Genomic DNA, 123,624 nt, shown 5'->3' with positions numbered 1-123,624 from the left:
TTGAGTTGTTTGACAACCGCAAAATTACTGCACCAAAAATTGATTTTTAGCTCATGTTTTGTCATCCCGATTTATGACATTAAATGAAACATAACAGAAAATGTCATGACTCACAAATATTGGTAAGCATTTGTATAATATACATGGTATAGCAATATAAGATTAATACGAGCGAGCGAAACAAAAGACAAATAAGCTTTCCGCATAATTTGCCATATACACGGCACCTACCGAGATAGATATTGTTCTCCTTCATGCGCTCCTTTTTTACTCTTAGATAACACTTCCCAACTTCATTTTATAATCAGGTCACAATATTGTCACGTATTTGTTGAACAACTGCTGAAGCATCATTAGCCATGTGGATAGCGTGGTCGTGTAAAATAGCTTAGCATTCCAGTCAGCCTTGGTTCGATCCCCATTGACGTCGTATGGACTTTTTTTTGGCACAATCTCAAATGAAATGAGAAAAGAAAACAGAAAGAGATGTCTGCACGCATACATACAAACCATTTTTAAGCTTTTAAAACAGCTCATTATTTGCGCATTTGACTCTCCAGCACACTAAATGGCATCATTTCTGCCAAAGATGACATGTTTTCTGCCAACGCTAGTTTGAGTGTGGAAATAGGGGTTTTCAAAAAAAAATGATGTCTTAAAATTGTATCACACGTCGAGATTTACAGTTATCACAATTTTTTGTTGTTGTCAAAAATCGACTTTTCAGACGGAAAAACGACCAAGTGCCAAAAAAAAATAATTTTTTGACAAATTTTTTTTTCGAGATAACAGTAAATCTCGACGAGTAATGCAATTTTCAAAAATTTTTTTGAATACCCCGATTTTCGGTGATATTTCGTTTAAAAAAACTCGAATTTGAACGTCTGGGACACTAATAAATGAAGTTCGATTGATCTAATATTTTGCATAGGGTATCTTATCGTGCAAATCAACATTCCGAATAATAAATCGAGATAACTATTTTTATTGGTACTTAAAACCATACGTTTCGTCTCGCATTCCGAGAAAAAACGTCCCAGAGTGTCAATTTTTTGACAATAATTTTTTTTTTCGTGATGACACTAGATCTCGACATTTCATGCAATTTTAAGACATTTGGCATAAAAAAAATTCGAAAACCCCGATTTCCTTTACTCCACCATTTGGTGATTCTTCGGTTTTCAAAAAAAACTCAAACTTTAACCGCTTTGCGCCATTCTCCCTTAAGTCCGATTGAGCTGATATTTGGCATAGGGTGTGTTTTCGAGGTGGTGAACATTTTTTATGAGGTAACTTTTTGAAATTAGAGATGACCATTTTCGTTGGCACCCTAATAAACATGTTACGAAAAAATTAGTGATATCAAACGACTACAGAAAACTAGGGTAAAACCGACACTGTATGGATTTCCACATATTTTCAAGACCTCTTTCTATGACTTAAAATTAACATCTCGATAAATATGGTTTACTCTATTAAAAGCGGACAGAACATCTCTCATACTCCATAAACCGTTCTACAGGATGATTTATTGAGTAGAGCCCGAATTTTGATAGATAACTAAAATTGGTATTTTTAGGTGAAATAAATGGGAGTGCGGTTAAAATCGACACCCTGAGAAAAACGAAACAAACAAATTCATGTATTTTAAATGCAAAAATAAGCTGTTCACTGATGACTTATTGAACCCCATAGCACGCGCTGCTGATGTAGCCTCGGGTTTGCGAAACGAATGGTTTGGGTTCTAGTCTTTATATCAGCCATCCTGATTCTGATCCAGAGTAAACACGGAAGTTTTGATCCCAGCTAGGGTGAGCAGGAGATGTGGCCGATGAGCGTTGATCGAGGCCATGAGCTCTGGCAATCTTTTTTGGTGACGTCCTGACTGTTTACAGATGAATATCAATCCAGCTCTGCCGTTTTGTCTTTCAAACATAAACACGAGGCATATACAAAAAATAAGGACGCATAAATTTCTCCATGGATCGTAGTAATGTTTACGTCAATCGGTAGGAAAATATGTCTATGCCCTACAATTACAATAAAATACTTTTTAAAAACAAACTATTAAGTAATTAAAAAAGTCAAGTATTATAAATATAAATTGAAATCCCACGTTCTGATTAGCACGAGAAATAGGTGCCCTTCTACCAGGCCCATCAAAAAGAAGCACGTAATCTAGCGACAATGTACTATTTTTATGTACCAATACTGCCGTTCTACGCATAGTTGTCCCATGTGATTTTTTGACAATTTTCACTTCTCTTCCTAGAACGATGTTTTTATCCATAATCTTCCAGTATTGTTTGTTTCCAGTGTTTAAAAAAACAACATCAAGCTCGATTGTTCCATGTTGATATTCTAGGCATAACTGTCCCATCATGTATTTTTTGTAGATGCATAATAAATGAAACGGTTCAAGTGCAAGAATTTTATGAACTTTCAGCCGGACTAATGTACTCATTTCTGGTTTGGAAGAATGAACTAATTCTCAAACAAATTTTAAAAATAGTTTGTTGGCGAATGTCTAATAACAATGAGATTTATATTCGGCAAACTGTCGTTCTACGCATAGTTGTCCCATGTTACTTGTTGACAATTTTCACTTTTCTTCATAAAACGATGTTTTTATGCATAATCTTTAGGAAAAAAAACAAAAAAAAATTATTGTTTGCTCCCAGTATTTAAAAAAACAACTTCAAGTTCAATTGTCTCATGTTGATGTTCTAGGCATAACTGTCCCACCATGAATTTTTAAAACTTTTGCTGCTGTTGTACGCATAGTTGTCTCATGTTCCAAAATCAGTAATTGAGAAAAACGCAATCAAAGTTTTCTCGCATATATTTGTGAACTGAAATTCTTAGAGCTTCATGTAGACAAATATGCTAGGAAACTTTGATGGCATTTTTCTCAATTGCTGATTTTGGAACATGGGGCAACTATGCGTAGAACGGCAGGGGTTGCAGATCACTCACTTCTTCATGCATTATTATGCATAATCTTTCGGAAAACACAAAAATAACTTATTGTTTGTTCCCAGTATTTCAGAAAACAACATCGAGTTCAATTGTCCCACATTGATATTCTAGGCATAACTGTCCCACTATGAAATTTAAGCCCGTAATCGAGATTGATTGATTCAAATGAGGAGATATTGTCACATTTCATGAAACAATAGTTTAATAGTTTATAAGAAAGCCGATGTATTCCTAAACTGTAATACTTAAAGCTTCTGGTAGACAAATATGGCAGAAAACTTTGATTGCGTTTTTCTCAGTTGCTGATTTTGGAATATAGGACAACTATGCATAGAACGGCAGTATATACCATTGAATGAAGAATTAAACATTTGTTTTATAGCCGTGGTTTCATTTTGTAATTGATGAGAAACACGCATTTGAAAACAGGTATTTTGAAGCGTTACAGCATAACATAAAGCATTTTCTTAAGTTTATCAGATGACCCTAGGTTTAAACATTTGTATTCTTTGGTTTCTCTGAGCAAACAATGAAGTCCAACAACTCACAAAACTTGGTTTAGATCGTTTCACAAATAAAGGAGTATCAACTGTCTCAAGAAGTTGTTGTCACGTCCCGAAAAGTATACGATCCATTCCAGCGTGACGTGACAACATTTTCACTCACTACAAACACTTTTTTTACGATTTCATATATAAATCACACAAAATTAAACAATGTTATAGTAAAATTGAGAAAATTTCCTACAAGAATCATCAGTAGGTGAATATTTTATAGTTAGATTGGCTTGTTGTTAGTGAATACTTTTGTGACTTGACAACAACTGACTTTTTTCTGTTTCGGGCTGGTTAATTTAATTAATTTCATTAATTTAATAATTTTTTCTGTTTCAAAACATACAAATGAACTTTATTCTATGTTTTGTCAACAATAAATGAACGTAGATTCCATAATATAGAATGTAGTCTTGTTTCGACTTTCGGGTAATTCCGGGGTATGATAATAGTATTCAATGACAAAAAAATGGAAAACACATGCGATACGAGTATTGGGTACAGGTGTCTTACCAGCGGAAACCGAATATCTTATTCCGATGCCATTTTGAAATCGAGGATGGCGACATCCCGGAAATGGCATGTAATCTCCCAATACGATCGGGAATGGTAGTGTTAGCATATATCCCAGGTGCGCGAAGAAAAGTGAAAAAAGAAAATAATGTTTGACTGTGAGCAGATAGGATTTAATCGAGAGGGAGATAATGTTAGAGTGAGAATAACTTAGCATTAAAGCGAGTTAGACAAAAAAGTGCACATACAAATGCACACGCTAACGTCAACGGTTAAAGTCAACCTCAACGTAAAAGTAATCTTCAACACGCAAACATAAACGCTCTTGTACAGGTACGCGCACATACTCACCGATGCATACATAGAGTTAATAATAAGTTTCAGATAGCAAAATAAAATGCGTTCTCCCAGTAGTGAGAGCCGCACGATGAGCCAGGCTTGTGCGAGTCATTGATGGCAAGCAAGTGAACGTGTGAACGTGTTAAATAAACACGATGTAAAAACTGGGGGTCGGTCTTCTTCCAAATAACTGCATGCCGTATACTGCATGTAGCATGTAGATTCAATGTATACAGCTTATTTTGATTAACATACCATAAGCAATTAAAATTGCCTTGTTTTGTAATGTTTCGCAATCTAAAAGAACATTGAATTCATTTTCCATACAAGTTAAAATGTTTTTACTATGTTTTGAAGCTATCAAAACGCTAAATGGCACTAATACGCTAGAATGAAGAGAGCCAGAAAAAACTAACCATATCATGAAATTGTCAGTGTTGTGACACCTTTCATTTGACACTCATGAAAATCCGATAGGAAGTGCCGTTCCTGCGGGTTCAGGACCACCGGTTGCGTTAGGACCTCCTTCTCTTATTGGATGGACTTTTGGAAGGGGGAGAGGCATAAAAAATAGTATTTAGCTTGCTTCAATTCGGTAAAGTTCTTATTTAATACTACTTATTGATCCTGTGATGTGACTATACTTTGTGGAGACTGTTTTTTCACACAGAGCGCGATGCACGTCACAAAATGTATGCCGATTTTCTTCGCAGAAGTTCTTGCTAGTTTTTTAAAAAACTGAATATACAGGAATCCTCGTTGACAAATAATATAAGGTTAGGGAAACAAATAATATAAGGTTGGGGAAAAAGAAATGTCGTATTTCTGTTCGAAATTTGACGCTTTATTTAACATACTTAAATTATCCAATTTAAGTCAAATATGCGCCGTTTTGTTCGCAAACTTGTTGCCATTTAGAAGGCAACTTCATTATCCCCCCCTTATTTAACCAACCCCCCCCCTCCTCAAAATTTTTTTCCAAGAGCGTTTTGCATGGACCGGAAGAGATGATAATCACTTGAAGCCAGGTCCGGACGGTGGGTGCAATAGGACGTAGCTTCTGGCGGGTCATCAAAGATGTGTTAGGCCGAGCGTTGTCCTGGTAGAAAACAACACCATTCCTATTGATCATTTCTGGCCGCTTCTGGTCAAACGGTCAATCTGCTCACATTAGAGAACCGAGTTGAGGGTTTGGCCATAGTTGAGCAGCTCGTAGTGGATGATTGCCTTCCAATCCCACCAAACACACAGCAAAACCTTCCTGGCCGTCAATCCAGGCTTGGCGATGGTTTGGGCCGGCTCACCGCGCTTCGACCACGACTTTTTTCGCTTTAGGTTGTCGTACGTGATCCACTTTTCATCACCAGTCACCATCTTCTTCAAAAATGGGTCGAGTTCGTTCCGTTTCAGCAGTGCATCGCAGGCGTTGATTCGGTCTAAAAGTTTTTTTTGCGTCAACTCGTGTAGCACCCATACATCCAGCTTTTTTTGGAATCCAATCTTCTGCAAATGGTTCCAAACGGTTTTATGGTCTATACTCAGTTCCTGGCCAATCGAGCGAGTGCTCACATGCCTGTCTACTTGAATGATTTCAACGATTTTATCGGTTTCCACGACGATTGGCCTACCAGTGCGGAGTGTATCTTCGACAGCCACTACACCAGAATGAAATCGATCAAACAGTATCGGGTCCATAAACTACACGAATTTTTTCGGCCGCCTTCGTTGCAGTTTTACCTCGCACGTAGTAAAAACGTAAAAGATGGCGAATTTTTTGCTTGGTGGACTCCATCTTTGACGCGCTATGACTTGAGATTGAAAAGGACAATCACAACACTGTCAAAACGACACTAGTAGCACAGATTGTCGTCTTTAAATCAGATGTATGACTAAAACGTCATACCCTCATATTGCCAGTGTACCCAATATTGCTGCGGTTCACTGACATTTTGGTTCTGTCAATTACTGTTGTTTACAACTCGATCCGGTTATATAGTCGAATAATGACTAACTTTAAACTCCATGTTAAATGTGAACACCTCCATGTGAAACCGAAATATTAAAATCGCTCATGCAGTTAGAAATAAAGCAGCGCATTTTTCTTTATTTTTACTATCTCCGTGATTTCAACGATTTCAATCCTCGCAAATGATATGTTGGTAAACAAATGACGCCATATTGATTTTGATTTTGGGTAGCCTGTATTCAATTGATATCTAACCCCTGCTTTCAATAGCCGTATAGTATGACCCGATGCGATAAGTACAACACAAGATATGTTTAAGTGTTGCCATATATTGACAATACACGACATTTCTTTTTCCCCAACCGAATAGAATATAGTTTATTTGTATGTTTTGAAACAGAACTGAAAATACAACATCAATGTTCAAAAGTCGGAAACCGCCAAAAGACAGGTGTTTTCACGTCACAAAAGTATTGGGCTGTCAACAAGCGAATTCAACTGTGAAATATTCTCCAACTGAAGATTCTTGTAGGAAACTATCTCAATTTTACTTTGATATCGTTCACTATTTGGAAATCGTGTAATTTATACATGAAACCGAGAAAAAACCTGTTTTTAAGTCCATATTACCCCCACTACATGTCCATTATACCCGCATCGAAAAAAAAATTGTACTTTTCGGTCTGTTTTAATTTTAGTAAAAAACATTTTTGTAAAATATGTGGCCAATTAGGTAGATTGAATTGTAGTATATTGAATTGCAAGAAACTGTATCAAAGTTTTTGGAAACACGAGTTTCCAAAGACATAATTGAAGTTCTTCTTAACATGTCCGTTTTACCCCCACCTCCCCTACTAATTTCACTCAACTGTATTGCAGAATGGGAATGAGATTATAAGTTACGATGTATCGATGTAAACAAATTAATTATTAACCACTTTGGATTTGTTTTGGGTCTTGGCAAAAAATTTTACGAAAATCAACGGAATTGTTTCGTCAAAATCTGGTCACCCTGTTTACAGCATGCACAAGATCATCGATCTACTGCACAACTCGATCATTTGCGTCCTATTTGCGGTATTCCGAAAAACTCCACCAACCCCGCCCCCGATTGCTGTACCCACTTGCACGTAGCTCCCGGCGGTTCGGTTCACCAAACAGGAAGAGAAAATCGGACGATGTCTCTGCGCATGACCTCGCTCCGTATTTTTCAGTGTGGCACGTTTAGACGCACTCTGTCCGAGGCGCGGACACTTAGCGGCCGACTAGTACCAACACACAAATGCGACGAATTTCGCTTTCGCTTTCTCTTCCACTCTTCTCCACACGAGACTGGGCATTGAAAGAAGGATTTGATTTTCCCCAAAAATAATTTCCTTCGGCGTTCGCTGCCTCTCTGTGTTTAGGTTTTAAAATAGGATCAATGCCAACTGTTTCAAACAGTTGGCAGAAGCAAACCCACACTCAATATCACCGTGTGTTGAAATATCAGTGTGGATTCGCGCTAGCCGCGCTCCACCAGGTTTCAAGACTTAGAGCGATTCTAGGGTGTATTACAAGACTACACAGGTCAGTGTGTGACATCGGCGTATCTTCGCAGCGGGTCGTCACTGTGTGTAGACTCGTGGTCGTCGATGTGTGCACAGACAACCGTCAGCGGGTTGTGGGTGACAACGGCCAACAGGGCCTGACGTCCACGCAGAAACGGAGCAGAGCCGAGGAAATTCGTGGGAACGGATTTTCTCGTGAAAATTTTCTACCCGCCGATTCAGTGCGAGTTGGACGATGGAACGCGTAACTTTGAGCCTGTGACTAGAGAACAGTGTTGTCGGTTTCTGTTTCTGTAGTTCGATTTTTCGTTCATTATTTGTGTCCTGTTGATCGAAAAATAGAAGGAAACGAAGAGAAATAAAAAGTGAACACACGTGAAAATTCGATTTCGAGCAACCAGGGAACCCAATTGCACAGAAGTAAATGCGAATTACGCCTTTGAAAATTTAAGGTGCGGTAACAAGCAAAGTGATATATTTCCCCGAAGACGACTGCTACGTAAAAAGTGTGAATGTTTTCGAAGTGAATCTATGTAAAGTTTTAGAATCGCTAAGAGTTCAGTTACATTGGATGGTGCTTGGGAACACGTTGTTTGCCCGTTTGAAACACAGTAAGCAAACCGGAAAATCGTTCGTGGAGAGGAAGTGGTGAACAAACTTTGAATCCTAGAACATGGATCAATCATCAAGGTAAAATTTGTTCAGTATCATGTGCTTTGCAAGCTCCGTCGAAATAGCTGAGAGGAAAATCTTTCCCTTAACAAAAACAGCAACAAGTACATTTTATGTACCGATATGCATTAAAGCTTACATTCTCCAATCCCAGCTTTCAATCTTAATTCGCAACCCTCAATGACTTCCTCGTTGTCCAAAAATAGGAAAGAGTTTAATGCCAGTCAGATGCACAAAAACAAGTGCTTCAACAGCTACTCATTGCGGCTTTAAATAGTACAGCTTAATGCCAAGGTTGATTGTACCTTCACTTTCAGTCGTTCGATTGCTGCCAAACACTCACTGTCGTTGTAGTATGCAGGATTCAGTTATTGACACCGTGCACTCAAAAAAATTCTTTCTGTTGCAATTGAAAGTATAGAGGCAACAAGTATCGAAGAATCGGCGAGGTACCAAACCACGTGTTGCCACGAGAAATTCTGAAGGACATGTACCATGGTTGAATGTTATCGATAACACCATCATTATTTATGACATTGAACCATACATAGCATCTAGGCTTATACCGAAACTCAATCCCCATCGAACCTTATTTTCAACGGCGAGTCATCAACCTCAGCGCATATAAGTCCACTACGAGAGCTTTTCGTTCAGAATCAGTGGGGCATCCTCGTGGAAGATGATCGTAAAGGCATTTATAAAACGATTCAATCCCTTTTCCTAGTCTAATGCTGCAAAAATTTTAAGTTATAGGAATACAGCTCAACAATATGGTTGTTTTTCATTCATTATTGAAAAATTTGCTACCGAAGGCTAGATCATTTGATTTGATCCCATCAAAAGGTGTGGGTCCTTATCATTTTAAATAAAAACAGAAAACACTGTCATTTTGCGTCAGTGCAGAAATGTGTCATTTCTATGTCATAGGAATGCAAACCTTGTTGCGCAGCAAGTAATTTGTGCGACCGAAATGACACTGCTGTTTTCTACCGTAATTTGTTTTGATTTAAGCTCATGTGGTGTTAGTAATTCGGGTTGACAGTTAATGACCAAATACTAATACCAAGAGACGCAACCTATATAGAAGATGGTATGAATATCCCGACGTACCTTTCGTAGGCTTGTAGTCTTCAATCCTTAACTCATAAAAACAGAAAATCATGCCGGGAATCCAACACAAACCGCAAATCTTTCATACTTTAGACATCATTTCAGTATTTTGTAGACATTATGGTCCCTTTCTAAGAATGTTCAGAGAGGACGAACCAATGCCAATGGGAAATAATTTCGGTATCTCTTGACTTCTTTAACTTCAATATTGCTTCTGAACTTCTAAACTGTAAATATTCATTAATACTGAGATTTTGATGTTAATGTAGATGTCATGATTATGTTCTGAAGGGAAAGTCGGAGACTCGGTAGCCGCGATGTTTTACGTCGACCGATATACAATTGATTTGCTGACGGTACGCTGACATTGCAATTGAGAAAAATAGCACGATCGCACACTCCTACATAGAGCATTTTCATCATGAGGATTCGATGTGTTATCGACCGCGTTTCCACACTCCACTATCAAAGTTGGAATATTCACATGATGTTCGACGAAAAATAAGAGTCATCTGAATACCTGGACTCTTCCAGCGTTCGACACAAAATCAATTCAAAGAAATTTTATTCACTAGAACACATTGATACAAGGTACTGGTTCGGAAAAGAGAATAACAGGTTCGTGCAGTACAAACTTATCCGAGTACACTTTAAAACATGGTTCTCGAAATGTGTTATCCCTAAACGTGCCAAAATAATATTTTGGGAAACAATTGAACAGGAACAACCCTTCACTATTAACCCTACTGGTAAAAAATGGATTAGACGAAAACGATGATTTTTTTTGACTCAATGAAATTATTCAAATAAATAAAAATCAGAAAGAAATCAAAATAGATCATATTGTGTTGTCCGGAAAGTTGGTGCCGATTTTTGAAAAAAAAAGCATCATTTTTATAGGCAGACTTAAATATATTCAATTTTATGCTGCATTCTACATTCTTACTATTTTGTTTTACCGTATTTCGACAGCTTAAACGCACGCAGCTTAAAAGTTCTATCCTCCCACAATATGTTTGTTTTCTCGCATTTTTTTATGCTGGCCATAGAGTTGGAGTTTTTGCCATTGAGAGAATCTTGCAAGGATCGTTATTTTTTCCCAAAATTCTCTGCATCACTACACTGTCGTTCTACGCATAGTTGTCCCATGTTTCAAAACCAGCAACTGAGAAAAACGCAATCAAAGTTTTCTCGCATATTTGTCTACCAAATGCTTCAAGCATTTCAATTTAGCAATACACCGGGTTTTTTATGTGATGAAATCCCCTCACTGAATTAATCAAGCCTGATTACGGGTTCAAAAATGCATGGTGGGACTGTTATACCTAGAATATCAACATGGGACAATTGAACTGGGAACTGGGAACAATATTTTTTTGGGAACGACATCGCCCCACCACCCAATTTGGTCGGATGGTCGGATGTGCACAACATAAATTTATCCGCTCCATCCAGGTTTAACAACCAATGCTTCGCCACACGAAGTTCCCCATATGATGGCGAGTAATATGAATGGCGTTGATTCAATGGGCACGTATTGCGAAACACACTCACTCATGTAACAAATTGTGTCCAGTATCCAGTCACTGTTAATTTGGTTAGCTTAAAACTTGCGCAAATTGTACTCATGCAACTCTTTGATTCGAGTTGTTAGAATATTGTTGCAATGATGAATATATCATAAATGGTGTGTCACATAAAATTGCATCACGGAAAAAACGCTGTAGAAATTTAATTTTTAGGAATTATATCTTCAGCTTTCGCTTATAATCAGATAAGAGTGTATAGATCACGTTGGCCATGCTTCACTGTCAATTTTTCGTAAATTTGGAAAAATGTCGTCGAACGAAAAAGAGCGTCGTGAATTAATCATGCGCACTCATTTCGAGAATCCGGAGTTGTCACATCGGGACGTCGGTAAGATGCTGGGAATCGTCCAATCCACGGTCAGCAGAGTACTAAAATGATACTTCGAGAACCAAACCATCGACCGGAAGGTGAAGAACGGCAAAAATGGATGCTCCATCAGCTCCGTCAATATTTTTCTGGGAACAAACAATATTTTTTTGTGTTTTTCCGTAAGATTATGCATAAAAACATCTTTTTTTGAAGAAAAGTGAAAATCGTCAAAAAGTAACATGGGACAACTATGCGTAGAACGGCAGTACATACTTTTGAATGAATCTTTACTCACCGAATAAGGAAAGCATATCAGAAGTGGATGAATTATTGAATGTTTTTTTAATCTTGATGTTGTTTGTTTCGATTATAGATATACTTATTCTAGTTTCACCACTAAGCCTTTGCGTTCGTTTGTTTGCTCTCAGCCACCACATCAAGGAACATTCCTAATCCTATACTTTATTCAACAATGTACCATTTCACACTTTTAAACCAAATCTTAATGTCTAGTGAACCTTTCCACGAGTCGAAACGGTGCTTCTATAAACAATAGATAACGGTAATCAGAATAAACGAAAGTTATATAGTACCAAAACTCAATAGTAATATCCATGTGTTGCGGCACTGTGCATATGTAAAAAGCAAGGATTGTTCTGTATGTTCAAACAGAAAAATATAAGACGGAAAACGCTACATTAAATATGTTTGCGATACATATAGTCGAAAACCAGGGGTGGCATTGCGCATTTCGAGTAACTCGTTTCGAGAAAATTTGAACTCAAATCGAAATGGTTTTAGTATTATGTATATTTTTCAAGTTAATATTTTCGGTATACTAGATCTAGAGCAAAATTTGTCTCGTAGAGAAATGTAAATTTTTTGGGTTCGTAAACAAAGCTGGTCAAAGGCATGTCAAAATGGTCGAATCGAACAAAAATCACTCGTTTCGAAATGCGCAATGTCACCCCAGGACTGGGACTGTTTCGAGAAGGAGAATTATAAAATATTAATTTTATATGGAAACATCACATGTTCAGTATTCATATTCATGTATTCACTAAAGTTCACAAAAAAAATCTTGTTAATTTTTCATAATATTACACGTTATGCCTAAATTTAATCGACCGACTTGTTAATATTATTATTAATAATTATTATTTACATTTAATATTGATTCAAAAAGTTTCGCTTGGGTAATATTACACTTTTAAACGCATTCCTTCATCAATAACTTTGTTCGTACATACACATCATACAAGGTGATGTTGTTCCACAAACTTGATCTCGTTATTAATTCTCAAATTCGTCAGATATTCTGGTTTCATAAAATTATCTTTGAAAAGCCCCGAAACATTTGGGCGTGGCGAAAATAATTTGGGATTTGTACTCTGGAAAAGCTCATTCAGTTACAACAATAATACATTTTGATCAAAAGGTTAGGTATAGCTCTGTATCAGGAGAATTTTATTTAATGTAAGCATTTTACACCTGCAGACTGGAGAGCTATTATGACAGTTCTCATTTCGAACAAGGAAAACTTTGACAGTGACCCCAGTATATTTTAACAGATAATTTCCATTCTAATAAAGTAAAAATTACAAAGTCTGTAAAAAGTAAAAAAGTATGAGAAATCCTAAAAAATCAGGAAGGCTGGCAAGGCTCTGCAAGTAGCGGTTACCGTAAACTGTTACGGTCTGAACAGCATCATGTTGGAAGAAAAAATTACCAATGATTACACTGTCTCATAAAGCACACCAAATCAAGAAAAAACTGCTATAACGTTGATATAAGGATTTTCTCATGGATAATAAAAAAAATTGTTAAAATTGCGGATAATGATAGCTCATATTGACCATCTTGGTTTCCGTGAATCTGACATTGGCAGTTGAATTATTTGGACATTTTGACAAGTTTGACTGAATTTTCAAAGCTTCATTTATATGCCAAACCCGATCGCTTTTTGAGAGAAATCCTTTACAAATAACAATCAGAAATATTTACTGCCGTACAAAAAATATTCTTTCTTCTTTGTACACTTGTAAATACCCTCAATAAACATGTAATCTGTGAAAAAAACTAGAAACGTTTTAACATTAGACCATTGGCCATTTTCAATCCCTGTAATCCTTGTCGGGTTTTTATAACTTTTGTGTTTTTTTTCCACCAATGCGGGACAATTTAAGAAAACACCAACTTTTGCACAGAATTTCCGGAGTAAGACATTGTAAACAAACTGTTGTCAAAGATGTCAGAACCGACCACTGGGAGCGCTGTATTGGACGAAAATAAGCGCCAAAATACAGTTGTGCTTGAACCACAAAAACTCACGGACCGCTCTCACGAAGTCTCGTTTTCGTTTGGTTTGGTTACTCGGCTGCTCAGTTAAATTCCATAATCCTTAGCGTAATATCACGAATGTCTGCGGAAGTTATGATAATAGATTGTCTTCAACTGTTGTCTTTATTGGACGAACCTTACTCCTAATTTTTTGAAATAGTTCGATGCTTCCGATCATACTGAATCGCGTCATCGTGCAATCGTGCGTTCCTGGAGTGACAAATATTATTTGCTATCTCTTTCGGCGGTCGGTGTTCGAGATTCTTTACAAAATTACTGAACGCCGAGTTGACATTCAAAATAACTATCAAATTGTAGGAATAAATTACAATGGAATGTTTGCACTAATTAGCGAAAAGTTTGCGTGGTATTGTGAAAGCAGGTGAAGATGGTTGTTTCATGATTCATTGTGCTCGCGAGAACAGTGCATAAGCTTCCCATTTGTCGCAGTTTGTTTCTTTATTTCAATGTATGCATTACACCGAGTATCCATCGTGAACGCTAATGCGGTGATCATTTTCGCTATTTTATACGTGTGAGTAATTTTAGTGTACGATACAAAAAAAATCTAGCTCACCTGTAGCGTATGTCAAACCACGTTGAACTCAAACATCGATGCATGCTTGCGTGATACTTGAGAGAGAATGAGAGAGAGAGAGATGAATCTTCAAAATGCAATGAAGGCAATTTGACGGGGAAGAATGAAAAGAGATAGTCGAGTCGTAGAGGGGGAACGCTAGACTGTCTGTTTAGTCGTTTTGGCGGAGAAACTGCGTGAAGAAGCCAAAAGTCATTTCCAACTGAATATGGAGGGGAATTTCCTCATGGTCAGCTGACTATCCTCTGTTGAATATGACTATGCCAAGCCCTGGTACCAAGTATTCATCGTGACGCGGGGATCATTTTCATAGCTGGCACACTTGGTAACATACGATTATTTTTCGTTTCCCCAGCACCAGTGTTAGGATTTCAGATACTTCAGATACTACTTTCATTCAGATACTTGTATTAATCACTTGTGTTACACTAAATGATTAAACCAAGAGAGGAACGAAGACTGTGGTTTGCATATTCGAGCTGTATCAAACATCGCAAACCATTTTCGAAGCCTGCATACAAGTTTGAACCGCATATATCGTCTCGTTCTATTATAGCGGAACCCACTGCACAGACAAGTGAAAAGCAATAAATGATACAAGAAAAATAACGTCATCATTCGGTCACCACTTGCGGAGAGCAATGAATGGGAAAAGAGAGCGGTGTTGCAAGTAAAACTATGCGATCTATATAGCGGTGTTAAAAATGGAAAATATGATCTGTCTACCCTTCCCTTAGCCTCTATCGAGCTAAAGAATCATATAGTTTGCACTCTCTGAGACTTAAAAATCAGGATCTGCTATATTAGCTGAATATGAATCATTCGCTTTGCGTAGTCCGTACGATCCTGTTGTTTCATGATGTATGGAGAGGTCGATATGCATATGTTAGAGGCAAAGAAGAAAATAAACTTACTGCACCGAAAGCGTATATGATGGTTTTGCTTGCGTGTCGGTGTATCATGAAGTGCGAACCGATGCAAAGTTGTCTCGTTCTCTTTTGTGTCGTGATTTGCAGCACGTAGCAACAAAAGAATGCTGCTGGGGAAAATGATTTGTGTATGATCATATTTGAACGAACGAAAGCGATTTTTTCAGTGAATGGATCATTTGGCAAACACTGCCCAGCACCGTTATTCCACATTTCTTAACCACTTCAATCTACCTTTGAAAACGCATAAAACAGCAATAATATGTGCATGTGATGCAGAAGCGAGAAATGAGAAAATCTAACTAATTTTATTTGCTGTTTAGGACTTTTTAATGAATAGCGGACACCGGGGATGTTCCGGATTTTCGGGAGTGATTTCAAAAGCAACATTTTTCCATTGCTCCATTTTCCTAGCAAGAATTTTTAGTTACATTCATGTGATTTCCAGAAACTTTAATTAATTACGAATTAAATCCGACAAGGGGCGTCAAGATCCATTGAGAAACAACAAAAATATAGCCAACCTCCGAAGATTCGAATCTTCTCCGGTGTCTACTGACATCCCCAAAGACATAAACAGTCTATTAAAACTAGATGAATTTCTCCATCAAATATTTGTTGCATCTAAATTATTATAGTTAAATAGAACTATAGGCTCATATTTTTTGTCCATCATCCTGTATAATTTCCTGCGTCTCAATTGGAGGGCCGTGTTCAAATATATACTCCCAAACAGTCCATTGATTGGGTAAAGCCAATATCATGCCTGCCTCTACCTTTCAAAAGCAGACACAACATCAAACCTTTCCATTCTAATGACTTTTTGAAAATCGTATCAGGCACACTCTCAAAGTATTACTACACGGGTTAAACAATCAACCGCAAACTAAAGAACTACATGACCCATTTCATTGACCCAGAGCGGCACACGCAAGCAAAGTTTATGGCGGCCATAAAAGTTCTAAAAATGTTCTGATTTTTTTTTTGGATATTAAATTACGCAGGATAATCTATGTCACAAAAGAAAATTATCCTCAAACGCACATATGCCGCGTTCTCATTATTTTTAGCTTTCCGTTTGCGGGCAAGAAAAAATCGACATTCTCTGACATACCCTTAGAGCCATAGACTAGCGCTAGTGCTGAAAGATGACAGTTTCATAATAATCCATACGGATTTGGCCGATGATGGTGGTAAAACATATTAGCCACCGAATGTCACGTTTCGGTCATTTGGTTTTGATGTATTATTTCTTAGCAAAAAAAAAATTTCCACGTGTGAAATGCATTCATGTTTGTTTGTAGCTCAAGAGTGAAAATGTTCGATGTAGTTTCTTAATTTTCAAAACTAAAACTTCGATACAAAACAAGTTCAATAAACTATTGCAATTATAACCAAATGTCACTTACAATGTCAATTACACCTGAATCTGTCCCTTGAAATCTGTCAATTTACAACTTTCACTAATAACTTCGCAATGTACTTATGTATGCGTATAACTTAAAAGCATCATTGTCGGTTAAAACTGATGTATAACGCGTGCTGAAAGTCGAGGAAGTCATAAAAAACAAAATATGTATTTTCAAAATAACATCACAAGACTATTAAACACATCTTGTGTACATGTTCTTGGTCGCATAACGCTCGTGATAGGCAGACGATGTTTTATGGAGTTATGGACACATTTTTCCGAATATTAAAAATATCTAAATTTCCTCGTGATAAGAACCGCGTTCCAACACATTGCTGCTAATTCCAGATAATTGCTAGAAATAAATTTTCTCCACTAATGGATTAAACCTATCATCAGTTCTCTCTAACGGGCGTGAATGCTGCGTTTAAAAATACATCTTTTCATTTTCGCACGTAACGTACGGCACGCGAAGGTTTTTTCCTGTTTTTATTCGCAAATTTATTCGTTTTCATACTTTTTGCGGTGCGACTTCACGAATCCGAATCGCATTCAAATGAGCCAGTTTGACCACCATGATACAGCGAATGCACCCGGTCCCGCGCTCGGAATAAATCCCACAGTGTTCGCGATCGGAACACTATGAGATCGGTTAGTTGTCTGCTTGTAAGTTAGCCGGAGGCTCAACTGTTATGCACGTAAACCGTGCGCTTGTATGTACCTATGTACACAATGTGAATGCACGCATGCGCTTGTACGATACAGTGCCCTCTGGTCATCGATACACGAGATGCGTAGGACGGAAAAATATTATAGCGTCTGTTTCGAGGAATTTTGAACATTCTAATGAAAATGCGTGGTCGGTGTCTTGTTCGTTTTCCTATGTCTTTTCGAGCTGGCAGGAACTGTTTTGAACAACAATTTGCGATTATACCCGTCTCGCAAGTGTTGGTATATTGTTTGATATGCCGTAATCATACAGAATGCAATATCGTAATAAAACCAACAGACGGGAATTTTTGTCTACTACCTAACGAAAAATATGAGACCTATGAAAGTCGCACTCTTTGTTGTTTTGATTAATGGATCTACCATCGTAAATAAAGCTGAATTCTTAATTTAAAAGAAAGCACTTAAACATGTATGATAGCTGCTTTTATCGTTGAACGTTGATAGAGCTGGTTGGTATCAGAGGAATGTTATTATATCGGATCGAATCAATTCGTTTGTGTGATTTTAAGCTTATACAGCCTATGTTGAGTATTTTTTACTTGACAATTTCTCATTTTGTGTATTACCCTTTTTGGATTTATATCATGATTATGTAGATTTGCATGTAAACTGATACAAAGTACATTACAAAACAAACAGGAATTTTGCAACAGAAAGCCATACTGTTGAAACCATCCATCATTCTATTTACCATCCATCGATAGTTTCCCTGTTTGAAATGGACACTTTAATCCCCGGTCAAGCGGGGGACCGACAATGCATTTTCTGTTTGCCCCGCTATGGACCAACAGGGACCTCTTCTAGAAATCAATTCCTAGGTTTGTTACTGCCGTTTCCACTTCCGATTCTCTCTTATCGAAAAGTCCACTATCGGTTCACAGGGACCGGTGCAAGCTGGGGGTAAATTTCAATGTCAGTCTCCCGACATGGCGTTCAACGTGTTAATGGATGTATAGCAGAGGTTTTCAAATGATGCTCCACGGGTGATTAGTGTTCCGCAAAGTTATAGCAAATTCTGACACCTGACACCATCCTTGAGGAAAAAAAAATCTTCAATTTAATTCACTGGGCATATACAGCCATTTCATGCCAAACCGATGTAGTGATTCTCAGATTTTCATGAAAAATGAAGTTATCACAAAATATTAGACCCGTATACTATTATTTTTTAAATTTTTGCGTTAAAATTGTTTTTTTTTGTAAATATTAATTGTATTTGGTTTTTTATAGTTTACATGTTTTTCTTGAGTGTTTTTATGATTTTTTTTAAGGAGACTATCTCATTGGCTTCAATTTCATGCTGCCATACAAATGAAACACAAATTTCTGCATTACTCGAGAATTAATCAAGCCAATAAAACGAAATTTGGCATGTGGAAGTTTTAAGGTGCAATAAATGATTCTATTTGGGATTAGACACTCCTCCCCCTCTCTTAGGGGGAGCTGCCATACAAATGAAACACAAGTTTCTGCATAACTCGAAAACTAATCAAGCAAATGAAGCCAAATTTGGGATGTGAGGGTTTTTTGGGAAAATAATGCACATATTTCAACCAAACATGACAATTGAAAGTTTTCGGAAAACTCTGAGGGAAAATGGGAAAATTCGAAAAATTTTAATTATAGTAAAAAAAAATTTTCAAGGGTAGATAAGAAGATCAATCAATGAACAGTTCTGCGATTGGATTCATGGATGTGCGCTTAGTAAGAAAACGTGAATGTAATAATGAAAAATAAATTTTGGAAAAAGCACACTTTTTTCATTTGTTTGTCATTCTTTCTGGGGCGAACATAAAAAATGTTTATTGACGGAATTTGAAAAAACAAAAAAACAAAAAAACAAAAAAACAAAACCATGTACCATGAAAAAACAGTTTTTTTTTGCTTAACTATTATATTTCAAATTCTACATCAAAACTGTCTTCATACGACTTTTAGAGCTTATCAATTACAACATTTTGCGATGCAGAACTTGTCAATATCTTAATCCTACTTAAAGTTATTGATGGTTTTTTACCCAAAAACTCATGATTTCAATTTTAAATAACATAGTGTTGAAAATCACACATCATGTAGATTGAAATATGCTCTTCAAAATGCCGTCAATAAACTTTGTTTATGTTTGCCTCAGAAAGAATGACAAACAAACAAAATCTAAATCATATAGATTAAAATATGCTCTTTAAAATGCCGTCAATAAACTTTGTTTATGTTTTCCCCAGAAAGAATGACAAACTATTGAAGAGAGCGTATTTTTGGGAAGAAATATTAATAACAATAACATTAACATTAAAGTTTAGATGTTGACATGTTCTGCATCGTAAAATATTTGTATTAGTAAGCTCTAAAAGTCTTCCGAAGACAGTTTGTATGTAGAATTTTATTTTTTTATATTTATTTTACATATAAAAGTTAGAGCAAAAAACCCAGTTTTTTTTCATGGTGACCCTAACGTAACCTTAGAAAAAGGCGCTATATTAATTATTTCAAGAGATAGAAAAAAACTTTGTTCTACAAAGATATCTCAAATAACTAGGACTACAACATTGTCGAACTATGTTTACCTCTATCTATAAAGATAAGAAAGTTAGATTTTTTATTTCGTTTACATTTTGGTCACCCTATTTTTGATAACATAAAAATGAGCGTTATGCGTCGTATGTAACAACTTTGTCGAAGACAGTTTTTGTCTAGAGAATAACTGTCGAGCTCTAAATGCCAATTTCCACTTAAATACATCTCCTGGACCATTGTGCAATGGCGTCGAGTGAAACTTTTGCACCCGGGGCGCAAGAGTTGATTTGCACCCCTCTTCCACCAGAAAAGTAGAAACATTTGCACCCAGGGAAGAGTCTGCGTCGCACCCGGGACAGAAGAGGTGATTTGCACCCCGACCCCCGTCAGAAATATAAATCCGCTCCGCACCCCCCAGTCGACGCCAATGGTATACACAAAAGATAATTAGCGTGGAAAGATGAGAGGGCTCCTTTCAAGGGAAATTAATTTTGACCAGTACGACACCCATATCAACATTAAAGGGGGTATTCTAGCGTAGAGACACGAATTTCGGTCGTTTTTTCGAGCTTCGTAAAAATAAAACAAAGAATATTTTTGATTTCCACTGTATTTGTTCATCTATTTTTTAACAACAAAACAAAAATTGAACGAAGAAAAAATAATTAAAATATAGAACAGTTACAAGCTGATGAAGTGAAGGAGTTAAAAAAAAACTTGTGCCATGGCGTACACGATTCCAGCCCTTCTGGTTATCTGAAATAAACAAATCGAACAGATTCTGAATCAGTAAAGATGCCGCTATCCCATGAACCTCGGACAAGTCAAACACATCTTTTTTGACAAAATGGCGGCCGTTTGAAAAACAAAATGTGGTTCAAATAGATTTTTCTAACGTTTCCCTATTTTTTTAAAATAATAAAATTGAATAAATATCATTGTTTTAGGTTCGTGCGATAGAGCGATGGATGCAGATTGTATTCATATAAATTCGACATAAATCGGTTCAGTAGAACTTGAGATATCGTGTACGCCAGTTTGAAAAAACTATTTTCGAGAAAAACGCTTTTGAAGTTCATTGTTATGTCCGTACCAAGTTAGAAACCGCATCACTAAAAGGGCTCTAACTCGGTAAATAATAGGATTTTCGATAAATCCTTTTTAGGGTATATTCTTGAATACCTAAACTACAGAAATAAGTAAGATTTTTTTTTCATTTTTCCAAATTTCTAGAATACTGCTTCAACACGACCGCACAGGATTAAATAATCAATTCCCTGATCTTTGTTGATAGAATATTCAAAATTTACTTGACTTGTTTGTATCTTAACTATAAACAATGGAGTTCATTTGCCTCTATATATTATAAGTCGACAAACGCGCTGTATCTCTATGCGAAGTGTAGAATGTCTCTTCAAAAAAATCTTACGGCAAGAAAACCAATGTTAGCATTAAGCAAATGCTACCAATTTTCAAACGATGTCCTGAAAGAGTTAATTAATTTTGTGTCAGTTAAGAATGTTTCCAATATACTGGAAACACATTCGAACTGTTGACTCGTGTCATCAATTAATCGCTCACGACAGGTGTTAAACCTCGTATATAATCAATGAACATTTTCATCCCCGGTTGCTGGTGTAGATCACAATTTCGTCTTCCTCGAACCCACCAGACGGAACGAGGAATAATCGTCAGTGTACAGTTTTATTTTTATTAAAAACGAGAAATATCACCGCTGCGAAAGTTTTGATTACGTGTGGACATCAAGTATCGGACACAAACCGAGAAAATGTTTTATTTCAGTGACAACGCACGCGAATCACAAGTGGATCTTCGGTTGACGAAAGCGAACAGCCTGGTAGATCTTTGGTTATCTAACGCTTACATAACTCGCTCCACACACATATTATTTCGCAACGAGACGATTAAAAATACGACAGGATAGTAATCCTCATCAAAGAGCCATATAAAACTGTGGGAGTTTTTCACTGTTTGCGATTCGTTTGTATAAACAAAGCCGTCGTGGTGGTCTTTCAAATCTCAATTGAAAAACAAAATGTTTAGACAAATCAGTCGTTTCAAATATGTAGAAAAACTAGCCTCAGAAGAGGAAATGGTACATGTTTTCACTTTTATTTACCACAAAGAAACTGAGGCTGCAACTGCGGAGGCCAACTAGGTGCATCATGACACAGAAACGTCTCTAAAGCAGTTTTCTCAGACGATTTTCAGAAAACAAGTTCAACCGCACCGACAACAACGCCATATTTTATCGCTGATGCTTCACAAACTAGATAGTTGTTGCAAGCGTTTGATCCTTAGCTAAACACCTCGTTTGTTTGCGCTTGTTTGACGATACGATGCAACTCAGCCATCATAAACTGGAGAAATTTTTCATTCACGTGTCATAAGCACACCTCTTGAAGCAGGAAGAGTAGCGTCGAAGCGTTTAAAAGATTTACTATACTGTCCTCAACTTGCTCCTCGCCAAGCTCATCGTTACCCCGGGAGTTTTAGTTTCCTTCGGTGAAACGCAAGAGTGCATAAAAACGCATTGAAATCCTGTTTTTGATCGTTCAACCAACCGGACGAAGGTGTTCGACTCGTTTGAATCGATTATGTGCAAAAAAAGGGGAGAGGGGATACAATTGTTTATCGGATTGGAAAACATGTTTGGCATTTGTGATGCACGCCCATGGACCGAAAGATTTCCGGAAACACTTATATTGCCACTTTAAGATGATCATGATCATCGTAGTTGTAACTTAACTTGCTTTCATCCGGCAGCTAACGATTTATGCATTATATAGATGAGTCAATGAAAAGTTACTTGCTGGTACAAATAATACTGTTGACAAGTTGAGGAATTCGTGTAATATATCGCGTAGGATCATCTTTCGCGATGATAGATACTTTAAATATACAAATAATTGAATAAGTCCAGCATAAATATGTCCACTATGCTTTCCGTCGTATCTTTGAAATAATCCTAAAAATCCCCCGAGGTATGGATGTCGTTGAAAACTTCTGGGGTTGGATCGAGCATGCGAACATGAATATCTACTGTCCCGAATAACTGAGTTGTGTCAATTTCAACGTCAGAAGGAGGAAACTGCGTAATCACGACTTTCATCGCCTTCCATCTACGAGCACTAATTATGGTCATCATGTAGAACCGTTAAATAAAATGGAAGGACAGCGCATGTTAAAAATGGGGCTACACTTATTCCATTAGGAAGGAATCACAGTGGCCAGTGAAAAGAAATGAATGAATTAATACACTTTATTTTGTCTAGTTCACTCTTTCATGTTTTTGTATTTCTTTCCAAAAAAAATGTACTCAACTTGTGGGGATGTATATTATGCCATAAAACATGGATGTAAACAAACTTTCGGTAATGTCTTGCATCCTAACATAAAACGAGAAGAAAAACTGTGTGAAATTTATACCGGATTTACACTGTGCAAGTTACCTTTGAATCGGCCTAGACAGTAACGAAACGGTTGGAAAATTACATGCAAAAGAGAGCTTTATTCAATTCATCTTTTTGAAATTGGTTTTTTTGTATTTATGCCTTCCACTCACCCCCATCTCGAAGATACCTTTATAGTGCATGTTAAAAATGGGGCTAAACTTATTCCATTAGGAAGGAATCACAGTGCCCAGTCCTAGAGTTGAGTTCCAATTATTAAAGAGTTAGTTCAAATTATAAAAAAAGGACACAAACTAACATTTAGAAACGAAGTGAGTGAACGGAAAACATGAAGAACAAAAATGTACGGACCCCAGTGAAAAATAATATTTCTTTTGAGGACCCATAAAATAAGAGAGAAAAAAATTGAATAGAAAAATTATCAGAACGTGTGATAATCCGAATTTCAGATGGCAAGGCATTAAAACAAGATGGTCCATAAAACAGAATGCGCTGCTGACCAACATTAGTTGTTGCTCTACTTCGCATTAAATTTTGTGCTTGTCGTGTGTTGTGTTGATGATTCACTATAGGTATTGTCAAGTTATAGTTATAGTTATATTTATACTATTGTCATTTATAACGCTGTGGATGAGTTTAATATTATAAGAATCGTCGGAATATTAGTCTAAAGTTGAATGGAGGATTGGTTATCTGTATATTATTTTCAGGCTCCTATATTGCAACACTTGTAGTTTTTTAACTTTCGTTTTACATGCATGTCTCTGCGATACAAAGTAGGATACTCTCTTTAATATACCACAAAGTGAGGAAATTTTTCTTTCTAAAGAATTTATTTGTGTCCATGATAAACCTCTGTCTAAATGTATTCCAAGGAATTTGAAATGGTTCACCTTGTCAATCAAAACATCCTCAAACAAGCGAAAATTTTTTTTCCTTGGTAAGTTGAAGAACATGTATTTAGTTTTTGTCAAATTTAGTGACAACAGATTTTCTTGAAAATACCTACAAAGAACAGTCAGATCATTTTTTATATTTGATACGTCGGTTCAGAGCATGGATAAAACAATGCTGAGTCGTCAGCAAACAGTCTAGCAGTTCATATCAATGGCTGAAATGTACAACATAAACAACAGAAGTCCAATATTGCTGCCCTGTGGTACACCGTTGTTTATTGAACGCAGGACACTTTTGGCATTATTCAATGCATCACATTGCTGTCTACAGGTGAGATAGCTATGTACGAGGTCGCTGACTATTCCTCGGATTTCATAAATATTAAATTTTTTCAATAATATGGCATGATCAATTGTATCGAAAGCCTTTTTAAGGTCCAGAAAAAGAGCAACAACTATCATTTTGCGATCGATTCCATCTATCAACTCATCCACGAGCTCAGTGATATCAGTTATAGTGCTGCTGCTAAGTCGAAACCCATACTGGAGCTTGTAAAATATATTGTTTTCATTTAAAAAATCAAGTAGTCTTACAATGACAAGTTTCTCAAATATATTATTCTTTATTATTATTGATTCATCTGACAGAAATAGTCTTAATGAATAATCTATCACGTTTTAAAATACATGCAGTCTTCTAATACTATTAACAAATTGTGACGTGGACATTCCAAATTCAAACACTGATTCAACGGACGAAAACATGCGGATCATTGCACAAACAGGTTGGTTGTATCCATACAAAGTACGATGAAATCCCGGCTGCATTAGGGATCGGTATCTCAGCATCCTACCCGAGGCTCGAAAGTCCAAAAGCGATAGGAGATACGAGCAGTCGACATCGCCATTGAGTAGTTTAACTACAAACGTCGCTTGTTGAATCTTTCGTCTCCGATCAAGTGTTTCAAGTCCAAGCAAGCGACACCTGTCAGCATATGCTGGTAGGTTCAATGGGTCACGCCACGGTAAATTTCTGAGCGCAAGCCGTACAAACCTCTTTTGCACTCGTTCAATCCTTAGGTTCCACGTGACATCATTAGGAGCCCAAACAGCAGATTCATTCTCCAGGATCGGGCGAACAAGAGAGCAATACAATGCTTTTAGGCAATGCGGGTCCTTGAAATATTTGGCAATCTTGAATAGAAAACCAAGTTGTCGGTTTGCCCTAGATATGGTCCAGGTATAATGAGAATGGAAGGAAAGTTTAGGATCCAGCACTACGCCAAGATTTACCACTTCATCTACTCTCTCAAGAACATTTTCAACGATGTGATAGTCAAAAATGATTGGGTCCTTGGATCGATGAAAGGTCATTACATGGCATTTACCGATGCTAATAACAAGTTTGTTCTTGCGGCACCAGTGAACAAACTCATCGAGTAGCCTTTGAAGACGTAGACAATCCCCGATGCAACGTACCACGACATAGATCTTCAAATCATCAGCATACATAAGTGTGTTCTTGAAGCCTAACGAAGATGCAGCGTCATTGAAATATAACACGAACAATAAAGGTCCCAAATTGCTTCCTTGTTGGACACCAGATACGCTCACAAACGATGATGATACGCTAGAGCCATGCTTGACACGAAGCTTCCTATCAGTAAGGTACGACGACATCCACGACACCAATCTGTTCGATGCGCCCATCCGTGATAGTTTACACAGTAGCACTTTGTGGTCGATCTTATCAAAGGCTGCCTTTAGGTCTGTGTAGATCACGTCTACCTGTGCCTTTTGTTCTAAAGCTTCGACAAGTACTGGTGAAATCCAACAGATTGGTACTTACGGATCTACCGGGAATGAAACCGTGCTGATCGGACGAAATGTGGGACTTAGTAGCATGTAGAATTTGAACACTGACGATAATCTCAAAAATTTTCGATGCAGCGGGGAGGCTGGTTATTCCACGATAGTTCTTCACATTACGTCGATCCCCACTTTTGTGTACAGGTAACATATATGATTCTTTCCAGCACATGGGAAACACTCCTCTTTCAAACGAGTGTCTGAAAATGAAGGCAAGCGGCTCTGCAACTGCAATTATGCAGCGACAGAAGACAGATGCAGGGATACCATCCGGTCCAGGAGAAAATGAATTCTTCAATTTCTTGGAGGCGTGGATGATCATTGCAGGTAATATTTCAAACGTATCCAAATCTACTGCATCCGCAACGATGTTAGACGCAGCCAGTTCAGCATCGGAATCGCTAGATGGCTCGGAAGCAAAATGTCTCGCGAAGAAGTCGCACGCTACGGCTTCATCACTGGATTCCTTGTCTTCATACACTAAATTGGACGAAACTATTGGGTTTTTGCGTTTGCTATTGACAAAGCTCCAGAAGGATTTTGGATCACGACGTAGACCAAACTGCACCCTTAATACATGTGATTTGTAGAGTGCAGCATTTAGATGCCTGTAGTCATCGCTTGCATGTTTGAAATTGACTTTTGTAAAGTTGGATCGATGAGTTCGCATACGTCGCTGCCATTGATTGCGTACACGCTTCGCCCTCCGGAGGAGAGGCGTACTCCAAGGAGGTGAAATTGGGCACCGTTTCAAAGGAACGTTCGCAATCAGCCATTGGCGAATGATGTCGCAAAATTTGAATGCCATGTCATGGACGTTCGTACAATCGTAGATACAACTCCAATCAGAACCGGACAGATGGGCAGAAAGGCTGTCAAAATCAATTTTGCGGTAATTTATTTTCCTTTCTTCTACATTTCCCACTGGAAGCGAAGTCACTGATTTAGCTGGTGCGTTGAAGCGAATGGTCAAAGGAGGGTGATGAGGATCTACGGACACTAGTGAATCAACGGCGGTCAATACTTCATGGCTTGCATGGCTTCCTTCGGTTAAAAAAACCAAATCCAATGTACGGCGCAGGTGATTTAGTTGTGCATTAATTTGATTCATGTTCAAGAAATCCATTCCGTCAATCAGCGCTGCGCTCGCCGGAGTCAAAAGTATCGGGTTGTCGAGACGTAAGCTGTTGTCGTCGTTAGACCATGCTAAACGCGGCTGGTTATAGTCGCCACAAGCGAGAATGATAGCTTCGGAGTTGGCGGACACACTTAGTTCACGGACGGTGGCGATATGATCTTCCATAAAAACAACGTCCCGGCTTTTATCGGGTGGAATGTAAATCAGGAAATTATTGAACACTGATAGGGTTGAAATCGGTCGATAGTACCTAGGGTTCGTGCAATCACCGGATTTGAAAATTGGCGCAATTATAGCAATCTTCAAACGGTTTGGGTATCTTCCTGTAGACATCAATAGGTTGAATATTTCCGAACAAATTCTGGAAAAGGCAACTGCGTTCGTTTTTATAACATTCACTGGAATATTATCGGATCCGTAACACTTTTTGCTTTTCAGATCCTTGGAACATGATGGGAGTCCATCAATGGGTTACCATCATCGCTTAGCAATTTCGTTAGATAACTGCGTTCCGATAATTTTAAAGTATTCGTTAAAAATTTCATACACTTCTTCGTCATTTGTACATTCAATACCATTATGAGCCAGACCAATTTGCGTTTTTTTCCTTTGAGCGTCCTAAAATGAAGTTCAGTGTTTTCCACATTCGTGATTGATTCGTATTGATTAGTATTTGTTCAAAATATGCTCTTTTAGATTGTCTTTTCTCTACTTGAACTTTTTTAGAAATGTTGCATGTGAATCATTAGGCCGGCTTTTGACCTTTTTCAGATATTTGCTCTTTATTTTCAACGTTTCCTTTGGTGTTGACCTCAACAGAAATGGTTCTGGAACATTGCGCCAATATCGAATTGTATATCGACGAAATATCAGTCTTGGTCACAATTCACTGTTTCCAAGAAATTTGAGAAGCGGGTGTTCAGTATGTTGTAATTCCTAATCGCCTTTTTCAATCTGATTCTGTTTTTTCTGAAAAATTAGATATAAATAGCCCTCAAAATTTCCAACAAATTGGGGCACATTTACATGGAAAAAGTTTTTCGAACAACCTCTTTTTTTTTAAAAAAAATACTATTAATGTTTAATTCGTAACATTCTTATGTATAAATTATCGCAATTTTCATGCTCTGCTAACTTTTTCTACTTAGAAACATGTCAAGAATATGTCAAACGTGAGAATTTACACACAAAAATGTTACGAGCAAAACTTTTTTTTTCAGGTGCCTCCATACAAAAATGACTTATATTCCAAAAACTATAAAGTTGACGTCCTCGACAAAAGTTCATATTTTAATAAGATCTAAAACTTTGTCGAATACACTTTATCGCTATCTTGACTTTAAACAAAATTAGGATTAGTTGTATTTTTTTTAAGAAAAAATTAAAAAGATGTTGTTAGAAAAATGATCCGACACTCAAGGCTGCTGCAATGTTAATTCTCAGAAACTTCCAACAATTTAGCAAGCCTCAACGTTGTATGGGAAGCGTTTCCAGGGTTCTACGATGGGGTTTTACAATGTTCCGTGTCCCAAAAGTAAAATTGTTCCAGAAGGAAATCCCCGTCCCAGAAAACAAACAGCTCGCATTGACCGACGCTACGCTGTCTAGTTTCCAGCGATCTTACTATGCTTCAATCCTCGGCATTCGTTTATTTTCTGTATATAATCAGAAGAAGAACAAACTTCGAATTATGCTCAGCAACGACACGATGAACCCAATTTTTAGGATCAAAATATTTGATCGAACATCGTGGCGGCAGATCGAAAATTTAATTGAATGATAGTATGCAATCTAAATTTAGAACGACTATGTATGAGCATAATCAAACGCACGAGATTTTTTTTCAATGCTAAAAAAACTGATTTTTCTGCAACGAATATTTTAGATGGTACAAATTTTTCATCAAATTTTCCATCTATACCTTCCGGTATAGATGGAAAGGTGGCAACACTGGTCATAATAACCATCGACTCACCTTTTATCCGCGGATATCGAAAATCGCGGGTAACGCATGAAGGATGAAAAATGAGGAGCAAACAAAAAAAAGATATTTCAGCATGAAAACTATACTTAATCAATACAGAAATCATTAAACTATTCATCTGTAAGGTCGTGTATACCAGTGGTAAGATAATGTGAAAGTCATAACCAAAACAAGTGCTTACCATTCATTGACAAATTACGGGGAAGCCTGTAGAATTACTATGGAATTCGTTTTTGCGGTTAATCCGCCCCACAGATCATAAAAATATAGATTTCATGCTCAAATATCTTCATTCGTATTTCCACCTAATTTTTAGTCTTTTGTTATCCGCTGTAACTCTGTCACCCAATTCTATGAATTATCAGAGCATTACTGTACTTATTTGCGATTTCTATGCCAAATACACGGCTTGAATGTATGCTAAATGGCAAACTCTGAAATATGCGTGTACCACAGCGCAATTTGATTTCAAAATTTCCCCAAGCTTGAACGGAAATCGAACTCTAAACGTCTCTCATGATGCGTGTGACGCGAACCACTCGGCCACGGGAACCGATGCCAAATTACACGCCTAAAAGGTAGCTTCGAGCGGCAGACCTAAAACTATGCGTGTACCAGTGTTAGTCGGATGACTGGAAACTTTTATTGTGAACGGAAATTTTCTCGACTTGACTGTAACCCGCGTACGTTTGATCTTGTTACTCGAAATAAATCGAGTTGTGTCAATTCACATATAAATTTCAACCAATTACAAATATGTTGAGGAGACAAAGTTCCCACAAGAAGAGAATAAAGAAGAAGTGTGTGTATAACATTAAGAATGATAATTTCAACCGCCTTTACTTGATGAACACAGGTAATTACGAGAGCATTTCATCCATAGCGCAACAGTTCCTGAGTTCTACAATTGCTATCGAGTTCATTTTTTCGCACCGTTCTCCAAGTAGAACGAACAAGACAACACAGGAAATAGCGAATCGGAAGGAAATATGTTTTGATACATAAAATCTACCCGCGACTCTCGGACACTGAGAGTATCGGAGGGTCACTTTCCTCTTGAAGGCAATGAGTAGCAAGTCACAAAAAAAGCATCCCCATTTCCCGCGGTGCACCGATGGAGCCTCTCTGCGGTGGCTTTTTTACGGCCTAGAAATGAGACGTGAATCAAGTTTGCACTCTCGAGATCTCCCCCGTCGCTTCATTCGCGCGGATTTACCTCTCGGCGCAGAACCTTATTCGGTATCTTTCCCCTCAGCGCTTGGGTCGACGACGTGAGGACGTGAGACATTCAGTTCAAAAAGTAACGTCTGGTCGAACGGTTGTAATTGCATCGAAGGTTCACGTGTGTGCCTTTTTTGTCGGAAATCATTGAACTTTTCATTGCGTGTATCAGTTTGCATCGAAATTTGCATACGGTTTCATACCTGAATCAAAATCGCCTTATCACCAAAAATAAAAGCTGAAAGCGATTAATTTGTGCATGTGTTTTGTTGACATCTTAAAATATTCAAATATTTGCTGACAGCGCTGAGTTTTATTTTTCAGAAGAATTCACCTTGTTTTGTTGTTGAGTGAATTTTATATGTGTACCTATAAAGCCAAGATGGATTACGCCGGTGCAATTTAATAGCTTTGCGCAGTGCTACAGTTGGTGAATATTGTTTATTGAGTGTAAAACGTTGTCAGTGTAGCTAGACAAGACAACAAACAGCGACAGTTAATGATTACCGTCGCCCGAAAGTAGGAAATCAATAGGAAATTGCAAGCAATTATAGGAATGGCAACTCAAACCATATCGAACACGCAGCCCGGCAGGGGCGCAGCGGCGAATCCACAGCTTAAAAGCTTGGTCTACTCAAAGTACCGCGAACTGCTGGGATCCTACAATGGGAAAGCAAATGAAATATTGCAGTCATATCCGGCGTACATGGTGAAAGAAGACAAAGGATTCGATTTCGTAGACAAGTGAGTAATGTGCTGGCTCAGCTCGTGAGCACGGTTTCGTCAGTAACTGTGGGAAAACATGACCGGCGTGAGTCACAGGATATGTGTGCGGTGCAGGTCTAGTCATTCATGTAACCAAAAAAGGCGATGAGTTAGCATCGCTTCCACACCGCGGAAGTATTTCTTGGTTCCGGAACAAAATTGAGAACTTCACGATTTTAGATAAAACAAGACGATTCAAAGCACTCTTTTTGATGATAATCACAGGGCGTGAGCTTATATGTGCATTAGGGTGCCAATGAATGTATGGAAAAAATCGACCCTAAAATTTCAAAAAGTTACCCTTTACAAAATGTTCACAACCTCAAAAAAAATACCCTATGCAGAATTTCAGCTCAATCGGACTTAAGGGAGAGTGGTGCAAACAGTCAAATTTAGAGTTTTATGAAAATCGAAAAATCACCAAAGGGGTAAAGGAAATTGAGGTTTTCGAAAAAAAAAAGTTTGATGCCTAGTGTCTTAAAATTGCATGAAACGTGGAGATCTACTGTCAACTCGAAAAAAAAAGTTCTATCAAAAATCAACACTTTGGGATTTTTTAATTTTTTTTTTCGGAACACGAGACGGAACACGTTTTTGGGTGCCAGTAAAAATAGTTACCTCGATTTTTCATTCAGAACTTGCTACGAAATGTTGATTTGCACGATAAGATACCCTATGCAAAACATTATCTTATTTGGACTTCATTTACCAGAGTCGCAAACGTTAAAATTTGAGTTTTTTTTTTGAAAACCGAAAAATCCCCGATGATTGGGATTCTCAAAAAATATTTTCAGTGTCAAATGTCTTAAAATTGCATCACTCGTCAAGATTTACTGTTATCTCGAAAAAAAAGAGAGAAAAATTTTTCCCCCTTGGGTGATTTTTCAATTTTCAAAAAACCTAAACTTTGACCGCTTTGCGCCTTTCGGGAACATATTGGGGTACAAATTGAAAATCGAAAATCGAAAACATCGTGAAAATTGTCCAATTTCAAACGCTTATTGCTCAGTTATTTCATGATGAATTGATGAAATTTTTGCGTCAATCGATTTCAGCACTCCATAACAATTTTTTATATTGTAGAAAATAATATATGTCATGAAACTAACTATCGAACAATTGAAAAATCTCAACTCCTATCCTAACGGAAATACCCACTGCTGATTTGCGACACATACGGTGGGTCCCTAACAGAGACATCAAAACCAAGCTGCTTGGGGGAAATCGGCATTGCAAATACATGAAAGTAAGGGGAGCTTTTGCTCTCACCGAAATGTTTTCTCTAACAGAAACATAAATCCAAGGTGCCAAGGTCACTCTTCTATATATTATGCCGCTACGAAATGAGTTTTATTTTCGAGTTTTCATTCCGTCGAGTGGTCGACAGTTCCGTTCACATAATCATATCATTTACCGCAGTGATTTTTAACCTATCCCACTAGCAAATATCCCTTCCATGATATTCGCTAGGGAACCACACTATAGAGGCGACACTTCTGGCTTTCGGGCGGCGAATATCATACTAACATTCCTTCCCTTCCCCTGGTGACTATAAGGACGTGGCCGGCGTCGTTATTGATCATTTAAAGCTCGAATCACCGAAAATTTCACAACGAGAATGATTTGCTAGTCCCAAGTTTCATTCTGTGTGTTCTTTGTGCAATTTGGTTGATTCAGGTCAATCACGGAGAGCAAGTACGAATTGTACAGTCTACCCAAGCTCCAGCTCAAGCTCTCCGTTAAGTCCGATTGAGCTGATATTTTGCATAGGATTTTTTTCGAGGTGGTGATCATTTTTATGGGGTATTTTTGAAATTCGAGACGACCATTTTCATTGGCACCCTAATGTGCATTGGCATAATGTGCATATGTGCGTTCTCCTGTGATGATATTTTAGACGTACGTGGGAAAATCCCTCTTTTATGTATAAGGATTATAAGACACTCATAATTGATTGGACTTATGTAGAGACGAATGAATTTTATTTTTAAAACCTCTTTGATAAAAAATAAGGACAATAACTTCGACATTACTGCTTGAAAAATGTATTCTGCATCATGGCATTGAGTGTCTGGTTTTTCTCAGTACATGAAAACATCTTTCTTTTTTTTTCTCTCCGTCTAACAAATTGTTACAGATTACCCATAATATCAGTCATAAATTTATCGCATGATTCAGATCTTTGAACACGCAACGAGCAACGCACCACGCGTTGCATGCGTTTTTCTGCGTGCAGTATTGGCTATCCTTCCTCTGATAGGTTCACGGCGAAAGTTGGGCACGCGCAATCCTAATTGAAGAAAAAGTATTTCAAGATTCATTGCCACTTCGACGAGACGAAAAAAAAAAGTTTTATTGAACTAGAAACTCTAATGTGTTTATCTCGGAAAAATCTACAGCTGCAATAACATTGTAGCGGTTTATTGCCCGCTGCTGCTGCGGGAAGCAAATAAATACAGTGTGCAGCAGACGATTATGAGAAAAACCTTGCATCCATTTGAAGTTAGAGATCTTTTTTCGAGGGAAAAAACAAACCTGAGCATGATTTCACCCGCAAAACAACGACACTAGCAAGTTCCGCGAGCGAGCGACGTGTGATGATTAGCTGATGAGCGCCATTTATGGTGTGTTGTCAATAACGACAACTATTTAGTCCGGCAGAGATGATAATCAGCGGATGACGATTATAACGGCTGGCGCCTTATTAATAGCGCACCTTAATGATTTAATAGCGTCGGGCGCTGCTTCAGAATTAGTAATTTAAAGCTCGAGTTGAGTGTGGGTTGTTCTATTAACCCTCAACGGACCACTTCTACTTGCTGAGTTGAAGTCAGAGTATCTCTTGTCATTGGATCAAAATACCCTGTGTATAGTTATACAGTATATATCTTACCATCATGCGGTGTTAACTCGTAATGAAACATTCATTACTGAAAATTGAAGCAGACGTACCATCTGTCAATATTTCTTTTATTTTAATTGTCAGATAAAAAGGAAGGAAGCTTTCGTTCGATGTTAAAATCCTGATATGAAGCGAAGATCGGGTTTTACATTGAGCGCGAAACTTGATAAAACTATGTCAGTAATATTATAGTTGATGAAAGATGTGTATGGCGATTATGATTCTCTAACGACTCGAGGATTAAGTTCTTCTTCATGATAATGCGCCTAGCCCCTTCAGTGAATTCGATATTCGACTCCAAATCGTGTCTGTATCCTAAATCGTGTGCCGTATTCACATGATTTGGCACCCTTCAACTTTCATACTTTCATACACAACGTTTTAAAAGGACAGTTTGACGACATTAAAGCCATTCCTTATTGAACGCTTGAACGCTTCGACTTCAAAGCTAGAGCACGGATTTGGATCGTTAACACGTTAAGCCCCCATCGAAATAGCGGACCGACAATGATCTTTACGTTTGACCCACGTCGGTCCCAGCGAATCGATAGCGAACTTTCCTAAATATCATTTTGTAACATCGGTGTTATCGTTCCCAATGCCTACACTCTCCGAACGAAAAGTCAACTATCAGTTCGGTGAGATCGGCGCAAAAAAGACGAAAGATTCAGTGTCAACCCCTAGGTACCGACACGGGGCTTAACGTGTTAATAAATTATGTAAGAAATATATTGCAAGTAGAGGAAACTACTTCAACTTATAAAATCAACAAGTTCAGTTGTTCAAAAGTTCATTTTCACTATCAGTCCAGTAAGATGATTGACACATTTTGTATACTGATAATTTGTCACTAAAATATAACTTTTTTTACTACCTTTCCTGCCTTACAGAAATGTCGAGCACACAGTTTCTCTTCGTATGCAGACTAACTTATAAATTATAGGAAGTAAACAAGTAACAGACCGCTAAGGGTTAACTGTTGCCAGATAAATGATTTCATTAAACTTCGGACTCGTTACAATAAAACTCGTTGTCAGCTTTGTCCAAGAAGGATTAGGCATTTAATTCTACAGGACTGAAAACGACGTAAAACGAACGCCAACAGATTTCAGCACTTGTGCGATAATGCCACTCATTCATGTTGTCGAATGTGTCTGATGACAGTGTATTGAAGTGTATTCGAGAATCAGGCCCAACGTCTTTTTACGGATGCATGCAGACTGTCTGGGTTTCCAAAGAAAGCCACAGTAGGAAAACACTAAATTTATATTTTTCTATAGGGTTCATTAGACAATGCAAATTAAAATTAATTTTTCAAAAAAAAGCTTAACTTTATTATAAGAAGGCTTCGAAAAATCATTTTGAAAAATGTATATAAGCACGAAACGATATCATCTCAATATTGATACCGCTAACCATATATAGAGAAACCAAGTGATAATACCACGCAGTAGTTGAAGAATATTAATCGTTTGAATGCAACGCTGCAGTTTTTTTTTATCTGCTAATGAAAATTATTTCGCGTTTATTCAACCTATCATTTTCCATAACAAACCGTGTCCATCCTATCACAATTTATGTGGTATGTGCCAGCGCATTGTTCTGTATTATTAGTTGACCCGGCGAACTTCGTCCCGCCCAAAATTTGTTTAATGTTATCAAACATTCACGTTTTCTTACTAAGCGCAAGTTCATGAGTCCAATCGCAGAACTGTTCATTGATTGATCTTCTAATCGACCCCGTTGAATTTACCTTTTACTAAAAAATTCCTAGTACTTCTACCAAAACTAATCATTATAATATCAGATTATTTTCAGACACAATTCATGTTCAAGATTTTTCAATCACTTGCAAATAACATGTTTCTCCGTTACATGGCATAAATGTTTGATACAGAAGATATGAAGGACAGATCCCTCCCCTCTTCTTCCCTTAGAGAGGGATGTATTTAGCGAAAAATCGAAAATTCATCAGAAATGGAGAAAAATATTTTTTTTGTATGTTTTCTTGAAACTTAATAAATAACATATAACATATATATAAAATGGATTTCTGTCTGTCTGTCTGATTCTTATGGATTCAGAAACTACTGAACCGATCGACATAAAAATTGGTATGTAGGGGTTTTTGGGGCCGGGAAAGGTTTTCATGATAGTTTGAGACCCGAAACCAAATTTGGCATGTGAAGGCTTTAGGATGCAATAAATGTTTTACGGTGGTTAGACACTCCTCCCCTCTCTTAGGGGGGTTGCTATACAAATGAAACACAAATTTCTGCATTACTCGAGAATTAATCAAGTAAATGAAACGAAATTTGGCATGTGGAGGTTTTAGGGTGCAATAAATGTTTCTATGGTGGTTAGACACTCCACCCCCCTCTCTAAGGGGGGGCTGCCATACAAATGAAACACAAATTTCTGCAATACTCGAGAATTAATCAAGCAAATGGAACGAAATTTGGCATGTGAATATTTAAGGGGGCACGAAACGTTTCTATGATGAATAGACACTCCTCCCCCCTCTCTAAGGGTAGAAGAGGGAAGGGGTCTGTTTCTATTCTATCATATTTTCTGTATCAAACATTTATTCCATGTAACGGAGAAACATTTTATTTGCAAGTGATTGAAAAATCTTGAACGAGAATTGTGTCTGAAAATAATCTGATATTATAATGATGAGTTTTGGTAGATGTAGTTTAGTAAAATATAAATTCAACGGGGTCGATTAGAAGATCAATCAATGAACAGTTCTGCGATTGGACTCATGAACTTGCGCAAAAAAAAAACCTGAAAAAGTGAATGTTTGAAGGTATTGATAACAAAAAACTAATTTTGGGCGGGACGAAGTTTGCCGGGTCAGCTAGTACGTTATAAAACTGCATTCTTTCACTTTTCTTTAATTTGAAAAAGATTTTATTCAACGCCACTATTTCTCAAATTGCACTAGCCACGAAAAATACTTTTTGAATGAAAATGAACGTACGAGGCAGATTTGATCTTCATATAACACTGATCAATAATAAATATACAAATACTTCCTAATAATAATATTTGCGTATTATTCGAATATATCCTTCTTTCGGGTAAGTGTCGCATTCGAGTAGATGTTGCATTCGGGTAATTGCACCACTCCGGTAACTGTCGCATTCGGGTAAATGTTGAATTCGGATAACTGTTACATTCGAGTAATTGTTGCATTCGGGTAAATGTCGCATTCGAGTAAGTGTCAGTCCGGGTAGATGTTACATTCGGGTAGCTGCCGCTTTCGGGTATTTGCTACATTCGAGTGAGTGGAATTCGGGTGAATGTCTTTCGGGTAACTGTGGGTTTCGGGTAAATGCGACACAATCCCTGTTGGGATGTTTGCTGGCATGGTACGACCGAAACCCTTCCCGCATACATATTCGACGAACTGTACTGGGCGCCGCAGTGAACCCTTTCGACAAATCATGTCCGGAGATCCCAGGATTATTCCGGACTGCTACGAGCCACTGGTTAAAGTACATCCCTAAGTAGCTACCGCTAGTTCTGTCTCTGTCAGCATTTGTATGGAAGAATATCGTAGAAGAAGCGATCCAAATGTTGGCATTATCATTGAAAAATATGGAAACATGGTGAGATCCAAGAATAGAATAGAAGCAATCCAAGCGTTGGCATTATCATTCAACACGTTAAGCCCCGATTTTTTCTTGCTGCGCTTTCATTCAGCGTTTGCGTTTGCACAATATCAGTGTCGGTCCCAGTTCCCAAAGAAAAATAGAAAATAATCAGCAATTCGACTAGAAAGAAGACACATTCTATGAAACATCCGAAAACAAACCCTATATATTTTTATTTCATTATTTTTTTCATTATAACTGTCATTCCCAGTCAGGCAGCACTTTCCTACTAAAAAGCTCAACGTCGGCCCCTAAGGAATTTGGTGAGATTTAAAGCGAAATATACTGAAGAACAAATCTACAAAAAAATTGTGAGATCGATTTTCTCGATTTTCTCGAGTACAAAATATCGATCAAAAAAATCGAAAATCCATATGGAAAAGATCGATCTTCTAAAAATCGATCCGAGATCGCCCAATCCTAGTGTTGACAAAGCAATTTAGCATGAAAAGAGCCTCATCTGAAGATTATTTTGTGATGAAAATCATCATTTTCATCAAGATTCGCCAGAGCCCAATTGGAGAAGTTTCGGCGCTTCATATGGTCGAGTGGCTTTAGTTCTTGAGTCAATTCGATCTTTTCGCAAAATACGCCAAGGTCTTTTCGCAAAATACGCCACGATGTGGTTTGGGAGATGCCCAATTCTTGAGAACGCCGTGCAATTGACTGATTTGGGACATTTCGGATAGATTCACTTGCAGCAGCGATATTTTCGTTGCTTCGTGCGGGGAGACTTCTCGTTGGCTCGAAAAAAATCCATCAACGAAAATGTAGACTCAAATTTGGTCACTAAACTATGCACAGCCTACCGGCTGGGACGATTATTGCGGTCGAAAATTGGAGTAAGGGCTCTTAAAGTTGCAACCACCGACTCCGAATTTCGATCGTGATTTTTAATAATTTTTCAAGCGTTGCTTCTTCGTGTACTGCACCATGATGAAAATTGTTGATTATGACTAACATTTTGACATTGACAGATCATTGAAATGTTTTAAGGGTTTGTTCACACGAAGACACAAAACTGTCAAGTCGCTAATGGATGGATTATGTAAGTTTAATGTTCGATCTTGCTTCTCCAACTATTTACAACTGATTTATGAAACACTAAATAGAAAGAATTACATATCAATTACTGAAAAAGGGATTTCGGTACACGTGAGATGTGGGTCTGATACGAGTTTTTGAAAAGATGTTAGGTACTGACAAATGAATCCAATATTAAACAAAATTTCAATCATATGTTTCTGTCTTATCACTCCGAGTGGTGTTGATTTGATGATTTGAAAGCAAAATGACAACCCAATTGCTAATGTTGATTAATTTAAATATGGTTGGCGATATAGTTTTCATACTGCTTTGAGTGTGATGATGATTCATATAGTTTCATCACATTCAGGAACCTCCAAGGTAAAGTCTAAGGTAAAAAAAGAGAAAAAATGGAGAGAAACATAGATCATAACACATGCCGATTCCGATGCCGCCAGGAAGGCAGCATAACGTGTTTGGATATCAAACGGACGTTTGTTTGAGTAAAGGCTCCAGCTCAACGGAATCAACGGAAAATCAAAGCCAAATGTGAGTTATGAAAGTTTGTTATAAGTAGAGTTTTTATCGTTTTTTTTCTTTTTTTTTTTATTTCGCTATCTAGGTCCCAGTTTGTCGATGCACATGCATTGATTACAATATGCTGAATATAGAAAAATACAAAAAAAATACCTCACTGTCAACTGTGTTTCACTCTCATTTCAGAACGTGACCTGCACAGCTAGAACGGTTTTAACAACATACTTTGGTGCGCCGACATTTTAATTACTCGGTCGGCACATGTTTTCCTGCTCAGTGGTTTAGTTTTATGATATATTTTTTATTGTTCTGGGTCACGTGTTATGTTTTTTCCGGACCATTTCGAAAACAGTTGGATTTCTAGGTCAGTTTTGAACTATATTTATGCATCAACTGCTTCAGTTCCAAATCTGCTAAATGCTTGAAATAGAAATGATATTAAATATTTTAAATTCGCAGCAAGAAAATGCGTTGCGTAGTATCAATCTACAATAGAATCGTTTTAATTCGTACCCAAATTCACTTATTGATGAAACAAAATATTGGCCACGATACACGGTGTATTATAATTAAGTTTCATGGAGAGCGAAATTTCAACATTCAAATGTCAATTGGTAAATGCGGTTTTCCTCGCAAGATGCAAATCTAGCGTCAATAATGTCTCCTATTCACCAGTGGGTTTATACAGTTCGTTGGTCAACATAACGCGTCTTGACAGACAGGTGAGGTTAATACCATCGAGACCAGAACCAAATTGTAACATATAAACAAATCTGTAAACTCTACAGACAAGCGAGACAATATGTGTATTTTTAGACGACAGCTTCCTAGTTTTCGCGTGTATTTGGAATTCTATTTCAGAAACTGAAACCGTTGGGGCTGCTGTAGTCAACCCACGTTGCGGAAAAACGAAAGAAACCGAGTGTTGAAGGACTGTCGTGTTTTTTTCCTGATAAATAAGAACTTTGCGTGGGAGGACATTAATAAATATGACGCAATAGTTTGAATTTCTCCCCAGGTTTAGCGCAGGTTACCGGCTAATGACAACGCGACGTCAAATTCAATTAATGAAGCGAAGTAAATTGATGCCGACATTTCATTACTTCATAATAGCGCTTCATCCAACCCGAGAAAGATATGTGACGGCTATTCGAGGAACCTGTTGTAATAAACATCAACTTCCGTAAACCAGAGAAGATTAAATTTTATCGCATCGATTGTAATTTAAGTTTTTATTTCGAGAGCAATGACACTCACAGATCATGTTCTTCTAGAGTTCAACGGAAGTTATTCAGGCGAGGAAAACTACAATTGTAGTTGCCCTTCACGGACGATTTGCGAACACATCGTCCCTTTCTATGCGTTTTTCATCGGTTTCTTGTGACAAGACCCAAAGGTCAATAACCAAATTCACACACAAAACGTTCCTACCATATCCGGAAGGTTCAAGTTCAAATTTCAGCTATCCGCGCGCTTCACTCTCTTTTCGGTTGATTACGCCATCCATATGAAATGATTCCATTCACTGCATCTGGCCTCCGCACTATATTTCTCGATTGCCCCGCTGCCTGGGTGTACTAAAAATACTTTTCTCATGACTAAGCAGGGCTATATTTAACGATTGTGCATCTCCACTTTTTCATCGCATTTTACATCCACACCGCTGCCCTCCGCCCTCCGCAAGCTCAACTGGTTTCACTGTATCGGTGGTCTGGTTGTTTGGCCAATCCGGTAACAGCGATTGATTCACCACACCAGCAACGCCAGAATGCTCCATAAGGCAAGCCGAATGAGAATAGTTTCCGAAGACCGGTCGCGTTTTAATAGCGCTACCGATCAAAAGTGAAATGCGATACAATCACCACGTGTGGGAATATCCGTATGGGTGCAATTGGATGCGATATGCTTTTGAATTGTTAATGCATCGAAAGTTTACTAAATTAGCGTAACATGTAAATTACTCATTTACTTTCTGATGAAAATTTTGTACTTATTTGGAAACCGTTTACCACCCTGGGGTTACAAGAATTTGTTCATTGAATTGGATTCATTGTCATAATGATACGGGGTGGCCCAAAGCAACGCGCCCACGCGTCCCCTAACATAATTTGAAATTGTTTTGATGCGAAGCTTTAATACTAGAATAATCCTTAAAAAGGTTTGTGCATTTCATAGAATGCAGCGTCAACGTTAAATGAATTGCATTTCAGAAAAGTTATGTTAAAAAAGACAGAGGGCACAGCAATCTCGCTTACCACTACACCACCGGCGCCGGCCTACTGCATAACCTTTCACCTCAACGTTTTCATTAGTTTCAGTAAGTAAAACAATACAACAACGAAACTTTCATTTGAATACAAACAGTTCGAATAAATGAATGTTTCAATTCGCTCTGGAAATGACGATTGCAAATGTCACTCCAGTAAGAAGAACGAAACGAATGAAGCGAAAAGAATATGCATGAAGAAAAATGGTTATTTTCTTCATTGAGTTGAAAAGAGAGCAGTAATATATTGAACAAGTGTAAATAAGATACAATATGAAATGCAGAAGTGCTCCCGTGGCCGAGTGGTTAGCGTCAAACCTAGCATGCCGGGGGTTCGGGTTCGATTCCCGTTCTGGTCGGGGAAATTTTTCTTCAAAGAAATTTCCTCTGACTTGCACTGTGGTCACGCGTATTCTAGAGCTTGCCACTCAGAATGCATTCAAGGCGTGTTATTTGGCATAGAAATCTCAACTAAGTACTAATGAAAATGACGCAAGTAATATTACGTTGAGACGGCGGAGTTCCTCTAGGAACGTTAGTGCCATATAAGAAGAAGAAGAAGAAGATGAAATGCAGAAGGTTCAATATTGTGTGACGAATTGTCAACTTTGTGAGTGACTTTGTAATATCATGCATAAGACAATTTAAACACGACGCACCAGATGATCGACGTTCTTTCACGACAATGATTATCTTGCATCTGTTGAATGACATGAACCTTACTATGGGTAATTGACATAAAATTTGGAGGCTGAGTCATGAACCTTGTTTCGGGTAATTCAACATAAACATGTACTTACGACAATAAAAAAGACCTAGTAGAAGATGAAACAATAAAACAAAAATAAGGGGTTGTGTCAAGAACACGACCACATTGTTATTCAATGTTATTTATTCAATTCGCTCGTTCATCACTCCTAATATTATTATGGAATGTATTAAAATTTTAATTTCACTCTTCAATAAAATGTTATTATAGTCTTAAATAAGGCTGGTGGTTTACGGTTTTGTAGAAGCAGCTGAAGCAGCTCGCGAGAGCAATATACAAGTTGACCAATTTGTCTAAATATGTCTAAACTTGTGTTTAATATTGTACTGGATATGCATCGTGATCGTTGTTATTATTCTTTGTATTTTGGTGACTTTAAATTTGAAAGTTTATCGTATCCAGTCTTGAAAAAAGTTTGTTATTAAATCAAAACCAACTAGCTAATGGGCGGTCTTTTCCGCAGATGATTCACTATGGCCACAGGCAATTATATATTCTACACTGAGCCTGCAAAAATAAACGGAATAATAAAAAATAAACACCATTATCCCACATTTTTAGGGGGTCTCCGTAGCCACATTGGTTGCGCGTTCGCTTAGTAAGCGATCGATCGTGAGTTCAAAACTCAGGGCCCTCATTGACCATCTTTGTGTTGTTACAGAATAGCTACGTCCACGCAACAATCATCAGCGATGGAGATCGATCCACGGTCGAAATAAGATCGATTCATCCATTCAACTGCTCTGCTCTGCAAGACACATCGGGCTGCTGTTCTATAAATAACTCAACAATGATCATTCAACTGTCTCCGCTGTCCGGTGGTCCAACTGGATAATGGAAGAACAGAACGAAAACTCTTACGCCTATATGGCAACTGTGTAAATGTGTACCATATGCAATGGTATAGAAGGGAATACTCTAACGCCGAAAACATGGCAACTGTGTAATGTGCTAATTATAGATATGATAAACATGTGACATGTACACGATTGAAATTCGGCTCTGTTACAGCCAAGATGCTAATGAGCCTGAAATAAACAAAAGGGATAAAAAAAAAAAAAAATCCCACATTTTTAATAAATAAAATCCAATAATGTGTGCGTGTGATGCAGAAATATAACGGGTCTTTCATTAGGAACTTGTCAACTTTATTTTAATAAAATACAGGTTTTTTTCAGATAGTTCAAAATTATTTTGGCTCAACTCTTACATTTAAAGAATGAAATCTCGGTCATAAGACCACCACGAGCCCGTTCACAGCGATTGATCGGTTGGACCAAATTTTCCACTAATCGGGCACACATTTCAACCGTAATGATGTGAATTTCGCGTTGAATGTCGTCTTTGAGATCTTATAAAGTTGCTGGCTTGTTTGAATAGACCAGTGACTTGACATAGCTCCATAAAAAGAAATCCAATGGCGTCAAATCGCATGAACGAGGCCAATCGGCAGGTCCATTTCTCGAAACAACATGTTCACCAAACTTACTTTTCAATAAATCCATTGTAACGTGCGCTGTGTGGCAAGTGGCACACAGTGGCCAAATATAATCTTCCAGCATGTCGCGATAGCGCGATCCTTGAACACGCATGCGGGTTTTGATCATCGTGTTACCAGAATAATGTTCAGCGAATTGAATCGATACAACGGGAATTCGTTCGATTCACCTTCCGCGATTTACCGTGGAATGATCCAATAAACCTCCCTAGATACAAGGATCGCTGCAGTTTGATTGGACTGGACTTATTAGCTTCATGCAGAAACATTGCCAAGACCCTATTTACTTCGTATATTACTGTCGAACGTCGATTGTCCTGAGCTCCTTCGGTTGATAAATTCATCAGAAATCCCCGTAATTTACGATATCAGAACCAGGGCCCGAAATCTTCGAAGATGAGAAATGAAGACCGACTTTACTCCCAGTAGCTTCGCTACGACTAGAACCGCTTCGGCAGTCGCCGTGAACAAAAAGCGAATTGACTAGAAAATGAATTGACTAGCGTTGAGAGCGAGGATGACTGATGAACTAGTCCAGTCAGTGGTTATTCTAACTGACGCGACTAATGAATACAAATCTGCCTCTTCATTAAACTCACTTCAATCCACATTTATACCCCCCTAGGAACGAAATAGTTACCCGCGTACGCAATCTTATTTTCACGTCCATATAAAGAGGAACGAAAACTTGATTTCTGATGCAAAAAAGTGGTTACCCCATAAATGAACGGTTTATTGACTACCCGTCATGAACTCAAACGAACGAACATAGACAGTTATCAGGTATGCTGAAAATATCCTCGCGTTAATATTAGTAAATGGCGTGCACACACACCGCACGCTATTTTATACGTGTGAGTAATTTTCGTGTACGATACGAAAAAAATCTAGCTCACCTGTAGTGTATGTCAAACCACGTTGAACAAACATCGAAATGCATGCATACGTGATACATGAGAGAGAGAGAGAGAAACGAATTCGTTTTGGGGGAAGTCACTTTAAAATGCAATGAAAACAATTTGACTAGGAAGAATGAAATGAGATGGCGCCCGACTACCTGTTATTCGTTTTGGCGGAGAAACTGCGTGAAGAAGCTAAAAGTCTTTTCCAACTGAATACGGATATAGTCAGTCAGATAGTCAGCTGACTATCCTCAGTTGAATATGACTATGCCGAGCCCTGATCAGAACTATTTATACCTCTCATCAACCCGAACAAATTACGGGTATAATGAACCTATATCTAGCATGTGTCGCGTATTTCACCGCTGTAGTGTCGGTTTTGACTTTCATCTATCTCGTTCGTCCCTCAAAAAATGTATTGTGTTGCTCTTTGTTAACATGATGTTTATTGTTATTAGTTACAGTTTTACTAGCATATATTGATATAGTTGTAGTTTGTAGTGGTAGTATTATAAGTAGTAGTAGTGGTAGTCATGGAGCATTAAAGCATCTATGTTTAGCCTGTTGTCTTTGTAAAAAAGCGAATAAATAAATAAACAATCAAAAATACCTCGGTTGACATTTTTGTTTTCCGCATGATTAGAAAATCATGTCTTTCCAACCGAGCTCTTACATATCGCTGGAAACTCAAAAAATGAGAAGTTATATCTTTATGACACGTACTGTAGGTCGAATAGGTTCAAGCCTCTTCAACCACCATAGAACTTAACATTCTGAGATATGAAGTTGGATTTTACGACAATTTTAGATCATTGGACCAGAAAACCCAAACCGAACCTGAAGAAATTGGTTTCTCCTCTGACCCACAAAGAGGAGTCTGAAGTTCGAACCACGTTGTTGATACCACTTGACAACCTTGACAAACAGCTCACAACACTGATATACATATAGACAAACAAAATAATCAAAACAACTGAAAATTATTTTCAAACAATGAAATTTACACTTTACGCTCAAAGTCAAGACAAGTTTAGAAATTCGATGCGAACTTGACGAAAATGTGTACCGCCGGCGATGTCAACACACATGTCAATCATTAGAACAAAAAACACCAGGAGTGCCCCTTCTACATGCGTGTTAACGACTCACAACAATTATTGCCGTTCTCGATTGACATGACCCTTTTTTCATGCTATGATGTAACCATGCACGAAGTACGACACTGCTGCCGTCAATTCGAAGGTGTTGGTTTGACATAAAAACCGCATCGATAAGCCGACTTTATAAATAAATACAAACTAGCTAGACTAACGGGGTACACGCATCTGAGACGTAACATATTATTAACCTGGCACATCTCTTGCAGCAACCGTTGTTAAGCTGTGTTGAAGGTCAGTCGGTGACAATCAGCCCACATTACTTTGATCGATGGTGTTGTAATCTTTCGACAACGAAAAGTCTGTTGTGATTCCCAAGTATGAAATGTGGAAGAAAGATGACTCATTCATATCATATCGACAGTGAACAATTTCGAAAATGAACAAAACGATCATTCTGAATCGGTTGCTCGATACCAGCGCAAATCTTTCCGCCCGCGTGCATTGACCGTAAATATCTCAATGGTACCCACATATGGCACCCGATACGACTTGGTGGTCAAAAAATCATGTGCCTCGCGTTCATATCTCAAACATGAGTCATTTCGTTCATGTATGACAGTTTGGGTAGAAGCATTCCTCTGCACTCTGCGGATTAGAATGATGTGAAAAAAGGTATGTGATAAACCTTATTCTACAGTGGAACCCCGATTATCCGCGAATGCGAGTTCCATAGTAATTCTATAAAGCTTCCCAAAATTTGTCAGTGAAACGTAGGCGCATGCTTTTTTTTGGTCATAGCTTTCATATTATTTGACCACTGGTGTACACGCCCTTACAGATGGATAGTTTAATGATTTATGTATTGATAAAACATAGTTTTCATGCTAAAATATCTTCATTTCATGTTTACACCTGATTTTTTGTCGTATATCGCGTTATCCGCGATTTTCGTTATTCGCGGATAATCGGGGTTCTACTGTATTTTCTTTTGAGAATAAGCTCGATCGCAGACATTTCGATCGTTTATATGAGAAATAAATTAGAATAGACTAAAGGCAGAGTTTATCTAAAAGAATGCCAACATATACAGAAATGGGAAGTGAACGTATAAGTTCAGATTATACTCAAAATTCGATGTTGATAATCGTGACATGTGTGATTATTTCTATTTGACCATGCTGGATACAGAAACACTCTACGAATGCGAACATGGCATTTCATCGGATTCCAAGGAAGATCAAATTTGGTCTGTTTATTGATTGTGTCCATAATAATCTATCTAAACAGTGTGTCTCAGAATAGAGTGACTCCTAAAGTAACTAAACGACCATCTTCAAATTTTTAAATTTAAAAATGTTTGTTTTATTTCGATGACATAGCATTGTACCATATTAATTTAGCTCAAATATTTAACCTTTTTCTTTAATAACATCGAGCAAATATTTTGTGAACCCGCCTTACGAATTGATGCAAAACCCTGCTAGAAGCAAGATTATTGCTTCTATTATATTAGGGTTGTATGAATAGGAGATTGAATTTGTTTTTTCGCAATACACCTCTCAAAACCATGGATCTACTTCTGAAAGCGTTATACAGTTTATCTCTCAAAAAATCAACATTTTCCGTGCTAGACCAAAAGATTTTTGTTTGTTTTGACCCTAATTTACTTTTAATGTGCCATCAAACCATGTGAGTATGTTAGCCATGTAGTCGAAAACCAGAACTACATATTGGAGGCTGTTTCGAAAAATATCACACGAAGGAGAATCATAAAATTTAAGTTCAATATGGAAACATCACATTAAAACACACTGTTCAGTAAAAACATACAGCCATTCCATGCCAAACCGATATAGTGGTTCTCAGATTTTCATGAAAATTGGTTCTTATCGCAAAATATTAAAATTATTTTTTCATTAGGCAATTTTTCCGCAAATGTAATATTTTTTCAAAGAAGACTAGCTAGCTCATCGGCTTCAATATCGATATGTCGATCATCTGAATCAGTCTAGTAGTTCAAAAGTTATGAATTTGTGAAAAAGCTTAATGAAAATATGAAAAATAAGAGCCTGATATTTTGCAATAAGCAACAAAACTATCAATTTTCACGAAAATCTGAGAACCATCGGTTTGACATGGAATGGCTTGATATGTAAAGTTCACATTAATTTTGTCATCTTTTATAATCTTACAAGTTATGTATAACTGCTCTTACAAGTAACAATAATTGCAACCAGCACATTCGGGTGGACATTCGTTTAGCCGCATAGTAAAATTTCAATAAAGGAAAATTTGAGCGGCAAATTTCGAGTCCAATCGGTAGCTAGTATTTAGTATGTCCACCTCCATTTCGGATCACTTTGAAAACTCGATTTGGCATCGAGTCGGACAGCTTTTAAAGTGTTGCCATATTGATTATAGCCCAACATTCCTGAATAACTGCCTTGAGACTGGAAATGTTGTCAAATTGTCATCCGTTTGCATAGACCATCTCGGCCAAGATTCTCCATAGGTTCTCTATGGGATTGCAATCGACTGACAGCAGGTCATTCAAGTAGCGGAATGTCCTTCTCGGCAGACCATGCCTTCGATTGCTTGGAAACGTGGATCTATGCATAATCCTGCTGAAAAAACGACATTCTCTGTAGCGTTATTCTCAATATGACCAATCAAAACGTCCTCCAGTAATTGAAGATACTTTTCGAAGTTCATTCGGGTGAAAATGAAACAAATGAGAAGCTTGCTGTGATAGGAAACGGCTCCCCACACTGTCAAACTTCCGCCCCCAAAGTTTCGCTTCGATCTAACGACATGCCGTTGACTTAAATTGTACCAATAGCAACTGTAACAGTCCGGACCATCCAAATCTTTTTTCGCCGGAAAATACAACATTTCTCCATTCTATTTTCCATTCCATGTATTGCCGGGCGAAAATGAGATGGTTCTACTTATGGGTGGCGGTCAGTTTCGGCTTCTCTCGAGGTTTCTTCCACATGATGTTTGGTGACTCATTCAAGATGCGCGCAATATGCCCCTTCGTTACTGGAACAACCGATTCTGCCCTCATGTATGAGCAGGACATCGTTTCCTGGTTGCCTCGGGTCTTATTCGACCTTTAAGACGCAAAATAACTTTGGTGTTCCCATTTGTTGGTCGTTATATCCCATATTTCTGGCACTATTTAAAGAAATTCCGTACCACTTTCTCAGACAGACCTATTTTTGTTACGATCGAGGGATTAGAAAACTTTTGTTCACTGAATATCTTTATTATTTTCCGTCCCTCTTCCATCAATAGAATATCTTTCGCCATTTCTTCAAATTCTACGTAAATCACTAATCTGACCAACTTCTTACGTTGCACATCTAATATTTATCTTGTAAATTGAACATTCCCACGTATTTTTTTCAAAAAACACAGATAAAGGCTTGGTGATTATGCGAAAACTCGATTTTTATGCCCTGCGGCTAAACGTATGTTTCAGGAAAAAACGACGTTTGAATGTTTATATCAACCGATGCCGCCTTGTGTGTGTGTGTGTGTGTGATTGTGACACACGTCCTTTCAATAAAAGTGACTTAAATATACTATCACTACAGCAAATAAGTATCCTGATAAAAAGAACATTCCTAGTTATTTTGTAAGTGTTTCAATTTTTTTTTAAGTGCGGCTAAACGAATGTCTATCATTGTATAAGGTCTGAAAACAACTGAGAGAACTCCTCTACAATAAAAAAGACCGACGATATATTTTGTGCCTAATCGCGCGCAGTATTTTCTCCTTTCAATAACCTGAGAAGGTAACCGAGAGTTTCGGTGTTTTAGATATGTTGAAAACTATACGCCTGTCCACGCATATCTCAATATGCAGTGACGCAAAATATATATATTCTATACAATAAAACGACAGAAAATATATTTTGTGATTCATCGCGCATAGATTCCTCCAATCTGTAATATAGTTCAATGCGCGGTTGCGGAAGATAATTAACGAATAGTAACCGAGGAAACTCTATATACAGCCCGTTTCAGAGCTATACAACCACTAAATGTTATGGAGCCTCTAGAGATGCGAAAGGGGATCGGTCGAAATGATAAAATAATGTACAATGGCTGTCTTCGTTGATAACAAAAATCAAGGTGACAGTAAATGAAGACATTTCATGCGATTCTAAGACATTTGGCATCAACATTTTTTTTCGAAAACCCCTTGGGTTTGCGGTTTTCAAAAAACTCACACGAAACATCTCAGAAGACGCAGAACGGCAACAGAAAAACCGATTTTAACCTTAAGTTTTCCACCGAAGAACACAACCTTCAACGCTTAAAAAATACCTTACATCACTTTTAACCCGTAAAAAAAATTAAATCTCCAAAATTAACTGATCGATTGAAAAAAATCACAAATAAATATTCACAATGTATCAGTCATCCAGCTAGCGACCGCACGACAGCAAGAGTTTCCGAATGATATTCCTCAAGGTTGAGTTGTTCAGTTTAGTTTTTCAAATTGTTTATTTTTTTCAAGGTTAGAGGTGAATGAACTGAGAAAGCTTAAAGGCCCCATAATCCAAAACAACAACTTACACCAATAAATCCAAACGCACACCTGAATTCACAGAAACTCCTTTCAGCCAAAATTAGATATAATATGTATTTTAATAAGACATCGAAATTTCTTAAATAACTCTTAGTCGAAAGTTTTAGTGGCCCTGGAAAGGACTGATGGATTTGCATTGTTTTGTAGACGCAGTTGAAGATGATTAATTCATGATTCATTCTTACTCTCGCGAGAACATTACATGCACTCAGAACAATACACGTAACGCACTCAGTATACGTACGACTTGAATGATAATGATGATGATATTATGAATGATAGAAGCTTTAATTTTCATCAGTTCATTCGCCACTAGCCTCGTAAAAGACCAATTTTGAAAACTAAGCTAAACATTCGGCTTTGAGAAAGGTTACTTCAAAAGCCGTCTGGTCGCTAGCTAGATGGCTGATAAATTGAATTATGAATTATGTAATTTGAAATCGCGAATGTTTTATTTATACCCAATGAGAAGAGAGTGGGGGAGCTTTGCAATATTTTATCAATCCACATTATTCGTAGAACGAATGCTGCAATTGCATTTCGAGCGACCAATTTCCGCTGATCTCATTAGCAGGTATGTTTGAATAGATGTTTAATCTCCAAATACCGCTTAAATAGATAACTAACTAATGTATAATTCTTTAAGTGTAATAATGTGTAATGAGCAGGGTTGCCAACAATTTTTTAGAAAAATTAGGGAGAATGAAAAAAAAAATCAGGGAAAATCAGAATAGCTCATATTGGGTTGTCCGGAAAGTTCGTACCCATTTTTTGAGAAAACAAAAGTATTATTTTTTGAATTTTATATGCACAGTGTTGTTTTGTAATCAATTCAGGAAGTTCTGAAATCTTTCAGGTAGCCTAACAATTCTAAACATTATCTAATTATGGAAATTAATTTGTCCAGTTACGAGCAGTATTTGTGGGAATGTATCGACTGGTTGCTTGGTAGAAGCTCACAATACAGAATTCCTCACCAATACCACCTGAACCAGATCATAATTTCATAAGTCGGATTGTTTAAAATGACCCGTTTTCATCAAATCATCACATGATTTGCTTTAAAAAAAATCGATGTAACCATGTTTCAACTGATGCACATGAACGGGGATTTTAAACATATGCAGTGGACCTGATAATTTATTTGCCGTGTCTCACGAATCATTCTTGCAACTGCTTGCTTTACAAACAATTTAATATACATTCTTCAAGAAATAAAACATTTTTTTAAATATTTTTTAATGATAATTACAGACAAAAAAAGATGCTTACACGTTCTTACTTCTAAAATTCTTGTACATCGATTGTTATACTTAGATGTTATTTGCTGCGAAAATGTAATGAAACCTGTATCGTTTTTATTTAACTGTGCATAATTTTTGGTCGCTAATATTCCTTTCATCGTTTCCGTTCCAAATCTTTTTCTAATTCTCGTTTTATTGAGATTGAATTGCGAGAACCTTCGGGCATATGATTCTTATAGATTATATTTCTTTCACGTCAACTTCGAAATTCAAAAAATGGCGACACTGTACCTTCGAAAATGCGAACAGATAAAGTATAATCGAAAGGAAGAATAAGCATTATATAAGGGCGGACCGGAAAGCTTATTAATGTAGACTATTATGACAGTTCTCATACACAACCAGCAAAAATCCCAGTATATTTATATGGATTTTTATTCATGATAAAGCAAAAAGTAAAAAATCAGGAAAAATTAGGATCATTTCATAAAAATCAGGGAAAATTGAGTGATTATCAGGATATCAGGGAGCGTGCCAAAAAGTCTGGGAAGTCCTGAAAAATCAGGAAGGTTGGCATCTCTGGTAATGAGTCAAACTTCATTATTCTCATTTTATGTTTCCTAGATGATTTCATAAGTTTTTGTGATTATTGCACATCCAAATGGCAACCGGCCAGATGGGCCAGATTATCCTAGTATATGGAACAATCAGATTCATTTAAGAATAAATAAAAATCTTAGAATTATTGGATGTTTTAGCTCTGTTAAACATTAAACGTTAAACATTAAACATTAAACTGGCACCTTAAAAAACCACTCCACTGTGTCAACGTTGGCAATTGACGTGTTTGAAGTGAAATTGCAGTAGAAATAAAAGAGATAACTGTGTGGTGTTGAATGAATTGTAGAGCGGGTCAAAAGGTTTAATTTGGTTCCTAAAAACAATCAAGTTTCCCATGCATTTCAAGGAAAATTTAATGAAAATGCTTTGAGTTTCTTATTTCTAAAATGTTACTGAATTTAACTAATTTAAATGTTTTACAAATGTATTCGGTACCGATTTTTTTCATCTTACTATTGGAATCAACATTATCGATCTAAGTTACGGTTGAAATGTTAAGGTAGTGTTACGAATGATTTATGGAAATGTTCAAGAATTTTTTTTTCCAATCTTCCATTTTCCGAGGAATGACTGTCCGAAAGATCGAACATTAACCAAAACCGGCATTTTTTCCTGTAGATGGTTCAATCGAATGGTTTTTGTCCTTCATCCCAATGTATGTTTTCTTTTATAAAAGTAATTCTGTAGAAAAGTTGACGTATTTCAAATTATGTCATTAAAACACCTTACGCACATATTTTCTTTAACATATGCGACGCCCCGTCACCCAGATATGGGTGACACTTTCCTCGCTCGAATTGAGTAGGATTTTTAGAAGGTATTTGATAGAATAAGCACCTAAATGTAACTATAGGATATGAAGAAAAATAATAAAATCATAACCATAATATCATACTGTTTATACTAAACTTTTTATTATTTTTAGTACGGATGGTTTGTACTGCAGTTTTTTGCAAAACCCCTATACTATGACTTTGACATGTGTTATTGTCATCAATTCGTCTTCAATTGAAAACAAACATTGCTAGATCATTTAAAAGTTATCTATAAACTAAGTTTGATCTTCATTTACTAACTTAATCGCAAGTTGGGCTCTGCAAGAAACTCAAAAACGTCGCGTTGGGCGTCGAAAGTGTTAAACCGAATTTATTGCCCAATAAAGTTAGACAAAATTAAATGAAATTGATGGTAAGTGGCTACACCCAAAGTTAATTTTTAGCACATGTTCTGGCATCCCGATTTATTACATTAAGGTGAAGGTGGAAGCTAGCCACAAATGGCTGCCACAACGGCGCTGATTTCTTTCATCTACCTCCCTCACACCACGCCCGAAAATCAATAATTAGCAACTTTAACATTGGGGGTCTTCGTAGCCACTTGGTTACGCGTTCGCTTACCAAGCGATCGATCGTGAGTTCAAACTCAGGGCCCTCAATTGATCATCTTTGTGTTGTTATAGAATAACTACGTCCACGCAACCATCATCAGCGATGGAAATCGATCCACGGTCGAAATAAGATCGATTCATCCATACAACTGCTCTGCTCTGCAAGACACATCGGGCTGCTGTTCTATAAATAACTCAACAATGATCGATATCAACTGTCTCCGCTGTCCGGTCTGCTAAACAATGGACGAACAGAAAGAATACCCTTACGCCTAAATGGCTACTACTGTGTAATTTACCATAATGTAATGGAACAGAAAAACTTAACGCCTAAATGGCTACTACTAACTACTGTGTAATTTACAATTTATAGAAACATAAACATATGTACATGTACATGATTAAAAGCCGGCTCTGTTACAGCTAAAATGTTAATGAGCCTAATAAATAAATAAATGAGATTAAAAAAAAACTTTAACATTGGGTAAGAAAATTGTATTGTAGAGTTCGGAACACTACCAAGGCTGCCTATGCTTTCAATAACAGTAAACGAAAAAGTATTACATTCAATCAAAATGCCACGGCCAGCGAAGAGAAGGGTTAAGGCTCTCCAACGTGAATATGTGAAAACAATACGATCAACGGAGAAAAATATTAAGGAATTATCAACATCGAGTGACTATGCGGAAGAACTTGTTAATATCAAAAGAGCCCCAGTTCGCATGTGTTATAAATTTGCTCATGTTACGGTCGTGTATAATCAGAATTTTACTTCATATGCAAATGCACCTTCTATCAATATTTATTCATATTTGCAATTGTTCATCGGAACATATCGTTCATACATTTTACTTTAGTATTGAATTATATATTTTTTTTTTTCAAATGTATTCAAAGACTCGTGTCAATGAAGCGCTACACAGTCTAATAAGTGAATTGATCTATTTACGTGTGCTTTGCTCTTCTCTCACAAACATATTACCCCATTTTTACACGTGGTTTTACCTACACTACTACAATGGCTTCCTTCCACCTTCACCTGAACGTCTTAGAAAACACCTTCCAACTTCACTTTATGATGAGGTGTAATATTATCACACTCCTTTATAATAGTGCTGGCAGCTATATGGATAGCGTGGTCGTGTAAAGTAACTTTGCATTCCAGCCGGCCTTGGTTCGATCCCCATTGACGTTGTATGGACTTTTTTTTGCACAATCCCAAATGAAAAGAGAAAAGAAAACAGAAAGAGATGTCTGCTCGCATTTTTAAGCTTTTAAAATAGCTCATTATTTGCGCATTTGACTCTCATGAACAGAAAATGGCATCTTTTCTGCCAAAGATGACATGTTTTCTGCCAACGCTAGTTTGGGTGTACCTATTATAATTTCGGTAAATGACTTTTTTGTGAAAATCATATTAACCGTTAACGGCTAGCTATTTGAAAAAATCGGACAGCATATTTGATAATTTTTAAGGTCTTTGGGAAGCAACCATATGGTAATGTTTTGCATCAAATGATAGCTTGAATGTTTTGCATCAAATAGTATAGCTTGAAGGTACTTCAAGCTATCATTTGATGCAAAACATTACCATATGGTTGCTTCCCAAAGACCTGAAAAATTATCAAAGATGCTGTCCGATTTTTTCAAATAGCTAGCCGTTAACGGTTAATATTTTTTTCACAAAAAAGTAATTTACCGAAATTATGTATTTAGGTTATCACACAAAACATCGACTAATGCAATCTTTCCTTCTAATGATTAGATTCATCCTTTTCAGCAACACACAAAACGCAAAAAAAACAGTTCGTTGCCACTGTCGGTGGAACAGCTGATCTCGAAACAACGCACCTTCCGCTTGAAAATTCAAAGGAAATATCTCTAAATTTTGTTTACGACCCGTCGCGTTCGAATCTAACTTTTTCAACACCCACTACATGTCGAGCTGCTTTTGCAATTTCGAGACACTTAACCTACTTAACGTAACCTGGTAAACCCCCTTGGACACCTACGGGGTGTGTGTGCTAAAAATTCACAGTGAAGAACGATTGAGATGAAATGTTCTGACATGGCCAAGGGTAGCGCGCAAACGCATGCTTGCGTCTTCAAAAGGCTGCATTTGGATTGGGTCAAGGATTCTGTGGTCACATTAGCATGCAATAATGCGACACGAAACGCTGCCCGGATTGCATTACTTATATTAAGAAAAACGACAGAACAGCGTATCACAACCTTCATAATTTAATACGGTTATCATATACTCTCTATTTCCCGAAAGGTTTTCTAATCTTTCCGAGATATAGGCCACCGAAAAGTGTCAATTTTCGTTTTCCCACTCTCAAGATGTGAACGCGATGATTGATAGTTAACGGTTTAAAGAAGACAGTGTGAGACCACACAGCATTTCGTCAATTGGCGTCACGTTATTTTTGAAGCGTTCTTTGAACGCCAAAAACAATTAACTGTTGTAATGTTTACATGTTTTCTCGTTTTTTCTCGTTTTTTTACCTTGAAACAGTTATGGCGGTCAACCTCAATCCACCATAGGCAATTCGGCGAGGCGAATACAGTCACAGTTGCCGGTGGAACCACCGGCCTGTGTTCAGAATGCCATGATGCGTCGAGACAAACAACCGTTCACATACACTCCAGGCGGTATCGACCTGTCACAGATTAAATCACCCCGAATGGCTAAACGAATATCGAGAAATGCTCAATCAGAGGGTGTTGCAAATCAACCGAAGCTTTCCCCACTGGCTCAGGTGAGTTAACGTGTGCAAGTTTGCTCATAATATTGAACAATTATATCTTTCTGTGCTTAGAATAACAGCAGTAGTAGTAATAGTAGTAATAGTCAGACATCAGTATCCCCCGCGGCAACGCTTGGAGCCGCTGCAATGGGTATGCCATTTCAAGTTTTTCCAACTGGTCCGCCTGCGCCACCACCGCCACCACCGCCAAATATGTGCGCAAAACCAACACCTGGACAAACAAACGGTAACAGTGCCCCAGCACCACCTCCTCCTCCGCCTCCAGCACTTTCGACAGAGAAAAAGACTCCAAGGCCACAATCATTCGAGCCTCCGCCAATGGGATGCAGACCAGAAATAAAAATTCCACCGAATCCAATGGCAAATCTTCGAAGAGCACCAAGACCTCAGCCGAAGAATGATTTCTGGATCGAGGAGTACCGCAAAGAAAAACTTGATGCTGAACAACCAGCTTATAATCCAACGATTAACAATAAGATAGCGGACGAAGAAGGTAAATTCAAACTGTGCACAGCCATATGTGCGACGTTACTAATCCTCATGGTTTCATCATTACAGTCGCTAAAAATATTCAAAACCGCGCAGACGAGCTTACCGTCGCGAAAGATTCACATATAAACCGATCACCAAGCCCATCCAATCTAACTAAACCGCTCGAAAACGGTTCACGAGTGTCATCGATAAAGACACCTCCAGTCTATAGTCAAAGTCCAGTTCCACCCAATCTCCCTCCACCGATCACACCAACTAAAGTTTCACAACCTCCATCCATCAACACACCCACAGCGCTCTTGCAACAAGATAACGAACAGTCTTTCAAACCACATCAACAATCACCGACATCTACACCATCAACACCAGCGAACGGAACATTGAACACTGGACCATCAACATCAAAAACACCATCGCCGCAGAAACCAGCACAACCATTAGGATCCCTTTATATTCCACCAGTTCATGAGGTGTTTGCCAACAGCAAACAGACCCTCCTTAATCAGACAAGCCCACCATGGATGTCATCGCGCCAAAACAGTGTTAAAGAACAGCCCGAGTGGGTTCATAAAGGGGAACCAGAATTCCCCGAACCGAAACCGCAGGCCCCCAAATCTAACAGTAACGAATCGACTACTAAAACCTTGGAACCTACCACTACAGATCCACCGAGTCCGGCCAAACCTACCCTAGTGTACCAACAGCACATACCACAGACCACAGCTCAAGTCAGTGGACCACAAGCGATCGAGTCTCCGTCGGTACAACAGCCCACAATTTCACAAACACACTATATACAACTGCAACATCCAAACGCAAAAGTACAGCCAGTCTTGCAGCAATCGCCGATAATGCCGGGAAGCCGGAATTATCCGCAATCTCCTGTGTATGTGCAAAACCAAGTGTATTCACCCCAGCCGACATCGTCACAGAAGGTATGTTGACGAATACTAATGCAATTTATAGAAGTAATTTAACTGAATTACTTTCAGGAGCGTATTATCCCGATTCAAGTCGAGCAATCACCCGTAAAGACACCGGCTTCAACACCCGGTTTTGCACCGCCTCCATACTACAGTCCTGGACCACAGTATACGGTCCAATCTCCGATCACGGTCGGATATCCTAGTCCACACAGTGGTAACGCCCTCTCAAACAACATTCACTATTTCATTGAATGAACTTATGATCATTTTTGTTTAGGATTTACAACCCCAACGGCAATGTTTACAAATCCGAACCACTTCGTAAACCAAGGATACAACAACATAACTTATCCGACGACAAGCCCGCAGCACACAATGTATCAACAACATCATCAACATTATCCACAGCATCATCCAACGCCTCAGCAACATCAACACATAATTCATCAGCAAATGCCAGCACAACAGGCGGGAGGAGTTCGGATCATACCGATCAAGGTCGAAGGCGGTGACAGCAGCATGGTTGGTGCAACGACCGTTCGAGGGCCCTTGTCTCAAACGCCAGCGATTATTCAAAGGTATGGAAGTCTACGATCACTAATTCAACTGAATACAAACCCAACCAAGCGCTGCTACCACAACTAGCACAATATTTTGGCGAAGCATAATTGATAACTGATTTTTCTTGTTTTACACTCTTCTTTCTTCTTTTATTTACGAATATTGTACACATTCCAACGTAAAGTGGGGATCATAGATACATTATTCACGACATCCCACTAGAAGCTAAGCTTCGTTTTCTTAAAAATAGACTCAGGTATACACTGACAACCCGCCAAGAAACTCACTCAGATTCTTGTTGTGGTTTTTTCACTGTCCTGTTTCTTTTTCGTTATTTTGTTTCCGTATTTATTTTTTTCTTGTTATTCTTTCGCCGCATTGTTTTATCAATTTTCGAGCTATAAATATTCGGCACTCTCACGAAAAAAAGCATACATCAACGAAGAACAATATCATTCAACCATCTTCTCTCGAATGAGAATATCTCAGATCTGATGTTATATGTAAAAATAAAATCGATTTGTATTTTCCATGGAAAGTTTCCCCAACAACTTCAAACATTCGTCGCTAAAAAGAAAAAAATCATTCAAATGTGGTATCTGTTGCATACTAACATCGACCGTCATAAGCATGACATTCAGTGATAATCCATAGCTTTCGAGCCTTCACACAGCAGTAATGTACGCTTCAAAACCTAACGATCTTACATACTTTCAGTGATCCGCGGAGCGGTAACAATACCCAATCCTGGAATGGCAACATCACGCCAAACCAGTCTCGTTCGTTCAGAGTGCTACAGCACATCACCGATACAGTAGAAGACGCCGAGAACAAATCGAAGCCCTCGACGCCTAAGCCGGCAGTGGGTGAACAGCAGCAACAAATGGCAGTCGGTGTTGATGGAGCCGATGGCCAAGTGCGTCGGATGCAACTTAGTAATGACGATAGAGCGTTGATGAATCGGGTGAAGAACCAAGGTAAATAATTGTTTTTTTTTTGAAACAATGTACTGTGTACTTACATCTGTTCACTGTGGTATAACTTCTTGTATTGTTAGTCGACGAAGAGGTGTACCTTCATAAAGAAGAAGATCCCCGCTATCGAGGTGCCGCGATACCATCCAAGGCATTTAGGTACTTGCAGAGTATGACAGATGGTAGCCAAGCCCCAAATCCAGGCAGTACTGGTACGAGTTTTATTTTCACGGTTTGGCTGATGTTTGTACACTGTTTCTTTTGGCTTCTAGTTGTTATCGTTATTCGGCCTATAGCAATATTAAGATGTATAGAATTCGCTTTTTTATATCTTTATAACGATACTGCAAAAGGTGTGAACCTTCGCAGCTCCAAGTGTGCGGTGAAGCATGTAGACTAAACTTCAAGTTCATTTTGTTCGGGTATTCAGTACCTATTATGCGTACAATTTTTCTCTCTCCGTTTTTCCCGAAACTCGAGGTGTTAAAACTCAGAAAGGAGGTGCCCAAACACTACCGTATTGTTAACATTAGACCGAGAAATTATTGCGCACGATGAAAAACATCATAGAAATTTTAGAAATAACTCAACGCTGCTGAAATCATTTTCCGAATCATCCACAAATTATACTATACGCCACCTTTCGCAGAACGGAAACAGAAAATCCGAACCGAATAGGTTATGGGGTGGCAATATTTCCACCTCCAGTTTCCCACCGAAGAAGATAGCTCTCACTGTTGAAAATAACTTCTTCACATCCGGTTTGAAATGCGCTGCATTTTAACGCTACTTTTAACCCAGAAACAATGCTCTAATTCACGAAAATTAAACGATAGATCGCAAAAAGTCACCAATAAGTCCGAACACGCTCTTTAGCCCATTATGACCCAGGAGGCCCAAATTTGGATTCAAATTCAAAGTGTAACTTTCTAAATCATCATATTATGGCTAGAAGGTGGTAGGAAATTCAAAATTCAGAAATGTGAAATGGTATCAAGGTCAACATGTCTAATATATTCGTATGCTTAGATTCAAACAAGAAAATTTATGTGTTCGTTGAATCGTAGTTTGCTGTTTGTCCAAGATCGTTGATAGAATCGACTCTTGCAAGCGTCAATTGGTCCATCGAGTATTCGAATCTGATCGGCGACTGACCACGGGTGAAGGTGGTAACCTTACATTTGGCTGTGTTTACTCGCATGCCGTTCATCTGACACCACCTTATTAACCGAACAATATCAGTTTGAAGCGCGCAGCAATCTAGCATTGAGTTGATCGTACGGTAATACTTAAGGTCATCAGCGTATAGCAACTTACAGGAGCCTAGGTGGTGACACACGTCGTTGATGAACAAAACGAATCCCAAGAACAATGAACAATCACAATCAGAGGTCCCAAGGACTGCCTTGAGGTACACCAGATGGTATTTCGAATATCTCAGATTTGGTATCATGGACCTTAACGAAGGCCAGCGAACAATCCATCTAGGCAGACCAAGGCTGTTCAGTTTCGATACAACGTGGTTGTGAGGTACTTTATCGAATGCTTTCGAGAAATCTATGTACACGACGTCTACTTGCTGACGCTTCTCGATGCTGCGAATCGAAATCGGCCGATAATTTTCCACATTGTGCCTTAAAGATCGGTGTGATTGATGCGAGTTTCCAAACATCCAGGAAAATGCCATCATAACGGAGTGGTTAAAAATAAGCATGACGGGAGTGGCTAACGATGCTGCGCAGTTCTTGACGAAGGATGGTGGAACATAGTCCGGACCTGGACCTTTCGATGCATCAACCGAACGAAGAACTTCAAAAATTTCGGCGCGACTGAAGTGAGGCTGCTGCATGCGAATATTATAGCTTGGTAATTGACCAACATACAGCTGCGACGGAGGAATCTCAGAATGTTCGAAAGCGCTGCGGAAGAATTCAGCAAAAAGATTCGCAGAAGTGTCACTGGTGATCGAGTTTTGGCTGCCATATGTTACGTCAAGCGAAACACCAGGTGATTTTTTGCACATCAAATTTCTTTTCTACAGTCCTAAAGCGAAAGTAACGTTTGCGGGCCTTACGCAGACGGTTTCGCAGGTTACGCAATTGCGGATGGTTGTTGGAAGTCCATCGAATGCTTTCGGGTCTTTACCGAAACCAACCATGGATTATTTCGTAAATGTTTTCATAGAACACGGATAAGGCATTGTCCACGGAAGGAAGGTTTAGTAACCCATCCCAATCCAATAACACAATTCTCGCGTTAATCTCATCAAAATAGCGCCGTGCAAAGTTATACTCACGATATGCTCCGGAATCGGGCGACTGATGATCTTCAATACTGATGTCCACTTTCAGTACGAACGGTTTATGGTGACGGTCAACATTTAGTATGACGGAAGGCGGCTCGAATAGCTGAATGAAGTGCGGATCACTGACGAGTACCAGGTCGAGAAGCTTGCCATTTACGTTGGCAAGATCGTTGATTTGTCTGAGTCCTGTAGACAGTAAAGACTCAACCAGAGCAACCAGAGCTGTTCGGATGAGGCATTGAGCGACAAAAATCCTTGTACATCTTCATCAAAATTCCATACCAAATTGGGTAGGTTATAATCACCCAAGACGATAGTCGTGTCACGTGGGCTGGCCATTTCAAGTAGCTGAAGGACGGTGTCGGCATGTTTTGTATAGATATCGAGATGACTGCAAGGACGGATGTATATGCAACACAATTAAGCGATTCGTGTGGAAGAATGAATTGCACAGTAACTTTCTCGAGATTACCGCTGTCTTCGAGGTGTATGGCTTTACAATTCAGCTTAGACTTCACGGTAATCAGAACACCACCACCACGTCGGAGTGCACCAGTGCGAGGATTCCAGTCACAACGATAGATGGAATAATTTTTTGCGAGCTCAGCATTCCAGATGTCCGTGTGTAACCAGTGAATACTACAACGTCGAAGTCACAAGAAAGTAGAGAATGAAGAAGTGTGTTTATTTTTGTCCTTAATACACGAACGTTCTGGTAATAAATGGTCACGTTATTACACATTTCATGTAGCCATTATGGGTTGCCTCACACATGCTCTTTCCCAACAACAAAAAATAGAAATCAATTCGTTTTTTATTACTTCGGATATTACTAATGTGTAATACTAAATAGAAAGTTTAGATGACCCAGAAAAGCACTGTTGGTTTACGAGGCGCCGTAGAAGCAGCTGAAAATGGTTGATTCATGATTCATTCTTGTTCTCGTGAGAACAATACACAAACCGACCGTATGTCAAGATTTGTGTCTTCATTGCCAATGTATGTAGTACACTCAATATGCATCAACTCTTCTAAACACCCACTGCAGCACCCACAGGTGATTTTCATTCCACCACCTCCATTGACAACGCATAAAATGAATAATACTCACGCGTGATTCAATCATACACACACACTCTCCACCTTACGCTATGAAAACCGACCTAGTACATTTTTTCATCGAACCTCGAACCATCGAACCTCTCTAAAGGAGAGGGGGGTTGCATAACTCGACTACTAATCAAGCAAATTGAACCATGTTTGGCATGTTGAGGTGATTCGACACTCCTCCCCAACTCTAAAAGGTGGGGGGGTTTACTTAACTCTACATCATTAATCAAGCAAATGGAGTCAAATTTGGGATGTGAGGGTTTTTGGGTACGAGAAATGTTTCTACAATGATATGACACCCGTCGCTCCTCTGGAATGGAGAGGAAGTCCCATAAAAATATTGCAAACATTTCAACCAAACATGACATTTGAAAATTTTCGGAAAGCTTTGAAGGAAAATGAGAGAATTCAGAAAATTAAATTCCCATATGTTCTACAATTATATAGTGACAAGCGTTGTTAGTTCATTTGATGTTTGCGCTAGCGAAATTGATCTTTGTTCGAAAGTGGAAAGTTGAAAACTCGAGGAAGAAATTGTCCTATTTAGGACGGTCTCTATTCTATCCTATATTCTGTGTCAAACATTTATTCCATGTAACGAAGAAACATCTTCTTCTTCTTCAATAGCACTAACGTTCCTAGAGGAACTTCGCCGTCTCAACGTAGTATTACTTGCGTCATTTTTTATTAGTACTTAGTTGAGATTTCTATGCCAAATAACACGCCTTGAATGCATTCTGAGTGGCAAGCTCTAGAATACGCGTGATCACAGTGCAAGTCGGAAACGAAGAAACATGTTATTTGCAAATGGTTGAAAAATCATGAACGAAAATTGTGTCTGAAAATAATCTGACATTATAATAACGAGTTTTGGTAGAAGTACTAAGAATTTAATCGTAAAAGGTAATTTTAAAGGGTCGATTAGAAGAACAATCAATGAACAATTCTGTGATTGGACCCATGAACGTTCGCTTAGCAAGAAAACGTGAATGTTTGAAAGTATTGATAACAAAAAATTAATTTTGGGCGGGACGAAATTTGCCGGGTTAGCTAGTTATTAAGTTAATGACGCAAGTTCATACTTTCATTGAAATGACAAAAGTTCCTCCGGGAACGTTAGTACCATCCACAAAAAATTGATGGAAGAAATACTGACATGATATGATATTGCAGCATGAAAATGCACCGGTGCATACCGGTAAAGCCGTGGAGCAGTGGGACGCAATAAAAATCGCAGCCGTTATACTCTCCAATCCTGTTTCCGTATGATTAGCACATAGTGCATTTACCGAGCAGCACTTCGTCGAATATAAAGATGTCTAAAAATGAGTCGGCGAATGGTTCTCGTCAGAACAAAAAAAAACATATTGGAAACCTGATTTACCTGAGAGATGGCGAAATGTGTAGAATCGAATGGGGATTACTTCGAATAAAAATATTCTGTGGTTCTTCTAAAATTATAAGTTTGTCTCATCGAAACAAACCGGATAACGGAAAACTTGGTAGAGGACATTGTACACATTTGTTGAGTGATATGTTAGCTTCTAAAATCGAAAACAGATCCCACCACTAGTAACCCTGTACATATATTGAACTTGTATACAGATTAGAAATGTTCCATGCTGTAATGATCAACATTTACATTGAGATTGGAAATGACAACCTGACAACTATCGCGTTGCTCTAATACCCGCATGGTGCTAGTTCCTAGGCTCAATTAATTCAGTTGTAAATGTACATAGCTGAACTCTGGATTGTTCGAAGACGTAACGAGAAAAAAACTAAATTTCGATATTTTTTCAGGTTCTGGAAACAGGGCAAATCAAATGTTTGTGCAAAATCGTGGCAACATAGGCGAATCAGGTACTTTTGACTAGACCTTTTTTATTATAAGCTTCCATGATTCACTGCGACACATTTCAGAGGATGACTCGCCACATCAATACATCCCTCCTAGCGAGCAAAAAGTGGAAGAGCCAAAAAAATACACTGGTAGTGCTATTCCAAGTCGATCATTCAAAATGCTACAGGCTATGACACAATCCGACGCACCTGGTAAGTCTTTGATAGAGATTTCTTTATAAAATACATCCAGAGAATTGAGAATAAAATCTCACTATCAATAAGTGAATATTGCATTATTATCTTAATTGATTCAGTAAAGAACAAAGTATTTCTACATTAGCAACTTCACACAGTAATGGCCATATTTACATATGAAATAACTGTACTAGCAAACATTATCCTGTCAGGAACTTTAATAATATTTATCGTTTGAAAACAAGAAAATACTAAACCCAACCACTTATTACCGTTATCATCAAGCGTTGTTATTCACTAAAATGATTAGTAATCCCTATTAAGTACACAATGCTAGAATTTTCAACTTGAAATGATTGATCAATTTAGCATTAGGCTTGTGTTGAAAGATAGAAGTCAAAGCAACGAAAAAGGAAATCAATACAAATGATTGTATTCATAAGTTCAATCAGCCAATCGGTCAATCGTTCGGTCATGATGTAATAGACTCTACTACGATTTCAAACACCATTCTCTCATTCCCATGCTCTGATCATCCAATTGGTACATAGTTCCATAATCACAATGTTTCTCTCTTTCTCATTTATCGTTTCTTCCAACAGCCGAAACCAATTCCTCTGACATTGAAGGTAATCAAAATTTACCATGCAACGGCGACATCCAATATTCACCTTACCCCTACCCATTGCATCATTACTGCTGTACTCCTAATTGGCATTATTACGATCCTAACAATCCCCAGTACTACCCGCATCCACCACCACCACCATTACCACCTCCACATCATGCCCCCGGTTATTACTATCCCCCTCCACCACATCAACATCCGCACCACGGCCATTATGACCGCAGTGCATATTACGCGGGCTACATGTCACCACATAATTTCTACTATCCACAAGAACCATGCTCACCCTGTACACCTCCCCCATACTACCAACTAAGCCAACCACAGGTTGCATACTGCGAAAATCTAATGCCGGAATCTCCGACACACACATTCGTGATTACGACGCCTCCTCCGCGTATTGTGGTCACCCCCAGCGCCGAAAACTCCGACGCCGAATCTCCGCTCAACGACAACAACGATCGGCCACATCCGCTAACTCGATCCCAAAGCAGTCTGAAACGACTTTCGGAGCGGCTTGCAAATTTTACCGTTTCCCCGGAGAAGATTTCCCCAGTCGATCTGCAAGATCCCTTGGTGAGCTGTTCACCTAGCAGCCCCCTCAACGAAAGATATCGTACGTTTGAGGAAAGCACCTCGTCCGCGACTTCCTCTCAGTCTGAGTGCTCAGACTCGGAAGAGGACAGTAGCAAGAAGTTGCCGCAGCTGGCAATGAAAGGGAAAAAAGACGATATTGAAGCCGTAGTAAGGCAGGAACCCCAGCCGGTAGAGCATGAAGAAAATAGCGAGAGTAGCGATGAGAGCGAAGATGAAGAAACTGTCGGATATGAAAGCAGTCAACCAGAGCATTTGCCGCATCAACTAAGTGTGATCTTCGAAGAGGATAGTGTATATACTTGTTCGGCAAATCTCAGCCGCAGAACTAGCGTGTGCAGTAATAGCTCAACATTGAGTGACTGTTCATCTACACTTGCGAATGATTTAGATAACGATGCGGATGTAGATAAGGAAATCATATCTGGCGGAGGTAACCACACAGATGACGATATCGATCGCCTAGAGGACGACGAATGCAATCCGGAAGGTCATCAAACCGAGAGTTCACCAACATCCATACCCTGTGATCGAAGGTCCGGAGCTGTCGAAGAAAGTTGCAGTGAAAGCGATGAATCAGAATCCGGTGATGAAAGTACCGAAGAAGCAGCAGGGAAACACTCTTCCAATGTTGATACGTTGATTATTGCTGAGAAACGTCAAAATCCAGATACGCAGAAAACACCGAACCAAAGCGATAATTATTCAACAGATAGTTCAGAAGAAGAAGAAAGTGAATCCGAAAGTGACCCGAATGAGACGGGTGAAGATGAACAGAAAGATTGCAATGACATGAACACAGACGTAACCGTAACGATAACCATTCCTTCGATGAGTGGTAAATCGATAAACGAGACAAATGATACTCACAAAGTAAACCAAGAGCTGCCCAAACCGAACTTCGTGGTGGATTACGAGGATGATACCCAGGTTTCGGTTTCTGTTTCACTGCCACTCAAAATGAAGCCATCGACGATCGACGAAACTGTTGAAACGAAACAAATCGAAGAATGTGACAGATCGGATGCAGCAGCAGCAGAGCAAGAAACACAGCAGGATGATGATGAGGAGATCGATTTCTGGAGTCAGATTGGCGAGGAGGATGATTACTGCAGACCAAGAAGCTCTTATTCGAGAGATTTTTGGAGCAGCCGTGAGGTCAGTATTGATCGTGATGGGGAATGGAATCAGAATGGTGACGATGATGAGAAGTACCACGACGATGGAGAAATTGATTTCTGGAATAACGAAAACGGTCCTACGGAAGCGATTGATCTGTGGAAAGCCGACCCTGTGGTGGAAAGTTTCCTACAGCGACAGAAGAATGAAAGCGCCAACGATTCGTTGGAGTTTTGGCAGAAGGAGAACGAAAGATTGGTGAATGATTTGTACAGTAAGCAAAACGATGATAACGATATCCAAAAGGGTTGTAAAATCATGGATGAAAACAATAACTCCAGTACCTGGGATAAAGTAGAAACTCTCAAAGAGACGTCGTGCGAGGAAGCCGGTAATGGGCATCAAACGGAAATAATCAATAATACATCGGTCAAAGACTCTGACAATAATACAGATACCGACAGCTCGGATGAAATCAGTGGCGATGAGAGTGATGATTACGAAACAACGAATACGTCGAAGGAAGAATCGGACGCAGATGCCGATGACTTAGACAAAATTGAAGATAGTAACATAAAATGTCCGGAGAAGTTGAAAATAATTTTGGAGGAAATGGTGGAAAAAGAAGTAATTCTAAAAGCTGATGATACGACTGAGCGAGCAGACGAGAAAACTATGTCTGTGCGGGATAGAATATCTCTATTTGAGAATCATCCAGTCCCCAGTCCCTTACTGGAAGTACCACCGCAACGACAAACAAGTAATTCGGGCTGCCATTTAAGACCCGCATCGGTTCAGAAGTTATCGTGTGACGAGTCGGAAGCAGAAGACGACTCTGGTGTTACATCAGACATGAGCAAACACATATCAGAGGTAGAAACTGACTCAGAATTCTTCCCGGAGATGCGAAAAATGACCCGTTACCAGCGAGCAGCGACACATTCCAGGTTATTTAAGCTTTTGCAGGACGAAAGTAACAATGGTGATAGTGAAGATGAGGAAGCCGAAAAGATGGCATCAGTTGAATGTAACAATAACCATAAAGAAACCACCCAGAACGACAAAGCGGAAAAACTTCCACGCGTGAAGATGGGCAAACATAAAGAATCATTATCTGAAGATAATTCCAGTAACGCAAACACTGCCACCGATCGCAGAGATCGTTTATCACTGCCAATTAGACATCAATCCTCTTCAGGTATTGAAAGCTTGTCTTCGTCTACCTCGTCGGCATCTCCTGTATCAGGAGCAATGAATGAGAAACTAGCCGAAGAGTTGGTACAGAGCTTATTGATGAAGAAAAAGGGTAGACTGTTCCGTAATCTACCACTCGAGAAGTTACACGCAGCAGCATTGAAGATTCTCCAAGAAGACTTAGAATCGAACGGAACAATCAGTTCGAACGAGGACAACATCCCAACCGTAGATTCGACGCCGGCTTTAACTCCGCAAGAATTCAAATCGGAATATCAGAACTCATACTCCGACTATTACGACACTTGGAGTGAAACAAATGATAAAGCATCCCCACACGACATAGGTCAGCAGGAGGCGGCTCCCTCGAAAGGGCTTCGGTCTTGGCAGGAGAATCATAACGGTCGGAAAACAAGTGGCTGGACCGCTAGATGTCCCCGGGTACTCAGCAATAAGAGCATATCGCGGCTAGCGGAGGTTCGAGAATCCAATTCCCCCGAACCCAGCACCATGTCCCGTTCACGTCCACCATCGCGTGCATCCAATCAGTCGCCTTTCCCATCAATGTCTGGACTGATGGAAGACCTCCCTTCCGGGTCACGAAGTGCATATAGGCATTGCAAATGAAACAGTATATGCACTAGTGGAGGTCTCCTCTCTTGTTAAGAAACTAAGAGTGGCACACAGATTATAGTGCTGCTCAGTAAGTTGGAATACATGATCGCGACGAATGTTTTTTTGTTGTTAGCAAGATTGTGTTCAAACGTTGCAATTGAGCATTTAGCGATATGTATATTTATGAGAAATCAGAAGATAGCAGGAAGCATTTGTAGCAAAAGCATATCATCAAGATTTCAGAAAAGCAGGTATCTTCAAAATTACTTTATTTTGTTTATTTGATTGGCTGTAATTCCATCTCACATCTGTGTTTGAGCGATTTGTAACTGGTAGTATTTAAAGTAATATTTATCATTAAGTCGCAAACGCATTGCATCAACAAAACCTAAACATCCCTGCGCCAAATGAAGAATCATATGTAGGTCAGAAATGTTTCTTCTTCTTTTTCGACTACGCTATTTATTTCCAAATTTCGAGAAGCTTTACAGCCATCCAGAAGAACTGAGATCGCAAATAAAATATTACCTTAAATACTACTTTCTATTGGTAAGGTAAAATTAGGACACAGTTGGAGCAAATCCTAACTTTACCTTTACTTACTGTTTTTCCTCACAAAAAAAACAACAAGAGACTATTTATTGATGCTTGATTTTGTATCTTGTGAATTTTTAATCATCATCGATTGTACACAGGCTATGAAATTCACGTTTTAAATATACCACACTGAGTAGTGCTTTACATCAATAACCAAAATTAATCAATAATTGCATTAGGTATTCCACCGAACTATCTCAATAGAGTAAACTCCACCTTTGGCGTAAAATTCATCAACTAAAAAGAAGAAGAGCATGTTTTGGAAAAAAATGTTATACAGGAAGAAAATTCGCGCGTTATCCATATTTTTCTTCTTCCGAACTTTTATTCACCTCTATATTCAACACAAGAGAGATATGTTAAATTGATAAAATCATTAACTGTGTATAAATTACTACCTATTTTTTTAAGTAGCTCGAAACATTTAGAATTCAAACGAACGATTTTGCTCATACGTTTGGCTTCGTAACAAAACGATCGAAGCAAGGACAAAAGCTCATAATATATATTTCGAATCTTAAAAATACTAAAACGAATAAGTTAAAGGTGAAGTTTTCCTCTAATTTTCTACACTAAATTTGAGAACTTACTGTGAGCATACATTTTTCTACTTAACCAAACTAACACCTAGAATAACGCAGCGGCAAGACCAAAGTTCAACCAAAGCGAACCAGAATTCAAGGAATGTATCGACCGTTCTCATCGTTTCTTTCTGTTTCAGAAAAAGAGAGTGCCGGGGAATTGAAAGAAAAATAGAGTTTGTTTGCCACACAGTAGCCAACACCACAAAACATAAAACTATTACAAACATATTCTAATAAAAGCACCATAGTGAGTAAAAAGCAGTCTTCGTAAATGGGTTCCGAGTGAGCGCTGTTATAACTAAAGCGAAAATCAACATAAATTGGTTAATTCACAAATTAGGTGCTGTAAATTTAGCACTAATTGTAAATTGGATTAAAAATTGTTCTGTATGTAGCATTAACAATAGATATCGGCTGAAAAAAAAAATTGATTAAAGATTAATGTAAACACTGCTGTTAACTTGTTCGATAATCACATTCAATAATCACTCACATTAATATTATTTCGAAAAAGCCCAATTCATAAGTCGTTTTTCGGTTTCAAAACTGTTCTTCATTTGGCAAATTAATGCCAGATTTTTCTCAGAAATTTCCTGATTACTTGAGATATCATAGCTTACTGGTATGCAGTAGATTGTATAGTCATTTCAATTTATTTGTGACAAGTCGGGTTTATATGTACATTCATATCTTAAGACTTAATATACAGATACGATGCCCAAGGTTTACCCCATCTTGGTTTAAAGGTTAAGGGATAGGCATGTTTGCTGACATGTTCTGGCTATGGTTGATGTTTTTATCGATCGACAACTGACTGTGAATTATCATATAGATATTGCCAGGAGAAGCCAATACTCCTTACGAAATCTCCGAGTTCAAGTTGAGTTCATTAAGGAAATATCATATAGGGCTGGGGAAAAAGAAATATCGTATTTCTGATCGAAATTTGACGCTTTATTTAACATACTTAAAATTATCCAATTTAAGTCAAATATGCGCTGTTTTGTTCGCAAACTTGTTGCCATTTAGAAGGCAACTTCATTATAGCAAAAACGTAAAATATGGCGTATAGTAAAAACGTAAAATATGGCGAATTTATGGCGGACTCCATCTTTGACGCGCTATAACTTGAGACTGATAAGGACAATCACAACACTGTCAAAACGACACTTGTAGCACAGATCGTCTTTAAATAGCCGTATAGTATGACCCGATGCGATAAGTACAACAGATGATATGTTTAAGTGTTGCCATATATTGACAATATACGACATTTCTTTTTCTCCAACCCAATATTAATACGTTCAACCGTTTATTCCCGATCGATCAAAGTCTAGATAAAATTGCAAGAGCGCTTCAATGTAAATAGTACTGGGAGTAGAGGTACTCTACTCGTGAAATGAACGATTCGTTTCTTTCGTTTTTGTGCGTATAGGTATGTGTGTTGTAAGGACACTCACACATACGATATGGCTCCCACAACCATGCGTTTTGATACTTTTTGCGAGCGTTCTACAACGAGTTGCGAAGCTCTTGGTATATGCACGGTCTTTCTCTGATTATGACTGTCCTGAAGGAAAAATAGTCTCTAATCTGATAATGCAATGTCACAGTCCCGAACCAAAAGATTTTTGCTTCTTTCAATCCTAGCTCACTTTAGAAGCGTTTACTAACCGTTGTACCGTTCAAGTCCAAGGTCCTCTCTGAGGATCTGAACTTCCCCTGCTCTCGTCACTTCAATCACCCTGCTCTCGTCACGTCAATCAGCTAGCACACTCCGATCGTTTATGTTGCACCATATGAACAATCGTCTCTGAATTTTCGCCGGGCCAACTACACTTTATTGGGTGATAAACTCGCCAATATTGACTGGAGTTTCATTGAATCTACCGATAGTGTCAATGTCGCAGTGGAGTTCTTCTGTACAACAGTAATGGATGCAATCTTTCGTGTTGTTCCTGTTCGACGACTACCGCATAATCCGCCGCTTACGCGAGCTGAAGCGAAAACGATCAACCGCTCTGTTAGTTACACTTACAGTTACAGTAACTGCCGTTCATCTTACTTCAAACGACAGTTCAATTTGGCCAGTCGTTATTACCGTCAATATAAACGTTTTCTCTATAATCGGTACGTAAAACAAACGGAAGCGAATCTACGCACCAACCCTTGTGGGTTCTGGTCATTTGAGAATACCAAGCGAAAAGATGCTGACTGCCTTGTTCTATGTTTCTTGGAAAGAGCACGGCTTATAATGATCCTGAGAAATGCAATTTGTTTGCCCGTCGGTTTAAACGAGTTTTCAACAATTCCTCAACCTCTTGCAGAAGCTACAAGTGGGTTGCCTCGTGATGAATTCAACTTCGACATTCCTCATATTACAGAAGAGATGATGAAGACCGCTATGCGTAAATTAACGCTCTCGTATGCCGCTGGACCAGAAGGAATGCCCTCAACAGTCTTGAAGCTTTGTGCAGATGTTCTTTGCTTTCCGTTAACGACGATAATCAATTTCTCGGTTCAGCAAAGCGAATTTCGCACCCGTTGGAAATTTTCGTTTCCTGTGCACAAAAAAAGGCGACAAATGCGATGTTGGTAATTACCGCGGCATCACGTCCTTGTGCGCATGTTCTAAACTGTTCGAGATAATAGTAAATGGATCTTTGTTAGTTTGTTACAAATACTATATCGACACACAGCAGTATTGGTATAATCTTCCACTATGTTTACGCAATCCATTGACATAGATCATTTTAATTCAGTGTCCATTGTTTATCAACTCTGATACAGTTTCGTACTGTGGTGATACAAAAGTGTATGGAGGGAGTGTGCCCAGATGCTATTTTCATGAGTTTGAAAAACATGATGCGTAGTTTTGCTCCATTGGGAGCTACCGTGAGACTTCCTCGATGGATAACCGGAAAAGATCCGACAGACACGTTCAACAAGGACTGAGCGAGTGAAGAATCATGACCGGGTGTCGGGAGAATTTGATCATCTTTTTGGCCAAAAATTAATGGCCTCCTAGTTCACCAGAGCTAAACCCTATCGAGTGTAAACTAGCAAAAGATGTCTACTTTGGCCCTGTTTAAGGCCGTGATCCTCCGAATATGTGACGAAACGTCGATGAAGGCGGGCTTGAGAAACGTTCAGAGCCAGTGTTGTACTATTTTATCAATATCACTAACAACTGACGTGCAACGTTAGTCGCTTCTTATTGACGAATATCTTGCCTAAATGACGACTGACGAACTTCGTCAATACACTTCGACCAATGAAGTAGGCCATAAAATTATCCGTAACGAAGTGTTGATTGTCGCGTATCTCTTCATCGAGCAAAGCTTCGATTCTCGCTTCGGTTGTTTATTGCATTTATTTATGTAAATACTATATCGGATGTTGAGAACAGTGGTTTCGAATGTGAGAGACATTCGCAGAGAAAGCGTGCTCACGGCAGAAAAAAGTTTTGCCGACATTGTGAAAGAGTGTTTCAAATTCGAAGGCACTAAATATTATTGTGCAATAGATGCTTATTGCACGTCATTTGATGATAATGTTGCAATGATCGTCATAATTTCTCAAAAATATGCAGTGGCAGAGACAACTTTCAGCTCTATTCGAAGTTGGTCATGTTGGTCAAAGATCAACATAACATTACTTTTCATTCAATACAATAACCAATAAAATCAGAATATGCTATGCAAAATAATAAAATTTTGAATTTGTATGAGAAAGTATTGGACACGGTGTGGATTAAATATTTTAAACGTTAATAATTTAATTAGTTGCGAAAGAATTTTCATGCTCATATCAATCATTTCGTTTGAGATCGAGGAGTTGTTTAGCACGCAAAACATATTTTTTTCTCAATAATAAACAACTAAAATTGATGCTCAACCCAACTTTTTCAGCTCTCCCTGATACAGATATATGAACCAGGTACCGATTTTTATCCATACCCATGAGCTACAAGACATCTACCATATCTATTCGTCGTGTGTGTTAGTACCCGAACGCTTCGCTAGGTTCAAAGTGGTGCATCTTCGCTGCGGCAAATCGACGAGTTCAGTTATTATTCTGCTCCCGTCCATTTTTAAAAAAATCCGGTGCTTGATATTGGCAGCCTATTGCAGCTCTTGTCTCAGGCTCCCTCCAGATATAACAAAGAAAGAAAACTTTCCACTAACATTTATTTCCCGAAATGCGTGTCATGCTATAATAATTATATAACAAAGATTACTGATTCCAAAAAAAATATGTCCTAGCTCAAAAATACGGTCGTGTTTTGGATACAACCACTAGAAAAATCAAGGTAAACATAGCAAGACTACCCGCAATTGCTGCTTGTTTAGTACTAAACTCGATATCTTCATTGTTAGACATGCATGTTGAATACATGTATCGTTAGTGTACGTGAAATCCAGAAATATTGTCGCGCAGGTAGTACGAGCCATATTCTACCAATACGAGTACAGAACAATAATTTGAAAACTTAACCACAGTATTGCCGTCCCCATCAAACTTCTCATCTGGAATCCTATTTTTACCCCACCAGAATGAAGTTAGTGAGAATAAAAGAACTACTCATTAACTATTTTTATATCTAGTCTTGCTAGTAGATGGAAATACAATCGGAAATTTTGAATAAAATTATCAAATCTCCGTAAATTGTTTCACTTCCAAAATTCGAGCTCGTTCTTCGATTCACGGCAGAAGATTTTTTTTCTGGTTTCATTAAACTTTTCGCATCATTTGTGAAAGAAGAATGTAATGACAATCCTAATGGATATCACAGTTCTGCTGAAAAAAGACAATACAATTGAATATACCATTGAAAAGTACCCTCCTAATATGAAGTGGAAACAGATAAAAATGTTTACAATATTTTAATACACTTTAAGCATAAAACATGTTTACTCGCTAAGACACAAACGGCTTGCGAACGCTAATAAAATAAGCTACGCGCTTTCAGAACACTTCACAGACCAAAAAATCGAAATTTCGTGTGTCTTGTTTATTTTTTTTTAGTTTAAGTGATTTAATGTTTGATAAAAACAGTTTGGTGATTAACCCTACAATAAAAATCAACATTATATATATTTCAATTTCTAACCGATTTTTCCGACATTTCAGGTCCTGGTGAAACCGACTTCTAATCGGATTATCAAACGTCGGACAAGCGGAGAACAAACGCACCCGGACAAGAGAAAGTTCGACATTGCTTCGGAACCCCTCACAATGAACACCTACATTATAAAAATTATAGCATTTTACTAGTTGTATAGAACTAGCATTAAAGTTGTAATCATAAATAATCTTTCTGTTGAAACAAAACGAGAAAAGCACAAAAAAAATATTTGAAACTAAAGTTTGGTATTGCATCGGAATGCTTTTAATCAATCAAAAATAATGTTTGTGTGAGTGTGAGATCTCAATTTTTCCCTTGAAAAAATTATGTTTTAATCCTCCAGGCCGTTTTTCTGAAATCTTGAAAATATTTTGTCCAGCTTCTGTAGTTCGCTTCTACACAATACAAAAGCAGAAGTTATCACGTTATTTTAATTTAATGAAGCGATAATCTATTTGTAAGCGGATGAAAATGATATAATGCTTATTTTTGTTTGTTTCCAAAATATATACTATTTATTTCCATTGAACCCGATAACTGTTACGATAATCTGAAGGGCAGTGAAGTATACAGAGACAAGAAAACAATGAGCCCAGTGAACATGAAAAATAATAGCCTGAACTGATTTGTAACATAACTGAGATGATGAATAAAAGGTTGAAACCCAGAGAGTGTCTAAAATTTCATAAAGAATATCACACCCGTTGACTAACAAGTACGAGGGTCGCTTGAAAAGTCCGTGAAAAGTCAGAGACTGACGCGTAGGTTATGTTTAGTTCACGATAAATACAATACGGTACCGCGACTTATGAAAAAGGCCTTTCAGCCATCTTGGATTTTGTATGTAAACAATCTGCAATATTTTGCAATATGTTTTTTTGCTTCTTGTGTGTGGAATTGTTTTGGTGGCAATAAGAGCATTCAAAAGTTGAAAGGTAAGTCTTTTACGATTAAAGTTAGGTTTGCAATATACTCTATCTTATTATATGTTTCAGCTCAAGAGAATAAATCGACTCTCGGTATCGGCTGGTGATGGAGATGTTTTTCCCGCGTTTTGCAGTTAGAGACGTCGGTTAATCGTTCGATAGATGCAAATAATCGAATATCTGCAATTTTATTCGAGGAGTTTTGTATCGAATAATGAAAAATCAAAATATGAATACATCGAATAATTATCAAAGTAATCGCGATTAATGAAAAAGGGAACCATTTTTTCTAAAAATTCAGTGCAAAATTTCTTGTAGCGTGTTTTTAGGGTCTTTTTTGATGAGAATAATGTACCTTCTAGATAGTTACTAGAGGATTTCTAGGAACTTCCTGCGGCTTGTTTTATTGTCGATATTGTTCCGAAGCTGTAACTGTAAAAATAACCATAAGCTACCGATTAATTTATACTATACAGTTTACAATTCTTTCGCAAGTGTAATTCTTTCACAAGTGTGTATATGTGTGGCTATTGTATTTAGTGAACAACTATACGAATGTCAAACATTTGTACATTACTTTTGCACGTATGAATCTAACGACAAATAATGTATGAATTTGTTCAATCCGGTGACAAAAAGGACTAAAATCAAATAATAATAGTCCGAAAATGATAAAGGGTGTGTCACATCAAATTGTATCACGGAAAAAAACGCTGTAGAAATTTAATTTTTAGGAATTATATCTTCAGCTTTCGCTTATAATCAGATAAGAGTGTATAGATCACGTTGGCCATGCTTCACTGTCAATTTTTCATAAATTTGGAAAAATGTCGTCGAACGAAAAAGAGCGTCGTGAATTAATCCTGCGCACTCATTTCGAGAATCCGGAGTTGTCACATCGGGACATCGGTAAGATGCTGGGAATCGTCCAATCCACGGTCAGCAGAGTACTAAAACGATACTTCGAGAACCCAACCATCGACCGGAAGGTGAAGAACGGCAAAAATGAATGCTCCGTCAGTGAAAAAGATCACAAGCGCGTAGTTAAGCAGTTTAGACGTGATCCGAGAAGTTCGGTCCGGGATGTCGCCAATAAGCTGAATTTGTCAAGTTCATTCGTCCAGCGGACCAAGCAGCGGTAGGGCCTGCGTACATACAAGGTTCAGAAGGCTCCTAACCGCGACGAAAGGCAAAACATGGTAGGGAAGACGCGAGCCCGGAAGCTGTACACCGAAATGCTGACGAAGCCGCATTGCCTGGTAATGGACGACGAAACCTACGTCAAAGCGGACTTTCGTCAGCTGCTGGGCCTGTTGTTCTTCTCCGCAGAGGACAAATTCAGCGTTCCGGAGGAGATTCGCAAGCAGAAACTATCCAAGTTTGCCAAAAAGTACATGGTGTGGCAAGCGATCTGCTCTTGCGGAAAGCGGAGCGCCCCCTTCGTGATGACCGGCACGGTAAACGGGCAGGTTTACCTTAAGGAGTGCCTACAGGAGCGCTTACTACCACTATTGAAGCAGCACGAGGGCCCGACCATCTTCTGGCCGGATCTCGCTTCGTGCCACTATTCAAAGGACGTGTTGGAGTGGTACGAAGCCAACACCTTCGTGCCAAAGGAAATGACTCGTGTTGGTGTCTCAGACCGAAAGTGATGAAAAAGTGATACACGTCCCCTTCGTACCAACTCATACGATACGCTAAACGATGACGAACAACGAATGATGAAACTAGAGAAAATCGCAATGTCGTAGTGTTGATATTTTCTGAGAAATGAATGAATTATTGATTTCTCGGTCTCTCAGACCTATGCGCGAGTAAAAAAGTGTTAACCGTCTTGGTGTTTCGTCAATATGTTGAAACCGCTGGGCACAAATTTAAAATTGACACCCGAAAATGTCAAAAAACCCCAACAATATAAAAACTGACAGCTACGTGAAGACAAAGCGACATAAAAAGTATATTCGAAGAACGCTTAGTCTGATAATTGATTACTCTGAAACTTGAACCGTGAATTTTCTATTTAAAAAAATATTTAGTACTTAAATTAGTGTTTTGAAAACATAAATTTATAAAAGCGGACTCCAACATTTACATCGGGGATTGCACACGCGGTTTGCAGTGCAAGATAGATAAAAAACTAGTTCTGTAAGTCAAATAATTATATATTTCTTTGATAAAATGTAATTACCTACGATGAATTTTCAGTTTGAACTGGATTAAACGTGCTGCTACAAAAACTACGTTTTACTAAACCGATTTTCCGAACAAATATGTTGAACCATTTACGATTGAAGCATAAAAATGATTGGCTGGTGGTGGAATTCAGAGCCTGCAGGAGTAAAATGAAGACTTGAAGAAGGTAGCCTCAGCTCCCGTTCTAAAATAGTATTCCAATTCAGAGTACCATGGAAAATATACTATACTAGTGGTCAATGATTCTATAAATATACTTCTTTTGAACTAGTAGCTATAGGGACCAAGTAGAAATATTCAAACGAATCAGTTATTTCAACAACATTCGAAGAATAGGTAATTTTGAACAGAAAAAAAATTATGTTGGTGTAATAAAAATATTGTGCATCATTCTCATGGTGTGCTCTTCATTCAATTGTCCTCAAAAAATCATGAAATGGCAAATTTATCAATATACTGAAATACCATTTCATTCAAAAACCATTATTCTGCACCATGTTTATTACAAAATTATGTTTAATGTAACTTTTAAAATTATGACATATTTTTTTATCATGAATGTCTGTTCTTTTTGATTACAAGAAATAAATATTCGCTCGATTAATCGAATACTGAAAGACAATTATTCGAATGAATCGAATATTTAAAAATGACTCCACGATTAATCGACAATCAAATAAACGAAAAATTTAGACATCTCTTTTTGCAGTCAAATCCCTTTCCACAGTCCTCTGTATATTTATACCATTTCCCCTCGCGCACTTATTGACGACACGGGCACACCTTTATTCCACACATCTTGGTTTAGTTCACGATAAATACAATACGATACCGCGACTAATGAGAAAGGCTTTTCAGCCTCCTTGGCCATCAGCCGCAGTGTGTGTAAACAATCAGCAATATTTTGCAATATTTTTTGTTTTACTTTTTGTGTGTTGAATTATTTTGGTGGCGATAAGAGCATTGAGAAGTTGGAAGGTAAGTCTTTTAAGGTTCTTCTTCTTGAATGGCGTTAACGTTCCCTGTGGAACTTTTGCCGTCTCAACGTATGCATTAACTAGCGTCATTTATTAATACTTAGTTGAAATTTATTAAGCCAAATAACACGCCTTGAATGTTTTCCGAGGGGAAAGCTCTAGAATACGCGTGACCACAGTGCAAGTCGATGGAAATTCCTCTGACGAAAAATCCCCCGGCCAGAACGGGAATCGAACCCGATCACCCGGCATGATAATGTGAGACGCTAACCACTCGGCCATGGGTGTACCAGTCTTTTAAGGTTAAAGGCTTGTAATATACTCTATTTTATTTTATGTTCCAGCTCAAGAGAACAAATCGACTCTCTGTGTCGGTTGGTGATGTAAATATTTTTCCCGCGTTTTGCAGTCAAATCCCTTTCCACAGTCCTCTGTATATTTATACCGTGACCCCTCGCGCACGACACGGTCACACCTTTAGTATATATATATACACACCTTGGTTTAATTAGTACAATAATTTACATTAATTGCGACATGCCGAGGCACCGAGATGAAGAATAGAAGGTGGGAAGATTCACGGGTTTTGGTTGTGTTAAATTTTGATTGTGTTAGTAGCCAGGAAGATAGGAAGTTCATATACCAGGCATACCAGTCAGTTACTCAAATGGTACAAAATTGAATGTGTCATCGAATAACGTTGAAAGAAGATATACAAAAGCTACTTACAAATTTTCAATTCATATTTTTCGCATTATGGAAAAAATCAGAACATATCACGAACTAAAATGTTTAATTTTTTCTTTGATTTCATAAATAGTATTATAATGTCTACTATGTTTGGATTCTAGAGCAACTTCATGGAAGTTTGACTTTTGTCAGCAATTGTAATTACTTTTTCACAGTTAGGGTGCTGAAAACTTCAGTCGTCTAAAACTAAGACGCAAGCGGAAAACTTTTTGTCTCCATCTAAGTTATACGCAGTCAATTAAATTTATTTTTCAAGTTCATTTTACATGAAATAACTTGCAACCTTTTTCCCATGCTCTGTCAAATGTTTATCCGTCAAAGAAACAAAAGATTGTGTGACTCTGACTTTGTTCGTTAACGTTTTTGTTCGACGTAAAGAGAAGTAAAATTGAATTGAAATTATGTTTAGAACACTCCAAAAATATTGAAATTTCAGTTTCTGTTAGAATGTCGGAACCTTATGATTTTGAACGCTAGCATTGATTTAGGGGGAAAAAATAGATCGTTCATTTCATTTGCTTATTTTTACTTTTAATAACAACACTTTTCCTATGTAGTGGGCTATTATAAGAAAAGTAACATACATAAACAAAATCTGTGACGTCACAGATTTAGAAAATCTTCCCACCTTTCATTTTCCATCTCGCCGAGGCACCACTCAGTGTCGCATTGGAGGCGATTTTAACCTGTAATTGATCATTGTCGATAAGAGTGCTACAGTGTCGACGTCTGGTGGCGACTTTTAATGTGGGGCCATAACTTGGGCCCCTAACTCGATGTTACAATAATGTCCAATTAGAGGTAAAAATGTCCAATTAAACGTGTCGCATTACAGGTCTGTCCGATTAGCTAAATGTCGCATTAAATGTAAATTACTGTAGCATCTCTTGAAAGAACACACAACATGATTTAGCCAAATCGGTTTATTTTTTTGTGTTTGGCATTCGTTTGAATCGAGGAAGCCGATTTTTTTTCCATGACGACAATGCATTTCAGCCGTTGGGGTCGCAAAGTTAACTCGTTTCACATCTTCCTATTCTTCTTGGCTCTTAGCTCCATCGGACAACTATTCGTTCCCCAATTTTAAGAAATATTCAACCACAATCATTCGATACAAGCACCATTTTTGCCACAATGTCCGGCAATCGTGCAACACGCCCCACCCATTGCATTAGTCCAGCCTTGGTGACTTCTCGAATTCTTGATTCCCTGTAGCGTTGCGCCAATTCATGGTTTATCCTCCATTTCCATACTTCGTTTACCTGTACGTTTACCTTACCGCCATATATTAACTCATATTCCGTAACCCGATTGGATTTGAAATTTCGTAATCCGATCGAGATCGGCTTTTGCCTTCTGCAAACCGAACGAGATCGTCTTCTGCATACTTCAATCCTTCCATAATTCAAACCCAATCGATAGCGCAAAAGTACTTTGCCTTGATGCAGAACAAACGTAAAAATAATGCATCTGTGTTCGTGATGCTGCACCCAAACCAGCGTTACCAGGAAACATTTCATCTTCGGCAGAAAAAAATGCCTTTTCGTGTCCTGAAGCGTCAAATGAGCAAATAAAATCATCTGTCTCAAATGCTTCAAAATGTTTGTATGGATGGGAGCAGACATCTCTTTCTGTTTTCCTTTTTTCATCTCTTTGGAATTGCACCAAAAAAGAGCCCAAACGATGTCAACGGGGATCGAACCAAGGTCGGCTAGAATGCAACGCTATTTTACACGATCACGCTATCCACATAGCTGCTGGTGCGGTTCGGTGAATGCGTGATAATGTTACACCTCATTATAAAATTAAGTTGGAAAGTGTGTTCTAAGACTAAAAAAAAAGAGCTTAACGTAAATGCATATATATCTCGGTCTGGGCCGTGTATTTGGCAAAGTACGCTGGTGGATTACACCATGGCGGTTCTTTCGGTTGAAGGAGGCCTGTATGACGATAGCTCAGGATTCGAGATAATGTCGCACTTTGGTCTTATGGAAGACCATACAGTTTGGATGTGGCACAGGAAAATTAAATCACTTGGAAAAAACACAGGAATTCAAAACACGTGGAATACTTCTCAACAATTTGGTTGGTTTATTTACGCGATCTTGCACAGATAAAGGTTGGAATTGGAATGAAAAATATTGCATTGGTAGGGATCGGTTCCTATGCAGTTATTTGTTCGTATGCGTTCGGGATATGCTGTTGGTATTCGTTTTATACACCACACATTGCATTCATGATGGATTGGGAATGGATTGGATAGGAATAAGGATAGGAATGGACATTGAAATTTAGAATTAGGAATACTTGCTCCTTTTTCGCGCTGTCGGTCGCGAACATACGCGAAAAGCTTTAACGCGCTTGTTTCACTCGCTCATATAAATCTTATATTGCAATACCATATATATTAAACAAATGCTATACCAGTATTTGAGAGTCATGACATTTTCTGTTATTTTTAGGCTCATTGCTTGATGTTATTTAATGATGCATGAAGCTCTCACTCTTGCTTAGCTATTTTTCTATGATATTCCTAGCATATCCGCTAAAACTTTATGAATAATATGAAATCATTATCAGACACAATTTTATTTCGCTTGAAGGCAATGTTGCCACTTTTGCATATGTCGATTTTGTTTAAATCTCGTTCGGATTGCATCATGCAAAAGTATATCTCGATCGGCTCACGGAAAAATCCGATCGGGTTCTGAAATAAGGGTCATTGAACTTAGCACTCGGTGTTTGAAAACAGCAAGTGTTTGTGAGGCCTCTTAGAGCTTCCTCCACGCTTCGTGCCCGTAGAGGACTACCGGTCGAATCAGGGATTTGGTACGCTTCGTACGAGGGCGGACTTTTCTAGACCTCAGAGATTTGTAGAAAATCCGATTTTATGCGTAACGTTATTTGTGCATCACACCTAAGTAATGATTAAACTCATACAGATAATCAGCCCTATTCTGTATTCCGACGGATTTTCTTTTCGTTTAAAATAGTTATTTTGTTCCAGTTCCGTTTTCGCATTCCCTATTTCGAACGTTTTGCCCATTTAATGTTCGAAACAGATCGAATGGAAAAAATCGGATGGCGATGAAAAAAAACTACATAATAGGTCGTATGAACAAAAAAAGTATTCTGCCCGTTTCAAAGTAAAGTATACTTTCCTAGTACAGTGGAACCCCAATTATCCGCGGAATAGTAGGGCTAGCTCACCGCGGATCACGAAAGTCGCGGATAACACAACAAATGACTAAAAATGAGGTGCAAACACAAAAAAAAACAGATATTTCAGTATGAAAACAATGTTTTATCAATACAGGAATCATTGATCTATCCATCGGTAAGGTCGTGTACACCAGTAGTCAAATAATATGAAAGTCATGACCAAAACAGAAGAACAAAAACCTACCACTCATTAGCAAATTTAGGGTAGGTTCATAGAATTACGCTCGCGGATAATGGGGGTTCTACTGTATTTACTTGAATCCGTATGAATAAAAGTTTACTTCACTAATTTCATTTTAACGCATTCGAACATAGTTTTTACTTTGTCAAACATCTGTCAACTGATTGTTTAGGTTTCGTTTCAAAACGTTTTTTTTGGACAAAGCGTGTATTCGCGATGACAAAGGAAAAGTGTCGACGTCTGGTGGCGACTTTCAATAAGGGACCATAGTTTGGGTCCCTATCTCGTTAGTGTAATACCTATCAGATTAGAAGACACGAAGCCACTTTTCAAATGTTAAAATGTGAATGAAAATTATCACATCATGTCATTTAATCACTTAAAACCAATTTTTTTCCGACTTTTATTTAACGCTTTGGTTATACATTTCCAACATTATTGCGGAAACTTTTCATTATAATATGAAGTTGTCTTCGAAAACAATTCTCGTACAAGATTTTTTCACCACCTGCGAACAAAAGTGTTCTTCAATTAAACAGAATGCTAATTTGGTACGGAAAGGTTATTTTTCATTCATAATTTAAATTTTAAAAACGTGTTCATTCTGCCCGAAAATCAATCAATTTTTTTACGCTCCCCTAAAGTAGTAAACGAAGGTCAATGCCATCAATGAGGATTGTTAACTTGTTCAACTTCAAGCGCAAAATAGCAGCATTAAACATAAATCGGATATGACATCAAAACGAATTAAAGTGTTTTCAGATCCAAAGTATGCTAATGAGCATACTTGATTATTACGAAGTTAATACTTGATGAATGCTGTTTTATTCATACGAAATCAGCTATACATCCATTTTCGAAAAGTAAAAACTTAGTTCTTACTTTTATTCATACCAAACATAGTAAAAACTTAATCTCACTGCTCGACTGCTCGAATGAAGTAAAATAAAGCTGAATTTGAATTTAATTCATATGGCCTAATGTTATTCAATGAACCAATTTTTTTCTTAAATCCTATATTTATTGGCCTTCTACAAAAAATAGTCAGGGTCTGCAAACTAGGTTTTATCGATACTGAAATCATTAAACTATCCACCTACAAGGTCGTGTACACCAGTAGTCAGATAATGTGAAGGCCATGACTATAACAAAAGTGCATGTGCCTATCACTCCCTGACAAATTTCGAGAAGGCCTATAGATTTACTATGGAACTCGCTGTCGCGAATAATCCGCGCGGCGGATCATCCGATGGCGGATAATCGGGGTTCCACTGTTATATATACCTAATAAAACTGTAATATCAAATTAATCATAGTAATTTATTCTCTCGTTCAAAAATCGCGAAAATCACACACTTTTTATGGTGTTCATAGTAAATACCCCCTTCAAAAAGCTAAAGTATTTTGAAAATTTTTCAAACGACTTTGACTTTGTGTATATTTTATGTTACTATTACGTAACTTAAGAGAGAGGGAGGTTTGTCATGCGTTTCTTATAGTTACATAGGGGAGAAGGGTTCCAAAAACCACATTTTTAGCGTTACGTTTTTTGTGTACCATGCCTTATTGAAAATAACAAACTGAACACACCTTTTTTGGGTAAAATTGTACATACATGAAATATACTCACTTACCATGTCTCTAGAATGATTGTGTGGCGCACATGAATCTAGAAATATACAAAAAAAAACTAGGATTTATTAAATTTTCAAATAGGAATAGTACTCCAAAACGAGTATCTCGTTTTACGCTGACCCTTAGATTTTATATCCTGTCAAAAACAGACACTTCCACGCGAAATTAAATAGGCGACACAATACTATTCGCTTCAGGCATTCGACTTTTGCTATCATCACGCTATGATTTTTTGAAAAAAGATTGTCGATTTCCCGATTTTTTTTAAATTACTGATAATTGGAATTGGAATTTTTGATAGCCGCCACGTATGTACAAAGTTTAACCCATTTTATGCTATGCGTTCGAAAAATCGAACAGCAACTTTGCTAATTGTTCATGGCTTTGGGAAGCAACCGTATGGATAGGGTTTGGTATCAAATGATAGCTTTGTTTCTTAGCTACCACATACTATCAATTTCATTCAATTTTGTATAACTTTATTAGGCAAAAAGACGGTTTAAAACAACTATCTGAGAAAGTACAAAACCTTAAATAACACTGTACACTTAGTAATTTTTTTTTCTTTATTATAGTGACATTCAACACATTTCGGTTGGTTCGTCACTTTTACTTCCATTTTTTGGAAGAATGTCGGAAGAATGACTGAGAATTGAACTCGTGATCTCTGCGTGAGAGGTATGGATGTTACCACTACGCCAGATCGCCTCCCACTTAGTAATTGCTCTCCGCGATCAACCTGAACCAGCTAAGTTGCTCAACAAACACATCGAATGGCGCTTGGGAGTAGCAAATCATTCTCACCATGCAAGTTTCGGTGAATCGAGCTTCTAATAATCATTAACGACGCCAGCCACGTCTCTACAGTCACCAGGGGAAGGGAAGAAATGTGAGTCTACCGCCCGACGACCAGCAGGGTCGCCTCTATAGCGTGGTTTCCTAGCGACTATCAAAGAAGGGATAGTTTTTAGTGAGAGAGTTAAGAATCAGGATTCACCGTAGTGAGTGATGTGATATCCATTTTTTTCCTTTCCATAACCATGGATAACAGCTATTACAACCATCCTCCTTAGGGGCTTTGGACCATCTGTTCTGGTTCTCAATAGTTTCAGATTCTTTTACGGACACGCTACTATAGAGATCCGTGATTCGCAGGTGGAGTTGTAAACTTTTCTAAAGTATTAATTTGATGAAAGAATACACATTGTGATGTAGGAAAAAACCTTTGGATTGAACCTCCTTCAGAATGAAAAATATAGGTTTTAGTCAATGTTTTTGTTTAGCGATTTTTAATTTTTTTTTTTTTGTCATTTTCTGGAAAACTGAAGAACGGAAAAAATAATTCTAGAAGATTGGGGTTTGTGTAACGCCAATAACAAAAAATACACCAATGGCTATGGTTTAAAAAAATTAAAATAACTTAAAAAAGTTCATTCACAATAATTGAATAGGGTCGAGCCAGAATTGGCTTTTCGAAAAATTATTATATAGAGGAAGGGTGGTAAAGACGGACACCCAAAGTAAAAGTTGATTTTTTTCGTGAATTTCACAAAAAATAAATATAGGGAAACTTCGATATAACGTCACTCGATATAACGTACATGTATTCAAAGTGTGAAGGAATAATTTTTTTAATATTTTTTCTGAAAGAAAAATGAATTATCTGTATTGTGACAAGTTTAAAACATTAAAACATGTTTTGTATCTTCAACCAATCCCATCTTGTGATTCAGGATTCTAAATGAATCAAGCATTAATCAACGAAGGGAAACATCCTAAGAAAGCCTGGTTTCGTCTTCTAATTTAATTTTATCATTAACCTTACCCAAACAGCAACACGATAAAGTAATACAGGTCGGACTCGATTATCCGGGATTCGATTATCCGGAATTTTAGACTCGATTATCCGGAGTATTTTATTTTTGATTTTCGGAAATTTTGAATAATTTGTATAATAATTCCATATTCAATAGCCAATATGGGTATCAAATGAAAGGGCTTGACTAGTAGGATACAGTTAATTATGAAAACTGCAAATCCAAAATGGTCGCCACCACAAGATGGCGGATTACATATTTTCTCAGAACCCCATCAATATGGGTATCAAATGAAAGGGCTTGACTAGTAGAATACAGTTATTTATGAAAAATGAAAATCCAAGATGGCGCCAATATATTTTTTCACAACCCCATCAATATGGGTATCAAATGAAAGAGCTTGACTAGTGAAACACAGTAGATCATGAAAAATACAAATCCAAAATGGCCACAGTTCCCAACTAACCGGTTACTTTTTAATGGTTTCATTCAGATTGCCCTGTTTGTATGTATGTTTGAGTGTTCGTAGGATTGCCCCACATTAATTGAAATTTGACCCCGTTCCTGATCACTGATTGATCTGAAATTTGGAATATACCTTTAATTCTATTTGGGTGTCAAAGAACAAAAATAAAAGTAATAATAACACGTTATAAATTATTAACTTTTAAGTTTTTCACTTTCAAAATGTTATTAAAATACACTAATTTAGATGTTCCGCTACTATATCCTATACTAAATTTTCTCATCTTTCAAATGAAGGCAATAGAGTTGTTTTCCGTAGCGTACTTTTTAATGTAGAGCCAGTTTGAGGCAACAGAGTCCGAAATAGAAAAAAAAGTTCTATAACTCTGTCATTATTGAAATTCGAACATATGCGTAGAAGGATTTTTCTCATCAAATATGATCGCCTATCACCTCCTGAGAGAATCTGGATGAATTTATTTTTTTCATGTGAGAAAGGTGTTTTCTGACTTTAATGGGATGAATCAAAAATCAAATTCTTCTTTTATATTCAAAAAACAAAAAATACATGCAAAAAAACCAATAAAAAATAATTTTTTTTGACTCGATTATCCGGAGTGAAAAAAAAATCAATACTCCGAATAATCGAGTCCGACCTGTATAAGCTACTTCCATGAGTTCTTTATTATGCTTCGATATAACGTACAATTCGATACAACGTACAATTTTGAAAGTGAAATGTACGTTATATCGAAGATACCCTGTAACTATCTCACCACAAATAGATAGTCTAGGTCTCTTTTTATAATAAAATTTGTCTATGAGGCAGATATTTTGAAAAATGAATGTGCCCGGCATCCTTGAAAAAATAAGATTAAGTTGAAGAAGACGGACACTTGGTGTGGGAAAGATGGACACTAACTGAAAATTCACGTTTATGTACTCGATAAGATTTGGAGGTCTTCAAATATACCTTAAAGAGGATCTAACAAAAAATACTAGACTAAAATCACCTAAAAGGGCTTGTAACTTTTCTCATTTTTTCATGTCTAAAATAGCTTCCGGCATTCGGAATGACAAATTCCGATTACGTTTTAAAAACCGCTTCGCTGATTCATCCATGATATGTGATTGCACTTGCATCTGTTAATAAGAGAAGGAGGAGATAACCAAATTGTTTTCAAAACAAAATGTTGGTTTTTCGTCGGTGGGGTGTCCGTCTTACCCGACTTGATTAGTATTTTATTTTTGGAGTAAAAATGAGAAAACATCACCGCTGCTTCGACAAACTGGAAGAGAAGAGATGGTAAAACATTCACGTATCGAAAAATACCCCAAAAAGCACTCGAAAACAATGAGAAGCTTATTTTCTGCAGACGAAAACTTACATCGAGATGCTCTTTGCAGATTATTTTTTTGTTTTTATTTACAACCAGCTGACCCGACAACTTCGTCCTGCCCAAAATTCATTTTTCGTTATCACATCCACGTTTTCTTACCAAGCGCACGTTCATGGATCCAATCGCAGAACTGATCATTGATTGAACTTCTAATCTACCCTATAAAATTACCTTTTACTATAAAATTCCTACTACTTCTACCAAAACTCGTTATTATAATATCAGATGTTTTTCAGACACAATTCTCTTTGAAGATTTTTCAACCACTTGCAAACAACATGTTTCTTCGTTACACGGAAAAAATGTGTGATACAGAAAATATGGTAGAATAAAGACAGCCCTTAATCGGAAAATTCCTTTCTCGAGTTTTGCTCTCATCAACATATTCGGCAATCCATTTTTATTTATATAGATAGAAGATAGAAGATAGAAGATAGAGTTTCGTCAGCGCGAACTTCAAATGGACTAACAACGCTTGTTAATATGTAATTGTAGAACATATGCGAATTAAATTTTTCGAATTTTCCTATTTTCTTCCAGAGTTTTCCGAAAACTTATAATTGTCATGTTTGGATGAAATATGTGTATCATTTTTATGGGACCCCTCTTCATTCCAGAGGAGGGAGGGGTGTAATACCATCATAGAAACATTTCAACCCTCACACCCCAAATTTGGTTCAATTTGCTTGATTAGTTCTCGAGTTGTATGGCAGCCCTTAGAGAGGGGGTAAGTGTGTCGAACCACCCTAGAAACATATATTGCTCCCTAAAACCTCCATATGCAAATTCTGGTTCAATTTGATTGATTAGTTCTCGAGTTATGCAAACTCCCCCTCCCTCTGAAACTGAAACTATCATAAGAACCATTCCCGACCCCGAATACCCCTACATACCAATTTTCATGTCGATCGGTTCAGTAGTTTCCGAGTCCATAAGAATCTGACAGACAGACAGAGACAGAAATCCATTTATATATATAGAAGATTTTAACAGAAAGCCAGCTAGTGTCAACGTTATTGATACAATGTATTGCAAGTTTGTACATCATTAAAACTTAAAATAAAATTATACAGGGGTGTCCGTCTTTCCCAACTTTCCCCTAAATGAATGTACAGTTTCAGTAGCTACAACTGAAACATGTCCATATAAAGAGGAGTAGAGGTCACTGCTCGCCACCTCTCCACATTTGTAACCTATAAAGTGAACGAATACGAAATTATCCCGTTTACACTGTTTGATCCAAGGAGCTGGAATTGACAGGTGGTTCGTTTTCGACAGTATGAGGATAAGGCATGGAAGATGCGAGAGGGGATGAAAAATGACAGCGACTATTTTTGTTTATAAACAAACCAGGTCCAATTTTTATGCTACATAGCGTTTTCTGCACACCAACAATTACCTACGCTGGACCGGTTTCAATCGAACTAGCTGTTGTGTCCCGCACGATCAGGTGAGTCTCCAGCTGAAGCAGCAGTCGTCGGGAAACGACATGCCTGGATATCCAAACCGTACCGTTGCGCTCACTCAATCGTAATGGGTCGTCAACGACTAATGTGATTAAATGCGAATGGAACTAGGAGCAGTGCGGTACAAGCCCGCCGGTAGTGGCTCTTCCATATACCCACTAGCACAGCTCCCACAATCGCTGAATTGCCAATCCCAGCAGCAACGGCAACAACCCTCACGTCCCGTAAAACAGCAATGAAGACAATAACTTGCAGCAGTCCCCGAAACACAACAATGATGCCAACAGCGTAAACAAACAAACACATAGCGGTATGCATTCTTCATTGCATGCCATTTGTTATCTTCTTTCTCGGAAACGCTAGCCGTTCATTTGGCCGCTGTCAATTCGAACTCAAGTAATGGCTGAACAGCAATTCTGACATAACGTTCCACCTTATTATACCGCCTTGGTTTGATCGGATTGCTTTAGAGAAGAAAGCCTTAAGGTGGCATTCCATCTATTCAACATGCTACATGCTACAAGTCAATGGTAAACAACAATGAATATGATACTCGCGCAATTTTTTATTTTGTTTCATCCTCAGCCACTACACAGCAGTGTGCTAACGCTCACTGCTCCAACATATCTGTTCTGATGTAATTGTTTTTATGATCAAATATTCTGTTGTTCTATTATTGTGGTGAGTTCATGTTCATGTGTCGTTCAAGTCGTTCTACACACGCCGCACCGATCCGCAAGCCATTGGTTCAGACCAACATTGCTCAACAAGACCAATTATGTCGTAAAAAGAGACACTCCAATAAGCAGGAACCATTGACTTGTAGCGTGTAGCATGTTGAATAGATGGAATTCCGCCTTTACAAATAAGGAGAAATCAACCCGGGTTTATTAACTTCGTACTCTTAACAGTGATCTGTTACCGATTAGTGGTCAATGAAATATTTACTTCCGAGAGTTGAAAAAATAAATGTACAATTTTACAAATGCGTTTTCAATTTTTTCCTTGATGAGAGTAAACGTTGTTTTTTCACACATCTTTTGCCTTTAAATCTCTAATTTTGGTTGAAACGTTTATCTGTCTATCTTTCAAAAGTGATTCGATTATATTAATAAATTGCCACTCATACTAAATGCATTCATTAACAATTGGTTCAAACGCGTTTATCATATAATTCATTTACTGATATAAGTATTATTTTTTTTCTTCGTTCGAAATTATCGGCCATCTATTTTTCATTGTATACCTCAAAGTAATGCTTCTCGTTTCGTACATATATTCATAATCCTTTTTTTTTATTCTACATTTGTGTGAGAAGCTTGGTTAGAAAATAAAAATCAAGCAATCGGTTATCAATGAGTATCGCATTACCATACTTTACGTTTCTTGAACCAATAGCTGGACACAATCGAACCACAACCTCGTTCCACCTAGCTCTGGTCCATCGAAAGGCTATCTGGATTGTTGTTAGCTACTACGGATGTGTCTTTCTGTACCGACTCGAAAAGCGGCTGCAGCTCCGACGAGCTCCGAATCAGCGACATAAACTCAGCCAAATGTTGATTTTTATCTTAAAAATGAATAGTGTGAGTTTTGGTTACTTTGATTAACATAATACAAATGTTACCTGCTTTCGGAATCTGCCACAATGCAGCCACCGCTCTTAGAGCCGACCGCTTCAATTCGTCTTGTTTCTCGTATTCTTGCTTGACAGAATTAGCCTTGACCTTCAATGTGCAAGTTGCCCGCAAAGGATCAACAAATTGATCTAGCTCTGTAAAGAATGAAACGAGTCTGAGAATCTCCACTACGCCACAAATTGTAAGTCTTACTTTGTAACACTGCTGATGGGCACAGCACGGCCAGTCTAGCTGTCATTAAATAAGTTAACATCTTGATATCATAATGATCCTTAAGGCCAGCCTGCACATGTTCCAGAAACTGCATGATGTCAACACGGTCCAGTCCTTGTTCCAACAAAGTGTACATACATTCAAATGCAGCCTTTCGGATGTCCAAACCATCATCGACGGTGTGCTTGAAAGGACCCATCTCTACCTCACGAATGAGATCCTTCTTCACTTTAGTCTCGGAGTACAACTGGGGCAATAGTTCAGGGAGTAACTCACGCACCAAGCTTGGTTTATTGTGTACGGCCGAGTTGAATGCGACCAGCGCAACCCGACGAACGGCTGGCTCTGGGTCTTGCAGAGCAAACAGAAACTGTCCAATACACTGTCGCAACAACGGATCGATCGATTGTGGCTGGTCGGAGATGGTGAATTTAATTGATGAAACAACTGCCGTGCGCATCAGATGACTCTTGCTGTCCAAAGCCAACAAAAGCTGTGGCAGCAGTTTCTCGGGATCAACTAGCACAAGTTTTCCCAAACATTCTGCCACCACATTACGCGATCCTTCTTCAGAACACTCGCAGTTCTTGAACAACTGAGCCCAGATTGATGGCACAGATGGTAACAGCTGTGCCAAACCATTCTTACTGGTGGATAGCGACGAGATTACCTCTTTCAATGAATGCAGCAACAAATATTGCCTCTTTGGCTGGGCTTCGATTTCATTCAGTATGAATCCTAAATAATAGTTCAGATTTCCCACCGCGATAGCTCCAAGCGCATGAGAGGCCGCTCCCTTAACATCTTCAGAAGATGCCGAGAAGCAGTTAAGAATCATTTGAGCCAGCGATTCGATGGAGCTCAGATTGCTAAAACGAGAAATAAAATGTTACGAACATGCAAAATCAAGACAAATTACGCAAAATACTTACAAATGCCTTCCAATTTCTCCTATAGTTAGAAGATAGAATACCAAATGGGCATCGCTCCGTCTGTTTTGAATTTCTCGCAAAAATTCTTTCGCCACCGTGACGGCCTCGTTCGGGACCTGCAACGTTAGCGCGGCAATACACTTGGCCAGAGAGTGGTAGGCTTGCTTGTGCAAAGTTTGTCCCTGTGGTTGATTGTGTACCGGATGCATTAACATGTTCAGCAAATGACGATAGCTTAATCCAGGCAAATTTGTTTGAACTAAAGCTTGGAACAGTTTCAAAGTGCAGTTCAAAGCAGTCCCCTGCAACAACGGTGATCGCACCAACGTCAAAACTTCCGGTAAAATTTGTTCGTGTACTCCAACTAGAGCCTGAGGTTGCTGACGAGCAACCGAAGTTAGGAAAGCTAGTGAAAGCTGAGCTACGTGTAAATCCGATTCGGACAGTAACGGTGGGACTTCAGAAACTGCATTCCGTAGCAGTATGGGGTCTATAAATTGATTGTAGTGGGTGACCAGTGTGTCAAGCAGAGTGAGTGAGTTTAGTTTAAGTGCACGCTGGTTCTTCCGGAGGAATGATCCCAGCACAGGTACTACTTCTGCAATAATCGGGCTGAGATTTACTCGCAATGGCGAAGCGGCGATCATGGTGAGAGCTTTGACCGAACTGAGTCGGGTAACTTCGTTACGCAATCTTTCCATAAATAAGGGCAAACAGGTGTTGAGTTCTTGTTGCAGTACATCTCCCATGTTAGCTATAATTTGGCCCATACAAGCGATAGCTCGCTCCTTCACTTCTTGATCAACCTCTGGAGAACGCAACTTTTGCAATGTGCTCGAGTATAATGGATGGACATACGGTGTAAAGTCGAAATTTGTTTCAATGTTCAGAGGACGAATGACTTTCACCAGTTGTTGCAAAACAAGAAGGGCTTCGGTGGCAATTTTATAAAAAGAATCGAAAACAGCGGCCTCGATAAGGGGAACAAGGGTTTTAATGTGTGAGTGGAATACTTGAGGATTGTGACCCGCTAGCATACAGTAGATGAAACCAAGCGCATCGATTTTCATGTTCGATGTAGAATTTTTATCATTCAATGAGTAATGTATTCCACCCATCAGCTGATCAATATGATTGGACAGAGCACCTGGCAAAGCATTCAGCAGCTCTCGGAGCAACAGAAAACAATCCTGCCTAGTTTTTACCGATTTCTCTCGCATAAGTGGCTGAACGGCTTTCACAATCGTTGGTACCTGATCTTGCAACATACTGATTGAGCTGGGTACTTGTTCCATCGAATCGGGATCGTGGGCAATATCGTCTCCGATTGGACGAGTAGATTTCAACAGTGCAATGTACGCATGAAAGATGTCCGATTTCACATTTTCCTCGCGCTCTGAAAATAGAAGAATATTATGAGTTCCCTATACCTCTTATGATGCTGGACAAAATGTCAAGTGTTGTCAAATAGGCTGACGACTCTATTTAGGTAACTTGAATATACGCTCACTAAAATTCATCAACAGCGTTCACTAGAATCCGTCATGAAAATTTGGGCAACAAATTGACAAAGAAAACTATCACTCATGTCATTTGCCCCATTCGACAAACTTTGAATAATCTCCGTTATACGGAGGATTCAATGTAGGTCGTGATTTCTCTCGAGTGATGCTATGGCTTATAAAATATCACTACAACCTGAATGCGCATTTAGCTCGCATCAACCAATCTATGTGATTGAGGCGGTGGCTAGCACGTGTATCCGATTCCATACTGGTCGCTCTCAGTTTTGTAGGCCATAAAGCAGACAATCCTCCTCTGGAATATTTTGAGCAGCCGAAATCCCGATCTTTTGCCTTATCTATACTTGTTCCGATATTCCGAAACGTTTAACGACGTTTAATGAACGTTTCATCCGTCGTACTCTTGTACCATCTCTATTCTGACTCCCGATCGGTAAACTTCGACATACAGATACTCATTACAGATTCAAACAAGACGGGACAATGGTTGTGCAGACTAGTGACCACTCTACCGGACCTCTCGAATCGAAAAAGACGCACCACGTTAAATGTGGGGTACAACTTAGAGGTACGTTGTTGATAAATGGTCAACTGCATCCCAATAGAAAGTATCCCTCATCGTCATAATACAGATAAAAAAAATTTGAAAAAATAAAAAAAAACAATCATTTAACCGTAATACAGCGCGAACTCGATTATATACAATCTCAGATTTCTTTTCACTGTATGTTAACGAATCCTGTATATAACCGAGTCAAAAAACAACATACATGTACGTTTTTTTGCATATATTTTTCGATAAAAGAAGGATTTAATTCTTGATCCATCTCCTTAAAGTCAGAAAACCTTTCTCACATTAAAAAAATATCCAGAATCTCTCAGGAGGTTATAGACGATCATATTTGATGAAAAAAATCTAATGACAAAGTTATAAAATGTTTTTTTTTTGTTTCGGACTCTGTTGCCTTGAACTGGCTCTACATTAAAAGTACGCTACGAAAGACGATTCTTTTGCATCCATTCAAAAGATGTGAACATTTAGTACAGGATATAATAGTGGAATATCTAAATTAGTGGATTTAAATAACATTTTGGAAGAAAACTTGAAAGTTAGGAATTTTTAAATTGTTATCATTAATTTTATCCTAAAAATTCATATTAATCTAGCTTGTTTCTATCAATCAAATCAAAGCTCTCTATACGCTCTACAATTTGTTCTTTGACACCCAACTTCTATCTTTCCTAATTTCGCTACAATATCGATATAAACAATTTCTGGTGAAAATTCAAGCAAAATGTTTGTGCACATTTTTGAACATCGATATAAAAAAAATCAGTAAGTGTCGAGTCACTCGTGTCCATGTTTTAATGTGGTTCCTACCCGTTTCAATTAAATAAGAAAATATAAAAAACTGTTTTTTCAGGACCTTCATTTGATGTATCAAGAGAGTTAAAATTTTAGTTTTCTGAACAATGAAAAAGCTCAATTCAAATGCAATTACTACAAACAATCACAGTCCTACGTCAAGTTCCCGCCTGAGCTCCTAGGCCTAGACCCATCTACTTTTTCACTTAAAATCTCTCTTGAAGGAAAACTTGGTGGCTCCCATATTTTTCACTGGTACCAATCTTACTAGTATTAGCTTTAGTTGTTATAAAATCAAAAGTCTTCATGATAAACGTTATGGGAAAAGACCCCATAATCTGCAAACCGAATCTTGAAAATCAGATCGTTTAGGATGTCAACCATCACTGAATTCAAAAGCAATTCTATAGAGGCGAATGAACTGGAAAATTTAAAGCCTCTTCAAAACAAAGGAGAAGAAGAAGCTATTCTGAGGACACAACCCATTGTCGTTGGCTTCCTCAATAGCAATAAAGACGAAAACTGCAATATCTGCATTCGAAAGAATATCCGATGAACGCAACTATGAGATTATGACAATGATAAGTTTTAGGATAAGTACTCTCTGTTGCCTAGGTTTTATATTATTCATTTTGACCTAACGTCTTTACAACATGGCCTGATGAGAACATTTCCCGCGATGGTTCGGTCCGTTACACAAAAAAAACCATAGTAGGCACGACTCCTATTGAAATGCGTATTCTGAGACGGCAATGTAGAATAGCAGACTAGAAAGACCATGCCCCCATCGGGACTCGAATCAGGTAATCCACTCGATATTGTATTCTATCCATCGTAGCCTTAATCAGTCTTGTCAGCTTGGAACATTTGACTGCTGTCTCAAATCGGATTCATTATCGCAATAAGCGCAAATCCGAAAATGGTGCCAAAACGCTTTCACTAACTGTTGCAGACCGTGTTAGGCGGTACAGAAAACGGGAGCTAGGAGAAACGGTTCCATTGACGTCCGAAGCTCCATAGCTCTTTTCCTGTTATTAAATCATATGCGGCTTTAAAGTCGATGAGTAGATGGGACGTAAGTACTCTGTACGCACGGTATTTCCGCCGCATCGGAAATACCGTGATTTGATCGGTAATAAATCGACATTTGATGAAGCCTGTCTGATAACTCCTCACGAATCTGTTTGTTAATGGTGACAGCCGATGGGAGAAAATTTGGGAAAACACTTTGTAGGTTGCATTCAGAACGGTGATTGACTGCCGACCATCTATCAGAACAAGATCGATCTGGGATTCTATTTGATATGGTGACTTCCAGATGTATCGGTGGAAGAATTTGGACTGGAAGAAGGTATTACTTACGGCCATATTCATAGAGAAAGCGAAAGCGACGAGTTTTATGCCGTATACATTTGTTAACTGGTGTGCGCTATACATATCAATTACCGGTTAGAAATCCTCCTCTATACCAATCTGAATATTGACATCTCCGACGATGATCTCGATACCATGTTTTGGGCAGCGGTCATATTCGCGTTCCAACTGCGCGTAGAATTCGTCTTTGTCATCATCGGGGCTTGCGAGGTCCCCTGGAGGGCTCAAACAATTCCGACAGATCGCCTGGAATCCGCACCGACAGCACCGCGCATTGTTTATCGTTGCCTGAATCAGTCTTATCAGCTTTCGAGGAAAGCCATGCTCTACATGATTCTCCATAGCTGTCGTCGGTGGTTGGCGTCATGTGCGACTTTGAAGTGGACAAAGATGTGGTGCGTAGAAGCTTACTACGCACGGCATGCTACCACAAATTTAAAGATATTTTGACGTCAAAAAATACTAAAATGGCGCTGCTGAAATCCTACAATTCTGATGAATCGGCAATTTTCGTCAAATTATTAGCCACACGAAACCTGGCACTCTCCAACGAAAAAATATGTGCGGTCGTAAACTGAACGAGATGCGATACACCTTCATGCCTTACACTAACGCTGATGGTTCCAACAAATTTGTATTAATGTTTATTAGAACTGCACGTTCCAAGCCGCGTTCGTTTCCTGCCAGAAAGGTGCTCCCAGTTACATATTACAACCTCGAAAACAGTTTGTATGACAAAAGATTTGTTTCGGGAGTGGCTTTACAATGAGTTTGTTCCAGCAGTGAGGAAATTTTCCGGTGAACGCTTCTTGGATGCAATAGCTCTTCTAGTACAGGATAATTTGTGTAATATTTTGGTTTTTGCAATTTAACTATTCGTTTATCAATAGAGGTCAATTTCTGTACCTCGTCGACTCGAAAAAAAAAAGTTTTCGTTCATATCGGCCTCTAGGAATATCGACCACTTTGAGAACCTCTGCCCTAGACGAACAATTACATGTGACATGTACACGATTGAAATTCGGCTCTGTTACAGCTAAAATGCTAATGAGCCTAAAATAAACAAAAGGGATAAAAAAAACTGGATTTTCCAATAAGACCTGAAAAATTAAAGGCACCAGGATCTAATGTATACAATCCACATCGCCGGAAACCGTTGATCAATGTCGATTGTAGTTTCGTCATTCTATCCATAGCTTTTGAGTGCTCTGAAAAAGCTGACGTCCAGCAGCTTAATGATTTGAGTGGAATTTTGTGGGAGATAAACCAGAAGTATGTTTTTTCTCCGTGCATAGCAGCATCGTTTCATAAGAAACATGTGACTTATGTCAATTTTGAAAGAGAGTAATAGAGAATGATATTTTCTGCTGGACAAGCCAAGGGTAAAAAACATCCTTGAGAAACAGGAACAATCCGGGACATCCAACTCGATCCCGTTCTTGCTGCAGCCCAGCTTTTAGTCAAGCTCTGCTAGTTTTCTTTTAGCATCCTGGATTTGTACGAGTATAGAATCAACGTTGCCGCTAACTGCACGGCTGCGTTTCCACAAAACAGATTCTCGATCGGTGTTAACTACCTTTGCCTGGAAGTTTTTTTTTGTCGGAACCAGCTAAAACCAGTTTCTTTGTAGGTATTGTACGTACTGCTGTTTCATCCAAATTGAACATCTGTTCTGAAAATTTCAACAAATTGGCCAGTACTTTTTCTTCGAAATACTCATGGAATTTGTGAAACAGGTTCCTAATTTGTTGCTTGAAAAAAGCTGCACGATACTTTGACAATACGCTTGGCACCCGTTTCAATATTCCTGGATGCCGTTTAATGAACCCATTGATCCAATTACGAGCCAGTATCCCGTTTTCAAATGGTTTGGAATGAGCTGATTTTCTCTCTTAATGTGCTACGGTTAACAGTAATCTCTTTGTGTTCACTTTTGCACTTGGCTTTGGCTAACAGCCATTCAATGGTTCGTCCTTCTGTGACATCGAGAACTGTTTCTTTTCCATGACGTGGTCTGGAATACTTTTCCAAGACCTTCTCGCGCAGTGTTCCGTGCTTTCGAAATGGAAATTCGGTTCTCGCCATTTTCACAGCGTCTGCTATTTTCGACCTATCCTATTGCATGTGTTTCTGACCGGCGTTTGTTTTACTCATCGCAATATAGCAAATGAAATCTGTTGGGTGGAATAGAAAACAAGTAGAAATATGGGTGTCCTTGTTCGAGTCATGTTTATTTTGGTGATAACCGATCGAATTTGCAATGAAAAGATGTGAAAAAACTAATCAATCAATGCAGCGTACCTGTATCGTTCAGTTTTTATTACTTCCCGGAGACTTTGTAAATTGATAACAACTGTGGACAACGCTCTCAGCCATTTTACTAAGGAAACAACCAAAAATAGCGGAAGACAGGCCAACGAACGATATTAGCTGAAATTTATATCGTTAAGCTTAACTAATAGTACTTTGTTGCCAATTTTTCAAATAATTATAGTTTTGCAAGTATACACAAATATAATTTATCAGAAATAATAAGATAGCTAGTGTGAAAAACAGTATTTCATATCAAGTGGGTGGAATTATGCACTGGCTGATATAAGGGAGCTTCACGGTACTTTCCAGACATTGAAATTCTGACGTTACGACCAATACCGAGATTGTAACTACTATTCTACCTATAAAAATTATGGATATTAGAAAAACCCGTTTCACAAAACGCTTCCTCACGGGATTCGAAGCATACATTTTTAAGCGAAATTTCCCTTAGCTAAAAAACCCCAAAATATCTCCATCCTCGTTATCAATTTGGCCAATCGAAGAAAGCCAAGTATGAATATTTTCTATTCGAACTTAGATAAAACGAATTACCTTTAAATCGCGCGATAAGCGCTGGCGACAGCGTTTTGTAAAAGTCCTCCAATAGTTCATGTCTGGTAGAAATTACAGACTCCAAACACTTAGCTGCAGAACGACGAACTTTCCAGCTCATGTCGTCATCATCACTGTACTCTTCACTATCAATGTCATCATCATCCTCCATATCCATGGAAACGCCTATATCACCGTCGTCAGCTTCGTAGTTGTAATTCGGATCATACGTTATGTATTTCAAACAAAGTTCAACGATCTGCAAATAAGAATGTTTTTGTCATAATGTTCAACCGCTTATAAATTACGGTGGGAAAAGGTAGCACGAATATTTAATTATATCGACAAAAACCCAATTTAGAAATAATCGTACTATCTTTTTCATATAATAAATTGCATCATACCGACGGGATATGCGGCAAAATTGCTTCGGGACATCGTTGAACAAAGGCTTCACATGCCTGCAGGCAAAATTCACGAAGCTCGTCATCGTCTCGATGGCTGTACTGATTCAACAGAAACATGACCCTCTCTATATGGTTGCACAAACGGTGACCCGCCTGCCGACTGAAACATTTATTTAATAGAAACCCATCACCATATCACGGAATTGTAAATAAAGAAACAAACCAGATAGCCGCCAAACACTGGATGTAAGTCCGCACCATACTCTGATTCTGTGGCTTTTCCAAGCCATCCAGCAAATGTTCGATCACTTTATTGTACGCATTATTATTGCATGTAGTCAGTAGATGGGAAAGCGCCACAATTGTACGCTTACGTACCGCCTGACGAGCCGAGCCCAGCTGCGGCACCAGAGCCTTCAAAATTAGATCGTGAAATGGGACAAGCAAGTCACCGAAACGAGACAGCAAATCCGACAGTATGTCAAGTGCTTCTAGCTGAACCGAAACATCTTCCTTTTCGATAGCATTGCTCAGTTTTCCAGTAATACGCTGACATACATTGGGAACCAACGAATTCGAGGACTGGGGGAGTTCAGAGATTACCGTTTTCAAACCAATGCTGGAAATATCTCGTAACTGTTCGTTGTTCGAGACCATGTTACCACAAAGCGAATCCACAATGGTTTCCACCTGGTTTTCCTTCACCTTGTTTACGAGTGGGCCGAGGCTGGTGTGAATAAGTAATGAATCAGTTAGATGGAAAACTAACGAACGTATTCTAATTTGAGATTATCGAAGAAGAAATGCGCAATATTTAAACTAAGTATGTTCTACGTATTTACGTTACATCAATTAAAAATAACAAAAACAGTTGAAGGGGAATTGAACTGCTGAAGTATATTTACCACTTAACAGCTAGATTTTGCACCTCGCCGTTCTTGTCTTCCAATAAACGAAGCACCATCCGGACGACTTTCTTTTCCGACTCATCATCCAGCTTAATGCTGTCCTTCTGAAGCTCGCTCATTAGATCGTTTGTAGCCATGAAACGAAAGTCCTTATCATTGGACGTCATCTAGGCAACAGGAATATATGAATAGTATTGTATAAATACGTCGCAATCAATGGGTGATGAAAAATCATGGTAAACTATTTGCTATAAATATGATTGTTTGTACTTCGTAATTCATAGTTATTCGACTATTAGTACTATCAGTATGTACTTCATTGTTTACATCTATTTTCATAAAATTCATCAAAGTAATGTATCATGAATCCCTTCTTCTGATACCACAAGAAAGCATTTAATTTGTACAGTTTCAAAAAGCAAGCCATGACAACAATCTTTTTTTCGATGCACATTTCCCTCTTCTCGTGGAGTGCAAGTTTCAAAGTCGTACCTTCTCGAGCAAATTTGCGATTTGATAGGACGCCATTCCGACGGCCTTTTCTGCTACTTTCGGTAGTTTTGAGAAAAATAAATGCCTCCAAACACACTACAAAACAGCAGACAATATTTCGGCTTGTGTTACGACAGTTTCTTTAGAAATTCCTCAAAGTTTTGCACTTTTTCGAACTGCACTCAATTCTGACGATAACGAGATGAGATGAAATTTGCTTGCTATGAACTGTCTCGCACCGGTCCGTCAAAGTGAAACATATACACACAGAAAAGGCTAGGCAGTGTTGCCCACTGTCAGAATCGTCAGAATCAAGGCACCTAGAAGTATATCCTAAGGTGGGCCAACTTGCTAAAACCACTTTTCAGCCATATTGGAAGTCTACTGTGTTTTGTTTGTAAACAAAACACAATACGCTTGCGCCCAAGCTCACTCGTGATCAGTCTGTCTCTTTCACGCTTCAAGGAAATAATTCCCCTTCTGCTTTCTTCCGTACTGTTTTCATATACCGCTCCCCTAACCGACTTAGTGACGAAACGGCCTCATCTAGTACCATAGACCCGTCTTGGTATATCCTAAGGTGGGCCAAATTGCTAAAACCACCTTTCAGTCATATTGGAAGTCTATTGTGTTTTGTTTGTAAACAATACACAATACGCTTGTGCCCAAGCTCGCTTGTGATCAGTCTGTCTCTTTCACGCTTCAAGCAAACAATTCTCCTTCTGTTTCCTTCCGTACTGTTTTCATATACCGCTCCCCTAACCAACTTAGTGATGAAACGGCCTCACCTTAGGGCGATTACACATTATCCGGTTTCTGCCGGACCGGTTTCAAAAAGCGCCGCTGGGTTTGGACGGATAACCGGATAACAATGTGAAAGAGTCCTCGCACTACACAAAACCGTACATCATTCACATACACATACATGCATTTATTTAAATAGTGGAATGACAGGTAAACATTGCAAATATTTCAGCTACATGCAGCTGATTACATATGGGAAATCCTGAAACCACAACTGCTGCGGCAACCACGAGCCTTCCCAAATTTGTGTCCATTGGAGAGTACATTCGGCCGGGGTGTGGTACGCCAGGCCTCGCGTACACTACTCGCACATCAGAGCGGTGTTCTTATGATAAATAAACATGAAAAACCTACTGGATAAAAAACATGGCTGTAATAAACAGTATTTCAAAAAAACTAACTTTAGTCCAGTTGCGGTGTACTTATCCACACGCTAAGTTCTTTTATTTCCAAACATCACAACTAGCATGATTTATTTCACACGCTCTGTTGCCACATATTTTTTCAACAGTCTCAGAAACACGGTTAGAGAAAAGTGTACAATTTGATGAACCAATAATTATATCATTTCGTAACAAGGGGGGGGGGTGTACTTAATTATATGTGATATGTGTTCAGTTCCTGTGATTATCCTTAGAATTTACCTACGAGAGAATATATGCTTATTCATCCATTCTAGACTGTCTATTTTATTCCACCATTGCAGTAATTATTCTTACGATTAAAATTACATAGTAATTTTCTTTCAAACACTATCTCACTATCTCTTCGTCCAGAAACGCGCTCAGCATACATATGTCGCAATTCCTGGTGCACGTACTCCTGGAGCAAGGACAGCTTCTCGAACGCATTTCGCTTCAACGCACAGCTGTTAATTAGCGGATCCTGGGCGATGAATGACGAATCAGAAATGCCAACAACTGGGTGATTTCGCTCTATCTGAACCGATACTTTTGTGTCGGACAGGGGAACATCTTGATCGCCGAGCACAGATCGGACAGTTTTGGTTTGAGTTCCTCGAGTCGAGTTGCGGACACCTCATCGTCAATCGTGTTCCGGGTCAGGTCGAACTGTGTGGAATACCGTATAAGAATTAGAAGAGAGAACTATTTTGGTGTGTTTAATTGAACAAAAACTGACCTTCACATTCAGCTCGAAGAAGTCGCTCAAAATTTTGCCCTTGATGAACCAGTTGGAAATTTGTTTCACATCCTTGATCTCGATCAATACTGATTTCGAATAAGGGAAGTTGTCTGTGAACAAAACAAAAACAGAGGTTAATTAAGAACTCGATCAATTTGTCGAAAGACACTACCCACCGATAATAACACAATCCATGGCAATATACTCCATGATGCCCTCGTGCGCCTGTGACCATTGCTTCGCTTTGATCAGAAAGGTTCATCACTTAACTTGTTCCATAGCAGCGAAATAAAAATTTCGGCATCCATATCACTTGCGACTTCTGAATTGACTCCAATACAAACAAACGTCAATACCACACATACTAATGCATGAGAGGAAAAATTGCCTGAATTGTACTAACACTAACAGACATCACAAACAACTGTCAATTCGCGTTGAGCTTCATGCTCCGCTTTTGGGAAATGATAGTGATAATGGATTTTCAGGTGCAGTAAACACATATATAAAATAAAAAATTATGAATGAAAATTAACTTTTTCTTATAAAATATGTTTTTTATGTAATAGAGTAGCACGTTATTTGCAAGAGAGGAAATACTCCGGAACAATAATTATGTTTGATAGTGATTTTATATTACAATATTGAGTTTTAGTGAAAATATCAAGAAAATTATACAGAAATGATTAAACAAGAATCAGTACCGCAGGTTTTAAGAAATGAAATAAGTAATGAAATAAATTTTCATTAAAAATTTAAACAACTCAAAACTGTCTTAAGGTTTAATAATCTTATAGAGAATGATTTGCTTTCCCAAACTGATGTCTCCACCAGACGTCGATACTATACTACTTTCATCGCGTATAATACATGTCCGGTCGCCGGACATTGTAGTCGCAGTAGACGGCTGCATCACGGCGCCGTAAAGAGGTTGGTACGGTCGAAATTTGCCATTTGGGTTTCAGACCGGTCCGGCAAAAACCGGATAATGTGTAATCGCCCTTAGGATATACTTCTAGGCGCCTTGGTCAGAATAACACAAATCCAGCGATAGGAATATGGCCAACGCATATACAGTGGAACCCCGATTATCCGCGAGCGGATGATCCGCGGTGCGGATTATGAGCGACAGCGAGTTCTATAATAAATCCATAGGCCTTCCCGGAATTTGTCAGTGATAGTTTCAAACGCTTTTGTTATGGCCATGGCTTTCATCTTATTTGACCATTGGTGTACACGACCTTGTAGATGGATAGTTTATTGATTTCTGTTTTGATAAAACATAGTTTTCGTGCTGAAATATCTTTTTTTCGTGTTTCGAACTCATTTTCAGTTCTTTATTGCGTTATCCGCGATTTTCGTTATTCGCGATGAGCTAGCCCTACTGCTTTGCGGATAATCGGGGTTCTACTGTATTGACAAGAGCATCCCCACACTCAAAAAAAATTCCACCCGTTGATGTTACGTGAAAACATATTTGATTTTTCTCCATAAAACTTTTGACGTTTATCAGAATGAAAACACATAATGAACTCATGTACTAATGAATTTCACGCATTTTAAAGTGATCGGAATTTTATTTTCACTCAATTGTTCTAATAACTGCATTATTTTCCAATATTTCTAGTCAGGATGATTAATTGAAAAATGATGCATTTTTGGAGTAAACGTAAATAAATGCAATAGAACAAACATTTTATTACAATTTTATTATAAGATATTACATATTATTTTATACATTGAAATTTTTTTATTTAGAAAAACGGTGAAACGAAGTTTCGATTTCTGCTATAAATAAACATAAACACATCTAACACCTAACATTTCGCCTAAAGGTATTATGTTTATGCATGTACAGAGTTAGCTTCAGTGCGATTTATCATGCTCACAGTGTACTGTTTGTTTTCTTCGTCTCAAGATAAGCCTGGAGTCTATTGATGGAAACATAAGACTCTTGTTGATTCATGCCCTAAACGTAGCCACTGGGAAAGTGACAACAAATATTTAAACCACGTTTTTTATGTGTACCGATTCAACTAGTGATCCCCGATTTTTAAAATCAATCGTTCATCAGCTAATCGAATACTTGTCAGCAGTTTGATATTCGATACGATTAATCAAGGTGCCTCTAAATATACCAGGTGAAACAATCATATGAAATGCACTTTCAGCCATATTGGAATTGTTGTCGGTATTGTTTACATACAGTTTCGGAACGCTGCGGCTCTCTACAAACTGCTACGACGCTTCTTCGAACGATGCCTACTATGTTCGGCTTTCGCAAATTTGTGTGAAAAAGAAGGGATTATTTTGTAGAATTTCATTCGCATTTCCACTACTCTCGCATGTAAAAATGCATAATGGCGTGTCCTAGCAATAACAAAACAAACAACCCCCGCTCCACAAACCGTAATTCCCTTCTTATTGAAGTGATGATGTTGCTTCACCTGTTATACATTGATATAAGTGCCTTGCGATTAATCTCCCCAAATATAAAAAGTGAAGAAAAAACAAACCGTTGATGGATATTATTTATTTCATTATAAATATATACAAATACATCATACATTACATTGCATTGTCTTACATATATGACTATTTTACATAAAATTCTAATTGATCATGAGTGGAGTCTCATCAGAGAAAGCATTTATGATCAACCGCTGAATGCTGCTGTCCTACTTGATGCACATCAAAAGCATACTGCATCATGTAGGTGGTCCACTCTGGTGAAACAAACTCTTCGCATGCGGGAACTTATTTTCATCCGAAGTCCACGTAATCTTGCGAACCAGAGGTGTCTATTCTGTATTTCAATCGATTCGAAATATTTCGAACGACTTGGTAAATTCCATTCCCTGTTTCGTTCGAGGTGTTTTCAAATTCGAATACCTTTCGTTCGGACTGTTTTGTTTTCGAACATCTTTCATTCGAATCAAACCAAACGTCAAACCCACTTTGTTTATGAAGGAGTGAATAATTTCCGCAGCGGATGAGCGGTGAACTGCAAAAATGTAAGCTAATTTTTAATCATTTTTTTCTTTAAATTAATTTTAACGTTCAACAGGGAAAAAAACAAAAACAAAACAACCACTAAAAATCAGTTCGAGCGGATTGTGCTGCTTCTGGAGCAAGAGCCGGACATAGCAAAGGGTTTCTCCCGAGGAAATTCCGGACCCTTCTGGGATGATCTGGCGGCAGAAGTCAATAGTTTGGGACCGCCTATTCGCGATGGAAGTGGATGGAAAAAGGTATATACTAAAACGAATCCGAAACATATGTTTATAGTCTTATTTTTGCCCTGGTTTTCTGTGTAGGTTTGGGCGGACTATAAGTCCGGATTAAAGCGAAAACTCGCTCACAACAAACGGGAGCAGAGGGCGACAGGTGGAGGACCCAATAAAATTATCAATTTGTCCGAGCTGGAGGAGCAGGCAGTTCGTACAACATTGAACTTCACTCGTTGTTTCTCGATGTGAAATAATTACATAGCCTCAGGCATATGATGAGGATACCGACAACTGAAGATTATCAAATTTCCGTTATTTAAAAAAAAAAATTGAATGAGCTAAAAATATAAAATATAATTTGAATATTATAATTAAAATAAAAACGAACGAGTTAGTACGTAGTAATAACTCCTTCGTTTTTATTTTAAACACAACATGTATTTGCTCATCATAGGGCACCCATGTTAGATACCCACACTCAGCAGAGTAGCGGAACGACTCGAAATGCTCGTTTTGGGCCGTGCTGTTGGAAATTAAATCGTACAGCAAGGGGTTAAAACAACGCAAAAAGTATTAATAATGGTTATTTGAATACTTGGCCTGCTTACGAGAAATCGATAATGACATGTTCTCAAAGTGTTGGCAGGAATAAGAGTAAATAATTCTGCCGAAACCATAGTTAAGTAAGGAAGACACTTCCTTTTCCGGTGGTTGTTATTTATTTGAGCATTTGCAAACAAGTTAGATGAAATTTAACAGTCATAAATATTAATTTAAACAAAAGTTTATTATGTAAACAGCTGCATAACATATTATAACTACTGAGAACGACTAAATTCTAAGCATATATTGTGAAGTGCACAGCATACATTTATAATTTGAGCGCATTTAGTAGGATTGTAGTGAAGTTGTCTCGCGCCAAGGATGCATCTAAACCGATTTTTTAGTAAACCGATTGTCCGCTCGACGATAGCACGACCCAAGGCATGCCTGCGATTAAAATCGCTCTCCAAACTCCCTTCCTCCGCTGCTCTGAATGGGGTAACTAACCAAGGTTCCGATGGATAACCAGCATCACCTGAAAATATTTTATCACACAGTACATACAAGTATACTAAAATATTGTAGTTGAACATTACCTAGAATCTTAGTATTAACTTCACCATTTTGGTGAAGCTGCTCAAAGTGAGTTCTTGCAGGGCTTACACGCCATATATGAGAGTCATGATTAGATCCCTGGAAGGTAGGATCAACGAAACGAATCCTTTGCTGATCGTCACAAACCTATGTTGATAAAAAAGAGTATTTGTTCATTGATTTGTTAATTCAAATACTAATAATACTTACAATCAGAACGTTGAGACTATAAAATCCCTTCCGATTAAAAAACAAATTTCGATTCAGCTTAGGTGGAATAATTTTTACGTGGGTTCCATCCAAACACATAATAACACCCGGAATTGATGTTTTCTGATAGAAGTGTAGTTTAGCACGCCGCTGTTCGTCTTCCGTCATATTTAGGGAAATCCATTTCTTACACAGTGTCCGCTCCAGAATGTTAAGCATTTCAGTCAGCACCTTGGAAAATGTGGGCTGTGCTATGGCAATGTGACAATCTTGCCCTGCTCCATGTTGATAATTTCCTTCAGCAAAGAATCGCAAACATGCTGCGAGTTTCACCTCCGTGGATAGACCACCTTTCCTTGTGGTAAGGCAGTTCTCAATTTCCTCTAAAACGTACCGAAAAGCTTCCTTACTTAGACGAAAACTTTTGATGAATCTGAATAAGGGCAAAATAATCAATAAGAGAAACAAACATGGGATTTTTGAGACGGATACTTACGCTTCATCAGAAAGTTTCATGAAGTCGGTTGATTTTCGGTGGTTTCGCCGATGGTAGCAAGGCATTCCAATTTCTTCTTGCTCCGCCAAATTCGGTAACAAAACGGAATCCATTGAACGAGAAAATTTTCTCACAAATTTCTCTTAGGATCAAAAATTAACTGAAATTCAACTCGCACTCGCCGCTATTTAATACGGTGTTTCTTTTTGTTTATCGGTTTTTGACAGATCGATGCATATTCGAAATTTTCTAACACTTTCGTTCGAAACGAGCAAAACGATTGGAATAGGGAATGGTAAATTCGAAAACGATCGAAATATCACTTTCGAACGAAATAGAAATCCGTCGGAATACAGAATAGGCACCAGAATCACTGGATTGAAGTGATTGATGCTGTGACCCCACTGAAATGAAAATTTCTGTGTTTAATCGTGAAATGTAATTAAAAATTTAAAAAAAAAACTTCATACATTGTAGTTTTCTCTACCACGGAGTAGTCACGCATTCAAACATATTAATTTTTTCTACAGAAAATATCCCCCGATTTTGGTGGAATCAAGCAAGACTAACAGTTTGAGCGCAACGAATGATCTGCCGATGGCGGAAGCTGGCGGAAGTGTGCGTATTCCGTCTGATTCACATTTTGTTCTTTTCTTGTCATTGCTCTCGTTTGAACGGCTAGGACGTTTATTGTTTTCAAAGTTTCAGAATCAATTGCTATTCGTGACAATGCGTCGGCAGTTACGTTTAGTTTTCCTTGTACATATTGTACGTCAAAATTAAATTCCTCTAAATCTAGTCTCATTCGTGTTAATTTGGAAGATGGATTCTTCATTGAAAAAAGGTAAACAAGCGGTCTATGGTCTGTTTTTACCGTGAATTTTCTTCCGTATAAGTATGGTCTAAAGAATGTTATTGCCCAATGAATGGCAGTAAGTTCCTGTTCAATTGTCGATTTATTTGCTTCACCTTTGGTGAAGGCTTTACTTGCGTAAGCGATCGGTAATTCAATTCCATCGCAATCTTGAGCCAATACTGCGCCACAGGCAGTCTTTGATGCATCGGTTATTAGCGTGAATCCCTTTTTGGGCACTTGTAATATTGTTGAAACTCAGACACTTTCCATCTATATATCAACACTATATTCTTAGTTCCTCGCGTGCTTCGTTGGCTTAACTAGTTAATTGCAAGACTCCTCGCTTGCATTCGACATGTACTTTTTATAATGCTTAAACTAAAACTCTACACAAGATAGCTTCTATTCTAGAGGAGGAGGAGCCAGCCAGGAAATATGTGAACGCGTTCGATTGGTTCGAACGGGTCAAAACGGAGAACAAAAGGGTAGTGGTTGTTTCTGTGTGTTGTCATTTCACACTTGGTTGAAGTGGGTTAGTTCTGCATAATGTTACGCTGCAAGGGTGAGTGGTTGTTATTTAATATTATCGTATGCAGCTGTGAGCTAGTGACATAAAAATGCATTTGGCCTACAAACATGTATGACGATAATTTATGGCGTGGGAATGAATTTGTGGGAATAGGGTTGTTGGGATTTTATGACAAGTGAGAAAGGATAATGGTAATAGGTTATCCCGCTACAGAAGTATATGCATAAAGGTTACTAGGTTACTATTTTCAACGACAACTGTTTATTTATTATACTGCTTCAAATACCTTCGACGAAATCAAATGTAACCATACCAACGTAAGTAATAACATAAACAAATCCAAACTTTTCGTCTTGCCATTCCTCAAACGTCTTTTCTAAATAGTGTAAATCAAGATAGGAACACTGATATAAATTCACTTGAGTATTGTAACTGGAACATCCTCCCGGCCGTTGAAATGGCCGCATTTCAAACGTCAGATGTTGATTTCTCTTCGTCAAGTGGCAACAAACACAAGTACCTTATCGCTCGTTTGATGATAGAATCCTTCGTCTTCAATGTTACCACTCTCACGTGGCCATCGCTCCCGGGGTGTAACTCCTTAATACGCGCAAGACTCCACTGAAGTGGAGGAAGATTGTAATCAACGATGAGCACTAATGCCCCCACCTTGAATCTGGTTATATTGAAATCCCGTTGACGTCGTTGTAGTTCTTGAAGATAATCTACTGACCAGGTACGCCAATACTTCTGCTTCAAGTCCTGTAGTACTTGCCATCTGGACAGCCTTCCGGGTTTAATGTGCTCATACGATGGTTCGAGAACTGCTTGAAACTCTCTGCACACCAAAAAATGAGCCGGCGTAATAGCTGTCATATCATTGGGATCGTCAGAAGACGGAATCAACGGACGAGAGTTAAAAGTGGCATCTATTTACGCCAACACTGTCGTCAGTTCCTCATACGATAGTCTGTGGTCCGCTAAAATTGGGCGTAGGTGAAATTTGGCAGACTTCACTCCGGCTTCCCATATTCCACCAAAATGGGGACTACGTGGAGGAATGAAGGACCAGTCAATATTTCTTTGAACGCAGAATCCATTCAACTTCTTCTTGTGCATCTCGGTTTCAAAAAGATTGGCCAGTTTCACTAGTTCATTATTTGCACCAACAAAATTGGTGGCACTGTCTGGAAATATCCTCGTTGATAGACCCCTCCGACTAACGAACCGTTGAAGAGCAGCCAGAAATGCATCCGTAGAAAGACTTGATACTGCTTCCAAATGAATAGCCCGTGTAGCCATACAAATAAAAACACACACATATCCTTTGGTCGTGACACTTTTCTTGATAGTCGAAACCGCTTTCAGCGTAAACGGCCCGGCAAAGTCTATCCCAACGTTGGCAAATGGATACGCAGCTTTTACTCTATACTCCGGTAAATCTCCCATCAACTGTGTTGCTCGTTTTGGATTGGCACGGTAGCATGGAGTGCATTTATGAATTACATCTCGTATGGTAAATTTCACTCGGAGAGGCCAAAACTGTTGCCTCACAACAGCAAGTAACGCTTGCTGACCGACGTGCATGTTGATTTTATGTAGATGACGAATGGTTGTCACGGTCACAGGATGTCTGGCAGGTAACAGAAGCAATGTAGTTCGAGAAGCCACAGTTCCCTCATGAATAATTTCGCTGTTTTAATCACCAGACCAAGGAAACCCAGTGGATCGAAAATTCTGGAAATTTCGCTCAAGATCATCCTCTTTGTGAAATGTGTCGATTGAAGTGCTTCTGCAATCCGGAACGTAAATACATCACTGTCAGGATTCCACACGATTCCGAGTGTCTTCATCAAGCCGTTGATAGCAGCGTCTTCAATTACTCCAAATTTTTCTCGTTTCTCTTCGGGAACCATTTTCAATATCTCCTTTGAGTTCGAGCAAACGTTGTGTATGTCGAACCCACCGTCGTTCAGCAAGCCGGTCACCTGTTGCAGCAGCTCCATGGACTCTTCCAAAGAATTCGCACCGGCGAGCATATCATCGATATAAAAAGATTTCTTCACAGTCGTTGCAGCAAGCGGATATCGTTGTTCTTCGTCATTAGCCAGTTGTATCAATGCCATCGTTGCTAGAAATGGCGATGATGCGAGACCGTACGTTACTGTTTTCAACGCATAAACCTTCAAGGCATCATCACTATTGTTTCTCCAAAAAATTCGCAAAAAAACGTCATCGATCCCAACTTGTCGATACATTTTCGGAATATTTGCGCTGATCGCATACTGGAACGTTCTAAATTTCAAGTGAATCGACACCAAGTCATTCTGTACTGTCGGACCAACCATTTGGGTTTGATTGACGGACACTCCTGTCGACGATTCCGCAGAACCATCAAAAACCACACGAAGTTTAGTGGTTGAGCTAGTCGGTTTCAGCACGCAATGATAGGATAAATAAAATATTTTAGTCGGATTTTCATTCTGCGAAGGCGTAACTTCCACCATGTGACTTCGTATACTCGTTCATAAATTCAACATATTGTCGTTTCAAATCCGAATTCTTATTCAATTGTCGTTCAACTGCATAAAATCGTTTTCTGACCATGGTTTCGGAATCGCCAAGCTGCTCTTTCGCTTCATTGAAAGGTAGCCGAACGAAAAATCTGCCGCTTTCGTCACGTCTATATGTCTCGAGGAAATGAGTGATGCAAACGTCTTCCGATGAATGTTTCGTCGTAAGAATCAAAGTACCAAAAGCGTTCAAGTAATTTACCGACATCATCTTCAGTTACTACCGTGCAAAGCGTACCGCCCAATTGGTTAGTTGGAATTAGGCCACTTTTTTTTTATTCAAAAGTCAAAAAGTTATTATTAAATTAATATTTACATTTCGTTTTCTAATTCAAAATCCAATGAAACTGTGTCAACAAAGTTATTGCTTCTCATTATAAAGTTCAAATATTTTACGAATATTTTAAGAATTTTTGCCTTTTTAGTTTTTCCTATACTTCTCAATTGAGGTCTCAAGAGTTCGTCTATCAACAGACTGCGCCATCCATTGAACAGCACAGTTAACTTCCGTTGTAGTAGTCTCCATGCTGGCTTCACCCTTATGCAATCGCTGAGTTTATGTTTCGCATAGAGTTTTGCAGAACAAACAATTTTCACCGTCGGCTCTGTTCATTCGAAATAGCAATTTTCTGTGCTCAAGCTTTTCATTAATTAATAAGAAAAGGACACTACGATCGCTTGAGTTCAGCTATCGAATCGTTATATTCTTCCAAATGTTTTTCCAATTTGTTGCTGGATACACACGAGTGACTTTTGGTAATTCCGTTTGTTCGATGTAGTGACTGTGAATGATATCTGCGGAAGGATTTTGTTGAAGATGTGGAGGGAAGTCGAAGTAGATTTCTCCAGACTCAGCCTTGCTCCAGAGACACGTTCGAAACGTTGGAATGTCTCTCGTATCTGCTCCATTCTTGCAATGCTCGTGCTGATTACCGAGACATCATCGGCGTATGCAACGATGAGATCAGAGTCACATATCTCCTCGAGCCGTCTGAGCAATGGATGTAGATAAATGACGAATAGATGCATGGAAAGGGGATCCCCCTGGCGAACAGATCTCTCGATGGGGAATGCTACCGAGAGACGCCCGTTTACCAGTAGTCGAGAGGTAGACAAATCTCCGATTTTAACGAGTAGACGCACGAAATTCGGATTGAACCCGAGCGAGCACATGTTTCGGAAAAGGAAGGTCCGATCGACGACATCGAAAGCGTGACGGAGATCGAATGATGCCAGTAAGCCACGTTGTTTACTTTTGATCAGCTGAGCGATACGATCTTTTAGCGCGAGAGTGGCCTGGAAAATATTCCGGCCGGAGTTCGAGCATTTCTGGCTTTCGGTGAGTACATTTTTTTTTTTTATTAAATCGTTTATTTTTACAGGCTCAGTTACATAAGTTTAAAGGAGCCAAACTCCTATTTGTATAGTTACAAGTATATATAAACATTTTTTATTAATTCTAATGTTAATGAAGTAGAGAACCGATTACTCGCGGCTTGCTCGAGTTTAGAAGGGTGACATTTTGTTTCAGGAAAAGGATGGGATATAAGGATATGTTGACAATGTTCACACTCACATTCGCACTCACATTCATCATACTCAATTCTTAAGCCTATCTTATATCTAACATGTATTTACATTTCACCTTATTCTATTGTTAGTAAGAAGGGATTTGATTTCTCGCGAAGGGAAAGGAAAAGGAGAATATAAGGATATAAGGACAATCACACACGAAGATTGATAGCTTTTAGGAAGACATATATTTGGGACATGTAATCAAGGTCTAAACCAGCTAACACATCTCTCACCGGCACATTGGGCTGCCTTCCTCTAGCCCGAAGAGAGTTTTCTAAATTCGATCTGGCAACAAGATACTCCTCGCACGACCAAACAACGTGTTCGATGTCGTGGTAACCTTGGCCACAAGCACAGATATTGCCATCGGCAAGACTAAAACGAAAGAGTAGCGCGTCTAACGAACAGTGATTGGACATGAGTCGAGAGAAGGTGCGAATAAAGTCCCGACTTAAGTCCAGACTTTTGAACCATGGTTTGAGGCTAACCTTAGGGATAATCGAGTGAAACCACCGGCCCAATTCATCTTCGTTCCATTTACGTTGCCAGTTAGCGATGGTATTTTTACGGACTAAAGAATAAAATTCATTGAAAGCGATTTGACGCTGATAAATATCGCCTTCAATTGCACCTACCTTTGCCAATGAGTCAGCCCTCTCGTTACCCGGAATTGAGCAATGTGAAGGGACCCAGACAAAGGTAATGACATAACAGCGTCTGGATAAAGCACTCAAAATTTCTCGTATTCTCTCAAGGAAGTACGGCGAGTGCTTTTCCGGCCTCACTGAACGGATAGCTTCGACAGAGCTAAGACTATCCGTTACAATGTAATAGTGTTCAACAGGTCGTGAGGCGACGCTGTCCAACGCCCAGTGTATTGCTGCCAATTCAGCAATATACACTGAGCAAGGATTCTGAAGACTGTGGGAGGTGCTAAAAATTTCGTTGAACACTCCAAATCCTGTGGACTCATTCATAGAGGACCCATCAGTAAAGTACATATTATCGCAATTGATACGCCCATACTTTGCATTAAAGATCGTAGGAACGATCCCCGATAGAAGATAATCTGGAATTCCATGGATTTTCTCCTTCATGAACAGATCAAAATGTACAGAGGAATTGATGTAGTCAGGAAAACAAACACGGTTGGGAGTATACGAAGAAGGATCAACCTGCATGGAGATGAATTCATGATATGAGCTCATGAATCCTGAATGAAAATTTAGCTCGATAAGCTGCTGAAAATTTCCGATCACCAATGGGTTCATAACCTTACACCGGATGAGGAACCGAAGAGATAATAAATTGAAGCGATCTTTTAGTGGGAGTACGCCAGCCAAAACCTCGAGACTCATGGTATGCGTTGAGGGCATACATCCCAACGCAATACGGAGACAAAGATACTGAATTCGCTCGAGTTTAATGAGATGTGTTTTGGCAGCTGATTGAAAACAGAAACTGCCATACTCCATCACTGAGAGAATAGTTGTTCGATACAACATTATAAGATCTTCGGGATGGGCTCCCCACCATGTGCCGGTAATTGTACGGAGAAAGTTTATTCTTTGTTGGCATTTTTTACTCAGATACCTAATATGGGCCCCCCAAGTACATTTGGAGTCGAACCAGACCCCAAGATACTTGAATGACATAGCATGAGTGATCGGTTTACCCAAAAGTTGAAGCTTTGGTTTTGCTGGTCTATGCTTCCTAGAAAAAAACCACCATCTCTGTTTTCTCCGTGGAGAATTCGATCCCTAGCCCAATGGCCCAGGTTGAAAAATTGTTCAAAGTATCTTGTAAGGGTCCTTGCAGGTCGGATTCGTTTGATCCTACGACAGACACCACTCCGTCATCTGCAAGTTGTCTTAGGCTGCAATTTTGTGTAAGACAATTGTCGATGTCGCTTACATAGAAGTTGTACAAAAGGGGGCTTAAACATGAGCCCTGGGGGAGGCCCATGTAGGAGACCCGATTTACTGTCGAATCCCCGTGAGAAAAATTCAACTGTTTCTCACAAAGCAAGTTATATAACATATTATTCAACAGAGGCGGCAGACCCCGAGAGTGTAATTTGTCTGACAAAACCTCTATTGAAACAGAATCAAAGGCCCCCTTTATGTCCAAGAATACTGAAGCCATTTGTTTTTTTTCGGCGTAAGCCATTTGAATTTCTGAAGAAAGCAACGCAAGACAATCATTCGTCCCCTTGCCCCTGCGGAACCCATATTGTGTATCTGAGAGTAAGCCATTCGTTTCAACCCAATGATCAAGGCGAAACAAGATCATTTTCTCCAACAATTTCCGTATACAAGACAGCATTGCTATTGGGCGGTACGAATTGAAGTCGGACGCGGGTTTTCCGGGTTTTTGAATAGCTATAATTCGCACTTGTCTCCAATCATCTGGAACAATATTATGCTCCAGAAACCGATTGAATAAATTCAACAAGCGATGTTTCGCCACATCAGGGAGGTGTTTCAACAAGTTGAACTTAATTCTATCCGTTCCTGGAGCCGAATTGTTACAAGAAAGGAGAGCAAGAGAGAATTCTACCATCGAAAACTCGGAATCAAGATCGCACCTATCTTGTGGTATATCTCGAACAATTTTTTGCACAGGAACGGAATCGGGACAAACCTTGCGTGCAAAATTAAAAATCCATCGATGTGAATATTCTTCGCTTTCATTCGATGAAGAGCGATTTCTCATGTTTCGAGCCACTTTCCATATTTTTTTCATTGACGTTTCTCGTGACAAACCTCCCACGAAAGTTCGCCAATAAGCACGTTTTTTCCCTTTGATCAAGTTTTTAAATTGATTTTCAAGGTCCAAATACGTCTGAAAATTTTCAGGAGTTCCACGTTTCCGAAAAGCTTTAAATGCATTCGATTTTTCTACATAAAGCTTGGAACATATGCTATCCCACCATAGATTGGGAGGCCTTCGACGAATAGTGGAACCTGGGATGGGTTTCGTTTGAGCGCGAACCGCGCTGTCATAGATCAAACGAGAAAGGAAGTTATACTCCTCCAATGGAGGCAAACCATCTTTGGAATTGATGGCTAGAGCAATCGCGTCCGCATATTTTTTCCAGTCAATGTGTCTTGTGAGGTCATATGCCATGTTTATAGATTCAGAAGAATTCGACCCAATGGTGATGGAAATTTTGATTGGCAAGTGATCACTACCGTTGGGGTCCTGGATTACATTCCACTTGCAATCTAACGATAGTGAATTCGAGCAAAGCGAGAGGTCAAGAGCACTTGGGTTAGCAGGAGGTTTAGGTACACGTGTTGTTTCCCCAGTGTTCAAAAGTGTCATATTGAAGCTGTTACAAAGATCATATATCAACGATGAACGATTGTCGTCGTACTGTTCCCCCCAGGCAGTTCCGTGAGAGTTGAAGTCTCCCAAGATCAATCGTGGCTCAGGAAGGAGTGAGCACATGTCAACAAGTTGATTGCGGGTAACCGCAGCTCTCGGAGGCCAATACAAGCTGACAATACAGAGTTCTTTGCCTCTGATGTTTGCATGACAAGCAACAGCTTCGATCCCTCCAATAGGTGGGAGGTCAATTCGAAAAAATGAGTGGCACTTATTGATACCCAATAGCACCCCTCCGTATCTGTCATCACGGTCCAAGCGTATGATATTAAAATCGTGGAAAGAGAGATCATCTCGCGAAGAAAGCCAAGTTTCGGACAGAGCAAAAACATCACAATTGAACTTATGAATTAAAAATTTGAAAGTATCCAATTTAGGGATAAGACTACGACAATTCCACTGTAAAACAGTGATATCTCCGACCTCTCTATTGAAATTAGACATCAAGAGAGATAATCATTGCAAGGAGGGGCCATGTTTGCATCAATTGCTGCAAAATTGTCTTTAACACTGGAAGCATTGAGATGACAATGGTTCTGATGGAGTCGGAAACGTTAAAACACGTGAAGATTTGATCCACAAGGTCAGTCAACTTTATAAATCCCGATTGGGAAGTTGAACTGGACGGAAAAACAGGGACAGTTGGGGTTTTTGATGTCCCCTCGAGTGCTGGGCCATTCAAAGGTGAATTATTCCCACGGAAACCAGGAGGAACCTGATTTTGCTTGTCCGCTGCACTCGATTTTTTAGGCATGCTAACAGGGGGTATCACCGGAGGGGCTTGTCTTTGAACTTTGGGAGTGGTCACATTTTTGCGCCGGGGATTCCCTTGGAAAATGAACGGTGTGTCCCCGTTAGCTGTGTCCGCTTCTATTTCGTCAACGGGCAACGTGGCGAAGACATTTTGTGTGTTGATTGGTTGTTGTTGTTGGGCCAGTGGCGAAGCGCCCTTTAAAATATCCGCAAAAGTGCGTTTCGAGCGTTCCTTCAAAGAGCGCTTCTGTTTCTCCCAGCGACTCTTGTAAGTTTCACAAACTGAGAGCTCGTGTGGGGATCCCCCGCAATATGGACATTTATGCTCAGTCGCACTGCAGGATTTCCCCTCATGTTGCTCTCCGCAAGTGGCACAGCGCTCCTTGTTGGCACAATAATCTGAAGTGTGACCAACTGACTTGCATTTTTGGCAAGTCATGGGCTTTGGCACGAAGAGTCGCACAGGCAATCTCAATTTGCCCACCATGACGTAGTCAGGTAGAGCGGAACCAGCAAAAGTTACTCGAAACGAGTCTGACGGCGTGAATTTAGTTTTTCCCTCTTCTTGGGATACTTTTCCTAGTTGGCGGCTGTCCAAAATTTTAACACCCACCAACGGGAGTCTTTTAAATTTACCAACTCCTTCTTTTATCATTTCGCACGTCAGACCAGTTTCAGTTACCACCCCCGAGATTTCTACGTCATGGGAGGGCACGTAGACGCGATACTCTAGGGAGAATCTCTCGTCGATCACAATTGCATTCGCGTGTTTCCGATCACTCACGACAACACGCAGTTTGTTCGCTCTAACCTTAGAGATTTCGACCACGGAGGAATATAATCTTGCCAGATCTTTCGAAACCTGAATGACATTAATTGACTTTCCTTTTGGTTTAGGCCGGAAAAAAACAACCCATGGACCAGCTCCAAGTGCATCGTCTGGATAGACCTTGACACGAGGAGAGGAAACAACTGAGGGGGAGGACGAGGTCGATTGTTGAACGGGAGCGGTATCAGTAGGGCTGGGAGGCAAGTTCGGTAGTAGAGCGGAAGCGGGAGCGGGAGATTGAGGGGGCGAAGAGGAAAAGTTTGCCAATTTTCTTGAGGGGGGCTTGTTAAGGTAGATTACCTCTTTCTCTGAAGAGACATCTTCTGAGGGGGGAACGCGTTTAAGCGACTTCCCAGCCTCCGTTGTAGCTAGTGAGGAGGAAACAGTAGTTTCAATCTCCATGTTAACATGACCTTCTGCCATTACGGCAGATATAAAATAATATAATTCTTATTTTTTTTGTATTTCTAAACCTAATATATATTATACCTAAATCGCACACCAATGCGAATGAAATGAAGCGGTGTCTCAATCGAACCGCGTGGCAATCGCTCGGCACAGATGCAACGGTATATCGCACCACAACACGATGATGGAATCGATGACGATGCTAAAGCACACACAGCGATGATACGGCACACGCACCGCGTCCGCCGTGGAGGACTTCTTCCTCACGCTGGTAGTGATTGCTGCTCTCCTCACTCGCGCAATAAAGAGAACCCCGTTAGGGCGAAATAACTTCAACAGCCACGAACTGATAACGGTATAATCTCCACTTTATAATAATCGCGAACAAATTTGCGACCGATGTCTTCGGACTGCGCGAGCTGAATGATTCGGTGAGTACATGGTGGAAACTAATCGTGTTCTCCAGACGCCGCTTAAGAATGCGTGAGAGGATTTTATAGTCAAAGTTCAATAACGAGATCGGTCTATATGAGTGCGCTGTTTGATCATTTCCCTTCTTTTTAATGAGGACGATCACACCATCCACAAATTCAGAGGGGAAATTTCCTGATAGGGCTTCGTTTATAACGAGCGTGAGCTCTCGTCAGATAACATTAAACGTGCTGAGATAGAACTCTCGTGGCAGAGAGTCTCCACCGGGAGATTTTTTCGGACTGCTAGTCTTGATTGCTGTGATGATATCGGACGGAGATATTTCATCCATGCAGGATTCACTTATCTAATCATTCTCTGGGACCAGTCTCACGCACTCGAATGTATTCTCTGTATCTCTTTCCGTCTGACCGGCAGCATATAGCGATTTGTAAAAATCGAACAAATGACGTTCTATCGCATCATGTTCTTCGATTATTCGGTCATCGTCGTGTTATGATATTTTTTTTTCCTGCGCCGCTCACCCAGTTGGAACATTGATATAGGTTCTCCAGAGATGAATGATTCGTTTGTTCGGATGGATGCTTGCGTATAATTGCGTTGAAGAGTCAACATTTTGGCTTTCACCCGGTTTATATTAGTTAGCATTGCAGCATTGTTGTAGTAGCCATCGTACGCCTGCCGTAATTCTTTATACAGACGTTGATACTGTTGACGGAAATAGTCGAAAGCAGCCTTCGATTTCCAACGGAAAAATGATTTTATGTTGGGTTTAGCATACGACAGCCACCACTGCATCCATGATGTGTAATCTCGACATCGGCGGGTCCAGTATTGCCAGCGCACCTGGAACTCGTGTATGTTGTTTGGTGTCAATAAGTGAGGGTGGAGATACCAAAAGCCACGACCAGGTTCGCGGCCTGATTGTGGAAGACAAATTCGCGCCGTAACCGACTTGTGGTCAGAAAAAGAGCACACGTGCGTATCGGATGTTCTCAGCATACTTCGTAGGCCCCGGCTGACGTACATACGGTCCAGGCGAGACGATGAATTGAACGTAATGTACGTGTGACCGGGTACATTCGGTCTGAGTTGTTCCCAAACATCGAGAAGCTGCAGCTGTTGTACGGATGCTAGAAGAGCGGGACTGTGGTTGTTTCCCGTCGCATCACATGGCCGTATAAGACAGTTAAAGTCGCCTGCTAACAGTATGTGTTCTGTGTTTTGACGGAGATAAAAAGCAAGTGTATTGTTAAAGAAACTTTCTCTCTCTGATCGCAGGTTCGTGCCAGATGGAGCGTAAACATTACAAATAGTTGTGTTTTGCATCCGAAGCGCTATCAGTCGCCCGTCTAGACTCTTCTCAACATTTGAGAATCGCAGATGCTCTTTGAGCGCGATCGCCGTTCCTCTTCGTGAGTGATCAACGTTGCATACGACGTTGTAACCAGGTAAGAGAAGTTCTTCATTCTCTACCTCTTGTAAAAGTGCTATGTCGATATCCAGAGTTCGTAGAAAAGTTCGTAGTGCATTGAGTTTCGTTGAGCTGGTGATGGTGTTGATGTTAATCGTGATGATGTTGTAGCTGCTGAGATTCATTATATTCCGCTAACGATCTCCTCACACGTACCGTCACCTTGGTTCTCTCGCTGCTTCTTGCCTAGTGGACGTACATTTTTTTTCCGATCGCCTACCGAGGCTGACGAGGTATCTGTTTCGTTTCCATCGCTAGTTTGGCGTGTAGTCATTCGACTGGATGAACTTGGCAGAATCGGCGGTTCTGTAAGAGAAGCACTTCGTTCGGGGAGTTTTATTCTCGTGGTGATTTTCGGAGCCCCGTGTGCTGGTTGAGTTTTGTGTTGTTGTTGGGACGATGGTTGCGTCTGTTGTTTTTCTCTCTCAGCGAGTTTCGTTGCCGACGATGCGACGAACGGTGTTCTCTGCTTCGATGCAGTAGACTTCGAAGCGGCAGATCTTTGTTCGTTTTGCTTTGCCACATTGGCATATGTCTTCTGCACAAGCAGTTTCTTATTTTGTACACAAGAGATGCCATTGTGTACAAATTCGCTACAGTGGCGGCATGTTTGGAGTTGACCGGGGTATGTCACATTCGTTGCTTGACCGTCAATAGAAATGAAGCTTTCGATGTTGCGCTTGACCATCATGCGCGCAATACGAGCACCAGTCGGGCGTCCAGCAAAACGATATTTGCTGTCCCAAAGTTGATCGGCGACCGAGAGTACTTCGCCGTAGGCGCCGAGGAATTCAGCGATCTGTTCGTTTGTTATGTCTTCGGACAGGTCCGTCAGCTTTACCTCTACCGCCCCGTCCTCCAACGTGATGCGAAGCTTGTAGATTTTGTCGTCTATTTCAATCTCGTGTTTATTGTCGTGCTCTGTAACGATTCTTTGCGCCAGCGCCAGGTCCATGACCTTAACAAAAGCGCATCCAAGAACTCTGCTCGGTTGAAGACGGAGCACCTGATCGTATGACAGACCCAATTTGGTAGTAACAAAATCGTGAAGCTCTTCATAGGAAGGCTTCTTCGGCACGATCGCATAATCTATGCGAAACGTGTTTTCGCGTCGAACACCCGTTGCAGCAGTACTTGCGGCAAGAGAAATACGCGAAACAACAGTATGCAAATAATAATAAACCAATCAATCCGACAATATAGCTTGCGTGTGGCTTCTAGCGAGATGACACGTTTGTTTCACTTAGAAGTTGAGCGCTGACCAACCAAGCGAAGTTTCTTGTACAGCAGGCAAATTATCCGCCAACTGTAACTATCCTTGTTTGATGAGCTTGAAGAATAAACCTGATCCGATCAAGACGTCTACCTGACCGGGTACGTTGAATCCAGGATCAGCCAGCTGAATGTCTTTTGGAATATTCAGTTGGGCCGTTTCGAAATGCTGCATTGGAAGATCACCTGTGATTGTC

At 38.8% G+C, this 123,624-nt stretch overlaps 7 protein-coding genes and 1 long non-coding RNA gene across 8 annotated transcripts; 2 read left to right on the top strand and 6 right to left on the bottom strand.

Annotated features, from left to right (window-relative positions):
* Window positions 1-26,186: 26,186 nt before the first annotated feature.
* Window positions 26,187-27,776, bottom strand: LOC129773603 (uncharacterized). Its single transcript, XM_055777240.1, has one exon. The coding sequence runs from the start codon at window positions 27,774-27,776 to the stop codon at window positions 26,187-26,189; it is 1,590 nt and encodes a 529-aa protein (XP_055633215.1).
* Window positions 27,777-30,682: 2,906 nt separating this feature from the next.
* Window positions 30,683-76,230, top strand: LOC129775379 (uncharacterized). Its single transcript, XM_055780068.1, has 13 exons — window positions 30,683-31,392; window positions 56,442-56,685; window positions 56,746-57,187; window positions 57,253-58,121; window positions 58,179-58,326; window positions 58,390-58,690; window positions 58,858-58,929; window positions 59,391-59,650; window positions 59,731-59,859; window positions 64,866-64,925; window positions 64,986-65,117; window positions 65,705-69,503; window positions 75,567-76,230. Exons 1-12 carry the CDS (start codon window positions 31,205-31,207, stop codon window positions 69,262-69,264), a joined length of 6,405 nt encoding a protein of 2,134 aa, XP_055636043.1. The 5' UTR covers window positions 30,683-31,204; the 3' UTR covers window positions 69,265-69,503; window positions 75,567-76,230.
* A 15,229-nt stretch (window positions 76,231-91,459) lies between these two features.
* LOC129778035 (cullin-associated NEDD8-dissociated protein 1) lies at window positions 91,460-102,566 on the bottom strand. The gene is made up of 9 exons (XM_055784670.1): window positions 102,317-102,566; window positions 101,822-101,991; window positions 101,140-101,643; window positions 100,914-101,076; window positions 100,510-100,768; window positions 93,379-94,774; window positions 92,426-93,315; window positions 92,221-92,367; window positions 91,460-92,163 (listed from the first exon to the last, which is right to left on the bottom strand). Exons 1-9 carry the CDS (start codon window positions 102,350-102,352, stop codon window positions 92,024-92,026), a joined length of 3,705 nt encoding a protein of 1,234 aa, XP_055640645.1. The 5' UTR covers window positions 102,353-102,566; the 3' UTR covers window positions 91,460-92,023.
* A 1,151-nt stretch (window positions 102,567-103,717) lies between these two features.
* LOC129780590 (nuclear pore complex protein Nup98-Nup96-like) lies at window positions 103,718-104,589 on the bottom strand. The gene is made up of 3 exons (XM_055789019.1): window positions 104,440-104,589; window positions 104,261-104,373; window positions 103,718-104,190 (listed from the first exon to the last, which is right to left on the bottom strand). The coding sequence occupies exons 1-3, from the start codon at window positions 104,471-104,473 to the stop codon at window positions 104,056-104,058; spliced, it is 282 nt and encodes a 93-aa protein (XP_055644994.1). The 5' UTR covers window positions 104,474-104,589; the 3' UTR covers window positions 103,718-104,055.
* Window positions 104,590-107,138: 2,549 nt separating this feature from the next.
* Window positions 107,139-107,742, top strand: LOC129773602 (uncharacterized). Its single transcript, XM_055777238.1, has 3 exons — window positions 107,139-107,277; window positions 107,331-107,514; window positions 107,581-107,742. Coding segments are annotated over exons 1-3 (348 nt in total). The 5' UTR covers window positions 107,139-107,275.
* A 557-nt stretch (window positions 107,743-108,299) lies between these two features.
* LOC129778345 (putative nuclease HARBI1) lies at window positions 108,300-109,697 on the bottom strand. The gene is made up of 4 exons (XM_055785209.1): window positions 109,337-109,697; window positions 108,841-109,273; window positions 108,633-108,777; window positions 108,300-108,571 (listed from the first exon to the last, which is right to left on the bottom strand). The coding sequence occupies exons 1-4, from the start codon at window positions 109,447-109,449 to the stop codon at window positions 108,312-108,314; spliced, it is 951 nt and encodes a 316-aa protein (XP_055641184.1). The 5' UTR covers window positions 109,450-109,697; the 3' UTR covers window positions 108,300-108,311.
* A 2-nt stretch (window positions 109,698-109,699) lies between these two features.
* On the bottom strand, window positions 109,700-111,105 carry LOC129778346 (uncharacterized). Its single transcript, XR_008743423.1, has 3 exons — window positions 111,008-111,105; window positions 109,807-109,927; window positions 109,700-109,740 (listed from the first exon to the last, which is right to left on the bottom strand). It is a non-coding gene; the product is annotated as an uncharacterized LOC129778346 (long non-coding RNA).
* Window positions 111,106-112,343: 1,238 nt separating this feature from the next.
* LOC129773601 (uncharacterized) lies at window positions 112,344-113,228 on the bottom strand. The gene has a single exon (XM_055777237.1). The coding sequence runs from the start codon at window positions 113,226-113,228 to the stop codon at window positions 112,344-112,346; it is 885 nt and encodes a 294-aa protein (XP_055633212.1).
* Between the last annotated feature and the right edge of the window lie 10,396 nt (window positions 113,229-123,624).

The sequence above is a fragment of the Toxorhynchites rutilus genome, chromosome 3 (assembly GCF_029784135.1).
Source record: "Toxorhynchites rutilus septentrionalis strain SRP chromosome 3, ASM2978413v1, whole genome shotgun sequence".
Lineage (NCBI taxonomy): Eukaryota > Metazoa > Arthropoda > Insecta > Diptera > Culicidae > Toxorhynchites > Toxorhynchites rutilus.
Note: the sequence above shows the minus strand (reverse complement) of the source record. Positions and strands in the feature narration are given on the sequence as shown.

Excerpts from the sequence above, each read along its gene's own strand:
- LOC129773603 (XM_055777240.1), bottom strand. The coding sequence starts at position 27,776 with ATGTCTACAGGAAGATACCCAAACCGTTTGAAGATTGCTATAATTGCG.
- LOC129775379 (XM_055780068.1), top strand. The coding sequence starts at position 31,205 with ATGGCAACTCAAACCATATCGAACACGCAGCCCGGCAGGGGCGCAGCG. Across the intron at positions 58,930-59,390 it reads TTTCTTAAAAATAGACTCAG|TGATCCGCGGAGCGGTAACA; the intron begins GTATACACTGAC and ends ACATACTTTCAG. Across the intron at positions 65,118-65,704 it reads GACACAATCCGACGCACCTG|CCGAAACCAATTCCTCTGAC; the intron begins GTAAGTCTTTGA and ends TTCTTCCAACAG.
- LOC129778035 (XM_055784670.1), bottom strand. The coding sequence starts at position 102,352 with ATGGCGTCCTATCAAATCGCAAATTTGCTCGAGAAG. Across the intron at positions 101,644-101,821 it reads CAAAATCTAGCTGTTAAGTG|CCTCGGCCCACTCGTAAACA; the intron begins GTAAATATACTT and ends TATTCACACCAG. Across the intron at positions 100,769-100,913 it reads TTTTGCCGCATATCCCGTCG|ATCGTTGAACTTTGTTTGAA; the intron begins GTATGATGCAAT and ends TCTTATTTGCAG.
- LOC129780590 (XM_055789019.1), bottom strand. The coding sequence starts at position 104,473 with ATGGAGTATATTGCCATGGATTGTGTTATTATCG. Across the intron at positions 104,374-104,439 it reads CATGGATTGTGTTATTATCG|ACAACTTCCCTTATTCGAAA; the intron begins GTGGGTAGTGTC and ends TTTTGTTCACAG. Across the intron at positions 104,191-104,260 it reads TCTTCGAGCTGAATGTGAAG|TTCGACCTGACCCGGAACAC; the intron begins GTCAGTTTTTGT and ends TATTCCACACAG.
- LOC129773602 (XM_055777238.1), top strand. Across the intron at positions 107,515-107,580 it reads ATGGAAGTGGATGGAAAAAG|GTTTGGGCGGACTATAAGTC; the intron begins GTATATACTAAA and ends TTTTCTGTGTAG.
- LOC129778345 (XM_055785209.1), bottom strand. The coding sequence starts at position 109,449 with ATGGATTCCGTTTTGTTACCGAATTTGGCGGAGCAAGAAGAAATTGGA. Across the intron at positions 109,274-109,336 it reads ATGAAACTTTCTGATGAAGC|ATTCATCAAAAGTTTTCGTC; the intron begins GTAAGTATCCGT and ends GCCCTTATTCAG. Across the intron at positions 108,572-108,632 it reads AGTTAATACTAAGATTCTAG|GTGATGCTGGTTATCCATCG; the intron begins GTAATGTTCAAC and ends AAATATTTTCAG.
- LOC129773601 (XM_055777237.1), bottom strand. The coding sequence starts at position 113,228 with ATGGTGGAAGTTACGCCTTCGCAGAATGAAAATCCGACTAAAATATTT.